The following is a 144,179-nucleotide window of genomic DNA, read 5'->3' on the forward strand; positions in this document are numbered from 1 at the left end:
AATTATTTTTAAATTAGGAGGTAATGAAAGCTTTTGGGAGAGGATTTTTGCTTTCATTTGTTTTTGATTTTTACCTGCAATTGAATGAAATGCTTGTTTTAAATTCCATGTAACCTAATTTCAGCAATTGTTTGGGTGACTTCTCTATTAAGAGTTTAACCACTAATTTGCCTAACTCTAAGTTGTGCAAACTATTCTGCAGAATAGTGAATAGCTCTATTCCCATTTCATACCAAAAAATCAAAGCATGTTCTCTCTTAGCCTCATTCCATTAATACAGTATGAGTGAAACAAACAGCACAAGTATTAAATTTTAACTTGACTGGGCTACTTATTTTATTAGTTTGTTGACTTATTTTCCTGGTTAGAATTAGAGCAGTGAATCTCCAGGAAGTCTGGTGAGATCTCAGCTCCACAACTCTGAAGTGGGCAGAAAGCATTTTACAAGCTGGTGGTGCCAGGCAGCCACTCTGCCGGCTGGGAATGGGGAATCTTGGTGGACTCTACGGAGAATCCCCACATTTCTGAGTTTTAAGCATAGCTAAATCAGGTTGTATTCAAACTCAGAACTTAAAACATCAGTCATGGGGGGAAGAACAATTTCCACTCTTCCATTTCAGGTTGGGTGCATTCACGCGGAGTTCTGAGATGATGAAACTGGTTAAACTGAGAAGCTGTGGCACTGCGTCCGGGAAACCAAGAGTTGATGCCACAATGTTCTGGCTTGGGCAACTTCATGATGGCGGGGCCACAGGACCACCCTGAGGGTTAGAGATCTGAACTTTCTCGCACTCACCCTGCTCCATGCCCACAGCTCACCAGGCTCCTAAGGCAGCTGTGGGATGCCGGACGGGCAGGGCAGCTGAGCGAACAGTAGCGGAGCGCAGGATACACTCCCCACTTGTCCTGAGGACCGAGAGCTTTCTTCCCACCCCCCCGAGTGACTTGGACCGGAGATCCAGGACCTTGCTTCTGAAGAACAGCACCCCTGTCCCCATTGCACCAACTTGGCGGCTTCCAAGCGCCACCAGCATCCTGCTGCGGAAGCCGCCTTGCCCTGCGAAACTTGACTTCCCAGAGGTACACCCGACCTCCCAACGAGCCCAAAGGAAAATGCGAACTCAGGACCCTCAAGCCCCGCCTCAGCCTGCCACCTCCACCCATATCCCCTTATACCCAATCTGCCTTTGTAATGTCAAATGGCAATCTAAGTCATTTGTAGATGGCTTTGTACTTTATTGTACCTCATTTGATCTTTAAAGGGAAGGCCATTGCTCAGTAAGGACCCCTAGCACCACAATAGTCAGGCAGTTCCAGATTCTAAGATTTTTAAGAATCTTCAAAGATCCTGAAAAACTGTGCCCTACTTGAATATAATGGAGTACAGTTAATTATTTAAAACCGGCCCATTATGTGGAGAGGGTTATTTATGGTTTTAAACATTTCAATTTCTCAAAAGCTACCCTGACTAGTGTAGCTCAGTTGGTTGGGCATTGTCCTGCAAAAGGACATGTAGCAGATTCCAATCCTGTTCTTCAGAGAACAGGCCTGGCCTGGCTGTCAGCTGCCAGCATGGAGAGACAACCCATCAATTTCTCTCACACACTGATGCTTGTCTCCTTTTCTTTCTTCCTCCTTTCCCCTCTCTCTAAGACTATATAAATAAAATCTTAAAAAAATAAAGTTCTTAAAAACTTTCATTTGTTGAAATGAAGGGCATATTCTGGAACACTCAAAAGCGGGGACAATTTAGAGGGGGGGTAGTCTAAGGAGAGAAGGAAGCAAGGGTAAAATAACTGAGGAGGCCAGAAGGAAGGGTTCAGCTACCTGGCAGGTATCCTTCAGGGCACACCACCTGTTAGAGGGAATCCAACATCTTAACTTTTCCATTAGGCTTTTTGCTTGGGTGTCTCAAAAACAACACTTTAAACATTAATTTTCAAAGTAAATTGGACAGTTACATGTAATTGTGGAAAAGCCAAGTCAAAATGTATTTTATAGACACACTCATGATAGCTTAAAACGATACTAAACTAAACCAAAAAATAAAAGATTTGAGAAAATACAGGTTCTACTGAAGTGTAGGCTTTGGGGACCTATACACAGTAAGACATTCTTAGGCTCCTTTGGAATATTCAATATTTGATTTAGGTGGCTATACATTAATATTTGGAAGAGAAATTAGAGAAATTTAACAGAAGGCATTGTCATTTTAATGTATTGTGAAAGTAACACAAAATTGCTGTGTTAATTCCAGGTGGAGACTGTCTCAACAATGAGGGACCCTGCTCTATTTACCCATCAACAGCAATGAACTCAATAGCTTCAAAAGACGCATACTTTCCCTTTTAAGATTCAGGTGGGATATTTTCCCCCCACAGGTGTGACTTACTCTAATATTAAAGCAAAAATGTCCTATGTCAGAAGGTCAAAGAGAAATCTTATTTTAACAATCTTAGGCTAGAATCAATGGAAAGAAGGAACAAGGCACAAAGTCTTTATAATGTATCAAATTTGTTGTGGTGATCAAATGAAAACACGGAAGTGCTGTGTATGAATTCCAACCATAAGTTTAAGGAATTATAATGTGCTAAGTAGCAAGGGAAAAAATGAGTACAAATTGGAATCTATTATGAAATAATACACACACACACACACATGCTAAGGAGCACAGACTATTTACCTATGAATTTTACTTTTCAACCTTTCTTAAGTTTTAAAAAGTCCTTAAAACTGGTACAGGAGTCCACATGAAATTTGTAAAATGTAAACAGTTTAGTCTCATAAAGATTTTATAGTTAGCCAAATCAGTAGCTGACAGACACACTAATGTATGGGTTGGTTGTGTGGTCTTGCTGAGCATATCACCTTAACATCTTCTTCACCGATTTCCTTCTGACATCTAAGTGTAGAAATGAAATGTTTCCTGAAAAACTGATTTAAAAAAAATTCCATACTTGGCCAAGATTTTCAAAGTTGAAATACTATAAAAGAATAAGAACACAAGAGACCAAAGTTGTTTTTTTTTTTTTTTACTAAAGTCCAGAAATTTCTGTAAGACAAGTACAAGTAATGAAATGTTTCCAAGGAAATACTGAACAATATATACTCTAATTAGCTGATGGTTTCAGCTCAAGAGTTCATACCTAATTCTTGTACATTAAAAATCAGCATGGATCACAGATGATCTAGAATACACTGTGTTTTTAAATCCACAGCTGGCTTGATTTTTAACCATAATGAAAAACCAGTATTCCTATTCTATCAAAGTGTTTTACAAGCAGTAATAAATTCAGATCCACTGTATTATGCAACACACACCTTTGGAGAGCAACATAAAACAGTGAGATCAGATCAGTAGAAATATACAGTTAAAAGAAATACACAAAGTACTGTAGTTTTCTTAAAAACTACTACTTGAGAAAGAAATCTTTCCACAAATAGCATAAAACTGTAGAATGACAAAAGAATTTGGTAAAGCTTTACAAAAGCCTAATTCCAACTGTATCTTCCTGAGGGTGGCGGCAGAGGGTATTTCCTTCCTTCTCTGGGATATCCCTGAAAATAAGCAAATAAAAGAATTTTATATTCTGATTAATACCACTGTAAAGAAATGCAATTTTTTGTCTCTACTGAAAAATAAACCATAAAGAAGGTAACTATGTCTTAAAGATATAGCTCATGGAAAGTCTCCAAAAATACACAGGTGCTTTTGGTCTGCAGCTTCATTTATACAAAGCTAGTTACAAAGTGGAACATTAGTAATAGCACATATATTATTACTGACAACTAACAGAACAAGCCTTAACAAAAGCAATTTCTGAATTCCTTGAAATCCACATAAATATATAGTTAAATATTTTGTATAAAATCCTTGAAATTCTCAATCTTCCCTACCACCCCTGGCAGGCCATATTGTCCTTACATTTACATATGGAAAGTCAATTTGCTTAACCAAGGCAAAGCTAAATATCTATTAATTTTAGGATTTTTATAGTAGCTATAAATAGTAGAGCATTAAATTAGATTATTATATAACCAATTACTAGTGACATCCATAACATACCCTAGAATGCATGCAAATAACATTTCTGTAGACCCTTCAAAGACATACTGTAGGTTAAGGTCTCGTTTAGTCATATAAACTTCACTAAAAATAAAGTGAAGTCATAATTATATTGTTTTTAACAATGAACTGCTATAATTTCATAGTACTTCAATAATTGTGATTTAATAAAAATCAGTGGAAAAGAGACTGAGAAAAAGAAACATATTTCCAAAAGGTCCTAAAAGAATTATAAATTTACCAAGTGGTTTTGATCTCCTAAGTGATTAAGAATTTTACATCCTGTAACAGTTGAGTGCTCCTTAAAAGGGAAGGTCTTCTCTACAGGAGGCAGGAAAGACAATGACTAGGGTCAGAATTACAGAAGTTCCCAACTTTGCTGGCAAACTGCAAGTGTTTTAGGGTTTCAATTCCTGACTGGGAAAATAAAGTGACTGGACTAACATTCTCCAAGATGTCGTCATTTCAATAATATTCATTATTTAGATTGCCTAGTATCATTAATTCTAGTAGTATAAAGAATCTCAATATACAAGATGATAAAGGTTTCTAAAGTATAATTCTATGAACTGTGTCTACTAAACTAACAAAATTCTCTCCAAAGATAATTAAGATGATTACTCCTTTGTAAAGTGAACAGTGACTTGTACAACTACACTAAAAAAAATATAAAAAAGACTTTTCTTAGATATCAGAAAAAGGGATACAAAGTAAGATCTTGAGTTACAAGATTAATATTGGAAACACTGAAAAAGGCATGTAGGCAACACCAGGTAAGCAATTTAAAACCACTTCACATCACCATAGGTACCAAACTCCACAAACACCATCTACTCTGAATTGCAGCATTCTGATCCTGTTCTCTGGCAAGGATGTGATTCAAGAGCATGTTAATACTGGACAGGGTGTCAAATGGCTGGAAGACAAAGAATGAAGCAAATAGACCTCAGTTTTAAATGTCACTAAAACTACATGCTATGAGAAAAAGAAATGAAGCCTACATCTACTACGGGTACCCAGAAATTATTATACTCATTCAATGTATAGCTGTTTAAATTTGGTAGAAAAATATATGGAAACATTTTTTTTAATGAAGGAGAGATTTCCTTCCATGAGGAGAGGATGTCAGATAAATCAAGACAGAAAACTTCTAAGATAAATAAAGATAACAACTGAAAAGGTAGATTCCTGCATTTCATCTTCTAGTAAATTATCTGTTATAGAGATCTAGTTTGTAGTAAAACAAAAAGCAATATCCTTAAAGAATAAACAATGTGTTTTGGGAACTGACCACATTCGTGTTAAATGTCACTGATTGCAATGATTAGAAAGGCTTTTGGTTTGGAAATTGTTCAGCACCTTCAAGGTATAATGTACTTAATAAGGCAGATATTTACCCAATATGTATTTTTAATGAGTCCCTAGTTCACCTGAGCTACTCTATTAACATCTTATCCAGAAATGTTTTTATGAAAATACTGAGTCCTGAGAGGCATGGCTAAGTAGAAAGTGAGCAGTATGCTTTTTGTTCCACAGCCCACACCATATCACCTGTCTTCCTCCACGATCGTCACGCCTGGGTGGATAGCTGCCAGACCCAGCTAGCATCTGATACTGGTTTGGCTGGAAGGCTGCATTTTGGTTTTGAAGCATCCGGTTCCATGGCAGCAAAGGTTCAGCCCCAATGTTTCTGTGGAAAAGCATTATGTGTGCATCAGAAGTCAAGCATGTTACATAGCCCAAAGCCTACAACTGGAAGGTATCATATCTAAATTTTAGGAAAATCCAATTTTGCTGCATTTGTCATAGGAGATATGTAATATCAAAGTGGCATTTGTAATACCACATAGCCAGTATAGTCTAATGTTTCATGAACTATCAGCATTTATTTAAAAGGGTGTTTAAAACTCAAATAATTCAGAAAGGCCTGACTTTAAAAAATATTTTCTTCATTTTCAATTGTGAAATTTCCTTTTTAGTCATATAAAGATGTGGGCCAAGATCTCCAACTTGGCTATATTTAAGATGTTATCTACAGAGTAAACATGTACAAGACAGGAGAATGAGGCTTTATTTTTCAAAATGTCCAGACTTATTCTTGGAGTCTATTCTTTCTGGTTAATTGCAGGTTGCAAATGAATTCTTACTGCTGAGTATTTTGAATCCAGGGTAGGGAACTTGGCTGTTTTTTCCCATCCATTATTCTACTCAATATGTCAGAAGGTCTGATCAGGAGGAAACCTTTTCAAGTTCTATTGATGCAGCTCTCAATTGACCACGGTGACCTAGCAACATGAGCACTAATTGGTATGGGCTGACTGGCATTTGGTGTACAGTTTACATGGGAACACAGATTCAACAGCTATTATAACACAGTTTGCTGGCCCAGATTACTAGTCAAAAAGAAATGTTTTAATTGCCTTTAAGTGCCTATTTTAACTTTGCAGATACAAAGAAACAGGTATGATGTATGAAATCATAACTTAATTTAAAACTATCACATAAAGAATGTAGCAAAGACAAACTTTCAAAAGGCAAGCACTGTTTAAAATGTAACTTTCTCCTGAGGCCTTTTATTCAACTTTAATTTTATAGAATAGTCACTACAAATAATAAGCAAAAGCAAAATTCTCCAATATATTTTAAAATTTGATACTTTGGGGCCATTAAAGAGGTTAGGAAAAAATACGACAAAAATTTAAATTTGCTAAAGCACTGATGAGCTGGAATTAGTTATAACTGTATCAGCATATGAATTTTACCTCCTGGGTCTTAGGAAAAAAATCCCAAAGATGGGCTCATTGGATAAATGCATTCTTCTCAAAGCTATTCAAGCCTGAAACCATCCTCTCTACCCACCAATCCCCTCCCTTCATTTGGGCTTGCCTTATTTTTTTTTAAACACTAATGATGATTATTTTTGTGTGATAGCTTGAAGAATAGCTCTCTGAAGAACTCTTAAAAGGCCAATGCTATTCTTCCCAGTTAGTAGTGAAACCAAAGCTCTAATAAGTTGCTGTAAGTAAATAAAATAAAAAATAAATCTACATTCCAGAGAAAGAACATGCATATATTCAGGACCTTTATTTATTTGTAGGGTTCATTATGAATACAAATATACTTTAGCAAAAATGCCTCATCTATTTAGTAATAATAGCTCCTTAGGCAGAGACAGGAGTGGTCTCTCATGGTCTCTGTAGGAGTGAGGGGTGAAGATTTGTGCTGTACCAAAGATGCTCATTAAAACTGGGGCATTAATGCAAGAACTGCAACAAAAAATGCAACTCACACATTGTATTAGCTATGATCAATTTTTTTTTCAGTTTTATAATAAAACTCAATTGAGTTACAGGTAAATCTGCTAGTATAAATAATATACATTATAAATGTCATTTTACATAATTTTATGATCCACAGATAGGTTATGAGTAAAGCCATAGTTTAAAAACACAAAGTTCTCCTTTTGTTTAAAATGATTATTGAAACCCTGGCTAGTGTGGCTCAGTGGATTGAATGCTGGCTGGCTTGCAAACTAAAAGACAAGCTTGATTCCTGGTCAGGGTGCATGTCTGGGTTGTGGTCCAGGTTTGCCAGTTGGGGCATGCAAGAGGTAACCAATTGGGGTATTTCTCACATGTTGGTGTTACTCTTTGTCTCTTTCTCCCTCCCTTTCCCTCTCTCTGAAAAGTAAATAAACTCTTAAAAAATAATTATTTAAAATGTTTTTGACAAAGACAATTGTCATAAAGTAATCTAATTAAAATTAAACAGAAAGAACAAAGAGGGACAGGAATTTTTTTGCCCTTTACTAGCATAAAGGTTTTTTATTTTCCACAAGTTTATCCTATTTCTATCCTATTATATTATATTATAATATAATAGGATATTATATCCTATTATATTACCATATTTTTATCCTATTAGATTAATTTGTAAATGTTTACAAACTGGAATTTGCCTTGGAAAATACATTTTAAATATGTGATAGAAATACTGGGGTCAATACATTTAACTTTTAAAAATTATCAGCTACTGATTGAGGCAACTAATTTGAGGCATTTGGCATCATGAATAGCAAGAATATTCTTATGTATCTAAATTACTGCTTTGGAAAGTACCTGGCAATGTGAAGTAATGACTCCAATTTGGACACTTTTATTTTTTTTATAGATATGGCAAATCAGAGTTTTGAAAGATTTTCCATGACTAACTGAGCTACTAAAGACTAAATGGCTACTTTGAATATGGCCAGAAAGAGAAGCTTCTTTACATAAAAAATGGGCCAGAACTCAAGTGATGCCAAATGCTGCATATTAACTCTAGGTTGCCTTTGCATGGAGGGGCAAGGGTTGTGTGTGTGTTCCTGTTGTATTTTTAAGTGAAATGAATATATGAATTATAAATGCTATCTCAAAGAGGAGATAATTTAAAAAACTGTAGTTTAGAAAAAAGGGTACACTAAAATTCTTCTTTTCCATAGGACTCTCAATCAAACATTAAAAATAGTGCAGTGGAAAAGTGCTGAAATAAAGATGAATAATACCTGGTTCTAATAAAAATTCTACTGTTTACTAGTTGTGACATATTAGCAAAATCTGTTTTCTTCTCTATGTTTTATAAGTCTGGAATGATTAACAAGTGCTACCAAAATGAGTGATGTACTGCACTTATTAATAGGCTAATGAAGTTTAGGATGGCTGAATTCATGGTTTACTTCTTAAATGACCATGATTTAAGACATAAGACAGAATTCTATTATGCTCACATTAAACTTTTGTTAAAAGGCATGATTTTAAGTTTACGAATAAAACTAAACCAAAAATGTCTCACAAAATTTGTACCTAATATGCTAGGTTCACAAAGTCAATCAGGATAATACCAAGACTTAACTAGGGCAGGAAAAAAAAAACAAAATATGATGGACATCAGGACATCAGTGATAATCTTAGGAAAACTTTTAATGTGTATAGGAAAGGGAAGCTATTGGGAAAGAAACTGTGCCTTAGAAGTGGAAGTAGATCCTTTACATCCTTTAAGTCCCTGTGTCTTTACTATAATATTATGCTCAAAACAAGTATTCTGATGAGTTTTTGCTCAAGTGAAAAGTTTCTTAGTAAAGAACAGTACAGCCCTGGCTGGTGTAGCTCAGCGGATTGAGCATGGGCCTGCAAACCACACGATCGCGGTTCGATTCCCAGTCAGGGCACATGCCTGGGTTGCAGGCAAGTTCCCAGCAGGGGACTCACGAGAGGCAACCACACACTGATATTTCTCTCCCTTTCTCCTTCCCTTCCCCTCCAAAGATAAATAAAATCTTAAAAAAAAAAAAAGAACAGTACAGAAGGAAGGTGGTAAGTAAACTACTGAACTTCTCTTTGCCTTCATTTCCTCATCTATAAAAATAACATCTTTAAAGGGTTGCTAGGAGGAATAAGTGAAGTCAAATCTTTAAAAGCATATTAGCACAGTACTGACACTTTGAAAGCAGATGATAAATGTTAACTAGGAATTATTAATAATACGGTAAAAAGGAAACAACAGGGTAGGGAAACCAAGTCTTAAAATCAAACCTGACAAAAGCAATTCAGAAAGACTGTTACTTAAAGAGATAAGCTCTTACATGATAATATATAATTTGGAAAAAAATTACTCTTTACTCATTTAATTTCTGTTTGGGAAATGGTGCAACTGAGGATATGAAGTAGTATATTAGTGTGCTCTGAGCAATTATATTGTAAACAAAATGAATACAGACATTTTCAGTTGTCTTAAATTTGAAATGCAATTTGCAATAAATAGTGATACTATTAATAAACAATTGCATACCATGTTTTCTTTTATCCTTTTTAAAGTCTCATATGTTTTGGAGATTCTAAAGAAAAGGTTTTCTTAAAAGGGGTGCTACACTTTTAACCCTGTTCATAACAATTTTAGATGTGAACAGATAAGACTGCTAAAAACGCTAGAGGAAAGGGGGACAAAACAGATTAACACTAGGAAGGCAAAGAAAGCCTTATTATCATGATGGGGCTTAACAATATCATGTTTTAGCACTGAGGTGGCAAAACCAGCATAAAATGATAGATTTTAGAGGTGCCTGTAAAAATTATTCTACAGAGGTTAATGTAATTATTCATAACATGTCTAGCTGTCTTGTCATGTAGAGGCCAACTGACTTAAAAGCATACAACTTATCAATGAAAGAACACATGTCAAACATCCCCTGTTATTAAACCATGTCACATTCACCCTAGTCCATGGTACTTATTAGACTGCAGATCCCATAATCCTCTTCTGAGTCCCTTCTGCGTTTAATTCAGTTCAAGTCTTAAGTACTTAAAGAAACTGTTTTCAGTGGCAACTAATAACTACTGACCTGCAGTGACACTGCCATACAATAGGCTTGTCAGCCTTGAAGAAGTTGTACCAAAGAAGCTGATTAGGACTTCAAGAGGTTTGTAGCAAGAATCAATGGTTGGTCTGTACTAATGCTGTGTTGCCCACACAGAAATGATAAAAGTGGAACACCATTAGTTATGCCTCATTAAGCTGCACAACCCTTCTAAAAAGAAATTTGTTTAGCTACCCAAAAACCTAATACAAATTAAGCTCTCTCTGTTGCATTTTTCAGGGTACCTCAAAAGCTTCAATAAAATAAAGGCCAAGAACCAAGAAAAGTAGGAAAGTATATAAACATGAGCCTTTTACTTCAATGTGTTAACCATCTATTTTCCTAAAAGACAGGCACAAGAGAAACTGTTTAGAGGGAAGAAAGTATATTTCAAATAGAAAGCATAAACCTTAAATGTTGATGTGGAAAAATATTTTAAAGTGCTGTTTGTTTTATTATTACCTGTCGAATCTTTGTTGCTGGAAAAGGGGAGGAGGCCCGCGCCAGGAATCTTGGGGCCTCATATCTGGAAAATAAACAGGGAAGAGTTATCAGGAGTTGTGTTGTGTGTGTGTGTTTAAATAGGTAATCACTATTCAGCTACCCACGTATTTTATAATTACAATCTTGCAAAAAAATTGAGACGATATAAACTAAATAAACAAATATAATTATAGACTGAAAATGGAAAAACATACAAAACTAACAGGATCAGTAAGTTTGTTCATTTTATCACTTTTCCTTTGATAATGAAACAGTTTTAGTAACCTTGGTCATTAAACTCACACATTTCTCTCTCTATGTGTGCATGTGTATATAAAGGTACACATGTATATTTTTACATTTATATTTTAAATGCCATGCTAAAAGAAGGGAATACAATTTTTCTATAAATCAAACTTAACATATAGTAACTTAAATAACAGAAATCCTGAAATGTTCTCTATAAATGTGTTAATTCAAAAGGGACACTGACTTTACCTAGCTACCGTAACATAAAGCAAAGAGCACATAATCTCTCCAAAACAGGCCAGAAGGATGTGTTAATAAAGGGACCACCCACTTTTCTTTTGTTTTCTGATAGTCAAATCTCTTCCCCTAACACAAAGCTGAAATAGCAACATATAGCTATAAGATACAATTCAATGGCTACTGCTCCACTACATAAGCAAGATTAAGGGAACACTCCATAATACTGGTCAAGAGGGGAGGTTTAGTATCTCAGCAGGTTGGTATCAACCAAAAACCATGCTGGTCTCTAGTCTTGCAGTCACCTCAGCCACCCTTCACAGCCAGGTCTGTGTGTGACCTAATTAAAACAGCAGGCTCCAGGAGTTGTCTAATGAGTTCACTGTATGAGGACAGTGACCTCCTCCAGACTCCTGAGACCCAAGGACAACAAGGCTTACCATAATGTATTCAGGCTCACATTTTAATGGAAACACAAACGAGAAACATGATTTTCAAAATTACTTTTTTAAAGGGAAAGAAGAAATGAAAGCTTATCTCTGGTTAGAATGTCCCCCATCAAGAAATGCGACCTAGGTTTACTTAAAACAAAAAGGAAAGAAAGAAAAGTAAAATCGTGTTTTCAAGAGCCCCCACAAGGGAGAATATGGAACAATTAAAGTACCTGGCTGGTCACAATCATTCCAGCATGAGACCCTAGGCTTCTTCCCACCTCAACTCAGCTGACACTGCTAGAATTAAGAAAGTTTCCTAGATGGACAAGCTACCCTTGGAGATGGAGCAGCTGTGATAAATGATACCTATAGCTCCATAGCCTGCTGCTCCTAGGTCAATGGCAGCCAAACTCAAGAGATGTCACACTTGGAAAGGAACAGGGAAGCCTTTACCACCATTATTCCAAGAAGAATCCCATTCTAAATTAAAGGAGAAGTGGCATATCTAGTTGATTTGAATTAAGACACTTTTTAATCTCTTAAAAATCAAACTAGTAGCAGTCAAACTGAGAAACAATGCTGAGGAGGTTGCACAGTGGTCATTACACATTCTAAACCTGAATGGAAACTCAGAAGGCTAATCACCATACAATCCACAGAAAATAGGGCAAGACGGATCACTAGTCTAGGCCCAGAATAACTTCTGAATCATTACTACTATCAGAAAATCGTAATAGGAGGAGATAAAACCAGAAATTCTCAGAAGACAGCCATTATTTCATCTGTGTGGTTTAATTCTATGGAAAAACTTAAGATACACTTACCATAACACATTATATAATTTTCATTGAGAAAGTAATCTATGAAAGTAAAATCAACATTTGGGCTACTTTTTCATTAATTTGTTAAACTTGAAGTCCACTGTTCTATTCAGATTATGTACAAAAATTAGGTTTAGTGAAAAATCAGTTAAAATGTTCCCAGAAGTATTTTATTTTAGTATGTTACATAACTGAAATTAGCTAATGTAACAAAAGTTGAAAGACATAAAGTAAATTTCATTCAGAATCCTGTCTAGTGCTATACTTCACACATCCCATAATCATTGTGGTCAGTCTGAAAAACGTGCCACCTTTTACAATTAAGACTTAATTCCTTGATTTTGGTTCCATAGTGTTGCTTTATATATGGTAGTACCAAAGAATATATACTCTAGCCCTGGCTGGGGTGGCTCAGTGGACTGATCACCGGCCTGAAAAAAAAAAGGGTTGCTAATTCGATTCCCAGACTAGGGCACACACTTGGGTTGTGGGTCAGGCCCCCAGTAGGGGTCGTGTAAGAGGCAACCAAATACTAATGTTTCTCTCCTTCTATTTCTCCCTCCCTTCCCTTCTCTGCAAATAAATAAATAAAATCTTAAAAAAAAAAAAAAACAAAAAAACAAAAAGCATACATACTCTCCATGGTACTTACGGAAACTTCCATACTGGATCACTAATAAATTTAATTAAAAAAGGATACGTCTTCATTAAGAAAAACCCTCAGAGCCCTGGCTGGTGTAGCTCAGTGAATTGAGCACAGGCCTGCGAACCACACGATCACGGTTTGATTCCCAGTCAGGGCACATGCCTGGGTTGCAGGCCAGTTCCTGGTTCCCGGCAGGGGACGCATGAGAGGCAACCATACATTGATATTTCTCTCTCTCCTTCCCTTCCCCTCTAAGATAAATAAATAAAATCTTAAAAAAAAAGAAAGAAAGAAAAACCCTCAGAAATACTCATCTTAATGTTTCATAAAAAATAAATGCAGAAGAAACCTTGTATTATTTTCTCCTAGGAACAGTACAGATGGAATATCATCACCATCAAGAATACATATTCATCAGATTCAAATATGCTAAATGTTACATTTAAGCACACCAATGTTTCTAAGTGGAATTGGAATGTAAGATTCATTAAGTACAAATGGTTTTGGGAGAGGAGGAACCCTTCAAACAGTCTACCTATACACCTACAAGTACACCAGAAATATGGCACAAGTTTCCATTCCGTCACTTCTAATATGCCAGGTACTTCCTACTCTATTGTGCTTTTACTATTTCTCATCTCCAAAATGATTTTTTCCCCACATAAACACACACCACATGCAAAAACTACAGTTCTTTGTTAAAACCTAATCAAGTCTTGCAAGACTTTGAAAACTGTGTCACACGATTATTAAAGTATCTCTTGCTTTCTTCCAAAAGAAGAAAAACAAAATGGATGAAAGGCAAACTTCATACAAATCTCTTCATGTGGCCCTGAGAAATATATATATATACAGCCCTGAAGTATTCATAAAGAAGAAATATTTCCTGGTTGATAAATAATAAAGCAGAAGGTAAAATAAACTTATCACTCATTTACATGGCTCTAACAGAAGATCCATTTCAAAGCCAGAAAACATAATTCTGAGATAGTGAATTACACTTAAGGATGGTACATGTGAGACAGGAAAAATGATAGTTAATTTTTACTCCGGTCATTAAAAAGGTATCCCTTTCCTAGAACTATTAAAGGCCACACAAACCAAGGCTTCACCAATAACTCGAGTGACAGTTTACCTAATCGGTGTGGCAATCACACAAAAAATTTCCATGTTGACTAATCAAAAATCACATTTCAAATGGGGCTCATTAACAAGTTTACTTACTGAAATTAAGAGAAGTGACATATCAGGTTCTCTGGGTTGTAGAAATGAAATGCTTTATTCACACTGAGTACTCAGGCCTGCACTTGACTCCAAGAAGTTAACAGTAACTAGACAATTATTTATCAGCCAAAAAATGACACATCAAAGACAAATCAAAGACCAACGTAAGAAACACCTATAGCAGACACTTGAAACTTGGTAGTTTGACCAAATGGCCCTTATTGAGTGTAATTTTGCACCACATAAAATAGGTGTGAGGACTTCTGCCAAGATGGAGGCATAGGTAGAAACACTGTGCCTTCTCCCACAACCAAGTTTGAATACAACAAAGGTTTAAGTAAACAAAGACGCAGCCAAAGAACAGAAAATTGAACTATATGGAAGTCCAACAACAACGAACCATTCAATCGGAACCGGTAAGAGGGACAGAGCCAGCAGCAGAACAGGGCCGGGCAGGAAAGATCCCCTGACCCCAGGCGCACAGGCAGCCGGGGTAACAGCTCGGACCCAGTGAGGGTGTGGGGCAGGCAAACCGTGGTCACACATTCTCACGCAGGTAAACCAGCAGAGGAGTGAGCAGTGAGATGGACCACACAGGCCCCAGGGGGCAAACCCAGTGAGTGCACAAGGTGGCGGACCACATGGCCCCAGGGGTGGGAGGCAGCAGAGAGGACCCCCACTGCTTTCCTTTGACCCTGCCCCCACATACAGCATCACAACCCAGAGACTGAGTTGCCCCATCCTGGTGAACACCTAGGGCTCCGCTCCTCATATGTAACAGGCATGAACAGTCCAAAATATGGCTCAAGAAGAACTCAAAGCCCCAGAGCCGGTAACTCTAAGCAACAAGGAAATAGCGAACCTCTCAGATGCACAGTTCAAAATACTGGTGATGAGGATGCTCACAGAACTGGTTGATTATAGTCACAAATTAGAGGAACATATGAAGGCTAAACTAATTGAAATGAAGGGAAATGCACAGAAAACCAATAGTGATGGAAAGGAAACTGGGACTCAAATCAATGGAATAGACCAGAAGGAAGAATGAAACATCCAACCAGAAAAGAATGAAGAAATGAGAATTCAAGAAAATGAGGAGAGGCTTAGTTAGGAACCTCCAGAACATCTTTAAACATTCCAACATCCGAATTACAGGGGTACCAGAAGGGGAAGAGGAAGAGCAATAAGTGGAAAACTTATTTGAACAAATAATAAAGGAGAACTTCCCCAGTCTGGCAAAGGAAATAGACTTCCAGGAAATCCAGGAAGCTCAGAGAGTCTCAAAGAAGTTGGACCCAAGAAGGAACACACCAAGGCACATCATCATTACATTAGCCAAGATGAAAATGAAGGAGAGAATCCTAGAAGCAGCAAGAGATAAGGGGACAGTCACCTACAAAGGAGTGCCCATCAGACTGTCAGCGGATTTCTCAAAAGAGGCCTTACAGGCAAGAAGGGGCTGGAAAGAAGTATTCCAAGTCATGAAATCCAAAGACCTACAGCCAAGATTGCTTTATCCATCAAAACTTTCATTTAGAATGGAAGGGCAGATAAAGTGCTTCTCTGATAAGATCAAATTCAAGGAGTTCATCATCACCAAGCCCTTATTATATGAAATGCTAAAGAGACTTATCTAAGAAAAAGAAGATGAAAAATATGAACAGTGAAAGGACAGCAAACTCACAGTTATCAACAACCACACCTAAAACAAAAGCAAACCAAGAGGACAGCTAGATCAGGAGTGGAACCAGAGAAATGAAGAACACATGGAGGGTTAGCAACAGGAGAGTGGGAAGAGGAGAAGGGAGGAGAAGGTACAGAAAATAGCACAGACAGTAGGTAGAAAATAGATAGGGGGTAGGGCAAGAATAGTACGGGAAATATAGAATCTGAAGAACTTGAGACACGTGGTCATAAACTAAAGGAGGGGAATGGTGGGGGAGGGAGGGTGCGGATGTAGGGGAATGAAGGGGGGGAATAGAACAACTGTAATGGTATAATCAATAAAATATACTTAAAAAAATTGTTAACCTATTCAAATCCTTCTTGAACTTTTACGTTTCTGGCTTATATGTAGATAGTTCCCAATTTTCTCTAACTATCTTCTCTCTTGAGCATGTATCGGACCCATATTTACACCTCCTGGTAGATGACTTCAATGTTCTTGACAAAAATAAGATTCATCATATTCTTTGCACATTCCTTTACCCTCCTGAGTTCCCAAATTCTAAAGCCCAGGAGTTCACAGTGCCCAGATGGGCCTTATCTTTAATCTTCTCTCTCCCTTACTTATCACATTCAATTATTCAGCCCTCAGTTCATCCTCTCCCACCCTTTCCATTTTGAATCCACTTTGCCACAAATCACTTCTGACCTTTTTTATCTGTCTCTAACTAGAACAACCACCAAATATTTCTATAACCAACAGTTACAATTCTAAAAAAAAAAAAAATAACCTGTGCACCCTTCTGCTTAAAAAGAGCTCTTAAAAAAAACTCTTACAAATTACTTTGTAAGATTAGTCAGTCAACTCTTTGACATCAGTCTTAACAACATTTTTTGGATATGTCTCCTTCAGCAAGGGAAACAAAAGTAAAAATAAACAAACAGGACACCATTAAAGTAAACAGTTTTTGCACAGCAAAGGACACTAACAACAAAAGAAAAAGAACACCTACTGGCCCTGGCTGGTATGGATGGCTCAGTGGACTGAGTCTCAGCTTGAAAATCAAAAGGTTGCTGGTCCAATTCACCGTTAGGGCACATGCCTGGATTGTGGGCTAGGTCCCCAGCTGGGAGCATGCAAGAGGCAACTGACTAATGTACCTCTCTCACATGATGATTCTCTTCCTCTCTTTCTCCCTCCCTTTCTCTCTCTCTAAAAATAAGTAACATCTAAAAAAGAAAAAGAAAAGAATACCTACTGAATAGAGGAAGATACTTGCCAATGATACCTACAATAAGGGATTAGTATCCAAAACATAGAAGGAACTCACAAAACTTTATACCAAACCCACAAACAATCTGATTAAAAAATGGGAAGAGTACCTTAATAGACATTTCTCCAAAGAGCACATGCAGATGGGCAACAGATATATGGAAAGATACTCAATTATACTAATCATCAATTAGTGATTTAATTTCTCACTAATTTGAGAAATGCAAATTAAAACCACAACGAGGCATCACTTCCTACCTGTCAGAATGACTACCATCAATAAATCAACAAACAAGTGCTGGTGAAGATGTAGAGAAAAGGGAACTCTCATGCATTGTTTGTGGGGTTGCATACTGGTGGAGACACTATGGAAAATAATATGGAGATTCCTCAAAAAATCAAAATACAACAGTGAAGATATGGAAGCAGTCAAACTATCCATTGAAGGACGACTAAATAAAGATGTAGTACCTATATACAATGGCATATTACTTGGCCCATACAAAAGAATGATCATTATAGCATGGATGGAATGAGAAGGTATTATGCTAGAGACAAATACCATATGATTTTATTTATATGTGGACTCTAAAGAAACCGAACAAACACAAAACAGAAATAAACTCACACAAAAAAGAAAACTTATGGTTTGCAAATGAAAGGAGGGAATGGAGATGGGTGAAAAAGGTAAAGGGATTGAGAAGCACAAATTGGCAATCACAAAACAGTTAAGCGGATGCAAAGCATAGCATATGGCATATAGCCAATATCACTGTAACAGCTATGCATAGTGTCAGGTGGGATTACTTTGTAAGGTATATAAATATCTAATCACTATGTTGTAAACTTGAAACTGATGTATGTATGCCAACTCTAACAGAAGATTAAATTTTTGAAAAAATACAAAGTGAAAACAAAAAGCATAAACGAAACGAAGCCACAAAGGAAGAGTATATTGTGAATAACTTCTGGTAATAAATTTGAAATTTTAGAATGGGTACATTCTTACAAAAAAAAGGGAAGGTTACCAAACCAACACAACAACTAACTAAAATTATCAGAGGACAAAAAAATAGAAGAACAAAGGACCTTTACCTACTTAAGAATCTGAATCTACCATTAAAAACTTTTTCATGAAGAAACTGCTAGGCCCAAATGACTTCACCATTGAAGTCTTCTAAAAACTAAGACATCACAACAATCTCACAATAACCCTTACAGAAAACAGAAATGTGGAGAACACTTTTAAACTTGTTTTATGAAGACAAAATGTGTGAAAAAAGAAGTTACAGGCTAATCTTTCTCAAATTATGCAGATGGAAAAGTACCCCACATATACTGATACAAAGAACACAGTGATGTGTAGAAAAGAAAAATATTATACTGTAACATGGTAGGTCAGAGTGTAAGTCCATGGAAAATAGGGGACAGCCCCCCATCCTGCCAAAAAGGCAGGATGGCAGAGAAGGGTACCAATGGAACAGAAAGCACAGGTTTAAGGTACACTGCCAAACCAAGGCAGATAAAACAGCCCGTGCCTTCCTGAAGGAGGAAGCTGCAGAAGAAGGCTGCTGCCCAGGGCAAAATGTAAGCAAACTGTAACGTGACCGTGAGAATGTGAGCAGGCAAAGTTATTTACAACATGGGGGTTGGGGTGTTGGGGGGAAGCTTATACAGTGCCTGTGTGGGCTGCAGGGGCCAAACTGAAGGCGAACAGATATGCATGTATCTGTGCGTGGCCGGGAAAATTTTGCCCTTACTAAAAATGGCAACCAAAAGCATGTCAAAGACAATGGGGAGATGACAAAAATGGCGACACTGGTGCACCATAGGAAAAGCTAGATGCTCCCACTGGCTTCCTGTGCACATGGTATTTCATGAGAGCCGTCTTTTAAAAAGCAATGGGACACAGGCTCTTTCACTTGCACTCTTGGTTTGGATGCGTGGTATGGAGAAGTTACTCTCTTGCTCTGAAACCAGACGCAAGCTCTCCCTCTGAGCTTCTGGCATTTTGGATGTCCTGCACCTCTGTCCCTGCTCCCCACATGAATAGGAGCACTCAGGGAACCAGGAGATGCCAGGTCCACCATAGGCTTAGACCACACAGATGAGAGCCTACTCCTAAAGATAGGGTCCCATGCAGGGATATGTGCCTCCTTGGGCTCCAGCATCTGGGACACCATGACCCATTAAGTGTAGTATGCCACATAGTTTCTGGACCACTACATGGAGACAGAATAGTACGTCCCAGATCATAAAGGAGAGAGCAACTGCAAGAGGATGGTGACTCTGAAACCTACAAATGCACATTCCAGAAAGGGTGGAGATTTGATTGCATGACCAGCTTAAGAACAGATAAGAAAATGGGAAACTTCTGGGCATGGTTTTGGCTTATAGTCTCTTGGGGGGCAAGAGAAGTTCTAGGTCTCATGGGAGAGAAGGACTCAGAGAAGGAGTGCTCTCAGCAACCCCCAAGGTTGAAACCTTGTTAATAAAGACCTGTTTTCTTTAACACAAATTGTTGGATCATGTGGATCAAGGTGCCAAGTGGCTGAGCTCCAGTTTGCACAGTTACAACACTAAATCAGGCTCATCCCAGGAATGCCATAATAGTCAAAAATTAATCCATGTAATTTACTGCATAACAGAAGAAAGGTAAAAAGAAAGAATTACCATCTCAAAAGATGGAGGAAAAGCAGTTGATAAAATTCTCTCAATAGACACTAGAAACAAAAATCCTCAATTTAGTAGATGTTACCTATGAAGAAAAAATATATAAAAAACAATATATTTAATGGTGAAATATTACAGGTTTTTTCCTTAAGACTGAGAATCAAACAAGGATGTTCAATTAAACTAGAGGTCCTAGCCAGTTTAACATAGCAAAAAGACCAAAGATGTTTAAGAACAGAAAATGAGTGTAAAAGATGTCACTGCTTATAGATGACATGATTGCGTAGGCAAAAAAAATATAAAAGAACATACAGGAAAATTTCAGAATAAATGAATTTAGTAAAGTTGTAGACATAAACTCAAAAATTAATTCTAGTTTTACATACAAGCAATTGGATACAGCATTTAAAAGATATTACGAAAACAACAAAACACAGCATAAATTAGGAATTTCTCTTCTCACCCTCAATATTTTTGTGATGATTTCAAGACTACCAGAAAACTACTGTAAAACTACTGTAAAAGATCTACAAAAAATTCCCACATGCCCTTCACACATATTCCCCAAATGTTGGCATAAACTTCTGATCATTATGTGCTACCAAATAAAGTGAAACGTCAAGTCCTCAAGTGGAAAATGGCATTCCCAATTAAAAAATCTAATAACCAGAATACAAAACTACTCCTACAAAGCAAGAAGAAGACTCCCCCCCCAAAAAAAACCTAAGCCCAATAGAAACATGGACAAAAGTCTCAATCAGGTACACCACACACACACACACACACACACACACACACACACACAAATATACAAATGGTCAACAAACGTGAAAAAAAGCTCAACTAAGTAATGAAGAAGATGCTAATGAAAACATCAGTGAGATGCCACTGCCTTCTACTAGAATGGCTGAAAGTAAAAAGACCAACAATACCAAGGGTTGAAGAGAATGTGGAGCAACCAGAATTTTGCTACACTGCAGCAGGAATGTAAATAGGTACAAACGGAATATAATTTCGGAATTGTGCCTGGCATTTTATTCACTAAAGCTGAGCATGCACATAACCCTAACTTTGCAATTCTATTGCTACTTACTTAGCTATCAAAACTGTTTACACATGTGTGCCAAAGACATGAGAATTTCACAGCACCCCAAACTGGGAACCTACCCAAACATTATCCCAACTGGAGTAATACATGGTGATAGAATCATAAGATGGAACACTGCAAACAACGAGAAAGAATGAATCATTACTACAATCAACAACATGGATAAATCTCAGAAACAAAGCTTTGAACAAAAGGGAAAATTTTAACAAGGGTAACAGTACAAGAGTCTGTTACATAAAAGTTAAAAACAAAGCAGACTAATCTAATCTATGGTATTGTAGTAAGGATAATGGTTACTTTAATGGACTGGGGTAGTATTTGGGAGAGATACAACAAGGGCACTTCTTGGGCATTGGTAATTCTGTATTTCTTGTTATCAGAGGTGGCCACTTGAGAATATTCACTTCATAAAAGTTAACCAAACTGTATCCTTATGATCTGGACTTATCTAAGAAAAAGAAGATAAAAAATATGAACAGTGAAAGGACAGCAAACTCACAGTTACTAACAACCACACCTAAAACAAAAGCAAACCAAGAGGACAAGCTAGATCAGGAGTGGAACCATAGAAATGAAGATCACATGGAGGGTTAGCAACAAGGGAGTTAACTTGAAATAGGCTACTATAAACACAGCTAATTACATATAAATTTTATGGTATCCACAAACAATAACCTTTAACAGATATGCTAAAATAGAAAAAGGAACAAAAACCAATCATTACACCAATGTATAAGAGAGCAAGAGAAGGAGCAGAGAACTACAAAACAACCAGAAAACAAAGTAAACACTTACCTGTAATTACATTAAATGTATGTGGACTAAACGCTCCAACCAAAAGGCATAGGGCTGCTGAATGGATTTTTTTTAAGAAGTGCATATATAGTCTATAAGAGACTCACTTCAGATTGAGAGATATATATAGACTGAAAGTGAAGAGATGAAAAAAGACATTTCATGCAAATGAAACAAAAAACTGGGGTAGCAACAATCCTATCAGACAAAATAGCTTTAAAATGAAGACTAACAAGAAACAAAGGACATTGTATAATAATAAAGGGATCAATCCAACAAGAAGATATAACACTTGTATACATCTAGGTACCAAAGTAGGAAAACCTAAACCAGAAAGCAAATATTAGCAGACATGAGGGAGAGATTGGTGGTAATACAATAAAAGCAGACTTTAACACCTCATTTACACCAATGAAAAGATCACCCAGACAGAAAAATCAACACAGAAAAAGTGGCCTTCATATTTCTAGAACATTCTTCCCCAAAACAGCACAATATACATTCAAGTATAATACACGAAGCCTTTTCCAGGATACACATGTCAGGGCATAAAACACATTTCAGTAAATTTAAGAAGTCTGAAATCACATCAACCAGCTCCTCTGATCACAACAGTATGAAACTAGTTATCAATTTTTTTTTAAAAAAGGATAAAAACCCCACATGGCAGTTAAACAAAATGCTACTAAACAATGAATGGATTAATGAAGAAATCAAAGAAAAATTAAAAAATATAGAGACAAACCAAAATAGAAAAATAATCTAAAATCTCTGGACACAATAAAAGTGGTTCTAAGAGGGAAATTCATTGTGAAACAGGCCTACAGCAAGAAACAAGAAAACGCTCAAATAAACCATCGAAACTTACACCTAAACAAACTAGAAAAATAAGACGAAAGCCCAAAATGAGTTGAAGGAAGGAAATAATAAAGGTCACAGAGGAAATAAGTAGAGACTAAAAAACAATACAAAAGACCAATGAAACCAAGGAGGGGTTTTGAAAAGATAAACAACATAGATAAACCTTCAGCCACACTCATCAATGAAAAAAAAAAAGAGGGCCTAAATAAATAAAAAATAAAAAATGAGAGTTGATAAGCAAAACCATAGAAAGGATTACAAAAGAATACTACATGACCAGAAATTAGACAACCTGGAAGGAATGGGTAAATTCCTAGAAACATAATCTCCCAAGACTGAATCAAGAAGAAATAGAAAATCTGAACAGAACAATTACTAGAAAGAAAATTGAATCAATAATCAAAAACTCTCACCAAACTAAAGTCTGGAATCAAATGGCTTCACAGGTAAATTCTACCAAACATTGAAAGAAGGGTAGCCTTCCTTCTCAAGCTACTCAAAAAAATGGAAGAGGAGAGAAAGCTTCCCAATTCATTCTAAAAGATCAGCATTACTGATACAAAACCAGAAGACACTATGAAAAGAGAACATTTGTAGGCCAATATCCTTGGATCAACACTGATTCAAAAATCTTCACAGAATATTAGAAAAGCAAAATCAGCAATACATTAAAAAGATCATACACCACGATGAAGTGAGATTTATTTCAGAAAGATAATTCAGTATCTGCCAATCAATCAACATGATATACCACATAAACAAAAGGATAAAATCATATTATCATCTCAACAGACGCAGAAAGAGCATTTGCTAAAATTTAACATTAATTTATGATAAAAACTCAGCCAAGTGGGTATGAAGGAACATACCTCAACATAATAATAAAGGCCAACTGTAACAAGCTCAACATACTCAATGATAAAAAGGTGGAGGTTTTTTTTTTTCTTTCTATGATCAGTAACAAGACAAAGATGCCTGCTCTCACCACTCTTGGTCAACACAGTATTGGCAGTTCTAGCCATAGCAATCAGATCCACCTTTTCACTATCAAAACTAATAAATGAATTCAGTGAAGTTTCAGGATAGAAAATTATTATTCAGAAATCTGCTGTTTCTATACACCATTAATAAACTATTAGAAAAAGAAATTAAGAAAACAATCTAATTTATAACTGATTGCTGCTATGGCTGAGTGGATTTAGTGCTGGCCTTTGAACCAAAGGATCGTAAGTTTGATTCCCAGTCAGGGCACATGCCTGGGTTCTGGTCCAGTTGGGAGTATGCGAGAGGCAACAAAACAGTGATGTTTCTCTCCTGTCCCCCTTCCCTTCTCTCTAATAATAAATAAATAAATAAATAAAACCTTTTAAAAAATCCCTAGTAATAAATTTAAACATGGATGTAAAAGACCTACATTCTGAAAATTACAAGACACTGATGAAAGAAATAAATATATAAATGGAAGAAAACACTGTACTCATGGATTGGAAAAAGTGATTATTAAAATGTTTGTATACAAGCAAGCAAAATATGACCAATGACACTCAAATACGGAACAGGCTGACAGGGTCCAGGGGGGAGAGGGGAGAGAATCATAGGGGAAAAGGGGATGGACTCACATGAACAAGTATAAAGGACACATGGACAATAACTAAGGGTAGGGGGCGGAAATGGGAGAGAGGCGGGGAGCATGGGGCGGGGGGGGGGCGGGCAGGGTTGGGAATATAAGACAGAAAGCTGTACTTGAACAAGAATTAAATAAAAAAATTATTTAAAAAAATGTTTGTATTATCCAAAGCAATCTGTAGATTCAATAGAATCCTATTAAAATACCAATGACATTTTTCACAGAATAAGAACAAGTAATTCTAAAACTTATATGGAACCACATCAAGAAACAAATAGTCGAAGCAATCTTGAGAAAGAAGAACAAGGTTGGAGGTATCATCCTCCCCAATTTCAAACTATATTATAAAGCTACAGTAATCAAAAACAATGTGGCACTGGCACAAAAGCAGGCACGTAGTTTAATGGAACAGAAGAGCTAAAAATAAACAAATGATTATGTGATCAATTAATCTACAAGAAAAGGGGGGCAAGAATATACAACTGGGGAAAGAGAACCTCTTCAATAAATTGTGTTGAGAAAACTAAACAGATACATATATATATATGCAATGAGACTTCTTTCTTACATCATATAAAAAAATGAACACACAATGGATTTAAGACTTAAATCTAAGACCTAAAACCATAAAACTCCTAGAAGAAAACACAGACAGTAAAATCTGACATCAGTCTTGTAAGGTTTTTTTTTTTTTTTTTTGATATTTGTCCTTAGGCAAAGGCAACAAAAGCAAACATAAACCAATGGGATTACATCAGACTAAAAAGCTTTTGCACAGCAAAGGAAACCATCAAGACAAAAAGGAAAGATCTACTGAATGAGAAGGTATTAGCAAATGACTGATCCTATAAGGGGATCAATATCCACAATATATAAAAAACTCATACAACTCAACATCCAAAACCAAACAATCCAAAGAAGACAAGAAGATGCCTAATAAGCACATTAAAACATGCTGAAATCAAAGATCACCAGGGAAATGAAGATCAAAGTTACACCTAACAGAATGACTACTATCAAAAACTGTAATACTATCACAAACTATTATAAAAAAAATAAGTGGTGATGAAGATGTGGAAAAAGGGAATCATTTGGCACTGTTGTTGGGACTGCAAACTAGAGCAGCCACTATGGAAAACATTATGGTGATTCCTCAAAATACGGAAGATATAGAGCTAATGTACAACCCAGCAATTCCACTTAAATAAATAAAAATAAATAAATCAAATAAATGATCAAATAATCAATAAATACCACTTCTAGGTATTTATTTGATTAAAATGAAAATAATCCAAAAAGATATGTTCAGATATGAACTCCTAAGTTCACTGAAACACTTCAAAGCAACCTAGGTCCATCAATAAATGAATGGATAAAGAGGATGTGACACACACACGAATAATATAATGAATAATACTCAGCCATAAAAAAGAATGAAATCTTGCCATTTCCAACAACATGGATTGGATTTTGAAAGTATTATGTTAAGTGACATAAGACAGATTGAGAATGACAAATACCATATAATTTCACTTATATGTGGGATCTAAAAAAAAAACAAAACAGAAACAAACATAGATATAAAGAACAACCTGATGGTTGCCAGAGAAGAAAGCAGTGGGGAGAAATGGGCAGGAAAGGAAAAGAAATCAAGACGTACAAACTTCCAGTTGTTAATTCACAGTACAACATAAGTAACAGAGCCCCTTTTTTAAATTTAATTTTTATGAGATAGTCCAAAGATTCAGAAAAATACTAAAATATCATACTTAGATTTAACAAATGTTAGCATTTCTTCCCTTACCATGCTGACGGTGTCTGGTTAGGTAGCAACCAGACAACCAGGAATGAAGAAGAAAGGACTTCATGGAAAAAGTGGTTTTGAAAAATAGACTTCCTTGGTAAAGGGACATAGCCATAAAGCTCAAAAATAACATTAAATGGAGTACAATTTAAACTTAATGCAAAGTCTATGAAGCATGAATATTCAACTATTTTGACCCTTTTCCACTGCAATCCAAATGTCATGTAATTATTTTCATGGTTACCATTTCTGAAGTACTTCTGTCCACAAAGCAAGTTACAGGAGGTCAAGAAAAAAAACAAGGTCTCTCAGAAACACAGGGTTAAAGACATAATCCTATCTAAAGCAATGCCTGTCTTCATCTTTGGTGGTTCCAAGATATAGCTGTTCAAGACAGGGATACTGCTGTCTTATAATTAAGTGGTTGTTAATTATGTATGTATTGCATGTGATTTAGTTGGCCCACTACTTGTATTAATGGAATAAACAGCAACACATTCCACATACCTCTATTTGCATATGCTAACTCAAAAGATTTATAAATGAAGATAAATTCCAATTCATATAGTCAATTAACTATATATATACCATAAAAGTATCTGAAGGCTTCATGACATACTCTCTTAGAGTTCTGCTAAATTAATATGTTTTTAAGTCCCCTACTTATGCATGGATACAATAAATCTTTTTAGCATTGAAAATTTGAAACCAACCTTTGGGGTAATATTTAATTTAGCATGTAAAATAACAAATTAGTAAAAACTTACTTGACATAAGTTTTGGAATCTGGGCTTGTCCTCTCAACAGCGGCCTGTATATGTTACCCTGGTAAGTCACGGGTGGTGGCGCAGTATTGCTGTAAACACCAGTTCCTGAGCCTCTCGGCATAACATGGCTGTAAAAGGACCCCACGATCAGGAAACAAACCCACAATTATATCTAGATATATCCATCACATCACAGTTGACACAAGCTAAACAAGTGCTAGTAGCCATCTCTTTACTACTAGATCTGATCAAGATAATGCAAATTTCAAAGATTACTAACAAAGTTCAAAACAGTATGTGATATTAATGGTGACAATAAATGTTCATTTCTCAAACCACAATTCTTAATCATTTAAATATTTACTAAGTACATTAAGTAAAAGGAACTGAGTCTATTTTTCTTTTTTTCCATTGTATTTGGGTTTTGTCCTAAAGGACCCAGGCTACTGCTATCACTATACAGATGTCTCTTGGTATGTAGGGGACTTGATATGGACCCCTTGAAGATACCAAAATCCAAGGAGTCCCTTAAATAAAACGGTGTAATATTTTTTACATAATCTATATTTATATATAAGCTATAGCAGTATATGCATAAAATCACTTCGTCCACATGGATTCAGTGTAGTACTAAGCATATGGCAAATTCAAGTTTTGCTTTTTGGAACTTTTGGGGATTTTCCCTCACAATATATGTATTTTTAAAATTCCCACCCAAGGTTGTGTTTACTGATTTTAGAGAGAGAGGGGAAGGGAGAGAGGAAGAAACACTGATGTGACAGAGAAACATTGATTGGTTGCCTCCCATATGTTCCCCAACCAGGGACTGAATCCACAATATACGTGTTTCCCGACTGGGGATCAAACCCGCAACCCTTTGGTGTACGGGATGAAGGTCCAACCAACTGAGCCAACCTGGCCAGGGCTCCCCACAATATATTTGATCCAGGGTTGGCTGACTCCATGAATGTGAAACCTGTGGATACAAGAGGGCCAACTATATATACACTACTACTCTATACCATGCTATTTTCAACATACTATATCAACAATTTCCTGATCTTTCATAGTGTTCACAATCTGTAATATGTACAACTATACAATACTTTACAATGTTTATGTCTCGTATCTTTCTAAACCATTACTTTCATATAGTACTAGTATTACAGATAGCAATATTTTAGAGATGATTAGGCAGATAACTTGATGCTCCTCTAAAATTATTCTTTCAGGATAAGTTTCAAGAATTAGAAATTTGGATCAAAGTTAAGACTAGCTTCAGAACTCATAACTCCATTTAGAAGTACTTCTTATGTTGTTTTAGCAGACAGTTGAAATAATACAAAAAGATATCTTAAGAATATTTTAAACTTGCATTTCTTTTACTATTAGGAATAACGACTTCCAAAACAACCAACCACCCAAGCTAACATTTCCAGTGTTGAGGAACTATCCTTAGCACTTGACAGATATTAGCTCACTTAATCCTCACTACAAATTCCTGAGTTAGGAATAATAATTATTCTCATTTTACACACAGGAAATGGAGGCATGTACAAAAACGTCAAGTGTTAGAAAAGACATTTAAATACAAACATTTAAGATTCAAACCCCATGCTTTTACCTATTATGCACACTCCCTGTCCCTTACTATTCATTATATAAAGTATATGGCTAATGACCTAATGACTTAATGCCCAAATCCGATTTTGAATCTTAAGGTTTTCCTATGAATTGGAGATATATATTTATGTGTCATCATTAATACATAAACAATAACTCATTAATATTTCCCCCAGTCTGTTCTTTCAATTCCAGCTTTTTACCTGTTATTGTTTCAAAGTCCCCTGTCTACATATAGTTTTTCCTGTAGCTAGGAAAAAGACAATTCAATAGCTAATAACAGCAAAGCATCAAAAATAAATCCAAAATTCCCTGAAGAGGAAATACAAATTACCAGTACACATATTAAGAGACTCAATTTAACTGGCAAGAGAATGAAAATTCAAGCAACAATGAAATATCACTGTTCGAATAGTGGTTACAAAAAAATCTAGAAGATGGGTGGCTTTGTGTACCAATGTATTGGTTAACACTTTTAAGGGATTAATTCAGCTAAAACTTTCTTGAGGATAAGGAAAATGTTTTATTCTCTTGAAATAACTGTCAGAAAAATAGAAAAATTTTAAGAGGAAACAATGGAATTCACAATCAACAAATAAAGTGATATAATAAACCAAAACAGCAGTGAATTTTAAAAACAGAAAAAAAAAACAGGAAAGAATAAAAGTCATTAAAATACCTACAAAAAAAGGTGCATTTAATAGTCTCTTAAGTATCTGTGGTATAAACGCCAATTTAATGTTTTGTGGGTAGTTCAGAAAAAGCAAAATATACAAAGGACAGAAACAAAATATACAAAGGACCACTCACCCCAAAGTCCTGAATGCTGCCTGATCCAGGTGGACAGGTCGCCGGTCCCGATTAAAGCCGAGCTGGGGCTTCCACTGCCGTCCATTGCTGGATTTTTCCCAGTCACTAGGTTTCAGTACAGGTGCTGGTTTTCTGACCATTGGAAATGTGAGAGTTACAGGAAAAATGTTGTTCATAAAAAAAAAAAAACTAGATAGTTTATATTTTATAACTGCATTATTTTTACCTTGCTCCTGGAAGAATTACAGCTTTAAAAATGTAATCCTCAGCAAACTGTGGGTCTTTAAAATTAATACTAGAAAAGAACAATACACAATTTAATAATATTATTTTATCAACCTGACTTAACCATCATATAAACTGAGGTACTTCTCATTTTTAAACAGAATAACTAAAATTCAAAAGTCTTCTCCAAAAATTATTTCAGTCAATAAATATCTTCTTCACCAAATTGCCCCTAATTCCTAAGACACAGCTTTCATGAAACTTCCTATGAAAAAAAGTCACGTTCTAGCTAACTGGGCGATCACAGATATATGATAAACACTGCCTCAATTCTGAAGAAAATATAATATTAGAAACAGGTAGGTAGATATACTTTGCCTTCTTGTACAACCAAAAGAAGGACAACAAACAGAAAAACAGTAATTAATGAGAACGGCCAAAGAATCAAATTGTATGTAAGTCTGACAATGAAGGACTTAAAGAAGAAACATTTATCCGGTAGGAGGGGTGGAGACCTGCCGTCAGGGCAGACAGGACTCACTGCAAGGTGGTGGCTGGATGATCAGGGCTGGCACGGCAGGCAAGGCAGGCAAGACCGGGTGAGGCTGTGGCTGGCTGACCAGGCAGTCCCATGTTTACATGCAGATAAACAACTAGGGAGCGATAAGATCATGCAACCCAGGGTTCTAGCACAGGGAGACAAAGCCTCAAAACCTCTGACTGTAAATATCTATGGGGATTGCGGTGGCAGGGGAAACTCCCAGCCTCACAGGAGTGTTTGTTGGAGAGACCCACAGGGTCCTAAAACATAAACTCATCCACCTGGGAATCAGCACGAGAAGGGCCCAGGTTGCTTGTACGTGTTGGGGGAAGTAACTGAAAGCCACGCAAGGGCAGAGTGAGCGGCACTATTCTCTCTTGGAACCCGCCCCCCCATCACATATAGTGCAACAACACAGTGAGTGGGTTACCAGCCCTGGCAAACACCTAAGGCTCTGTGCCTTACTGCATAACAAGTGTGCGGAGACCCCCCCCCCCAAAAAAGGCCCCAAAGAAAGAACAGAGCCAAGCTACAAAAATAGAACTAAGCCCAAAGAGATAGCCAACCTATCAGATGTAGAGTTCAAAACACTGGTAATCACAGTACTCACAGAAATGGCTAAGCATGGTAAAAAAAATAGAGAAAAAAGTGAAGGCTATAAAAAGTGAAAGAGTGGAAAATGGACAGGGAGCCATCAGTAAAGGGAAGGAAACCAGGACTCAAATCAACCATTTGGAGCAGAAGGAAGAAAGAAACATCCAACCAGAATAGAATGAAAAAATAAGAATTTAAAAAAATGGAGAAAGGCTTAGGAACCTCCAGGACAACTTTAAATGTTCCAACATCCAAACCATAGGGGTGCCAGAAGGAAAAGAGGTAGAGCAACAAACTGAAAATTTATTTGAAAAAATTATGAAGGAGAACTTTCCTAACATGGCAAAGGAAACAAGACTTCCAGGAAGTCCAGGAAGCTCAGAGTCCCAAAGTTGGACCCAAAGCACACACCAAGGCACATCATAATTATACTACCCAAGATTAAAGATAAGGAGAGAATCTTATAAGCAGAGAAAAGGAGACAGTTACCTACAAAGGAGCTCCCATAAGACTATCAGCTGATTTCTGAAAAGAAACCTTGCAGGCAAGAAGGGGCTGGAAAGAAGTATTCAAAGTCATGAAGGGCAAGGACCTACATTCAAGATTGCTCTATCCAGCAAAGCTATCATTTAGAATGGAAAGGCCAATAAAGTGCTACCCAGATATGGTCAAGTTAAAGAATTTCATCATCACCAAGCCCTTAATATATGAAATCTTGAAGGGACTTATCTAAGAAAAAGAAGATCAAGAATAGAAAGAGTAAAATGACAACAAACACAACTATCAACAAGTAAACCTAAAACCAACCAAACAAACAAACAAAAACAAACTAAGCAAACACCTAGAACAAGAAGATAATCACAGAAATGGAGATCACATGGAGGGTTATCAGTGAGGAGGGGGGAGAATGGGGAAAAACTTACAGGGAATAAGATGCATAGATGGTAGGTACAAAATAGACAGGGGGAGGTTACGAATAGTATAAGAAATAGAACTTATATGTACAACCCATGGATATGAATTAAGCAGGGAGGCAGGGAAGGGTGGAGGAGGGGGAATGCAGGGTGGAGGGAATAAAGGGTAGGAAAAAATGGGACAAGTGTAATAGCATAATCAATGATATATATTTAAAAAAACAAAGGAAACAGACTTAAGAGGTTTACAATATCATGAAAACACCTTTCATTTTGTTGAGTCCCTGGCAAAGCCTCTCCCTCTGGCATTCTAAGGAAGATCACCTCTTTGCAATAAGCAAAAGATGAAAACACCAATATAAACAGTTACAAAATCAAAGTTTATACACAAATAATCTGTGGGGGGGGAAACAGTAAAGTTTCCAGTTGAACCCTGTATCTTGCTCTACTATGTTTTTTTTTTTTAAAGACTTTATTTATTTATCTTTAGAGGGGAAAGGAGAGAGGGAGAGAAACATCAATGTATGGTTGCCTTTGGTGTGTCCCCTGCTGGGAGTTGGCCTGCAAGGAACTGGCCTGCAACCCAGGCATGTGCCCTGACTGGGAACCGAACCGCGATCCTCTGGTTCGCAGGCCTGTGCTCAATCCACTGAGCTACACCAGCCAGGGCTCTACTATGTTTTTGAAAGCTTTACAATGACTTATTTTATAAAGATCCACACTCCAACTCTGAGGATAACAAGCTAGGTCCAACTTCCTCTCTGGTTGTATGGCTCTATCCTAACTTTTTGGTAAGTATGCAGTCTTCCTTATGACATAGCAAAGCCTCTCTAGAACTCTGGATGTGGGTCTGATTTATACTTAAGGATGCTGGTAACATCGGTGTTCATCATATGGAAAACGTGTAAATCCTATTTTCATAAATAATGGCAGACTGGTTATAGAAACTATGGTTTTTCCCAAAAACAAAATACTCAGTTGTTAAACATTTTAGTAATAGAATAACATGGGAAAAATATACAAGAGACTAGACATATATTTAGCAAAAGGAGATCAGTAATGTTCTGTGTACAATCAACCATATCCTTTCTTCTTTGTTCTTTTTTTTTTTTACAAAATTCCTTCAATGGTTACAAATTGTTTTTTAAAAGGTTTTAGTGAACTGGTTGACATTTTAGATGGCTAACTTTTATTCTATTCAAATACTGCACTTTAAATTATTATGACCCATCTGTTATAAAGAAATTTTCTTACAGTAGGATTTAACTATATATTTTAAGTACACAAAAATAGCTTCATTTACAATAAAAGTGCTATGAGCTCAAGAACAAATGAGCAACACTTCACTTACTCAATCTGTTCCTCTTACAACTCACTTTTTACTAGTAACAGTCTTTAACTCAAATGTTCTCTACTGGGCCACGTGGCTTAGTCAGGGCAAGTCAAGACAGGGAATGTTAACGTTTTAAGAGGGTGATAGACAAAACAGTAGTTAAGTATCTGGGCTTATTAGGGCTTTGCAAATACAAATTAAAGAGAGAAATTTGGTAATAAAGCAAGACTTGCAACTAAAGTGTATCAAAGCAGTTATCTCTATTTCAGCAGGACTTTTCAGCAGTCTACCAAACTTTTACAGTGCCTGCTGCATGTATGGTCTCATGGTAGGAGTGGAGGTCTACACACATTGATCCTGCCTTCTCTTCTAATAAAGAAAATAGAAAATGTTTAATAAGATTTATAAGGAATAAAGTGGAAAAGGCAACAACACACAAAAAAGATGCTGAGTCAAAGCATGTGTGTGCATACACCTTCCACATGCAAGTCTTTGTGAGTGTGGGCTAAAGGCATGTGTGGAAAGCACTGAGGTAAGGGGATTCTGTTACCTGGGACTAAGGAAAACACCATCATATAAAAGATTATGGTTATAGAATGGCAGAAGAAATAATGGAACAAAGACACAGAAAAGGGTCCCAGGACCAATGAGTTACTCAGTTTTATTGGAGCAGCCTTCTTAATGGGAATTGGGTAAGAATCAAGCCCTCAAAAAATGATTTGAGTGACTATATCCCCTATTTTCCCAAGGAAGATAAGTAACTAGTATCATTCTAGAGGCACTGGACAAAAACTGATTACATATAACAGATGCTTTAACTTCTCAGACTCAACTCTCAGGTAGGACCCCAGTTGTGAAGGGCTAAACTGGAGTGCCAAAATATGTGAACAGTAGTGGGCAATAAGACAGGATGGCTGAACTGGGATACTATTGTGAAGGGCTTATTCTGACCACAACGTAAAGCCACTTCAAGATGTTAGTAAGCGAGTAAAAGCAATCAAAGATGCAATTCAGAAAGAACTACCCAGCAGCAGTGTGTAAGAGAGCAGGGGGAGAGAACCAAAAGGAGCTTCACATGTGCTTGAGGTGGAAATGTTGAGCAAGCAAAAGAAATGGCAGGGCTGGCAATGAAAAGAAGAGCACATTCAGGTCAGGGTTCAAGATGAAGATCTGCATGTCATGCGGAGAATAGAGCTTAAACTAAGAAAATGAGGGAAACAGCCAAAGTAACAAGCTCCCAGGGAGAAGAGATAATCTTGGGGTCACAGGGATAATCTCTTCTGAAGGACAATGTTTGTAACAAGAAATTTAGCAAGATAGCTGAAACTCATGTTTGGGAAAACAAATCCACTTATTTCTCAAACATGTGCGGTTTACTGAACGTCAATTATTCCTCAACAAAACAATTTTAAAAATTCTATAATTCATGCTCATGCTCTGAAGGAGAAATATTTCCAAGCTAACAGGAAAACAATCTCTTTGTCTCTCTTAGATCCCCTCTGAACCATACTCAACAGAATGTTCTACATTATCAACATGGTACAAACCATTAGGAGACAGAAAAGGAATATCTAAAAGTAAGTTTGGATGTCCCTACTAAAAGGACAAGGGACACAATTAATGATCTCAAAGATTAAAGCATTCTTTTCTATTGGATCTTTGAAAACAATTTGAAGACTTACTCTCACTTATTCTCTCCTAAAATGAGCTAAACTTTCACTGGTTAAGAGATTTTTAGTATTTTGATTTGTTCCCAAAAATACATACTTAGAACTACTATTGCTTTTAAAAATAACAAAATAAATATCAAAGGAAGCTAGAGCACAACTCAACTATTTTTTTCCAGTGTGATAATATAAGCCACAACTTAAACAAACCTCCAAAAGTGAGAGAGGTATACTAGGCAGGAACCCATTAAGCAAAAACAGAAGGGTAATTTTCATCTTATCCAAACTTTTGAAGCTCTGTCATTTTTTAGATTTATGTAATTTAAATTTGTATAGGGAAAGGATTAAAAGTAATTAAAGCAATTTTATTTTTAAGTAAGTATAGAAATAAAAATACTGGAAATCATAAAGGGGAAACAATACAGATTACTCACTGACAAATTTCTACCACTAGAAACAAAAGTGATTAAATATGGAGAGTTTATCAGGAGAGGGATAACACTGAGATAAGACAGAAGGGCTCTCAGGGAGAAAATGAGTTAACAGAACAGACTGTGGATTCAACAGGCTGCCCAGCTGAGGTAAGAGAATTGTGTTTTGACTTATATAGTTTCATCTCATTTGGTATACAGGAGAAATATGTTTAACGTTTTCTTCTAGGTGAAATAATGCCGACACACCCAGCATACGGTTCTATCCAGCAGATTAGCTCTGACCCAGGAGCAACATAATGGATCCCTTCCTTGGCAGGTAACTTTCCTATTATTTTAATCATATAACTGTCTTAATAAACACACCAAGGACAAAATAAATATAAATTTAAAATCAAAGCAGGGATGAAAGTAAGGAAACTGAACAGTGCTTTTATTTGTACAACAAGCAGAGCTTTAAAACTGTTTGCAAGAAGAATATACTATAATCTCAATAGAAAAGGATTAGAATGCATACCACCTTTTCCCAATTCAACTCACTTTAAGAATTATCCATAGAAATGCTCTTTTAAGTACAATTATTGTCTGACAGTGTTAGCATACTTCACAAAGAAAGCAGAAAGCTCCAAATATCAAGTTTAATTTTCATTCTACCTTTCCCTGGTACATTCCGTAATTAATGCTAAATCAGCATACCAATGCAAACTGTTTTTCCAGAGAAAGCTTTGATTAATATACTTGACATTTTAAAAACACTTAAAGAGTTTATAGGACTTAAGACATTTTCTCTGACTTTCTAGGAGAAAAAGTTAACCAGTTCAGTGTCCTACGAAGTATTAGATGCAGTCAAAGTTAAACCCTCCCAAAGTTCAACCATTAAGTCTGTTACTAACTCCGCTTCTTTCAGGCTTTGGATTTTGAGTTATCTGTCGGCCAACCACAAGCCTTATAATTAACTACAGTTAATGGTTACATTAAAAAACAGACAAAGAAACAAACAAACCCACCTTCACACACACTTGTGTTTTTAAAAACTCTACTTGAAAAGATGTAACATTCTATACCTCTTTGCCTGATCCATCCAAAGGTGAATACAAAGTTTGAGAAACACTCTTCTGAAGAAATAAGTATGGGCTCCTAGAAGACTTTGGCAAGCACTAATTCCAACACTATGAATAACTGAGCTTTTATTTAAGTTTAGGACTATGCTAAAACCTGCCAATGATACTGATAAAAAGAATAAAGATAATCCATTTATAGCATTCCAAACTATGGTAGGAACGCACAAAGGTCAATGGGATACTAAAGGGATCCCTGTGGGTAAGGAGGTAACCTTGAGGAACTGTGGCATTCAGGCACAGAAGTATAGTTCTGCTAAATTATGACAGCCTTGAAAAAGCAAGAGTGTAATCCTATCAGCACTAGAGAGTAACCAAAGATTTCTAAAGGGTGATAGTCTTTAAGGGGGGGAAAAAAAACCCCAAAACATCCTCAGATCACATACAAATACTTTCAATGGGAAGAAGGGTGGAATCAAAAGAATCAGCTGGGAGATCAGTATAGTAATCCAAAACAGGCTTACTGGGATGCCTGGCTGATGTGGCTCAGTGGATTGAGCATCAGCCTGCAAACAGAAGGGTCACTGGTTCAATTCCCAGTCAGGGCAAATGTATGAGTTGCAGGCCAGGTCCCCAGTTGGGGCATGTGATAGGCAACCAATCCATCTATCTCTTGCATGTTTCTCTCCCTCTTTTTCTCACTCCTTTCCCTTTTCCCTTTCTCTAAAAGTAAAAAAATAAAATCTAAACAGGCAGGGAGTGATATAAAGTGAGAAGCCAAGGCATATAATGAGCTCCTAAATCTGGGCAACTGAGAAAAGACCAGGTCCACGGACCGAAAGGAGAAATGAGCCAGGAGAACTGGCAAGAGGAAAGGAACACTGGGTCTGAGGCAAACAAGGGTGTGTGTGTGGTTGTATGTGTGTAATACTGGACTAGAGGAAGAGAAAACTGAACCAGGAAAATAACTTTTCTGTCATTTAAAATCATATGCAAAATTTACATATTTAAAGTTTACAAAGAATTACCCTAGAAATAAATACGTCTAAGCAAATTGCAATGGTGGAAGAAGATCAGGGTACGTTAAATTAAGGGAGATAGCTCAGTTCTAAATGAAATATAACCAGAGTCATTGAAAATAAGAACAATCTAACAACAGCCAGTTGGAGGGGCGAGGGGACTGAGGGGAGAAGGGTTTCCAGGAACTACTATAAAGGACATGGGAACAAAACCAAGGGGGAGGGAAGCAAGGAAGGGAGATGGGTTTGGAGGGGGTGAGAAAAAAATACAGACAACTGTAACTGAACAACAAAAGGTTAAGCAATAGTAAGTTGAATGATTTATGAAAACGTAATTGGAAAAAAACCTCCTATACCACAGCTAACTATATATTCTTACCAGGTCCTTCTGTGAGTTTTAAGACACTTCAATAATCTCTATAATCAACTTTCTGAACACTATAGATAATACCTAATATGATGGGAAGAACTCACCTAAACTCAACTTGAGGAAACATCTCTTCAAAGAATGCTGGATGCATCAAAAAGAGAATGGAAAATAATGCCAGGAGTCAAAACAGAGAAAAATAACTGACAACTGGCACCAGGGGCTTCATTTTCAGATTGAGGTTTATATTTTTTCTTTGGTTAAAATTTTATTTTAATGATTATGCTATTACAGTTGTCCCAATTTTCCCCCCTTTCTGCCTCTACCAAGCACCCCCAACACCCTCAGGGAAATCCCACTATTGTTCATGTCCATGAGTCATTCATATAAGTTCCTTGGCTACTCCATTTCCTATACTGTCCTTTACATCTCCATGGCTATTCTGTGACAACCTATTTGTACTAATTAATTCCCTCAACTCTTTACCCATTCCCCCATATCCCCCTCCAATCAGCAACCACCAAAACTCTCTCTGTATCCACGATTCTGTCTCTGTTCTTTGCTTAGTCTGTTTTTTAGATTCAATTGTTGACAGATATGCCTTTATTGACATTTTACTGTTCATAGTTTTGATCTTATTCTTAAATAAATCCCTGTAACATTTCATATAACAATGGCTTGGTGACAATGAACGCCTTTAGCTTCTTCTTTTGGGGGAACTCTTTAACTACTACCCCTTTGATTCTAAATGATATTCTTTGCTGGGTAGAGCAATCTTTGCTGTAGGTCCTTGCTTTTCATGACTTTGAATATTTCTTGTCAATCCCTTCTAGTCTGCAAAGTTTACTTTGAGGAATTAACTGACATTCTTATGGGAATTCCCCTGTAGGTAACTATCGTATTTTGACATGTATAACATGCTTCTGTGAATAATGGTTACCCATGTTTTGGCTCAAACTATCAGGAATAAAGAGCTATTGTTTTAATTTTTTAATTCAGTTATTCATTTATTTATATTTAAAAATAAAACCAATGATCATACTCCAGAACATTATTTTGCATATGGATATCATTATTGATTTCTAGAATTACAGTTTTAAAGCATAAGCATAAGTAAAAAAAATATAAATATTATAGAGATACAGAATTAGTACTACCCAATATAATGTGAAGGCTTACTTTTCCCTCGAAAATTTGGGCAAAAAAGGTGTGCATTATACAGGACAAAACATGGTAACTGCTTTTCTCTTGCTGCTTTTAAGATTCTCTCTTTACTTCTGGCCAAGATGGAGGGGTAGGTAGACACACTTTGCCTCCTTGCACAACCAAAAGAAGAAAAACAACAAATTAAAAAAAATAATAATCAGAACTGCCAGGAAATCAAACTGTATGGAAGTCTGACAACCAAGGAATTAAAAGAAACATTCATCTAGCCTGGAAGAAGGGGTGGAGAGGATACCAAGGCAGTGGCTAGAGGAAAGGTCCACCTCACATTTGCAAGCTGATAACTGGCACAATTGGGGAGCAATACAGACCAAATAAGAAGAGTTCCAGCGTAGAAAAATAAAGCCTCAGAACCTCTGACTGAAAAAACCTGAGAGGAGCCCTGGCTGGGGTAGCTCAGTGGATTGAGCACGGGCCTGCGAACCACAGATCGAGGTTCGATTCCCAGTCAGGGCACATGCCTGGGTTGCAGGCCAGTTCCCAGCAGGGGACTCACGAGAGGCAACCACACATTGGTATTTCTCTCCTTCGCTCCTTCCCTTCCCCTCTGAAGATACATAAATAAAGTCTTTGAAAAAAATAAAAATATATATATTAAAAAAACAAAAAAACCCTGAGAGGGCAGTGGGAGAAACTCACAGCCTCAAAGGAGAGGCTGAGGCTGTGAGAGACCTCATATGCCTGTTGGAGAGACCTACAAGGTCCTAGAAGGTACAAAGGGCAAGCCTCCTGGGGATCAGCAATAGAAGGGCCCAATTTGCTTGTGTGAAGTGGAAGAAGTGACTGAAAGCCGGCATAAAGCTAAACAAGCAGCCTTGTTCCCTGTCAGACCCCTCCCTCACATACAGCACCCCAATGCAGTGAGATGGGTTGCTGTACCCTAGTGAATACTTAAGGCTCCACCCCTTACTATATAACAGGTGTGCTGAGAGAAAAATATATGCCCCAAATGAAAGAACAGATCAAACCTCCAGAAAAAATACAACTAAGTGACAAAGAGATAGCCAACCTATCAGATGTAGAGTTCAAAACACTGGTAATCATGATACTCACAGAAATGGCTGATCATGGTCACAAAATAGAGAAAAAAGTGAAGGCTATGAAAAGTGAAATAGAGAAAAATGGACAGGGCACCAGCAGTTAAGGGAAGAAAACCGAGACTCAAATCAACAATTTGGAGCAGAAGGAAGAAAATAAACATCCAACCAGAATAGAATGAAAAAACGAGAATTCAAAAAAAGGGGAAAGAACCTCCAAGACAACTTTAAATGTTCCAACATCCAAACCATGGCGGTGCCAGAAGGAGAAGAGGAAAAGCAACAAATTGAAAACTTATTTGAAAAAATAATGAAGGAGAACTCTCCCAATTTGGTGAAGGAAATAGACTTCCAGGAAGTCCAGAAGCTCAGAGCATCTCAAAGAAGTTGGACCCAAGGAAGCACACACCAAGGCACATCAGAATTACATTACCCAAGATTAAAGATAAGGAAAGAATCTTAAAAGCGGCTAGAGAAAAGGAGACAGTTACCTACAAAGGAATTCCCATAAGACTATCAGCTGATTTCTCAAAAGAAACCTTATAGACAAGAAGAGCCTGGAAAAAAGTATTCAAAGTCGTGAAAGAAGGACCTCCATATAAGATTACTCTATCCAGTAAAGCTATCATTTAGAATGGAAGGGCAGATAAAGTGCTTCCCAAACAAGGTCAAGTTAAAAGAGTTCCCATCACCAAGCCCTTATTATATGAAATGTTATATGAACTTATCTAAGAAAAAGGAGAAGATCAAAAATACAAACAGTAAAATGACAACAAACTCACAACTATCAACAAACAAATCTACAAAAAAAAAATGAACTAAGCAAACAAGTAGAACAGGAACAAATTCACAGATATAGAGATCACATGGAGGGTTATCAGCCGGGAGGGGGGAAATAGGGGAAAAGTTACAGGGAAAAATGGTAGGTACAAAATAGACAGGGGAGGTTAAGAATAGTATGGGAAATGGAGAAGCTAAAGAACTTGTATGTATGACTCACAGACATGAACTAAAGTGGAAGAATGATGGTGGCAGGGGGAGTGCAGGGCAGAGGGGAATAAAGGGTAGGAAAAAATGAGACAACTGTAATAGCATAATCAATAAAATACATTAAATGTAAATAAACAAAATAAAAAAGGATTCTGTATCTTTAACCTCTGGCATTTTAATTATGATGTGTCTTGGAGTGGGCCGCTTTGCATCCACCTTGTTTGCGACTGTGCTTCCAGGACTTGCATCTTGTTTGAGACTGTGCATGTCTATTTCCTTCACCTAGTTCTTTCCATTATTTTTCAAATAGATTTCCAATTTCTTGCTCTTTCTCTTTTTATTCTGGTACCTCAATGATGTGAATATTGGAACACTTGAAGTTGTCCCAGAGGCTGCTTACTGTATACTTATATTTTTGGATTCTTTTTTCTTCATGTTCTGATTGGTTTTTGTTTCCTTATGTTCCAAAGCATTCATTTGATTTTCAGCTCCATCCTCTCATCCACTCCACAGTTGTTTATATGTAAATTGTACTTTATTTCATTTAGTGTATTCTTCATTTCTGAATGGATCTTTTTTTTATGCTGTTGAAATCCTCACTAAGTTCCTTGAGTATCCTTATAACCAGTATTCTGAGCTCTGCATCTGAGAAATTGTTTATTTCAATTTTGTTTAGTTCTTTTTCTGGAGTTTTTATCTGTTCTTTCATTTGAGCCACGTCTCTTCATCTGCTCATTTTGGCAGCTTCCCTGTAATTGTTCTAGAGCTGTTATGACTGTGTCATCCAGTGAGTGCACTGGCTCTGGGGTCTCGGGGGTGGTGCAGGCCAAGGTCAACCCCTCACCTGTATTTTGCCTGAGGCCAACCCTGCCTGAGCTGTAAAGCAATCTGAGATGGCTGTTACTATGCTGGGCCCAGCTGTTAATTTAAGCAGGTTCCTGCTGGTGCTATGCCTGGGGCTACTGAACAATAGGATGGGGATTGAGGACTCCCTGAGGCTGGCAGCTGCTTGTTTTGAGAGGATTTAGGAAGATTTTAAGTAAGAGTCAAGACCAGCCAGTCATATGGAAAAGCAGCTTGGGTGGGCCCTCAAATTTGGTAGGACAGTCTTGAGGCATATCCAGGGTGGGGCAAAGAATGAAAAACATTAGCCAGGTTCATGGAGTCTCAGATATGACTCCAGCCTGCTGGCTCTGTGGTTCTGTTGTGGGAGGGTTCTGAAAAGGGACAATGATTTCTGTCCACCTTTCTGTCTGGGAGAAAGCTGTCCTCCAGCTGTCGCCCTGATGCCAGACACTCCATTTCTCCCTGTATGCCACTGGTGCCTTAACATGCTACCCCAGTGCTGGAGCTCTGATATAGTTAGTCTGAAGAAGTCCCATGTATGGGTTAGGAGGAACTGCTTGGGACTCCAGGATTTTCTTCCACTGATTAATCCACACTGATTTTTTCAGCCAGAAATTACGGGGACTTACCTTCCTAACACTGGAACCCTGGACTGGGAGGCCTGGTGTGGGGCTAGGATTCCTCACTTCCAATATATCCCTCCTTAATTTTTACCCACCACACGTGGATATGGGACTAGCCCATTCTGCTTCTGCACCCCTCCTACCAGTCTGGATGGATGTGGTTTCTTTAATTCTGTAGTTGTCAGATTTCCATTCAACTCAACTTTTGATAGTTCTGAGTAATGGTTTTTCTACATTTTAGTTGTAATTTTGGCATGGTTGTTGAGGAGGGTGAGACGTGTTTACCTATGCTGCCACTCTGAACAGATGTCAGATTTAGGTATATAAAGCAAATACAACAGCAGGATACAAACCCAAAACTGCAGTAAATTGAATCTTGTCCTCAACATTATCCCTCTAAGAAAACACTGAAAATTAACTCATAACGTAAAAGTTAACTTTTGTTTCAGGAATCCCTAAGATATTAACTCAATTAAATCAATTTAGTTTGAAGTTATTTTCAACATATACCTGAATAAGCACCTGGATCCGAGATTTGCTTTACACATTTAATAATCTTGTGAATACAATAGAAAACAAATAATACCAAAGGTCTTTTCAGGATTAAAAAACAACCACCAACAACAGCATATAATAAAAAACTCCAGGATTTGTCAATTTTATAACTTTTCTCTTGGGCAATACTCTCTATTCTTCTAATTAGAAAGTTAAGTAAAATTCATTATTTCTAGAGGGCTGGGGAGGAAGGCCCTAGAAAACACGCACAGAAATTGAGGAATACAAGTAAACATGTGACACTCCAAAGACAGAACTGGTAGGATTAACTGGCCTGAAGCGCTGCAGCAAGCCAGAGACCCCAAGTGTTAATAGAGAATGTCCACACCAGATCTGTGGGAGCCAGATTGTTCCTAATGGGCATGGGAGTATGGCTAACAACTCTAAACTCCACCCTTAACAAGAGAGCCCAAGGACAAAGAGCAAGGACAAATTATGTGTAAAGATAAACAAAAGCAACTAATCTACAAAGATTTTCTAAATTCACAATGGTTTTCTTTAAATACAAGCCTTTCTTGTATGACAGTTGCTCTCTAAATCCATTAAAAGATGGGAACATAAACATGCTTATATTTCACAAAGAGCAATCTAAGTAAAATCAAAAATATTTCCCGAGTGAGAGAAATAATAAGAATGAGTGGGAAAGGAGGATTCATGAATAGCTTTTACAAAAATCCCTGATTTACTAGGATATGTTTGCCTTACTATCCTCTCAAGACTGAAGAAAATAACAAATGCTGTCAACCAGATCAGAAATTTATTCTATTTCATCTTAACCAAAATAAAGTATATGATAGTTTTATTTTTAAATTCTACAGGGCCACAAATATAATTAAAATGATGTTATTTTAAAGTGAAGCTGTATGGGTTTCTGGTATGCAGAGCTCTGTTTACCACCTTATAGGCAAACTCTCCCTAGAAACTCCTACTTTCTATCTCCCACTTTCCTAATCCGGGAAAAATTAGGGGTTGTCAGGGGAAACCAGAAAGCAGAGAAGATCAGTAACCTTAACAATATATGTAATTTAAAGTCAAGAGGCTCTGCTCTGAAGTCTGCAACAGACTAACTTCTCTAATCTCAAAGCACTGGTGGAATAAAAGCTGCCATTTCATTCTGAATCAGAAATCTTCTTAAACTTATTTGCAAGTTCAGAGCTGTGTTCTGAATCCCATGAATTTTGGAAAACTTACCTGACTGCAGTGTTCTGTGTCAGATCCCGTAACATGGGAACAGGAGAACATACTATTCTAAGGAAAAACAAAAGAAGAAGCATCTATTTGTAAAGTAACTTTTTAGATAAGTAGAAGTAAGATGTTGTTATGTTTGTTAGGCTTTAAGAAAATCATTAAAACACACCAACAAAAACTATATCATAATAATTTACATCTTTAAAATAGGACTGTATCTGCCTAGTCTGTAATCTCATTAACATAAAACAATTGTGAGCAAAGGGCTTATCAGAATTTGTAAAGAATACCTATGGTACAAACTGAAAAGGATGTGGAGGAACAGATAAATAAAGAGAAAAATAGGAGAGGTATTTTATAAATTAATAAAGCCAAATATATGGCTTCATTCTCATTAGTAATCAAAGAAATACAACTCTAAGCCACAACAAAATGCCAAACAGCACCCATCAGATTGACAAAAATGAAGTTTGTGATTAATCCCAAGGGTTTTTGCAAGAACAGAAGTAACAAGAGCTCTCACAAACTGCTGCTGAGATTATAAAAATAGTGTAATCACTTTGGAAGACTATCCAATATTATTTAGAAAAAATAAAGAAACACATACTCATGACCAGCAAATTTTATTCCTGGATATACACCTTTGAACAGCAGCTCTCAAGCTCTGACCTCAGTCAGAACCCTTTTAAACTCTTAAAAACTGAGGGCCCCAAAGACTTTTTATTTTGGTTTTAATCTATCAATATTTACCTATCAAAAAATGAAGTGAATTTTAAAATTGCTAATTTAAAGATATCAATAATGCACCTATTGCATGTTAAGTTAAACAACATTTTAAATAAAAAACAACTATTTTACAAAGCAAAGCAAAACAAAAAATGAGAACATCATTGTTTTACATTTTTGAGAATTTCTTTACTATCTTAATAGCTGGATTCTCTTATATGCTTCTGACTCAATTTCTTGAGATTTTCTCTCTTGAGTATGCAGTGTAGTTTTCCAGAGGCTAAATGCAGCATGATAGAGTGACAATGGTAAGCAACACCATAATGTCTTTGTATTATTAAGAAAATAGTTTTGACCTTGTGGCTTTCCTGAAAGGGTTTTTGGGACCCCCTGGGCTCCGTTTACAAAGTGACACAGCTATTAATATCAAAGAGCTGGGCTTTCACATCAAGATTTTTTTTAGTCCAACAGCTTTCCTGTTGTGTTGTTTTCTCACTGTTACTACAAAATAAAGCATTAAAGTGAAAAGGTAAAAACGTCAACTAAATTTAGTCCCAGTTACCCCTATTATACACAAACGAATACTTACTGATCTGGAAGAATGGCTTCTTCATCCAGAGAAAACTTTCCTTGAATCCCATGACATAGTTCAGGTGGTAAATCCACTGGCTGTGAATAAATGCATTTCTGATTTTATACCCCAAAAGAATGGAAAGCAGGGACTCAAACACATACTTGTACACCAAAATCATAGTAGCATTATTCTTAACATCCAAAAGATGGAAACAATTCAAGCTCCTATCAAAAGATGAACGGATAATCACGGTTCGATTCCCAGTCAGGGCACATGCCTGGGTTGCAGGCCAGTTCCCAGCAGGGGACTCACGAAAGGCAACCATACATTGATATTCTCTCCATTTCTCTCCTTCTCTCCTTCCCTTCCTCTCTAAAGATAAATAAATACAATCTTTTAAAAAATGATGAACTGATAAATAAAATGTGGTCTATACTGTACATATAACGAATGTTATTCAGCCACAAAAGGTTAAGTAAAATTCTTGCCTCCTGCTACAACTTGCATTAACCTTGAAAACACACTAAATGAAATGAATCAAACACATAAAAAAACAAATATTGTATAATATGTGAGGTATTACATTTATGTGAGGTATCAAGAACAGGTAAATTCATAGAGACAGAAAGTAAAAGAGAGGTTCAAAGGGTGGGAAGTGAAAAATGGGAAGGTACTGTTTATTAATATTGTTTAGTGGATAGAGTTTCTGATTGGAAAAATGAAAATGTTTTGGAAATGGATACTGGTGATGGTTGCACAATATTGTGTATGGTCTTAATGCCACTAAACTATAAACTTAAAATTGGTTAAAGCAGTGAATTTTTTTATTTCACCAAAATCTTAAAAATGCACTCTTGATTAATTAACTAAATAAATATAGTCTAAAAACACTGCATGACTGAAAAAGAGATTATACCTCTGTGGAGCCTGTCTGGTATAGCTCTACAATGAAGTCATAGAGAGGGTGGTATTTCCCAACAAATAAGACATCACTTCCAAGACTGTTTCTTTTAGCTATGGGGAAAGTAAGAAAAGAATAAAGAACAAACAATTACATCTGCAAGAGTGGTACTTATGAGAATGAAATAAGAATTATCTAAATTTAAAAAATGTAATATAAGTTTACAAAAAATACTTAAAAGCAACAAGACCTATATATGTGGGCTCTATAGAAATAAAATTCTGACCAAGTTTCAAAGATCAATGACTATCAGAAAAATTACCACTAATAAGTATCTGAATATAACATTGCCAAGATAAAAGATGAAGTTTTCATATTTATACAGAACTCAATTTCTTACTCTAAGAAATGAACATTCCCTGAGGAAACACAAGTTGTACTTCCTCAGGGAATCTAATACCACCATCTAACAACAAAAGTTATTCTAAGGATGGTTGCTAGACAAATTATTCCTATAGGTTTATTATACTGGTATTGAATAAATATTCCAGTAGAGCTCAGCTTTGCAGTTTCCCTATACTTTGAACTGTCAGTAGTATGACAAAATACCACTCTTTGTGCATAACATTTCAAAGTTAGCATTCTTGAGGGCAAATGCTTTTGTTTCAACCTAACCTGTCAAGCAACGTTTTTATTATTTAGAGGAAATGATGGGCAAAGGGAGAGGGAGGAAATTAATAATACCTCCCACCTCCCTAACCCACAAAAATCCTTTTGTGAGTGCATGTCATATAAGAATAAAAAAGTTAAAGGATAATCTTGAAGTGGTGCTTCTTATAAATTTAACAAACACTGTAACTTAAAACTTTTTATTTCACTACTATTTAATTTATGAATAAGTTTTAAGAAGCAAAGTTAACTTTTGATACAAAGAGGTAAAATAAATGGTTTATGTCCCATTTGGGAAATTTGACAAATAAAAAAAGAGGGCTGAATTTTACAAGAAAATGTAAAGTCTATATTACACAGACTAACCGATGACCAAGTGGAACTATAATTCTTACTCTCTTCTGAAGTGAGGTCTGGGTATACCTCTTCTAGGGCAGCTCGCAGCCTTCGCTCATCCACAAATGGCAACAGAGCAACACCTGGAGAAACAAATGCACATCACCCACCCCAGCTATTAGGATCACCTAAATTCCAACTAATCATCAGCTTACCAATAAACATTTCTAGTAGAGTATCCCTCCTTACAGCAAAACATTTTGAAACTGACTGTATTCAGACAAAATTAAGGTATAAATATATTCCACATGGTATTAAAAGCAAAGATTCTTTATATTTCCCATGCTTAAAATGGCTCATGTAGAAAATCATGTTTGTTGAATCTTAACTCTGATGATAAAATTTTTGAATTAAATGAACAAGTAGCAACCTGGACATCAGTCTATGTTCTGGCCTTACTTATGAGATTGCTCTTGATCAATTAAGACAGTTAATCCCCCAAGGGCTTGAGGTTATCCTTTCATCTTTCTAGGACCTGGTTTCTTCTTTTGTGAAAACAGATCATACAGTGCCTTGGCTGGGTGGCTCAGTTGGTTGGAGCATTGTCCTGTACACCAAAAGTTTGATTCCCAGTTGGGGAGGATACTGGAGAAACGGATTGATGCCTCTCTCTCTCTCTCCAACCCCCAACCACCACCCTCAAAAAAAAAAAAATCATACAAGTAAAATACACAGAAGGTCTTTTCAACTAGAGTATTTGAAATGTCTCTTCGAGCTCTAAAACTGCACAGTATCCTGTTTACATTTTAAAACCTAATAATTTATATACAAAATATTTTAAGAGACTTGCTTAAATTATTGGGGGGAGCAGGGCACAGTGTAAAACAGATGTTCATTTTCAGGCTGAAAATTGTCCTCTACAGTGTGCTAGAATTAAGGTCATTGTTTTATTTGAACATACATGCATAATTTCCAAAGAGCACACTAGAACAGTACCTATTACTAGAAAAATATGCAAAGTTACTGAAGTTATATATGTTCTGCTATATACACTATAAATGGTATTTTGGCTAAATACAAAATTTAAGATAAATAGTAATGAGAAATGCTAAATAGTCCTAAATAATTTGGAAACCATTGTCACTTAAAACTGCTGTATTTGTTATTATTGCCTTTAAAATGATGATAAATGAAAGATCTCCTAAGTTGTCAGTAATTATTTAGCTACCATATTTTCAAGGTTAGAAAACATGTTCAATTTTACCACCTAGAATATTTTTTGAGTTAAAAAGAAATGTTTTAATGTGAATTCTGAAGGGTCTAAAAAGTGATCTCAAGGATATAAACACCTATCATCTGAGTCAGGCTATTTCAGTTACTGGCAAACACATGGAAAAAAGACCTAGGGAGTTGGTTCAAGTTTTATTTATTCATACACTTAAAAAAACTTGTATCCTGAAAAACTATTACATTATCTATCTTTTGTTTACTACCTATAAGACATAGGATCTAAACAAATTATCAGACTTTCCTACAATATCAACATTAGAAGCTAAGTCCAAACAGTTAAGCAACTTGCAGTGCTAATGACAGCAATAATGTTACCATGTTTCTAAATAAGAAATCAGCCCTACTAGCCAGGATAGGAAGGAATACCTTATACCCAGATGTGAAAATGGTAGTGGCTGAGAGTGCGCTGACAGTAAAAATGACAATAGCAGCCACTTTTTGTCTTAGCAATTATCTTCTGTGTTACATGCATTAGCTCATTAAACCCTCTCAACAACCAATAGGTAGCCCAAGTAAGGTAAACACAGTGGTTAGAGTCTATGGGTTCAGATCTTTGTTCTGCCACTTTTTAACTGGTCAAATTACTTAAATTCTCTGTTCATATATAAAATACCTAGCATTCAAAATATTCTATGCAATAGAATATTCTATGCAACAGACTATGCAATATTCCTCATATACATACTAAGCAAATAGCATGAAAACACATTTTATTACATATAATGTTGCTAAATACACATGTTCAATAAATGCTGAAAAAGTACCCAGATACATTCAATTTACCTTTTTAAGATGTACTCAACTTAGAATTACTTTTAATAAGTTTAAAAGATATATATGGAAAAATAAGTGTATTTCCTAATAGTACTAAATGTTACCTCAAGAAAGATGCATTCTTGCTACAGAGCCAATAATTTCAAATATTTAAATAAGCTATTATATGAAATATAAAAACATTAAAGGTCTGAGTTTAAAACCACCCTAAAATTCATTTGGAATCTCAAGGTAGCCCAAATAGCCAAAACAATCTTGGAAAAGAAAAATAAAGCAGGAGGACTTGCACCTCCTGATTCAAAATTTATTGCTACAGTAATTAACTAGTATTATACTGGCTAATGGACCATTTAAAACAGTATGGTACTGGCATAAAAACAGACATAAAGAGCCCAGAAATAAACCCTCACTATATACAGTCACATGACTTTCAATGAGGGGGCCAAGACCATTCAATGGGGAAAAGGCAATCATTTCAATAAATGGTACTGGGAAATTGGATGCAGAAGAATAAAGTCAAAGCCTTACCTTATACCATATATAAAAATCAATTCAAAATTAATCAAAGACCTAAATGTAAGAACTAGGACTAAAAACTCTTAGAAGGAAACGTAGAGAGGAAGCTTCATGACATTAAATTTAGCAATCATTTCTTGAATATTATACCAAAAGCAGAGGCAACACAAGAGGTCCAATAAAAACTGAACTCCATTAACATTAAATACTTTTATGCATCAAAGAACACTACCAACAGAGTGAAGAGACAACCCACAGAATGTGAGAAAATATTTGCACGTCATGTAAGAGACTAGTGTCCAGAGGCTAGTGTCCAGAATACATAAAGTATCCCTACTATACAATAACAAAAATGCAATTCAAAAAATAGGCAAAGAACTTGAATAAACATTTTTCAAAGAAGATATAGAAATAGATAATGAATACATAAAAAATGCTCACTGTCAATTATCATTAAGAAAATAAATGTCAAAAGCAGTGAGATACCACTTCTTACCCATTAGGATGGTTATTATCAAAAACAAAAAACCAGGAACTAACAAATATTGGCGAGGATGTGAAAAAACTGTAACTACTGTGACTGCCTTACTTTTCCTCCTAAGGATTTAAACTATACTATATTGATATAATCAGCAAACCATCTGCATACTTACATATTTATTTAATAAACCCATGCAAATGCTAATTTAAAACATAAATATATGTATGTGTATTTTTACTTTACCACCTTCCCTTCTCCTATCCTTCCTCTTTCATCACAAAGCACGTTCAAAAACCACCTAACACCCAATCATTTGCATATAACAAAATATGACCATAGAGCACAAAACTTAACCCTATTCAATGGGTTACATTTCCAATTATCATTCCATTAAAAAAATAAAATTTCTGTTACTATACAAACCAAAAGTCAACCCTAAAAATCTCAAAAAATAATGATTTTCAACTATAAATTATTACTTATCAACTATAAATTATTATTTAGCTCCTTTTGTCCCGTAACTCTCTGAGTCATTTTATTAGTCATCTATATCACAGGGAATAATTAAGGAAAAAGAGAAAATATGATTTTACCATATTTTTCTCTTGGGCATTATCCCAGAATTACTTAGGTATTATCTTGCCTAAGTTGAGTATATCCCAGAAAATATGAGGGGGGGATCTAAAAAAAACCTGGAAAGAATAAAAATTTGTGTATTTATTCTCTCATATTTAAACTTCAGTCATCTTCAAAGTACTCTCTCCATTTAATGCAATATACCTATTGAGATGTTTTTTCCACTGTTCAAAACAGTGGACTCATCAACTGTTTTTCCACTGTCCAAAACAGTTTTTGGACTCATCAATTTTGATGCCTTTTTGCTTCTGCTGTTCTTTGTTTCATCTCTTTCACATCAGTAAAATGTTTCTCCTTTGAGGACTTTTTTATGGGAAAAAAAAAGAGTTCCTTGGGGCAAGATCAGGTGAATAGGAAGGGTGGGTGGGGCATGGGATTCCTGCTATTTTTGGTTAAAAACACAACTCTTAGTAAGTTGTGGGCAGGTGAGCTCCTAAATCACCCATCATGAAATGGGCAAACATGCTGAGTCTTGAAAATATTTCACAGAAGCTGAATGAAACCTCTCACAACACCACCAGCTGGTACAATGGTACAGATGGGTTCCTAGAACACTCACTAGTTGAGGAAGCATGTACTAGAAGGGGCATGCCCTCCAGAAGATAATTATGGTTTTCTGGGGGGGGGGGGGTCTTCCCTCATATATGGTAGAAGAAATGTTAAAATGATTTTGCTGAAAGGGGCACTGGTGTGATACAATATTTAGCTTAGTGTGTGAGAGACCCTTTATTGTGATTTACAGTCGGTCATCATCATACATTGTTGAGTGGTAAAATAGCATGTTGAATTTAGTACTAATTTTATACTGTTATTCTTACAAAATCTGTGAACAGAAGGTATGAGAAAATAATAAATTTTAACTAATGATTAATGTTAATTATTTAAACTAAGTTTCTAATATATTTTTCAGAAGTTTTCATGGAGTACAAGTTGATTTTCACAGACATAGTCTCTCAGAAACCTAACAAAGTGTCAATGAGCTGCTAACTGGAATAAGCAAGGCTCAAGCCACACAATTTAATCAAAGGAGACAAAAGATATGATGATTAATCTATTTCAACCCACTTTACTGTTTATCAGAATATTACTAATAAAATTACTATTAATCATCGCTAATCCCAGTTTAAATAAAAATATTAAATTTTAACAAATAATTCTTAAAATATTTATCTTTCATAAAAATTCTTTTATCCCATAAGTCATGATTGCTCAGTTTTACCAACAAGTTAAAATTACTTTACCTAAAAGAAATAATGTCTACATTTTACCTTGCCATGCATATTTCTTCCCATTCAAATCAATAGCAAAATCTTCAGGGTAGAAGTCAATTATACTAGAATCCTATATCAGGGAGAAAAATTTCAAAACAAAAGTTACATGTTCTATTACACAGAATTTGATAAAACTTTAAGTTATCAAGCCTGATGAGACACTGAGGTTTCATTCCTTCTAAAAACTGTTAAGATATCAGGTCATTAACCTCAGATCTAGTAAAACAAAAAACAATTTTATTTTAAATGATGGGGGAAAAGTCATTATCATAGAATTGTAGAGCTGACAACTGTGGACCCACAACAGTGAGCTAGTTTACTGACTAATAATTTCTACTTTCTGGTTTGGTCTCACTCTTTCTAGTTAGCGCACAAAACGAGCTCAGAGTGATTTCACATAGGTCAGTATCTGAAGCTCTTGTCGGCACCACACAGGGCTGGAACAAGTAAAAACAAGCTGAGAACAAAACAACTTGTCATAAGAATTTCTCCAAAACACAAATCAATTTTACTTACAGGGTGGGGTACTGATGTCATGAAATGCAGAGGGAAAAAGTAGTGAAAAATACACGGTAGAACTCAAAAAAACTTTTATTTTGTTTTTCTGCACTGTTTCAACTGAGATGCAAAAGCGACTGCGATTAATGTTAGTAAAATGTATGAAAAAATCCAGTTACCAATACACTCCAAATACTAAGACTCACTGGATCACTCATGAGCTTCCGCCATGATGGAGGTAGAAAGTTACCACTTGCAGCTGGAAAAACTCCCATAAGTTGTTCCAGTGGTTTAAACTTCAAGGAAGAAAAAAATTTAAGATAAGTTTAAGATATGACATACAATTTCTATCTAAGCCAAAATTCTATGAAATTAAATGGCTCTAAATAATCAGGCTTACTGGTTTAGTGCCCTTCTCAAAATCAGAAGACATGTCTGCAATACCTTCAAAATCTGAAGCAAATGGTGCATAATGGAATGGATAATACCACTTCCAGGAAGCACAGCCCTACAATCATTAAAAACAACAACAAAACTCTGTTAATAATAGTCTAAGCATAAAAACAAATAATAGACTATTAACCTACAATATTCCATTGATAAAACACACTTCTACTATATATTCAATATACTAATTTTTTCCCACCGGTACTAAATGGTGTTTTGATTAAATCTGAAGTTTCTACAAAGCATCTTTAATAATCAATCAACACCAAACTTTACATTTACAGACATAATTTGGTTAAGATTTTTATTCTTAAAATGTGTTTTGTGACATTTTTCTACAAATCTATAGCTGCCATTATCAAATATAATGAAAAGCAGCCATTGCAGCTGACACTGAATTTATACAGATTAGTAAGGGGTATCACTAAAACAAGATCGAGAGTAAAATAGCCAAGTTTCATTTTGCAGTTTCCTATTATATTTTCATGGGACAACTTTCTATTTACTGTAAAAATTTTTAGGTAAACCCTTCAAAAAGAAAGCAAAAGCAAGTTATAGTAATAGAAAAGAGGAGTCTGCCTGATATGTGTTTTGATTCTGTGCCTAAGGAATTCAAATCTTAATGGTAGGAATAAAATAGGAAATTAGAATCTTTTACAATCAATACTGTATGTTTGTTTAGTGCATTAAGTGAATTTCTCCTTACCAAGAAACTTCATCTATTCCCAGGTAACACCAAACCTAACTTGGTTTGCTTTACATACCAGGTATCATCTAACAATGTTATATCCTATATATGTTTACCTAATCTCTCACCAATCTGACATCTCAATTATCAAAGGCTTTAAGTCAGAGATTACTCCAGTTAGAATGTACTTCATGTAACACCAATACATTACATGGAGGAAAGGATATCATTCAAATTCCTTTCAAACTGTTCCTAGCATTTTCCAGGTGTTGAATTCCTTTCAAATTGTTACTAACATTTTCCAGATTATTAAAAAAACGCCAATTTTAATCATATTAAAGACAAAGTACACAACCACAGAATTTAATGATGAAATTCTTTAACATAACAAAAATTAGCTTTGTTTATATATTAACACTTAAGGAGCTTTACAAGCAAGTATTATTTAAGGTAATGAACTTCTAAATAAGAAACTTGAGTCTGGCTTTAATTTCAAAACATAGCTCACTAACACACAGCATTACAGAAATCGCTCTCTTCCTAAAATCAGCTGGAGATTTAGAGGAAAATAATTATTTTTATACCTGGTAATAATATCGAAGAACCCAGCAGAGCCCTTCAACATAAGATTGTACAACTTTACGACGAAATTTTTCATCAGCTGCATCAACATCAAATTTGTTCTTGTAGTACCGCTGCTTCCAACCAGCTTCCCATAGCCTAAAAACCAGTCAAAACCAATTCATGCAGAATAAATTTTCAGTAAACTGTCTACCAATTTATCACCCAAATCAACTTATATTTAGCATCCAGGTAAAATGTAAATGAGTTAAAAAGTAATGCCAATACAGTTTCAATTAGTTACTTCCGAAAAGTCCACTTTCACAGGATTTATTATGAACTTAAACATCAAAAACCATAACATGAACCAGTAAGGCCATTATAAAACTACATTTAAAAAAAAAGAATAATCTTTTTTATGCTACTTTACTAACACTTGTTTGCTCAAATTTTCAGTTTTACATGTTTTTTAATTTTTAAAATGTATTTATTTATTTATAGAGAAGGAAAGGGAGAAAGAAAGATAGGGAGAGAAACACCAATGTGTGGTTGGCCCTTTCACGCTCTCTACTAGGGACCTGGCCTGCAACTCAGGCATGTGCCCTAGAGGGGGAATCAAACCATGGACCCTTTGGTTCGAAGGCTGGCATTCTATCCACTGAACCATACCAGCCAGGGCTCTTTTACATGTTTTCGATTGTGGAACAATCCTAAAACCACACTTTAAGATTCAAATACTGAGGATATTTTATATTGGTCACGTTCCTCAGTTTGTTAAAACATATTTAAAATATACCAAAAAAAAGCCAAATTGCTTTTTTAAAAAGTAATTTGCACAATTCACTTTTTAAAAGGTAAAAGATAATTTATAAGAAAATAATCTCAGAACCAAGCAGACATTATATGTGTATCTATTCTACCCTTGGGCCCCCTTATCCCTGTTTGAGATAAGAGTTGCTGTTGGCTTAAGTTATGTATGTATGTTCTGCTAAACTGAGAAGCAAGTCAATCAATTCACTAAATTATCACTAATCACCAAAAATACAATATGAAGAACCCCATTTTCACCTGAAGTATGTTTTTTAAGTACTCATTTCTCATTCTCAAAAACATTTAAACATTTTACTGAAAGAAGAAAAGGAGGCAAAGATCACTTTAAAATAAAAAGACAAACACCAGGACAGATCAAGAACATCAAGATGATTCCCTATTAAAGGGCTATTTTCTACTATGCACCAAGCCTTACAAATTAATGGCAGTCATGTTTCAGAATATGTCATATCAATTTTAATCTCTCTCTCTCACACACACACAGGATTAACAGAACATCAAGTAGGAGAAATATCTACTATCCATAATGTGCATTAGCACTATTGATAATATCAGTAAAATAAATGCTTTAAAAAATCAAATATTTTTTTGATACAACATTTCTACCTTTATTATCTTCAGGAACAGGACTAAACAATAATGTACTAAATAAATCAAGTGAACTATTAAGCTAATATTCACTGATATAATAGCTACACAGTCAAACAAAAAGCACTCTAAGAAGGAAGTCCAGAATTATAAAATCAGAGAACAAAAGATCAGATCAGGTAATTGTTCCATCACAAGACACCACAGAACTCAGAATGTCACATTAAAGAACGTTTAGGAAAATGCAGTACCACACATGACAGTTGAGGTTTCTAATCATAAATACAAACACACCAACCATGACCTATAAAAGCAGCATGAGTTGTGGACCATTATTTGTTTAACTCTGATACCATTTCGCTAAATTCATAATGAGTTACAATTATTGATATTGTTGGTCTTGTATTTGGAACCCAGGCTTCAAACCTAGATTTAATTATACAAGAGGCTGTTATACATACTATTGTTATATAATGACCAAAAACCTTGTGAATAAATTAAATAATCGAAGTTTTCTATTTTAAATATAGAGCTAAAGGAAACTTTTCTCCCTGAAATATAATTCTGCATACTCAAGTTTGTGGTTTTCAAAATATATACATTTATCTCTTAACCAAATGTCTTTCACACTTTCATTTTGAGGAATAACCTTTTCAAATTAGACAATTAAAACAAACTATATTAAGTATCCAAGTGTAACTGAACTTTCTGGGTTAAGCAACCTGAAAATTTAATCTCAAAACTGTAACTTGATCAAAAACACCTCGTGTCTAGCTGATCTAGTGCCTGGTCTCAGAGGAAAAAGTGGTTTTGGAGGATGAAAACCTGCATGCATACTAAGATAGACACTTAAGTTTACCAGCTATAGTTTACACGTGTTGCTGGAATTTACTGACTATTCCAACCATCCACATTAATTAACTACCGGCAAAAAGATCACAGGCAAGCATCTGAAGGCACTACTGCTCTCAGCTAAATAGTATTACTCAGACCGCACCTATTTCAGCAATTTGCTAACAAAATTCTATGAAAAAAATGGCTTCACCTGACATTATCCTCTGGCTCAGGTTCACTGTCACTGTCATCTGCTTTTCGCTTAATTCCTCCTAACGGAGACGGGGAACCATCAGAAGTGAAACTTGTATTAGGAGATACTGAAGGACTCTGCAGATAATTGCAACAACATTACAAAGGAGGGATTTAATTATTCATTTCACATAAGAAGTTACACCAAATTTCTATTACCACCATGTTTCACAATACCACATTTTTAAAAAAAGCTATCAAACAGATATGGTAAATATATTAGAAAGTATAAACACTGACATTGTCCTATTCCACCTCCCCACAAACAAGTAATATAGTACCAAGCTTCTTAGGTTTAGATTAAAAAAAAAAAAAAAAAGGAATGTTTTAAGGATAAAACTGCTTCAAATGAAAAAAAAGAAGAATTTAATTTTACACATTTAAATTTAAGGAATTAAGTATTTTTTCCTTTGGTAGTTCCCTCATGCCACAAATTCATGATCACTTTCTATCATTTACATAACCAAATTATAATTGGAAAAACATATGTGTATATAATAATATATAAATAATACATTAAAAATTCAATATTGGTGAGAACAAAGTTAAATGCTAAGTGTTCAACCTAGTACCACCACTCTGAAAAGCAACTGTTGAGACTCTGCAAGATAACTTAAATTATTTTATACATACTATTTTAAAATTCAATGTACAAATAAAAATCTATTAGTTATCTTAGAAAAATGTGGATTTTATCACTTCAGACTTAGATACCACTTTAAACTATTATTTTAAAGTGAATTATTAGTACTGGTCCTGACTGTGTGGCTCAGTTAACAGTGCCATTCTGATACACCAAGATTGCAGGTTTGATCTCTGGTCAGGGCATATAAAAGCATGAACCAATGAATGCATACATAAGTAGAAAGACAAATCCAGAGCTCTCTTTTTGCCTTCCTCTTCCTCACTCTCTAAAAATAAAAAATAATTTAAAAAACAATGTATTATCAGTATTATCTTCCTTGTGTACCTAACTCAATGAATATAGTAGCACCCTGAAGTATTTTAATATATAATATAAAAAGTATAATCTTCTGAAACCTTAGTTTTATGTTAAATGAACAAAAACACAGGCAGAAAAGATTTTCATGGTACAAGTTCTTTCTGTTATTCGGACTTCCGGCAAGATGGAGGCATAGATGGAAACACTGTACCTTCTCCCACAACCAAGTTTAAAGACAACAAAGTTTTAGTAAACAAAAATGCAGCCAAAACACAGAAAACTGAACTACACAGAAGTCTGACAACAACAAACCATTCAGCTAGACCACTAAGAGGGGCGGAGCCAGCAGCGGAGCTGGGTCAGGCAGGAAAGATCCCCCGACCCAGGCATGCAGGCAGCCGTGGGCAGTTCCCAGGTGTGTGGTAGCACTGGGCTGACTGAGTGAGGGCTCAAGAAGGCAGGGTGACCTCGGTCACACATTCGTGCGCAGATAAACCAGGCGAAGGAGCAAGCAGTGAGACAGACCGCTCAGGCCCCAGTGGCAGTAAGCAGCAGAGGGGACCACATTGTCCCTCTTTGACCCCGCCCCCACATACAGAATCACAACCCAGTGACTGAGTTGCCCTGCCCTGGAGAACACCTAGGGCTCTGCCGCTCATACATAACAGGTGGGAACAGACCAAAACACGGCTCAAGAACTCAAAGCCCCAGAGCTGATAACTCTAAGGAACGAAGAAACAGCCAACCTCTCAGATGCAAAGTTCAAAACACTGGTGATCGGGATGCTCACAAAACTACTTGATTTTAGTCAAAAATTAGAGGAACAAATGAAGGCTAAACTAATTGAAATTAAGGGAAATGCACAGGAAACCAACAGTGATTCAAAGGAAACTGGGATTCAAATCAAGGGAGTGGACCACAAGGAAGAAAAAAAATGACCAAACAGAAAAGAATGAAGAAACAAGAATTCAAAAACATGAGGAGAGGCTTAGGAACCTCCAGGACATCTTTAAACGTTCCAACATCCAAATGATAGGGGTCCAGAAGGGGGAGAGGAACAGCCACGAGTGGAAAACTTATTTGAACAAATAATAAAGGAGAACTTCCCCAGTCTGGCAAAGGAAACAGACTTCCAGGAAATCCAGGAAGCTCAGAGAGTCCCAAAGAAGGTGGACCCAAGAAGGAACACACCAAGGCACATAATCATTACATTAGCCAAGATGAAAATGAAGGAGAGAATCCTAGAAGCAGCAAGAGAGAAGTAGACAGTCACCTACAAAAGGAGTGCCCATCAGACTGTCAGCGGATTTCTCAAAAGAGGCCTTACAGGCAAGAAGGGGCTGGAAAGAAGTATTCCAACTCATGAAATCCAAAGACCTACAACCAAGATTGCTCTATACAGCAAAGTTTTCATTTAGAATGGAAGGACAGATAAAGTGCTTCTCAGATAAGATCAAATTCAAGGAGTTCATCATCACCAAGCCCTTATTATATGAAATGTTAAAGAGACTTATCTAAGAAAAAGAAGATGAAAAATATGAACAGTGAAAGGACAGCAAACTCACAGTTATCAACAACCACACCTAAAACAAAAGCAAACCAAGAGGACAGCTAGTTCAGGAGGGGAACCATAGAAATGAAGATCACATGGAGGGTTAGCAACAGGGGAGTGGGAGGAGGAGAAGGGAGGAGAAGGTACAGAAAATAGCATCAACAGTAGGTAGAAAATAGATAGGGGGGAGGGCAAGAATAGTATGGGAAATATAGAATCTAAAGAACTTGAGACATGTGGTCATAAACTAAAGGGGGGGAATGGTGGGGGAGGGGGTGTGCAGGGTGCAGGGGAATGAAGGGGGGAATAGAACAACTGTAATGGCATAATCAATAAAATACATTAAATTTTTTTTAAAGTTCCTTCTGTTATTCACAGTATATTAGATATTTTGAGCAAATTAAATTATTTTTAAGTTGAAAGCTGAGAAGACTCTTTTAGTACTTTAACTAAAACCTTAGCATAAAGGTAGTTCACACCATAGGCCAAGAAAAGTTACAACAAAGCAAAATTATATTTCATAGAGCTTATGGCATGCTCCTTTTAAAATATGTAATATCAATTTTATCATGATACTATATGGCCAATACTGTCAAAAATTAATAAAAATAAATCCAGGAAGAACTGTTGTACCTGGAAAATGAGATGGGTATTTTTAGACAAACAGATCTGATTTTGAAACAGCAGGTCTAATCTTTACTAACTGTACGGCCCTGCACATTTTATTTAACCTGTGTTAGCCTCTGCTTCAAATAAAGAGAGATGATAATGTTCTATCTCTTTACAGGTTATTGCAAGGACTAAATAAAATAATATGTGTGAAAAATTATTAACATACTGCCTGCCTGGCACAACGTAGTTAACAATTCAGTAAATTATAATCATTTTTTTAAAAAATTGATCTTAGGCTTCCGGCCAAGATGGAGGCGTAGGTATACCCACTATGCCTCTTCACACAACCAAAAGGACAACAATAATTTAAAAATAAAAAACAACCAGAACTGCCAGAAAATCAAACTGTATGGAAGTCCGACAACAAAGGACTTAAAGAAGAAACATTCATCCAGACTCTTGGCAGGGCAGCGGCTGAAGGCCTGGGGTATGCAAGGTGGTGGCTGGCCAGCAAGGGTGCAGCTAGTGGAGACAGTGGTCCCTCATTTGCACACAGATACACTGGGAGGAACTATTGGGAAGCCAGACAGAGCAAGCAACCCAGGGTCCCAGCTCAGAGAAATAAAGCCTCAAACCACTGATTGAAAACACCTGTGTGGGTTGAGCCTGCAGTGAGAGAAACTCCCAGCCTGACAAGAGAGTTCATTGGAGAGACCCACAGGGTCCTAAAATGTACACAAACTCACCCACCAGGAATCAGCACCAGAAGGACCCACTCTGCTTGTGGGTAGCGGGGGAAGTGACTGAAAACCAGCAGAGAGCGGAGAAAGCACCACTGTTCCCTCTCGGACTACCCCCCCTCCATATAGTGTCACAGGCAGTCACCAGGGATACATGCCCTGGTGAACACATAAGGCCCCACCCCTGTGTTTTTTCCAGGGCCACAGGTGTGCCCAGGAAAAAAAAATGGTCCAAATGAAAGAAGAGATTGAAGCTCCAGAAAAAATACAACTAAGCAACAAAGAGATAGCCAACCTATCAAATACACAGTTCAAAACACTGGTTATCAAGATGCGCATAGAATTGGTTGAATTTGGTCGCAAATTAGATGAAAAAATGAAGGATATGCTAAATGAAACAAACAAAAATGTACAAGGGGACTTCTCCCAAGATGGAGGCATAGGTGGAAACACTGTGCCTTCTCCCACAACCAAGTTTGAATACAACAAAGGTTTGGAGAAACAAAGGCACAGCCAAAGGACAGAAAATTGAATTATACGGAAGTCCGACTACATCTAACCATGCAACCGGGACGGTAAGAGGGGCAGAGACAGCAGCGGAGCTGGGTCGGGCAGGACAGGTCTCCCGACCTAGGCGCATAGGCAGCCCGGAACCACTCGGGGTGCGGGGCAGACTGACTGCGGTCGCACATTCACACACAGTGAGACGGACCATGCAGGCCCCAGGGAGCGAGGGCTGACGGCGGTGGCACACTCGCATGCAGTGGGACAAAACGCATTGGCCTGGTGATGGTGGCAGCTGCCGCACCTCTGGGGGCCACGGCAGGAGATGGCAGACGGGACACCATTGCTCCTCTTTGACCCCACCCCTACATACAACGTCACAACCCAGCAACTTAGTTGCCCTGCTCTGGTGAACACCTAGGGCTCCGATCCTGCTACATAACAGGCACGAACAGCCCAAAAGATGGCGCAAGAAGAACTAAAGTCCCAGAGCCGATAACTCTCAGCGACCGAGAGATTGCCAGCCTCTCATAAGCACAATTCAAGACACTGTTTATCAGGATGCTCACAGAACTGGTTGATTATAGTCACAAATTAAAGGAACAAATGAAGGCTAAACTAATTGAAATGAAGGGAGATGTCCAGGAAACCAACAGCGATGGAAAGGAAACTGGGACTCAAATCAATGGAGTGGACCACAAGGAAGACCAAAACATCCAAGCAGAAAGGAATGAAGAAATGAGAATTCAAAAACATGAGGAGAGGCTTAGGAACCTCCAGGACATCTTTAAACGTTCCAACATCCAGATTATAGGGGTACCAGAAGGGGGAAAGAAACAGCCACGAGTGGAAAACTTATTTGAACAAATAATAAAGGAGAACTTCCCCAGTCAGGCAAAGGAAATAGACTTCCAGGAAATTCAGGAAGCTCAGAGAGTCCCAAAGAAGGTGGACCCAAGAAGGAACACACCAAGGCACATCATCATTACATTAGCCAAGATGAAAATGAAGGAGAGAATCCTAGAAGCAGCAAGAGATAAGGGGACAGTCACCTACAAAGGAGTGCCCATCAGACTGTCAGCGGATTTCTCAAAAGAGGCCTTACAGGCAAGAAGGGGCTGGAAAGAAGTATTCCAACTCATGAAATCCAAAGACCTACAACCAAGATTGCTTTATCCAGCAAAGCTTTCATTTACAATGGAAGGACAGATAAAGTGCTTCTCAGATAAGGTCAAGTTCAAGGAGTTCATCATCACCAAGCCCTTATTATATGAAATGCTAAAGAGACTTATCTAAGAAAAAGAAGGTGAAAAATATGAACAGTGAAAGGACAGCAAACTCACAGTTATTAACAACCACACCTAAAACAAAAGCAAACCAAGAGGACAGCTAGTTCAGGAGGGGAACCATAGAAATGAAGAACACATGGAGGGTTAGCAACAGGGGAGTGGGAGGAGGAGAAGGGGGTAGAAGGTACAGAAAATAGCATCAACAGTAGGTAGAAAATAGATATGGGGAGGGCGAGAATAGTGGGGGAAATATAGAATCTAAAGAACTTGAGACAAGTGGTTTTAAACTAAGGGGGGGAGAATGGTGGGGGAGGGTGTGTGCAGGGTGCAGGGGAATGAAGGGGGGGAACAGAACAACTGTAATGGTATAATCAATATAATATATTTTTAAAAAAGATAAAGAAAAATGTACAGGGAACCAATAGCAATTGGAAGGAAACTGGGACTCAAATCAAGGGAGTGGACTAGAAAGAAGAAAGAAACATTTAACCAGAAAAGAATGAAGAAACAAGAATTCAACAAAATGAGGAGAGGCTTAGGAACCGCTAGAACAACTTTCAACATTCTAACATCTGAATCATAGGAGTACCAGAAGGAGAAGAGGAAGGGCAACAAATCAAAAACTTATTTGAAAAAATAATGGAGAACTCTCCCAATTTGGCAAAGGAAATAGACTTCCAGGAAGTCCAAGAAACTCAGAGAATCTCAAAGAAGTTGGACCCAAGGAGGAACACACCACGGCACATCATACTGAGTTCTTAAAAGAGACCTTGCAGGCAAGAAGGGGCTAGAAAGTATTCCAGGTCATAAAAAAAGTAAGGACCGCTAAGATTACTCTACGAAGCAAAGCTATCATTTAGAATGGAAGGGCATGCAGATAAAGTGATTCTGAGATAAGGTCAAGTTAAAGGAGTTCATAACCACCAAGCCCTTATTATGTAAAATGTTAAAAAGATTTATTTAAGAAAAAGGAGATAAAAAATGTGAACAGTAAAATGACAGCAAACTCCCAGTTCTTAACAACCACACCTAAAACAAAAACAAAAGCAAACTAAGCAAACAACTAGAACAGGACCACAGGACTGGAGATCACATGAAAGGTTATCAACAGGGGAGGGGGAAAAGGTATAGAGAATAAGTAGCATAAATGGTAGGTAGAAAATAGACAGGGGGAGGTTAAGAATAGTATAGGAAAAGTAAAAGCCAAAGAACTTATATGTATGACCTATGGACATGAACTAAGGTGGGAGAACGTTGATGGCAGGGGGTATGTAGGGCAGAGGGGAATAAAGGGGGGAAAATGGGACAACTGTAATAGCATAATCAATAAAATGTATTTTAAAAATTGGTTTTAGACAGAGGGGAAGGGTAGGGAGGAAGACAGAGAGAGAAAAAGAGGGGAAAGAAACAGAGAGACACACAGAAACAGGGAGGAAGAGGGAAAGAAACATTGATTTGTTGTTCCACTTATATATTCATGGGCTGATTCTTACATGTGCCCTGGCTGAGGATCAAACCAGAAACCTTAGCATACTGGGATGATGCTCTAACCAACTGAACTACCTGGCCAGGGCTCATCATCATTATTGTTTTTCTTCCACTTTATCCTCCCCCGAGGACATTTTTTTCCATTGCTTTTAGAGAGACAGAAAGGAAGAGAAACACCAATGTGAAAAAGAAGCATAAATTGGTTGCATCCTGCACATGCGTGGACCAGAGGTCACATGTTTCCAGATGGGAACCGAACCTGCAACCTTTTGGTTATGAAATGATGCTCCAACCAACCTGAGCCATACTGACCAGGGCTCATCATCGTTTTTTAAACCCAACAGTAATCCATCTAGATCAAATTATAAGAGTTATGTTTTTATCAACTAAATTCAGAGTATTTTTCTTTTGGGTGGCCTATGAAATGCTGCTTTACATTTATTTTTAATGTTTTAATTATATTTTATTGATTATGCTATTAGTTTTCCTAATTTCTCCTCCTTTATCCCCCTTCCACCCTGCACCCTCCAAACTTCCAGCATTCCCCCCTTAGTTTATATCCATGGGTGGTACAAGTAAGTTCTTTGAGTTCTCTGTTTCCTACACCATTTTTACCCTCTCCCCATCTATTTAATGCCTACCAATTATGCTTCTTCTTCCCTGTACCTTTCTCCCTCTATTCCTCTACTTCTTCCCCCCACTGATAACCCTCCATGTGATCTCCATTTCTCTGGTTCTGTTCCTATTCTAATTGTTTGCTTAGTTTTTGTTTTCGTTGTTCTTCTTTTAGTTTTTTAGGTTCATTTGTTGGTAGCTGTGAGTTTGCTGTCATTGTACTGTTCATAGTTTTGATCTTCCTTTTCTTAGATAAGTCCCTTTAACATTTCACGTAATAATGGCTTGGTGATGACGAACTCCTTTAACTTGACCTTATCTGGGGAGCACTTTATCTGCCCTTCCATTCTAAATGGTAACTTTGCTGGGTAGAGTAATCTTGGATGGAAGTCCTTGCCTTTCATGACTTTGAATACATTTTTTCCAGCCCTGTCTTGCCTGTAAGGTTTCTTTTGAGAAATCAGCTGATAGTTTTATGGGCATTCCTTTGTACATAACTCTCCTTTCCTCTTGCTGCTTTTAAGATTCTCTCTGTCTTTAATCTTGGATACCTTGATGATGATGATGTGCCTTGGTGTGTTCTTTGGGTCTAACTTCTTTGGGACTCTCTGGGCTTCCTGGACTTCCTGGAAGCCTCCTTTCCAGATTGGGGAATGTTTCATTCATTATTTGTTCAAATAAGTTTTCAATTTCTTGCTCTTGTTCTTCTACTTCTGGTACCCCTATAATTTAGATATTGGAATTATATATCTAAATTATAGATCTTTAGTTTCAAGTTGTCCCAGAGGTTCCTAAGCTTCTCTTTATTTTTTGAATTCTTGTTTCTTCATTCTTTTCCAGCTGGATGTTTATTTCTTCCTTTTGTTGTTTTGAGCCCTGGTTTCCTTCCTGTCGCTGTTGATTCCCTGAATATTTTGCTTTATTTCATTGTGAGTATCTTTCATTTTTTGACCAAGCTCAATGGTTCTGTGAGCATTCTGATTACCAGGGCTTTAAATTCTCCATCAGAGAGGTTGGCTATATCCTCCTTGCTCAGCTCTCTTTCTGTGGTTTTGCACTGTTCTTTCATTTTGGCCCTATTTCTTTGCTGGGGCCCCCGTTAAGTTATAAGGGGGAGGAGCCTTTATATTCACTAGCCCAGGTCAATCCTCTTTGCTGTGCTAAGGCATTACCTTGCTGCCTGTGGGGGAGGGGCCAGAGAGAGAACAATGCAGCTTCCGCACTCCTCTCTAGCGCACACTGTTCAGTGAACTCTTGTGTGAGACCAGGAGTTTCTCCCAGCGTAGCAATGGTGGTTATAGTCCACAACCACCTCTGAGTTGCAGTTTCCCCTTCAGTCAGCCCCTCTTGAACAGCTTGCCATGGCTCTGTAGCCAGCCCCACCCCCACAGTCCACTGCCTCACCACAGTGTCTGTCCTTTTGCCGCTTTACAAGTCTGGTTGTTCTCTTTGATTGTTTCTTTAATTCTGTGGTTGTCAGAGATCCATGCAGTTTGATTTTCTGGCACTTCTGGTTGTTTAATGATATTAGATTGGTTGTTTTTCTCCTTTTGGTTGTGTGAAGAAGCAAAGGGTTTCTACCTACGTTTCCATCTTGGCCAGAACTAGTACAGAGTAGTTGTTATAAAAAGCAAACTTTCCCAAATTGACAAACATACAAACTCTATCTTTAGATAATAAAAATAACATACCTTCCAAGAAAAAAAAAGGTATAGTTCTTCAATACTAAATCTACTAGTTCTCCTTTCTGTTCCATCTTTTCCAATAAAAGTATTCTTTCCTGAATATACCAGATTCATGCCACTTCAAATTTCTTTTTTTAAAAAAAGATTTTATTTATTTATTTTTAGAGAGGAAGAAGAGGGGAGAAAAAGGGAGAGAAACACCAATGTGTGGTTGCCTCTCATGCATCCCCTACTGGGGACCTGGCCCATAACCCAGGCATGGGAATTAAACTGATGACCTTCTGGGTCACAGGCTAGTGCTCAATCCACTGAGCTATACCAGTCAGAGCTCAAATTTTATTTGAAAACACTAGTTTTGCAATCAATCTTATTAAACTAAAGCCTAGCCACAGATATAATGAAAGCACACATTTAAAAGCACTTATATAAAATAATTAAATAAAAACATTTATGAGGAAACAAAAGATATGTAATAGAGTAATAACAATACAGATCATCAGTAGACATCTGGAGACTAATATGTCAAACATTTAGAAACAAATAAAACATAACCTTAAAGGCTCCTCTTTAAAGTAACATCACAATTTTAAATGAATTTTATAATTTTACTTCATGATTTTTCTAAATTTGGAACATTCTAGATGAAAATCCCTACACACAAATACTCCAAAATGAATAACTGTGTCAACAGGAATTAAGACATGATCAAATAAGTGACCTAATCATCAATCTCCCCACTCCTATTCCCATGGCAGATAATACTCAATAGTGGATCTAGTCCTGTAAAATCTGAATTGAATATTGGAATCTTTCACAAAGCATCATAGCTGGTGAAGTTTAAACCTTCTTGCCTCCCTGAGATTAAGAGAAAAGTATTCTATTACCAACATGCTGTTTGAGAATATTTGTTACTCTCAGTTCTTTCTACTCTGAGGGGACTGTAGTCACTATCATCTTAGACGATGGACATCAGTTTTCTGTTCTATTTGTGTTTCATTGCAATCCCTTTCACTGACCCTCCACACCCCACTCTACTAATGGTTTAAAGAATAAGACAAAAAAACAAAACAAAAGTCAAACAGAACAAAAACACAACAGAAGCCTAACCTGCTTCTCCCAAGAGATGCAAAATCTCAGTTCTCAAATTCTAAATCTAAGGTCCCTAAAAAAATTCTAGGTATGAATTTATGGCAATACAAATCCAATCAGTCTCCTGATATGGCCAAAATTCTGCATACAGTATTGCCCTATAATAAGGGATTTAGCATCAATACAGTAACTACCGGAATAAAATTTAAACATCCAAACTTATGCCATTTCCTTGGGTATATCATGGCAACGATTGTGTACTATCTTGCCTCCCTCTATAACACATCCTCTCTTACCCATGCCTACTAGCCTGAAATAAGCAGTAACTTTGATTATCTGCTGTCTGTGAATGTCAGTTGATTGTGTATTCCCTCACCCCTGCTGCTGCCCCACTATGTACTATGAGCTCATGGTCTGTTGGCACTATTACAAGAAGCTGAGTTGGAGAGTGAGAGCTTAGGCACTCAAGAGTACCTATATTTGACAAATGAGGAATATTATTCTGCAAAATGACCATCACTGATCCCCGGAAGGAAAAGGAAAATCATATAACCCACCTTCCTATCTTGCCTCAGCTATGAGACATCTGTATGACCATATCATGCTTCTGGCATCATCACCTAGTTCCTTTGATCTGTTTGCATTACAGAATCACTATAGCCACTTAGCCATATGTGTATATATTTACATACATTCTTTTTTCACATCACTTAGATATTTTCATATTGATAAAAATGAATTTAACAAAACTAAAACTATGTCAAGGCAAAAGAAATTGAAAAAAACTGTAAAACAACTCCCAGCTAAGTAACAAAATTCACACATAGCTGCAAGAGGCATCTGATATTCATCACTCTTCAATGCCACACAAAAGTCAGTCACTTACAGAGTTATTCTGCATCCTCATTTCATAGGCTGCTTGTCTCAGATTACTGGCTACTTGCGAAACTGGTGAATTTCTTGGACCCAAGGCATGGGGGGTTAATATTCCACCAGGAGTGAAAGCTGGTTGATCTCTCTAACGAAAAGAGAAATAAATGTAGAAATTAAAATTAAATCACAGCACAGATGACCGGAAGAAAAAAGGCAACAAAATAAGAGTCCCCACTGCAAGCACTTAAGAGATGAAAATGGATTTCCATTAACATCACAGAGTTCTGATACTAATTTGATTGTAATTTACCCAGTAAACAACAGTCTGTAATATTTAATAACTCTGCTCTAAAAAGATATATAAATCACTGTTATGATATATACAGAAAATCATTTCAAATCTCATTAGGCTATTCTAGTATGTTTACTGAAAATTTCAGAACACAATGAAGACATAATTTTAAGCACATAAGTATAGCTATTAAAATAAAAAATGAGTGAAGACTTTGATTTATAGGAATATATATCAAAGAGTTTGATTTTAGGAATATAATTTTTATTTACTCTTTACCTTGCCAGAATTTAACTTCCTATTTATTTAGAGCTATGCTTAAAGTTATAATAGGAAACAGTCATGGCTGGCTAATAAAAGACAGATGTTTTAAAAAGATACTGAATGAAAAAAATAATTTATAGGTAGAAAATAAATATGCCCTTCCCCATCGAAGTGATTTATAACCTAAATGCTAATAAAGAACTCTACTTTTCCCCCTTCTAGGTTCCTGAAATTGGTCATTTTCAATGAAATATAGTAACAAAATGCAGTCCTTAAAATCCCTGAATTAAAAATCTAGTAAGAAAGACCAGAGGACTTCCGCCAAGATGGAGGCATAGGTGGAAACACTGTGCCTTCTCCCACAACCAAGTTTGAATACAACAAAGGTTTGGAGAACAAAGACACAGACAAAAAAAACCAGAAAATTGAATTATACGGAAGTTCGACTACATCTAACCATGCAACCGGGACGGTAAGAGGGGCAGAGCCAGCGGTGGAAGAGGGTTGGGCAGGACCGATCCCCCGACCTAGGCACGCATGTGGCCTGGACTCAGTCAGGGCATGGGGCAGACTGACTGCGGTCGCACATTCACACACAGTGAGACGGACCACGCAGGCCCCAGGGAGCGAGGGCTGACGGCGGTGGCACACTCGCATGCAGTGGGACAAAACGCATTGGCCTGGTGATGGTGGCAGCTGCCGCACCTCTGGGGGCCACGGCAGGAGATGGCAGACGGGACACCATTGCTCCTCTTTGACCCCACCCCTACATACAACGTCACAACCCAGCAACTTAGTTGCCCTGCTCTGGTGAACACCTAGGGCTCCGATCCTGCTACATAACAGGCACGAACAGCCCAAAAGATGGCGCAAGAAGAACTCAAAGTCCCAGAGCCGATAACTCTCAGCGACCGAGAGATTGCCAGCCTCTCATAAGCACAATTCAAGACACTGTTTATCAGGATGCTCACAGAACTGGTTGATTATAGTCACAAATTAAAGGAACAAATGAAGGCTAAACTAATTGAAATGAAGGGAGATGTCCAGGAAACCAACAGCGATGGAAAGGAAACTGGGACTCAAATCAATGGAGTGGACCACAAGGAAGACCAAAACATCCAAGCAGAAAGGAATGAAGAAATGAGAATTCAAAAACATGAGGAGAGGCTTAGGAACCTCCAGGACATCTTTAAACATTCCAACATCCAAATTATAAGGGTACCAGAAGGGGGAAAGAAACAGCCACAAGTGGAAAACTTATTTGAACAAATAATAAAGGAGAACTTCCCCAGTCTGGCAAAGGAAATAGACTTCCAGGAAATCCAGGAAGCTCAGAGAGTCCCAAAGAAGTTGGACCCAAGAAGGAACACACCAAGGCACATCATCATTACATTAGCCAAGATGAAAATGAAGGAGAGAACCCTAGAAGCAGCAAGAGATAAGGGGACAGTCACCTACAAAGGAGTGCCCATCAGACTGTCAGCGGATTTCTCAAAAGAGGCCTTACAGGCAAGAAGGGGCTGGAAAGAAGTATTCCAACTCATGAAATCCAAAGACCTACAGCCAAGATTGCTTTATCCAGCAAAGCTTTCATTTACAATGGAAGGACAGATAAAGTGCTTCTCAGATAAGGTCAAGTTCAAGGAGTTCATCATCACCAAGCCCTTATTATATGAAATGCTAAAGAGACTTATCTAAGAAAAAGAAGGTGAAAAATATGAACAGTGAAAGGACAGCAAACTCACAGTTATTAACAACCACACCTAAAACAAAAGCAAACCAAGAGGACAGCTAGTTCAGGAGGGGAACCATAGAAATGAAGAACACATGGAGGGTTAGCAACAGGGGAGTGGGAGGAGGAGATGGGGGGAGAAGGTACAGAAAATAGCATCAACAGTAGGTAGAAAATAGATAGGGGGGAGGGGGAGAATAGTGGGGGAAATATGGAATCTAAAGAACTTGAGACATGTGGTCATAAACTAAAGGGGGGGGAGAATGGTGGGGGAGGGAGTGTGCAGGTGGATGGGAATGAAGGGGGGCAATAGAACAACTGTAATGGTATAATCAATAAAATATATTAAAAAAAAGAAAGACCAGAAAAACAAGAACTAAAGAAATGAATATAAATCATGGAATTAAGAAAACAAATTATTACAGTAAGAAGCACCAGAGTTAAAAGAAAAAACTCTTAAACCTAGACTATGAGCAGAAGCAACAGGGAGACTTTTTGGAAAAGATATGAGGGAGCGGTGAAGTCAAAAATCCATTTGGAGGTACCAGATGAAAGTAATGCTCTGAGTCTGGAGGGATATGGTATATTTATGCATAAAAGGCAGAGAAAACCTGGGTAGCTGGAATTCAACCAGATCCTTGTGTGCTCTGCATACCATATGAACACAATATTGTATTCTGAGGGGACAAGTGAGTTACTAATGATTTCCACAGAGAAACAACAAAGTTTCGAGTGTCATGTTCTGGGAACACTAACCTAACAAAGATGTAAACAGACTGTAATAACTTTCAAGATGATCCAAAGGGTTAACTATTTTTATTACAAAACTATTACCTATTATAAAAAATTCAAATAACTAAGTGCCATCCACGCCCTCCTGCCCCTCCAGTGTACCCCTTCAGATGCCAAACCAAAATAAAGACTACTTTAAAATCAACACTAGGACTTCCAGTCAAGATGGCAGCAGCATAGGTAAACACAGCTCACCTCCTCCCACAACTACATCAAAATAACAACTAAAGTATAGAACCACCAAAAATCAAGATGAATAGAGGTCCTACAACTACAGCATTAAAGACACCACACCAAGACTGGTAGGAAGAGTGGAGACGCAGAACAGGTCCCACACCCACATATGGCCAACAAAAATCAGAAGGGATATCTCAACAGTGAAGGGTCCCAGCCCCACTCATACCAGGCCCTCCAGCCCAGGGTTCCAATGCCAGGAAGAGAGGTCTCCATAACTTCAGTCTGGAAAAACAAGTGGGGATTAAGGCTGCAGGAGACAGAAACTGGAGTTCCAGGTAGTTCCTCTCAAAGGTCCTGTGCATAGACTTACTTAGCCTCATTCTCTCTGGGCTCCAGCAGAGGGGTAGCAGACTAAAGGCACCAGAGACATATGACGAGGAACTGAACTGTCCAGCACCAGGGCAAGAGCTGGTGGACACAATTTGAGTACCTAACTTAGGTGATAGGGGAGCACGTGCCACTGGACTCTACAGTAAATCTACTATGTAAGGCCACTCTACCAAGCCTGGGAAACATAGCAGCTCCACCTAATACACAGAAACAAACACAGAGAGGTTGCCAAAACGAGGAGATAAAGAAACATGACCCAAATAAAACAGAACTCCAGAAAAACAAACAAACAAACAAACAAACAAACAAAATGGAGACAAGCATTCTAATAGTTGCAGAGTTCCAAACACTGGATATAAGGATGGCTCAATAAACTTCATGAGAACTTCAACAGCATGAAAAAGATCCAGTCAGAAACAAAGGATATATTAACCAAAATACAGACCAATTTACAGGAAATCAATAGTAGAATGGATGGAGCTCAGTATCAAATCAGCATTTGTAATATAAGGAAGCAAAAAAACCCAAACAAAAAACAAATCAAAAGAAAAAAAAACAACCAATAGAACAGGGAGAAGAAAAAATCCCCCCAAATGAAAAGGGTGTAAGGTGCCTCAAAGATAATTTCAAGCACACCAACATTTGCACCACGGGTGCACCAAAAGGAAAAGAAAAAGAACAAGAAATTGGAAACCTATTTGAAAAAATAGTGACAGATAACTTCCTTAACTTTGTGAAGAAAATAGATAAACAGGTCCAGGAAGCACAGAGTGCCACCTGGGCAAAATGAACTCAAAAAGGCCCACACCAAAGTACAACATAATTAAAATGCCAAAGGTTAAAGAGAAAAACAGGATCTTAAAGGCAGCAAGTGACCTATACAAGGGAGCTCCCATAAGACTCTGCTAATTTCTCAAAATAAACTTTTCAGGCTAGAAGGGACTAGCAAGAAATATTCAGAATGATGAAAAGCCAAGGACCCACATCCAAAATTATTCTAACCATTAAAGCTATCAGTTAGAATTCAAGGGCAGGTAAAGAGCTTCTCACACAAAAAAAAGCTAAAGAAGTTCATCACTACTACCCAGTATTATATGAAATGTTAAAGGGTCTTCTTTAAGAAGATTTTAAAAAGTGAACAATAAAATGGCAATAATATATATCTATCAACAACTGAACCTCAAAAGCAAAGTAAACAAACAAGCACAACAGAAACAAAACCATGGATACGGAGGATGTTTTGATGGTTGCCAAACAGGACGGGGTGGGGGATCGGTGAAAAGAAGTAGAAATTGGTAGTTACAGCATAGTCATAGGAATTTAAGTACTGTATATGGAATAGAGGAGGCAAAGAACACAAATGAATGAACCATGACCATGGATAATGGTGTTGGTACTGCCTGAGGGAGTGAGGGGGCCGGGTGGAGGAAGCAAAGGGGGAAATACTGGGACAACTGTAATAGCATGAACAATAAAACGTAATTTTTTAAAAATAAAATAAAATTGGCACTTGCATTCTTTCTGTAGGTAAGAAGGCAACCCAATGAACTCTATGTCCCTAACTGACTCCTACTGGATAAGGGATAAAAAGCTATTGTAATAAACTACTTCGTCCCAAACTGTAAAGTTATGCTACAGCCAATGTTTCAAAATTAATTAAAACTCACCTTCATTCTCTTTCTTTTTTCTTTCTGTCGTCTTCTAAAACTGTCCTAAAAGTATAAAATCCACATATTCTGTCAAATAATTACACAAAAATGTAAGAGTTAAACATTATCAGGAATGACTTAGGAGGCAATTAAAGCTTTAAAGGAAGACCTCAGAAACCTAGGTACATAATTAAACTACATAATGGACTATATGTTTAAAGTGTTGCTTACCAGAACTTTAGATGGTTAGAGAGCATTCTGTATTGAGTTTAGATACAATTTAATTGTTCCTATTTTTTCCCACATGGTTTTTGGTATAATTTCACAAAGTATGAAAGACTCATGACAAAAATCATTGGTTTTACCCTGGAGCAAACAGGCTCCCAATAAGAAGAAGATACAAATAAGTAAGGAAACAAAGAATTCTTAAGTTGTGGCTCAATTCAGTTAATAATCAAGATATCAAATTTAAAGATGTTGACAAGAGAATTTAGTAACAAGCCTGTGTTACCTAAAAAAGGGCTTGACAATTCCTGACTCTGTAACATCTATGGCACAAGTGAGTAAAGAGAGAAGTGGGCTCTATATAAGTACTATTCCCACCACTGGTTCCAAAACGTCAATCTAATGAAAGAAAGAAAATTTCAGATGTTTTGCACTGCTTATTGCGGTCCAATTTAACTCACAGGAAAGGGTCCTGTCTGCACTGGTAAGTTTTCAAAATGCAGCCATGGTTTCAACTGCCTAGAATTGGGATTATCTTGCTCCCCACTACCTGGACCATTCAAAAGCCTCCTTTAACCCAGAAAGCACTCCTCTTATGCCCACGATTCCGTGACTGTCAAGGCACTGAAATGACAGCTAAGATGGCTGTGGCTGCAGCTGCAGCCTCAAACAGGGCCAGCTGGTACTGTACTGTCATTCTGCCAGCTTCATTTCTATCTCTTCCAATCAGTACTGCCAACTGCAATATGTGTTAACAGAATGTTTTTCTGCCAAAAGAGGACCTGAATGTTCAATACACAGTGACTGACTACCTTGAAAACTCCTAAGATATGAAAACCACCAACTTATTTAATCAAGCTTTTACCCCCCTCTTTAATTAAACTTCTCTTACCTACGTCACCAATGACTTACAGACTGCAAAATCCATTACTCCGTTCTCAGTCCTTATCTGACAATGACTCCTTCTGGAATCATGCTCTTCATTTGTCTTCTAGGACACCACTTTCACCTGGTTCTCCTCTTTCACTCTTGCTGCCTGCCCTTACTCCTCAACTCCCCAACCTCTTAATGTTGGGTATTCATCTGAGACCAATACTTGGACCTTGCTCCTTCCATACTCTCATGGGAGTAAACCATCTAGTCTCATGGCTTTAAACATCATCTATATGCTTATGACTGTCAAACCAGGATCTCTCCCCAATTAGAATCTCTAAAATGGAATTCCCGCCCCCAGATTTGCACTTCCCAGGCTTCCTCATCACAGTTGCTCAGACCATTTCTCAACTGCTCAAAATGCCTTGTAATCATTCTTTATCGCTTTCTTTCTCTCACCTAGCATTTAACTCATTAACCAATCTCATTGGTTCTACCTTCAAAACACAAAATCCACATATTTCCTGTCATAACTGTTATGACTACACTAGCTCCCTTGGACTTGGTTTACTGCTTCTTTCTTTGCCTCCATACTACACGGGTTTACTTCTCATAAATGGGATCACTGCCTCTATCTTTGCCTCCACAGTGAGCCTCAATATAAGAGCTAGTGACCCTTTTATGATTGATATGTGCCAGTTCTTGTCACTTTCATACTCAAAACCCTCTAGAATGAAAGCTAAAGTCCTCAAAATGACCTGAAGGGTCCTACCAGATCTAGCCCTCCATCATCTTTCTAACTTCTTCTATCACCTTCCCTTTGCTTCCTCTGCTCCTACCACACCGGCTCCTTGCTGTTCTGTGAACATCTGGGTATGCTCCTGCCCCAGAGGCTTTCCAGTGGCTACTCCCTCTATCTGAAATGCTTTTCCTATATACATCTCACATCCTTCAGGTCTTCATACAAAGTCATCTGCTAGTGTGGTCCTCTCTAGTCACCTTTTCTAGAACTGCAAACTACCTATCACCACCTTCCCAGATATTTCCTCACATGCTTTAATTTTCTTCCAGGCACTTACCACTAACACATTACTCAATTTGCTTAAGTTTTTATACTTATCATCCATCTCCCCCAGAAAAACAACAGCTCTGTAAGGTTAGACATTTTTGTGTTCTTCTGTTTTGATTTGGTTTTCTGTTGTATCAGTAACACTCAGAAAACTATCTGGCACATGGTAACAATAAATATTTGTTGAATAAATAAACAATATTTGCAAGACAAAAGTCAAACCTCAAAGCTCAAAAAATAAAAAGCATCACATTTTTTACCTAATTCCTTATTTAGTAAAAAAATATTGAATGCATTCCTCTTCTATTTTGCTGGTCATTATTTCTAAGGGTGGTGGTAACACATAAGCAGAACAGTCCATCTGGGTGCTATCAACTCCTCTAGAAATCTGTCAAAAGTGGACACACTTTCCAGGAAAACATATACCACCATATACTTTTATGTTGAATTTCTGAGGTTTCATGAAAACCCCCACCCATGCCCAACCACACTGATGGACGTCATATGATGTCAAGGACACCAAAAAGATCCACAGTATTAAAATGCTATTTTTGCCAGGCCATCTGAAAACCATTATTATTATCTAAATCTGAAGCACTCTGGAATCTATCAAATCCCATACAACCTGCTCTAATGCCAAAAATAACCAATATTTAATAGTATATACTCTGCCAAAGCCACATAAAAGGACTATTCTAACAAGATGCTTTTACACGAAGTAGTACACAATAAATATATTTTTTTCTTAAGTATAAATGGTAGCAGGTCAAGTGAAGCCACCATAATTGTTGAAGACTTAGTTAAAAACGGCCATTTTGGTCTGGGTGGGGGGGTGGGGAAAAATTTTTTTTAAAAGGCCATTCTGGTAGACACTTGATATTCCAGACAAAATTAGTTCTGTTATTTGAATTTTACATGTGAAAAATTCTTTCCATCAAAGAAGATTACCAAATACCAAAGACTTTGGAAAGAATGCTAAACAGTCTCCTTACTCTTACTTAAAATGTTACCCAAAGTTCTAAAACAACAAACTTGAAGAAAATATGAAATCTTATCGGATACAATGACATGTTTGAATCTGTTAGATCATGAAGCAATATAACAATATTATGTTGCTATTTGCTCAAAATAGCCATATTACCTTTTATAAAATCAGTTTCCAAAAGGATTTCCTTTACTTCTAAGAAGTTACTACTATCTGTTCATTTTACCCACTGCTTACCTCCCTTCCCACTCCCCCACAATCATGCTCTGACACATTCAGCCTCCAGGCTGCTGCCCCCACTAACTCCCCAGGGCCTCTGAACCCCTGGCTGAAGACTAGGGGTCTGTCCATACAGCTCTGACGCCTCAAGCAGTATTAATGGCTTCCCCTCTCTTCAGATATTCCCTCCCATCTCTCTAGAACTGGCTCCTCATTCTCCTTAAATGCCCACGCTTTTCCTTGAGGTTTCCTTTGGAGGGAATTTCACTACACACAAGCTCCCAGAGATTTCAAGTTCAGACTCATCACTTGAAGTACCTTCCAGCTGCTAATGGTTCTCATACCTCCTTTTAAAAAACTACTGCTCTGAGCTTTTCACACATCTACCACATTGTTTCCCAGACTTTTCCCCTTTCAAGTATTCTGAGTGTTTGAGGTATCCCTAAAACCCAGTTATCTCTAAAATGAAACTCAATTTCTACCTTGTAACCACCCTAACCTGTTTACCTCAGTACTTGCTATCTCAGGGAATGGCATCAGCAAACTCCCAACTGCCAAGTCAAAAACTTGGACTTCTCACCTAAGCCCTCACCTTATCAGATATAATCACTTTCTGAGAGCTTGGTTATTTTATTTTCTTCTTATATGTTTAAATTTCTTACTGAAAGCTACAACCATCTGCCATGACTGATGCAATCCAACCCAGATATTGTACATTCTATTACCAGAGTAGAGTTCCTAGCTCTTAACCTGTCTTGCAGAGAATAAATATTTCCTGTAAACCTGGCAGGTACTAGCTCAATCCCAGCATTCTTGTAGCGCTGGAACCCTCATTTTATGTTATATCTTAATTAAGATCATGAAGAGAAAAAAGTTACAATGCAATTCACAGTGTGCAACATAGTTCCATACAGCAAGCATCACAACCTTTATAAAATAATTAAAGCACTAACCACTAATGATTACACTGATGTTTGTTACACTGTAATGATATAACACACTGAAAGAGGTTAAAATTACAATCACAGGATTATCATACCCTATTAGAGACAGGAGCAATTTAGCTACTGCAATAGAAACACTTTACCTCATCATCCTTTCTCTTTTTAAAAATGCTATCCTCAACTTCACCAACTGCTAACATGATCATCTGTACTCTTTGCAGATTGACATAACCACTTTCTGTAAGGTAACCCTGTAAGTGATAAAATACATAGAAAATGACCTTCTTATAAAAGCAAATACTTCTGTTTTGAAATTATTCAAGAATGCACTTACCCCAGTTTTGTGTACCACATTTTTGTATATGTTAACTAAACGGTCAATTGCACCTTCCCTGCAACCAGGAAACAAACAGGCATTAGGGCCAATATGCAGTGTAAAGGCGAGGAGGCTAGAGCAGTAGTCTGAAAACTCACAGAAACACACATACCTAATCTCCAATGATGGTAGATGAGGAAGAAAGTCATTTCCTACAAAGAAGCACATGAAGACCCAGTCATCAATGCTCCGTTCAACATCAAATGTGAATGGTAGGCTGGCCATGGTGAGTTCTCTTTCCAAATACTACAACCAAACAGAACACTGTCATTAAAGCTATTAAGAGGCACCTTGTTTTAGAGTGTAGATTCCAATGATTATGACTACGTACCTCACGAAGAACATTAAGACGAAGGAAGATAAACTCTCCCTCTGTGCAGGGAAGACTATCTGCAAGTTCATCATGCTACACAAGAAAGGGAGTAAAGGTTAAATAAATCTACTCTAAACCCTGTAAGTTTCTTAACCAAATAAATGTGCCTTTTCCTAAAGCAAGATCGATTTTAATACTGTAATTTTTAAATAAAAAAACTCATGAAACCCATTTTTTGTTTTTAAAAATAAAAATTAACCACAATCCCAGTCACAGAAGAGGGAAAAGCAAACGTTTTGTTTTATGTTTTTTTAAAGGGAAACAGTAAATATTTTAGCTTATGGGGGTTACATTATGGTCTCTGTTGCATATTATTTTTATGCTTTATTTGTTTTGACAATTTATTAAATAGGTAAAAATCATTCTTAGATCTGGAGAGCTGTAGTTTGCCAACCCCTATAAATTCCTTTGATCTTCCTTTGTGAACATATATTTGTTCCCTGCTTTATTTTTACTCAGCATGTTTTTAAAAATATATTTTATTGATTATGCCATTACAGTTGTCCCATTCCCCTCCTTCACTCCCCTCCATCCTGCACACCCCTCCTGCCCACCATTAGTTCATGTCCATGTGTCATATGTTCTTTAGCTTCTACATTTTCTATATTACTCTTGCCCTCTCCCTGTCTATTTTTTCCCCATCATGTATGCTACTTATTCTCTGTACCTTCTCCCCCATTCTCCTCCTCCCACTCCTCTGTTGCTAACCATCCATGTGATCTTCATTTCTGCGGCTCCGCTTCTGATCTAGCTGTCCTTAGTTTTTGTTTTAGGTGTGGTTGTTAGTAACTGTGAGTTTGCTGTCCTTTCACTGTTCATATTTTTCATCTTCTTCTTCTTAGATAAGTCCCTTTAACATTTCATACAGTAAGTGCTTGGTGATGATGAACTCCTTGAATTTGACCTTATCTGAGAAGCACTTTATCTGTCCTTCCATTGTAAATGAAAGCTTTGCTGGATAAAGCAATCTTGGCTGTAGGTCTTTGGATTTCATGAGTTGGAATACTTCTTTCCAGCCCCTTCTTGCCTGTAAGGCCTCTTTTGAGAAATCCGCTGACAGTCTGATGGGCACTCCTTTGTAGGTGACTGTCCCCTTATCTCTTGCTGCTTCTAGAATTCTGTCCTCCATTTTCATCTTGACTAATGTAATGATGATGTGCCTTGGTGTGTTCCTTCTTGGGTCCAACTTCTTTGGGAATCTCTGAGCTTCCTGAATTTCCTGGAAGTCTATTTCCTTTGCCAGACTGGGGAAGTTCTCCTTTATTATTTGTTCAAGTAAGTTTTCCACTTACTGCTCTTCCTCTTCCCCTTCTGGTACCCCTATAATTCAGATGTTGGAGCATGTAAAGATGTCCTGGAGGTTCCTAAGCCTCTCCTCATGTTTTTGAATTCTTGTTTCTTCATTCTTTTTTGTTCCGTTATTTTTTTCTTCCTTCTGGTCCACTCCCTTGATTTGAGTCCCAGTTTCCTTCCCATCACTATTGGTTCCCTGTGCATTTCCCTTCATTTCACTTACTTTAGCCTTCATTTGTACCTCTATTTTGTGACTGAAATCAACCAGTTCTGTGAGCATCCTGATTGCCAGTATTTTGAACAGTGCATCTAATAGGTTAGCTATATCTTGGTCACTTAGAAGTATTGGCTCTGGGGCTGTCAGCTGTTCTTCTTGAGCCATAATGTTTTGGTCTGTTCCCACCTGTTACATATGAGGGACGGAGTCTTAGGTGTTCACCAGGACAGGGCAACCCAGGTTGCTGGGTTGTGATGCTGTATGTGGGGATGGGGTCAGAGAGGGGCAATGGCGCTTATTCCACACTCTCTCTTGGATTTCAGTCCCCTCTGCTGCTTTCTGCAAGCAAATTGGCCCCTTCTAGTGCTGGTTCCCAGATGCATGGGCTTGTGCACCCTCCAGGACCCTGTGCGTCTCTCCAACAAACTTTCCGTGAGCCTGGGAGCCTCTCCCGGCACCTCAACCCCCACAGTCTTTCCAATTGGCACTTTCAGGCTCTAATTCCTGTCACTGGGGCCCTAGCCTCAGTCATCTGTCTCACTGTTCACTCCTTAGCTTGTTTTATCTGTGCACGAATATGTGACTGTAGTCAGCCAGCCACCCTGCACCCTCACTGGGCCCACCCGTTGCCACCCCACACCTGGGATCTGCCAACCACCGCTGCTTACGCTCCTGGGTCAGTCTGACCTAACAATCTTTCCTGCCCGACCGGCTCTGCCGCTGACTCCACCCCTCTTACCAGTCTGGCTGAATGGTTTGTTGTTGTCCATACAGTTCAATTTTCTGTCTGTTTTGGTTGCGTTTTTGTTACTAAAACTTTGTTGTCTTTAAACTTAGTTGTGCGAGGAGGCACAGTGTTTCCACCTACGCCTCCATCTTAGCATGTTGTTTTTTTTAAATATATAATCTTTATTATATTTTTTCCATTATCATATAGTCAGTGCCCTTATACTGGCCTCTGCATCCCCACCCCAGCAATCTCAGCATGTCTTTTTAAAAGGTCCCATAATCGTGAGACACATACAACCCCCTTGAAAGGGGACTGGATATAATCAAGGAACCCAAAATATGTAGAAAGTGAGCATGTTCGATATTAACTTAAATATTTAAAACAAAAAGTATAATATATTTTATTCATAGTTCCTTTTTTAATTAAAATATTTTATTTATTTATGTTTTTAGAGAAAGGAGAAGGGAAGGAGAAAGAGTGGGAGAGAAACATCAATGTGGGAGAGAAACATCAGAAACACCAGCCAGAGCTCATAGTTCCTTTTAAGAATAATCATTGAAACAAATAACTCCTACAAATAAATCATATGAAATAGTCATTATTATCTATAAGATCTAAGGCTCAAGATATGTTAGAAAAGGTGGCAATAAAGTGTGTGCATGCTTTAAAACGTTTGTTTACTTAGAAACTTTAAAATCAGCCTTGGCTGTGTGGCTCAGTAGTTGAGCACTAGCCTGAGAATCAGAGGGTCGCAGGTTCTATTCCCAGTCAGGGCACATGCCTGGGTTGTGGGCCAGGTCCCCAGTCCCCAGTCCCCAGTAGGGGGTGCATGACTGGCAGCCATGCATTGATGTTTTTCTCCCTCTCTTTCTCCCTCCCTTCCCCCCTTTCTAAATTAAGTAAATAAAATATTTTTTAAAAAACTTTAAAATCATCCTGGCTGGCATGGATCAGTGGATTGAATGCTGGCCTGTGAACCAAAGGGTCGCCGGTTCAATTCCCAGTCAGGGTACATGCTTGGGTTGCAGGCCAGGTCCCCAGCAGGGGGCTCATGAGAGGCAACCACACATTGATATTTCCCTCTTTCTCCTTCCCTTTCTCTCTCTCTAAAAGGTAATAAATAAATCTTTTTAAAAAACTTTAAAATCATATGATCATATAAATAGATACAGAAAAAGCATTTGACAAAATTCAGCATCCATTTATTACAAAAATTCTCAGCAAAGTAAGAATCACTAGTGGGAACATACCTCAACATAATAAAGACCACATACAACAAACTCTAACATCACACTCAAGAGGAAAAAACTAAAACCATTCTCCATAAGATTATGTTGTCCACTTTTACAACTTACATTCAACATAGATATTAAAGGTCATAGCCACAGCAATTAAACAAGGGGAAAAAGCATTCAAATTGGAAAGAAGTAAAATTCTCATTATCTGCAAATGACACAATACTATATATAGAGAATCCAAAAGAATCCACCAAAAAATTACTAGAATGGATGAATTCAGTTCTAGAAGACTACAAAATTAATATTCAGAAATCTATTGCATTTTTATACAATGAACTACCACAAACAGAAATTAAGAAAACAATCCCATCTACAATTGTATCAAAAAATTAAATACCTAAGAATAAGTTTGATTAGAAAGGTAAAAGACCTGTACTTGGAAAATTCTAAGATAATGAAGAGAGACTGAAGATACAAATAAATGGAACATTTACCGTGCTCATGAAGAAGAAGAGTTAACATCATTAAAATGTTCATACTACCCAAAGCACTCTATAGATTGTAATCAGTATCAAAATACCAATGGCATTTTTCACAGAGCTAGAACAAATAATCCTAAAATCTATATGTAATCACAAAGACCACAAATAGCCACAGCAATATTGAGAAAGAAAAATAAAGTTGGAGGGGTATCATGCTATCTGATAGCAAACTATACTACAAAGCTATAGTAATTGAAACAACATTGTACTGGCATAAAAAGATACATAGAGCAACAGAACAGAATAGAGAGCCCAGAAATAAACCCAGGCCTATACTGTCGATTAATACATGACAATTGAGGTAAGAACATACAATAGGGTAAAGACCGTCTATTCAGTAAAGAGTCTTGTAAAAAATTGGACAGATACATGCAAAAAACATGAAACCAGACTACCTTCTTACACTATATAAAAATCAACTCTGGTAAAAAGATTGGATTAAAGACTTAAATGTGACTTGAAACCATAAAAATCCTTAAAGAAAATGTAGGCAGTAAACTCTGACATTGCTGTAAGTAATATTTTTTTCTGACAGATTTCCTTGGGAAAGGGAAACAAAAGGAACAAGAAATAAATGAGACTATACCAAACTAAAAAGTTTTTGTACAGCAAAGGAAACCATCAACAAAACAAAAAGGCAACCTACTGTATGGAGAGGATATCTGCCAATGATATTGATACATCTCATAAGGGATTAATATCTAAAATTTATAAAGTACTTGGACAACTCAACACCAAAAACAATTCAATAATGGGCAGAGGACCTGAATAGACACTTCTCCAAAGAAGGCATACAGATGGCCAGTAGACATATGAAAAGATGCTCAATATCACTAATTGCCAGAGAAATGCAAATTAAATCCACAATGACATATCACCTCCCATCTGTCAGAATGGTTGTCATCAGTAAATCCACAAAAGTGTTGATGAGGATGTGAAGAAAAAGGAACCCTCACGCACTTTGTGAAATTGAAAATTGGTGCAGCCACTATGAAAAGCAATATGGAGGTTCCTCAAAAAAATTAAAAATAGAACTACTGTATGACCTACCATTTCACTTCTGGGTATTTATCTAAACAAATCCAAATCACTCATTTGAAAGAATATATGCACCCCTGTGTTCACTGCAAGATTATTTACAATAGCTAAGATTTGGAAGCAACGTAAGTGCTCATCAACAGACAACTGCATAAAGAAAAAGTGCTACATATATATTATACAATACTCAGCCATTAAAAAAAAAAAGAATGAAATCTTATGATTTGCAACAACATGGATGGATCTAGAGGGTATTATGCTCGGTGAAATAAGTCAGAAAAAAACAAATACTATATGAATTCCCTTACATGTGGAATCTAAGGAACAAAATAAACAAACAAAACAGAAAGAGCCCTGGTTGGTGTGGCTCAGTGGACTGAGTCTGGTCTACGATTCAAAACGTTGCTAGTTCCATTCCCAGTCAGGGACACATTCTTGGGTTGTGGGCCAGGTCCCCAGTTGGGGGTGTGCAAGAGGCAACTGAGCTATGTATCTCTCCCGCATCGATGTTTCTCCCCTTCTTTCTTCCTCCCTTCCCCTCTCTCTAAAAATAAACAAAACCTTAAAAAATTTAATTAATTAAAAAACAAACAGACTCTGATACAGAGAACAAACAGGAAGCAGGGACTGGAGGTCTGGGTGAAAAAGGTAAGAAATTACGAAGTACAAATTGATAGTTACAGAACAGTCAGGGGGATGGTGAATGTAGCATAGGGAATAGTCAATACTATTACAATAACTAGGTACGGTGCCCAGTGGGTACTAGCATTATCTGGGGGATCAGTTCGTAAATTGTACAACCGCCTAACTACTATGCTGTACATCTGAAACTAATATAAACTATTGACTGTGAACTGTAATTGAAAAAAAACCTGGCTGGTGTAGCTCAGTGGACTGAACACGGGCCTGTGAAGCAGAGGATCACGGTTCGGTTCCCAGTCAGGGCACATGCCTGGGTTGCAGGCCAGTTCCCAACAGGGGCCAATTCCCAGCAGGGGACGCCTGAGAAGCAACCACACATTGATATTTCTCTCCCTTTCTCCTTCCCTTCCCTTCTAAAGATAGATAAATAAAATCTTTAAAAAAAATGAGAGACAGAGAGACTTCAAAGATCATTGTCTAAAAAAAAAAGAACATGGGAGAAAAACTTAAAAAAAAAAAGGGATTTAAAAGATACAACTCTGTGAAGAGAAACAGAGCAGAGGTAAAAATCTAATTAACCATAGTCTTTTCTATCCATTTTGAAAACAAAGAACCTAAATATACTTATTTAAATTGTACACTTAAAATGGTTAATATTGTATTTTTTAATAATAAAAATATACAGGAGTGGGCAAAAGTGGGTTTACAGTTGTGTGTATGCGGAAGTTTATTCTTATATTATTATAATCTTAATCACAGAGTCCTTTTCCATATGAACTATAAACCTATTTTTTGCCAATTCCTGCAGAATGCATTTTATCATGATAACAGAAGTAGAATTTTAAAAAATAAAAAATTATGAATGAGGCAACTACCACCTCAAACTCTTACCTTTCCCATCTTTTCTCTTGGCAAACCTTCACAGTCCTTGACCTCATGTCCAAACTGATTACAAAGACCACATGGTTTGGGTTTGTTTGGTTTGAATTCTTCTCTAATAATGGTAAAGTTGGGTTCATGTGTAGCAAGGCCGAGCATGATGAGATCAGCTATCAACAACAAAATACAGAACAGTGAGTATTTTGAGAAGTTCCTTACCATAATGAAAGGTACAGGACAATACAAAAAAAAGAAACAAACAAACCAAAAAAACCCAAGACACTAGCACAAAGGAAAGTCCAAAGGAGCACACAAACAGATGGCAAAGCCAAAAAGCCAAACAATTCCTTGCAGTTCTCAGCAACAAGATGTCCTCCAGATACTTAGTCCTAGGAGTTAAGACTACCCATTCAGGAGTCAACACTTAGGAAATTTTCATTTTAAAGATATGTGCAGAAATATTAAGGTTTTAATGTAAAAAATTATTAAACACAGGTAAATTAATCACAAGTTAAACAACTCAAAACTAGGCCCAATCAGAGATAAAATAGGCAAGGCATTTTAGAATTTCCAGGCTACCATGAGTAACCCATTACTATCCACCAAGCCACTGAGTTGCTATGGTGTAAGCAAAGACAATCAAATCCCCAAAAAGAAACTTACCATCTGCTCCACATAAGCAATGATGTGTGTTTGGGTCATGGTTAGGCTGGGCTAAAGAGGGGAAAGCACGTATTTATAAATGTTTTACACCATGGTAATACCATATTTTACTCAACATTTTATACATAATGGTTTATCTTTCTTTCTAATAGAATATATAATCAAATATTTATAAGTGAGCTTTACCTCTTTGTCTTCTAATGTAATCCATGATTTTATGTTCTCCTTCACCAGGAGCACTAGCATCAGATAAAATAACCTATAAAAAACCAGTTGTAACACTTTTAGCTCATTTTCAATTTTATGGCACAAACATCAACAGAACTATCTTAAAAATAAATTGAAATAACAATATTATATTAAAATAGTCCTATTAACTGGAAATCTTCCTTAATAAGATGTGTGTGTATGTGTGACTAAACACCCAAACTATTTCATTGAATAATTTACTACCTGAAATAGGAAAATTGTAACCTTTGGGTCAATTCTTAGCCTTTAGAATATCTGATAAGTTCACAGGTTTCTACTATTCTCACTACTTTCCAAAAATGTAGCACTGAACCATGTAAGACCAAGGAGTAATCAATAAAAGATATCCATTAAATATAATTTGCCATATCTAATTAGTACAGAAAAAAGCTTGTAAATCTAAAATCACATAAAAGTTCGTTTACATTTACTTAATACTTGGGAGAACACAGCCATTCTTTAAAAGCAGACCCACAAATTTAATCCTCCTGTAATTTGATTCTAATAAATTTTCATTTAAAAATTGTTTTCAGGACTTTTGGCCAAGATGGAGGCATATGTAGATACACTTTGCTTCCTTGCACAACCAGAAGAAGGACAATAGCCAATTTAAAAACAAAAGCATCCAAAACTGCCAGAAAATCGAACTGTATGGAATTCCAACAACCAAGGAGTTAAAGAAGAAACATTCACCCAGACTGGTAGGAGGTGTGGAGACAGGCAACTTAGGAAGAAAGGATGAACAGCTGCTATTGGATCAGGCAGTTCCACATTTGCCTGTGGATAAACTGGGAAAAACAAATGGAAAGCAAGACAGACTGTGCAACCCAGGGATCCAGCACAGGGAAATAAAGTCTCAAATCCCTGGTTGTAAAAACTTGTGGGGGTATCGGGTACCGGAGAAACTCCCAGTATCACAGCAGAGTCCCTTGGAGAAACCAATAGGGTCCTAAAATGTACAAAGACCCACCCAGGAATCAGCACCAGAAGGGCCCAATGCACTTGTAGGTAGCAGGGGAAGTGACTGAAAGCCAGCTGAGAGTAAGAACCATTGTTCCCTCTCTGATCCCTCCCCCACAGAGAGCACCACAACACAGTAAAGTGGGTTTACCTGCCATAGTGAATACCTAAAGCTCCACCTCTTCCAAGGTAATAGCTGTGCCCAAAGAAATATGGCCCACACGAAACAGTACATCAAAGCTCCAAAAATAGAACTAAGTGATGGAGAGATAGCCAACCTATCAGATGCAGAGTTCAAAACACTGGTAATCAGGATGCTCACAGAAATGACTCAGTACACATGCAAAATAAAGAAGTGAAGGCTATACAAAGTGAAATAAAGAAAAATACACAGGGAATCAACAGTGAAAGGAAGAAAACCGGGACTCAAATCAAAGATTTGGAACAGAAGGAAGAAATAAACATTCAACCAGAAGGAAGAAACAGGAATTCAAAAAGAAGGGGGGAGGCTTAGGAACCTCTGGGACAACTTTAAATGTTTCAACATCCGAATCATGGGGGTGCCAGAAGAAGAGCAACAGCAAGAAATCGAAAACTTATCTGAAAAAATAATGAAGGTCTGAGAACTCTCCCAATCTGGCAAAGAGAATAAACATGCCAATTCCAGGAAGCTCAGAGAGTCCAAAAAGTTGTATCCAAGGAAGAACACACCAAGACATATCATAATTACCCAGGATTAAAGATAAGTAAAGAATCTTAAAAGCAGCAAGAGAAAAGGAAACAGTTAACCTACAAAGGAGTTCCCATAAAACTATCAGCTGATTTCTCAAAGAAACCTTGCAGGCAAGACAGGGCTGGAAAGAAGTATTCCAAGTCATGAAAGGCAAGGACCTCCATCCACGATTACTTTATCCAGTAAAGCCATCATTTAGAATGGAAGGGCAGGTACATAAAGTGCTTCCCAAATAAGGTCAAGTTAAAGTTTATCATTACCAGGCCCTTATTGTATGAAATGTTAAAGGGACTTATCTAAGGAAAAGAAGATCAAACCTGTGAACAGTAAAATGGCGACAAACTCAAAACTATCAACAACTGAACAAAAAAAAAAAAAAAAAAAAAAAAAACCCCAACAAAAAACAAAAGCAAACTAAGCAAACAACTAGAGCCAGAACAGAATCACAGAAATGGAGATCACATGGAGGGTTATCAGCAGGGAGCGGGAGAGGGGAGACTGGGGGTAAAGGTGCAGGGAACAAGAAGCACAAATGGTAGGTATAAAATAGATGGGGGTGGGGTAAAAATAGTATAGAGAATGAAGAAGCTGAAGAACTTATATGTACAACCCATGGACACGAGGGAATTCTGGAGGGAAGGGGATACAGGGTGGGTAAAGTAGGGAAAAAAGTGGAACAACTATAATAGCATAATAAATAAAATATACTAAAATATTACTTTCATGTACACACACACATATATTTTTAAAATTTAAGTTGCACCCTAGCTGGTGTGGCTCAGTGGGTTGAGTGCCACGCTATGAAGCAAAGGGTTACTGGTTCTATTCCCAGTCAGGGCAAATGCCTGAATTGTGGGCTAGGTCCCGTTCCCAGTAAGGGGCGCATGAGAAGCAACCACACATTAACATTTCTCTCCCTTTCTCCCTCCTTCCCCTTCAAAAACAAATAAATAAAATCTTTAAAAAAATAAAATTTTAAGTCCAATTTTATGGCTTCATAGTGATAATAAAAGGACAATCTTGACATTGAGAGAAAATTCTGCTGTCTATAAAACTGGACCATGTAAGGCATACCATTTCGAATAACTCTTGATACTTTTCTTCCTCTATCAGTCAACTAGCATTTTATGGGGGGAATAAAGTACAAATAGTATCGATCATACCAAAGTATAAGCTCAAATAATCACCCTAATCTTTCTGAAGTACCAAAATGTGAAACTTACTGTCAAATTTTTCCACCCAGGGTCATTATTTAAACGATTAGCTATGTAATAGCGAAGACATTTAGCAAGATTATCCATGAACTCAGTTCCCTAAAATGAAACAAAGAAATAAATTAACCTATGACTTAAGAGTTAGCAAGAGTTGGAAAAGTATGAGACTACTTACTGGTGTAATACAGTTGCTATCAAATCTTTCTTTTATCTCTTCTGGAGGAAGAACACCACCTAAAGAAAAAGAGGCAATGTTTTCTTCTCCCCATAAAAAAGTGAATTACTCAATATTAAGCCAGAACAACAACAAAAAGTTAGAGAAGTATTCTCACCTGAGGAAAAATGTTCTCCCGTTTGGGACGAAATAAGATTCCTCCCCTCAAATTTAATTTAAGCTTTAACATGACAGCAAAACAATATACAGCACACAAAAGATGCTTACATTGTTACATAAAAATATTTAATGCTAATGTTCTTCAATGCCCTCTGCAGCAAAACACACACACAAACATGGGATTAGGGGTTTTAATTCTGGCAAGTTCTTAGGATAAAGGTGCGCTAATAAAACAAAATTAAAATGCTGAGTTTAATCACAGCTTTATATAAGAAACAAAACTGCCAACTAAATGGCAATGAAAATCCTTTAAAATTGTACTTTTCCTCTGTATCACTGATTAGATTCTCAAGACAGAGAATATATTTCATATTCTCATATATTTCATATATTCAGAGAATATATTTCATAGATTTCATATATTTCATGAAATCTATGAAATATATTTCATAACATTTTCAAGACAGAAGACATCTTTAAAATCAAAGACAACCTGTTATAAATACAAGCAGGTTTTAGAGTATTAAGTACAAGCTGCAGCTAAATGACGATATACTTGCATACTTCCAGCAAATTAAAATAACATAAAAATGTATTATAATTGCAGGCCTGAGCTATGGTATCTTTCTTTTCAACTGCCAAGTGCAATACCTCTATCCAATAAATTATGGCTTTCCTTGCCTTATATAATAAAATACCAAACAAATCACCCTATGACAACCATGCCCCGTTTCATACACAGGTGTCTTGGGAGAGAACCAGTCCCAGTGGGTATCAGGACCTCGACCTTCCCCTTTGCTGACAGTCTATTCCTACATATAAACCCATCGGAAATGTCAAGGCTTTAGGGAACTACAAAGATGACTACACTCCATTCTACATCCCCTCCATGGGAAAATCCTAGGTACCTCATTGCCTCAGCACTCACTAGTATCAACCTATATTGAAAGTGAAAGCCTGTAAATATGGATCACGTCATCCCAGGCCTCCTCATAGAGAGCCGAGTTCTTAGGGGAAGCAATAAACAAGCCACCAAGCCATCTGTGAAAAATATTTTCGGAAATGCAGCTTTCCCACAACCCCATAGAAATAAGAAGCACTCTCGATGTATTTGTTTTATAGATGCACAAAAGTTAGCTTAAGAGCTGACCTGAGAGGCACTGACAATGTGCTCTTCCTATCAGAATTCCCTCCTTTTATTTCCAAGTTTCCCTTTCACTATAGAGTGTGTAAACGAACAAGCTTATTAATTGGAGTGAAGGGTTCAATGAACTACTTTTCAACAGTAAACATAAAATTTCCTTGGATATTCTGGAAACCTAATTAAATTCAAACTTTGCCTATTCATAAGAAAACGCTACCACCTTATTCCCTTCTCCATTTATCTTGTAAAAAGTCCAACTTCAAGAAGCATATTCTTTACCTTTTGCCAGTATTTCTTCTCTGACTCGCTGCTTCTCTACTGCTGCTTCCATTCCTTCTTTTGATGCTCTGAACCTCCTAGATCGCTGTTGATTCATTTTAGCACGTGGTGCCTAAAAACATGTATTTCATACTCAAATAATACTATTAAAAATATTTACAGTTAAACCTATACATTTTTAATCAGTTGTTCTTATAAAAATAGTACACTAAGATGGAAAAGGTTAAGTAATATCTCTAACAATCTTTTCATAATAGACAATAGGCCCTGAGAACTTAAATTTGGACCAAATAACTAAAAGCTGAGCTCAGTCAGATGGACAAATATCCTGTGAAGCCATAGCACTTAACACTGTAGGGCCCACAACCTAACATCAGTTCCACTGGGCTATGGTTTCCCAGCAAGGAAAGCTCATTTTACTAAAAGACCCAGCCAGCAGGGTCTTTTCTGATTAGTTTCTACAGAACCAGAATCAGACAGATGTCCAGGCCTAAAAAGAAGGATGGTCTCCAGTGAAATTCACAATGCCCCATAAAAGCAACAGAAAAAAAAAAAAAAGAAAACTACTTCTTGATCTGTAAGACCCCATGGCATTTCTACTTTGTATATCCCAGAGTGAGGTTCATAATTACTACTGTCACCACAGTAAGGTACAGCAGTTAAAATGGGAGCAGGGTTTTAACTAAAAGTACTTTTAAATCACTCTGACCAAATGTAATTCAAATCACCAAATAAGCCTCACTGTCGTGAACTGGACTATAAGGTTTTGACATTTCTGAAATGAGTTCTGGGGTTGGAAGGGACTCTGAAGTATCCTGTCCATACCTGTAAGTTATTTTATCTTCTCTTTAGATAGTTCCCATTCCTGTTAAATGAGATCACCTAATCTCCTTCAAGTACCAAGTTCTACAATCTACATTTCTATCTTAATAAAAAATGTCTTACAACATATACATATACATACACATAAAAATAGGCACGTTTTATACTCAACCTAGCACACTAAAGTTAAAGACTTTCTACAAGAAATTTAGCTAAATGTGAATTGAAATATGCTCCAAATAAAACACATTCTTGTTCCCTTTATTCTTTATTCCACTTAAACTACAACTTAACAAGTTATCAAGTAGCCAAGATTTTTCACTGAGTAAATAGAACCTCACAGAAAAAAATCTTCTTGGATCCAAAGCTTTCTGAATTTACGAAATCATTCTATTATCCACTAGGATTACTAAATATAGAAAATATTTGGTAAATATTTTCTATATTACCCACTATTTTCTATTACCCACTAAAGAAAGAAAATCTATTTGTGTATGGCTAAATAAATTCAGGGTGATGATTTACTTTAATTATCCTTGAACCCTGATAATGTAGTTTGCTGGTTATTTAAAACCTAAGTAACTTGGTATTGTTATCATAGGTCAGTAAGTTATTCCTCTCTTAAGTCATTTTGATGACTATCCACTGCCTATAGGATAAAATCAAAACTCTTGAGTGTGGCAGGCAAGGTGTTCTCAAGCCATTGTTCTGCTTCCCATTCTAATCTAAAACACCTGTAGTCATCAAAATGTGTCAGTGTGGTCAAAGGAATGGCACATCTGAGTAATCTGGAAGGTCCTTCTTCCCCATGTCTGTCCCAACTATTCCCCTCCACTGCCCACAAACCTCCAATTATTTTTTATCATTTGAGAAATGGGACAGAAGTCACCTCCTCTCTATCTCCTAAGTTCCTGAGTAACACTAACCCTCTTCCCTCTACACCACAGGTGGCAAACACAAGGCCAGTAGGCTGAATCCGGCCCTCCACCTTGTTTTATCCAGCCCGGTACTATGTTTCTACCCCATGGCAGTGCCGAGCTCCTTGCCCCTAGGTTAATGATTAGTTATAATCCTAAAATTACATTCCTTCAAAGGAAGACAACTGTGAGGCTGACGTGCCCCCGGTGAAATGACTGACACCTCTGCTCCACACCCTGCTTGTGTTACTTAGTGCTCACGAAGCCCATTAATTGGTAACTAACTGCACTCATTGACTTATGATTCTGTCCCTTTAGTGGTAAGCCCTTAAAAAACAAAGACAGTCATCAATATCTCCAGCATCTCACAGTACCTGGTACAAAAGAGGCACACAAAAAATGTCTGAAGTACTGAAGGATGAGGCTTTTCTCAAACTGACCAGAATCAATATTTTTCATTATTTAGCCAACTTGCACTATAAACACTAGAAACATAGCAAAAACAAAAAACAAAGGATTCTAAGTTAATTATTTTATTACTTACCACTCCATCTATTGCCATGTAGAGAAGTCGTCTTGGTCTTACAATATTGAAAAGTCTGTCAATGTACTCAAAAATTGCAACCATCATTTCATCTTCATTTTTTGGTGCTGGTCTATGGTAACAAACAAACAATGTAACATAGTACTACTCCTCTGTAACTTGTGATACTGGTGACAAAAATGGGTTACGTACTTGTCTTCAGGATGAGTACAGGGATGGATGATTCCATTCATATCCAAATACAGATTATCAAACTCCACATCATTTGGATTAGGTTTACTGGCATCAACAGGAATCTTTACACCATTGCATTCTTTTGGCTGAGGAAGAGATAATTAACAGTAGTTTGATTGTTCAAGTCTAAAGTAACACATCCCAGGCTCAGTATGAAACTGTTTCATTTCTGAATTGGATCATAAGATAGAAAGTTATTTTACTCCTTAGAGCAAACTGAAACAGATATTTCATCTATAGAAAGCAATAACTTCCAATGCGACAAATTAACCCTAATTACATGGGAGATATTTATCAAACTCTCAACTCATTCAGATGTCCAGGTGAAAAAACAGGAGAATCATCATCTTAGAACTCTTTTCCCACCCTGGCTGGTGTAGCTCAGTGGATTGAGCACGGGCCTGCGAACCACACAGTCGCGGTTCAATTCCCAGTCAGGGCACATGCCTGAGTTGCAGGCCAGTTCCCAGCAGGGGACTCAGAGAGGCAACCATACATTGATATTTCTCTCCTTCCCCTCCCCTCTAAAGATAAATAAATAAAATCTTTAAAAAAAAAGAACTCTTTTCCCTCGCCATCCATTATCAATAAATCCTGTCAATTTAATCTAAAAAGTACATCTCCACTTCCCCTTATTCCCACTCCCATTACCAACATCAGAGTATCACCTCTTACCCGAAAGATCGAACAATCTTTTATGGACTGCCTCACCTCTAGACTTTCCTATCTCCAGTCTACCATCTGTGCTGTCAGTTTTCTTTCTAAAATACAACTGTGGCTGTGTCTTAATCTTGCCTAACTTTTCCAATGATTCCTGCAGCAGGTGCACAACAATGAGCCTGGACCCTTACTAGTCTGTCCTGCCACAACATTGATCAGGCCCACCTTATCTCTTCTCAGTTCCTGGAAAATGCTCTATCATCTCTCAGTGCCTCTGCACACTGTTTCTCCTTTTCCTTCCCTGCCAACCTCCATTTCCTAAAATCCTATTTATTTTCCAGGGTCTAGATTGAAGTCAAATGTCACTTTATGATACTTTGTACACATCATCTCAAAAACTAACTCTTTCTTCTGCATTTCCTCAGAATTGTTTATTCACTTATAACTCTTCCATGGTTTTATAATTAACTTGTCATTCTAATCCAACCACACTGAGTTCTTCAAAAGGTTAAGGCCTGTGTCTTACTCCTAGAGGCACTTACATTTTTGTAATGAACATTACCTTTGTCTTTTTCTTCCAGAGCTTCAGCAAATGATAAGAATATAAGATCACACTTTTACTGTTATAAACAGTATTAGTCATTAAAAAAATTACCAGTTCCCCCATATATATAAAGCATTATTTACAACAGCCAAAAAAAAAAAGTAAGTGAACAGTTTAAAAACTTATCACGGCCCTGGCCAGGTGACTCAGCTGGTGGGAGCACCTTCCCACAGACCAGAGGTTGTGGGTTTGATTTCCAGTCAGGGCACATACCTATGGTGCTGGTTCAATCCCCGGTCAGGGCACATAAAGGAAACAACCAATCAATTTTCCTCTCTCACATCAATGTTTCTCACCCTACCCCTGTCCCTTCTCGTCTCTAAAAAAAAATCAACACACATATCTGAAGGTGAAGATAAATAAATAAATAAATAAATACCCATTATGCACATACCACATCATGCACGAATGGACCTCAAAAACACCAGCCAAGTGAAAGTCACAAAAGACCATAAAAGATACCATTTATACAATCCAGAAGACAAATCTAGAAACAGAAATAGATTGGCTTCAATCTGAAGGTGGGCAAAGGGTGAGGGAGACAGGAAGTGACTGCAGATGGGCACAAAATTTCTTTTGGGAGTGCTAAAAATGTTCTAAAATTGAATAATGGTAAATGTTATACAACTCTGTATATATACTAAAAACGACTGAATTTTATACTTTAAATGTGTGAACTCTATCATATATATCTCAATAAAGCTGTTAAAAAATAAAAAATAAGGCACTGGCTGGTGTGGCTCAGTGGATTGAGTGCCAGCCTATGAACCAAATGGTCACTGGTTCAATTCCCAGTCTAGGGCCCATGCCTGGGTTGCAGACCAGGTCCCCAGTAGGGGGTGCACAAGAGGTAACCACACATTGATGTTTCCCTGTCTTTCTTGCTTCCCTTCTCTAAAAGTAAATAAATAAAATCTTTTAAAAAATAAAATAAAAATAAGAAGTCAACTTAATTAGCAAAAAAGAGCCCACTGAATATATTAATAAGCTCTGGTATGTTCATATAGTGGAATGCCAGATACTAGTGAGATTCAAAGATATAGAGCAGGATAATCACAAATATATTGCTGAGCCAAAAAAGCAAGTTACAGGAAAAAAATATATATACAGGATACCACACACAGACAAAACAGTATTAGGTAGTCTTCAGCGATGAATACACATGCAATGAAAGCATAGAGAAAAGCAAGGGATAAACACCAATGTCAAGACAGTGGCTATCTTTGAGAGGGATAGTGATGAAATTGGGCTTCAATTTTTATTTATAATTGGTAGTAAAGGTATCAAAAGGGATTTAAAGTAGAACAGGAAAGAAGCTACCAATATTCTACACAAACATGCTGTGAATCAGGAAAAAGGGGCTTTATCAGAAGCATGAATAGAAGTATATATACTGTCTAACCACTATCCTGTATACCTGAAATTAATACAAAATAACACCGGATGTTAAGTGTAATTGAAAAATAAAATTTAAAGTAAAAAAACCACAGTGAATGGAATAAGTGGTAAAGAAAGCAGGAGGTCAAGTTTGAGGGAGACTACAGAAGATAACCTGATGACCCCCAAAAACAAACTATGAAGGCAAGAGGCTAACTCTCCATCTAACCTCTACACTCCAAACTCCACATTTTCCTTTCTCCTACACCAAGCAGACACTATACTCAAGAGCGCTGAGACCTATTTTCTTTATGCTCCCCAGCAAGCAATGCTTATCTGCCTTTGTAAAGTGCAAGCAGTCATAATATGAACATGAATGGATATGGCCCTATTCCAAGAGAACTTTATTTATAAAAACAAGAGGTCACTGGCTTGCTAATCTCCACCCTAGTGCCTAATGCAGCACTAGGCATATTATAGATCTTCAAAGAATGTTGCATATAAGTTGCATCAGAACTACTATTACAGAGAAAGCAGAGTATGGAGAAGAGGGCATGATGGGCACTAATTACAAAAATAAAAAAGCTCCAACCACCCCCAATATGAAAACTAAACATATTTCCTTCAGGAGTACTATAGATATATTCAACACATTAATTATGTAAATCCAGAAATTCTTTACTTAGGAGAAAATTTCGATGCTGAACAAAGGAACTCACTCAAAAACCCTGCCAAAAACAATGCTAGTAAGCCTGGGTTAAGGAGAGATCTTTAGTCAATCAAAGGGCAGTAAAAAGAAAATCTGCTCTGAAACCTAAAACCAATTCATTTCAAGTCACTTTTTCATTATCTTTTGGTTTTTCCAGATGATAAAGTGACCAGCCTTCCCTTTCTACCCCAAGACTACAAGAGTAAAAATAAACATGCCCACAACTGCTCAGCATGCTAGAAAACCAGAACCCTGTGACTTGAAATGTGCAAAACCAGTAGATCTGACAAGATGGAGTACAAGCTAAAACATACAGAGAGGAGCTCTGCTGCCAAGAAGTGGGAGGCCCAGAGAGGGGGCTCAAGAGACAGTCTTTGGATAATTTGCAGCAGCAGCAGGAACAGCCAGATGAGTCACCCCTGCACTATTCCCTCTCCTTTCACCCTCTGGGGCTCCACGTGGACAAGGCAACTTGGGATAGGTGTTCCCAGAGAACACGGGTACTGAGTATGAAGGGCAGTGAAGTCCTTTGGCTGGCTGACTCGCAGTTCCCCAGAGGAACAGGGAGCACAGCTACCCAGAAGGCTGGTGGTCAAGGTAGTTCTGCCAGTGAGGAAGTCCACTCCTCCATTTCACGGGAAATGAGAGGATGTATGTATCCCAAATAGGCAGTGGGAAATATCCTATTTATCGGGGGGAAAAGCCAAGGGATCAAGATAAAGAAGGTACTTAAAAAAGTAAAGATGGTACAAATATACAAATAGTCTGTATTAAAAAAAAAAAACACTCCACAGGTTTTGAAGTAAACCCCCAAAATGAAATTTCACATCTACCTACTGTTCCGTCAACATTATAAGGCTTTCTGGCTCCTCAAATATGAGGCAGAAACCTCATATTTGCTGTTTGCTAATAGCTGAGTAAATGTATTTTTGTTTAATAACATTAGAAAAAGGTTTCACTGGAATGAGAATTTCCACTGTTGTTAAAGTCAGATTCCAAACCATAGAACTTGTTTTTAGATTTCCCTTAAATCTAACCTTCCACCTTAAGACACTAGAAAAATAAGAGCAAACTAAACCCAAAGCAATCAGAAGGAAGGAATCAATAAACATTAGAATTAATAAAACAGATAACAACAAAAAAGTAATAAAGACAAGACTTTATGAAACCAAAAGCTGGTTCTTTGAAAAGACTGACAAACATTTGGTCAGTATAACCAAGAAAAAGAGAAGATTCAAATTACTAGAATCAGACAAAAAGAGAGAAAATTACTGCCAATCTTAGAGGAAAAAAAGGATTGTAACGAAACATTATAATAATATGCCAACAAATAAATGACGTATTTATTTGATGAAATGGACAAATTACTAATGAGACACATACCACAGAATCAAGAGAAAACTTGAATAAAAGTATAAAAAGTGAAATGACTGAATCAGTAAACAAAAAGCTACCCACAAAAAAAGCCTAGGTCTAGATGGTTTCACCACTAAATGGTACTAAACATTTAAGAAGAATACCAATTCTTCACAAATCTTCAAAACAAAACACACTTTCTAACACATATGAGGCTAGTATTACCCTGATACCAAAACCAGACAAAGATCTAATAAGGAAACAAATTTAGAGATTAACATTTCTGTAGAACATGGATGTAAAAATCCTCAAAAAATACTAGCAAACTGAATTCAGCAATATATGAAAAAAATTATATATCATGACTAAGTGGGATTTATATTAGGGATGCAAAGTTGATTTAACATCCAAAAATTAATTAACATATCAGATGAACAGAATGAAAAGCAAAAACTGCATGCCCATCTCAATGGATGTACAAAAAGCATTTGACAAAAATCCAACATCCTTTCATGATTTAAGAAAAGAAAACACACCCATAAACTAGGAATAAAAGAGAAGTTCCTCACTATAAAGGGTACCTACAAAACAAAAAAATCCAGTTCACATCATACTTAATGATGACATAGTAGAAGGTTTCCCTCTAAGATCAGGTGTAAGACAAGGATGTCCACTGCTGCTATTTCTATTCTAATCTGTAGTGAAAGTTCTAATCAGGACAATTAGGCAAAAAAAGAAGAAAAGAAAGAAGGAAGGAACGAATGAAGGAAAGAAAGGCATGTGTATTAGAACAAGGAAATAAAGCTACCCCTGTTTTGCATGACATCATCTTTATGTAAGAATCCTACAGAATCCACTAAAAGAAATTAGTTTTTTAAGGTTGCAGGATTCAAGATGAATATACAAAACCAATTTAATTTCTTGCAATGAGCAATCCAAAAAATAAAATTAAGAAACTCTCATTCACAACAGTATCCAAAATAGTAATAAATTCACTATTAAAATAATTAACAAAAAAATGAAAAACCATTCTGGCCAATGTGGCTTAGTTGGATGGGGTGTTGTCCTGTAACCAAAGGGTTGCAGGTTTGATTCCTAGCCAGGTCACATACCTAAGTTGTGGATTAAGTCTTTGGTCTGGGCATGTACAATCCCAGGTCCAGGCGCTTATAGGAGGCAACCAATCGGCGCTTCTCTCTTGCACTGATGATTCTCTCTACCCCTTCCCTCTCTTCCTTCACCTCTCTCCAGAAGCAATAAAAAATGTTCTCAGGTGAGCATTAAAAAACAAACAAACCCCAAAACATCTAACTTGGAAGCTCATTCTAAAATTCATAAAGTCCAGCACTCATTTATGATAACTCTCAACAAAGTGGAAATACAGGGAAACCTCAATGCAATAACAGCCATATATGACAAACCTGCAGCCAACCTCATACTCAATGGACAAAAACCACAAGAATTTCCCTTAAGGTCAGAACAAGACAGGGATATCTGCTTTCCCCATTCTTATTCAACAGAGTACTGGAAGTCCTAGTCATAGCAATCAGACAAGAAGAAGAAATAAAAGGCATCCAAACTGAAAAGAAGTGAAACAGTCATTATTTGCAGATGACATATTATATAGAGAGAGTTCTATAAAGATTCCACCAAGAAACTACTAGAACTGATTAATGAATTCAGTAAAGAAGCAGGATACAAAATAAACATCCATAAATCAGTTGGAATTTTAACACCAATAATGAACAATCAAAAAGGGAAATCAACAAAATAATCCCATTCACAATTTCGTCAAAAAAATAAAATACCTAGGAATAAATTTAAACAAAGATGCAAAAACCTGTACTTGGAAAATTATGAGGCACTGAAGAAAATGAAGATACAAATTAGTGGAAGCATATACTATGTTCATGGACAGAAATAATTAACATCGTTAAAATGACCATTCTACCCAAAGCAAGCTATAGACTCAATGCAACTCCCACCAAGATACCAATGGCATATTTCACACATCTAGAACAAATATTCTAAAAAGACCCTGAAGAGCCAAGCAATCTCGAGAAAGAATAAAGTTGGAGGAATCACACTACCTGATATCAAACTATACTACAAGGCCATAAGTAATCAAAACAACATTGTACTGGTATAAAAACAGATGTATAGATAAATGGAACAGAACGGAGTGCCCAGAAATATACCTACTCCTTTAAAGTCAACTAATATTTGACAAAGGAGGCACAAACAAAAAGTAGGGTCAAGACAGTGTAGTCAATAAATGGTGTTGGGAAAATTGGAGATACATGCAAAAAAATGGAACTAGACCACCTTCTTATATAACATATAAGAATAAAATCTATAGGAGGTGGAAGGAAAATAATGGGGAAAAGAAGGAAAAGGGTCAGCAAAGAACATGTATAAAGGACCCATGGACAAAGCCAAAGGGAGGTAGAATTGAGGGTGGGAGGTGGGGGTGGGTGCAGTAGGGGAAAGTGGTGGTGGGAAAATGGAGACAACTATATTCAAATATTAATTAAAAATGCTAAAAATAAATAAGAATCATTAAAAAACAATAAAACTCAAAATAAATTAAACACTTCAGTGTAAGACTCAACACCATAAAAACTGTAGAAGAAAACACAGGCAGTAAAATCTCAGACATTTTTTGTAACATTATTTTTTCTGGTATATCTCCTCAGGCAGGGGAAACAAAAGAAAAAAATAAACCAATGGGACTACATCAAACTAAAAAGGGTTGGCACAGCAAAGGAAACCATCAACAAAATGAAAAGATAACCAACCCACTGAATGGAAAAACATACTTGTCCATACATTTGATAACGGGTTAATACATTCAATTTATAAGAAAGTAATAAAACTCAACACCAAAAAACCAAACAACCCAATTAAAAAATGGGCAAAGGACCTGAATAGCTACTTCTCCATAAAGGATATACAGATGGCCACTACACATATGAAAAGATGCCCAACATCACTAATTATTAGAGTAACACAAATTAAAACTGTAATGAGATATCACTATGCACCTGTCAGAATGGCTATCATCAATAAATCAGCAACTTTTGGTGAGGATATGGAAAAAAGGGAACCTTCGTGCACTGCTGATGAGAATGCAGAGTGGTGCAGCCACTGTGGAAAGCAGTATGGAGATATCTCAAAAAATTAAAAATGAAACTGCTCAATAACTGAGCAATTCCACTTCTAGGTGTGGGGGCAACTTTGCCAGCAAGTCCCCCCATCCACCACAGATGAAAGTAACACTTACCAAGACATGATCTGCTTGGTGAGGAGAGGTAGCCAATCTCTCAGAGGAGAAAGGCCAAAAGCCCCTTCCTCAACGGCTTTTTTTAAAAAAATTATTTAATTATTTTCAAGTACAGTTTTCTGTCTATTACTCCCATCCCATCCTACCCCCCATGCTCAATGGCTTTTACTGGGTTGTAATACACAGGAATACAGGCGGCAAGGATCAAACAGTAGATAACATTTCAAAGAAATCTGAGGGCTTAATCTGAGTCAGTGTCTGTCAGATAAGGAGGTTGCAGAAACTTTGGGAGACATACTCATTCCTGCTCAGATTCTTATCATATGAATGAAAGCACTCTTAGCAAAGCAGGCTTCACAGGACTTTTTGGAACTCTTTCTTATGCCCTATCGCTCAGGATCCCGCTCTAGCAGGCAAGGGGCTGCACCGCTTCCCCTGGCATAGGTTTTAAGGCTTAACTGAATTAGAGCCATGAAGCACTTCTCCCAGAGGACACGGGGACTCAGGCTATGTCAAATAGTTGGGGGGCAAGGGTCCATCACTCCCTCTTTGTTGCAGCCCCCGAAGTCCTTCCATGATGGCCTCCCAAGTGATCGTGTCCGGCTTAAGTTGCCCGCCTCTGAGGAGTGGTACCCATCTTTGACTAACCGACCAAGCTTTGGGGTCAGGGGATGAAGCAGAAGCAGCATTTGCTACCAGAGACAAGCTTTGTCTCCTTAGTGGCTCCCATTCCAGAGGTCACTCACTCAGCCTTAGCCATGGGGGGCAGTTACAACTCCTGAAACCAGAGCGGTTCCCAACATCTAGGTATGCATCCAAAGAAACCCAAACACTAGTTCAAAAGAACATATGCACCCCTATGTTTACTGCAGCATTATTTACAACAGCCAATACTTGGAAGCAGTACAACTGTCCACCAGTAGATGAGTGGATAAAAAACTTATGGTATATTTACGTAATGGAATATTACTCAGTCGAGAAAGAGAAACAGAGAGATCAATCTTACCCTTTGTGTCAGCATGGATTGACTTAAAGAACATTACGCTAAGTGAAATAAATCAGTCAGAGAAAGACAAGTACCAGATAATTTCACTCTAAGTGGAATCTAACAAACAAAATTAACTATCCAGCAAAATAGAGACAGACTCAGAAAGAGCAGGCTGACAACTGTCAATTGAGGAGTATGGGATCAGGGTATAGGAGAATGGAGGTACTAACCAAAAAGAGAAAAATGAGAAAACTCATGGACACAGACAACAGTGTGTTGATCAGTGAGAAAAGGTGGGGTAATAGGAGGCAAAAGAAGGTAGGGGGGGATAAATGGTGATGGAAGGAGACTTTGGGTGGTGGATACATAATGCAGTGTATAAATGATGTGTTGTTGTAGAGTTGTACACCTAAAACCAGTATGATTTTGTTGACTAGTATCACCCCAATAAATTCAATAAAAATGAAGGAAGGAAGGAAGGAAGGAAGGAAGGAAGGAAGGAAGGAACGAACTGTGAGGGGAGCAGAATCATCAAAATAATCCTGAAAGTGACAACTAAATAGGAAGACTTATTCTTCCCAATTTCAAAACATACTACATTTGGACTTTCAGTCAAAATGGCAGCATAGGCAGACATGACTTGCCTCTTTGCACAACCATATCAAAATTACAACTACAATACGAAACAATCATCACTCAGGAACATCAGAAATCAAGTTGAAGGGAAGTCTGAAAACTATAAAATTAAAGAAACCACATCCATCCAGACTGGTAGAAGGGGCATAGACATGGAACAGGATGGTCGCAAACCCATGTGGATAAAAACTCAGGAGGGCTATCTTGGGAACGAGGAGTCCCAACCCCACGCCAAGCCCCCCAGCCCAGAGTTCCAGTGCCAGGAAGATAGTCCCCACAACTTCTGGCTGCAAAGACCAGTGGAGATTGAGTTGGTGGAAGAAACTTCTGGGACACCAAGCAGTACCTCCAGACTCAGACTCCACCTACTCAGACTCACTCTCCCTTTGAGCTCCAGCGCCCGGGCAGCAGCTTCAGAGGCACCAGTGGCATACAGGGAGAAAATGAAGTGTCTAGCATCAAGGCAAATAGAGACCATAATCCCTTTTCTAAACCCTCTACCCACAGAGTCAGCAAGCTGGTGCCATATCTAAGACTCCATCAACTTGGCTAACACTATGTGAACCCACCTTGGATATCCCCAGAGATAATGTTCTCCCCAACTTATGGACCCACCCAAGCTGCTTTTCCATTATGAATGACTGCTCTTGGCTCACACTTCACAACTCCCTAAATCCTCTCAAACAAGCAATAGCTGGCCTCAGTGAGTCCCAGACCTAGCACTAGCAGCAGCCAGCCTAGATTCACAGCTTGGCTTTGCTTGGACATCTCTAAGCCCAGCACAAGCAGCAGCCATCTCAGATTGCTCTACAGCTCAGTGAGGGTGGCCTCGAGCTAACACAGGTGGGGGCTGAACTTGGCCTGCATCACCCAGAAAATCCCAGGGCCAGCTCACCCACTGGACAGCTACACACCACAATCAGAGCACCATTACCCTGCCCCTGCACAGCTGCTCCTACACAGAGGTTGGTGGTAACTGGTCACAGCCAATCCTTGCAGCTGACAGTCCTAGGCAAATCCCTACCATTGATCTGCTAACAGCAACCAAGACTCAGCTATAAAGACAGGGGTGTGCTAAGACCACACAAAGTGCACACCTTGAGTACCCAGTTTGGGTGACAGGGGAGGCTATGCCACTGGATCCTACAGGACACCTACTACATTAGGCCACACTACAAAGACATGGAGTCAAAGCAGTTCTACCTAATACATAGAAACAAACACGGGGCGGGGGGGGGGGGGGCTACCAAAATGAGGAGACAAAGAAACATGACCCAAATGAAAGAAAAAATCAAAACTCCAGAAAAAAGAAATAAGTGAAATGGAGATAAGCAATCTGTCAGTTGCAGAGCTCAAAACACAGTTTATAAGGATGCTCAAGGAGCTTAGTGAGGACCTCAATAGCATAAAAAAGATCCAAGGAGAAACAAAGGATTCACTCATTGAAATAAGAACAATTTACAGGGATATAACAGTAGAATGCATGAAGATGAGAATCAAATCAATGATTTGGAATATAAGAAAGCAAAATACAACCAATTAGAACAACAACTGTAAAAAAGAATCCAAAAAAATGAGGATAGTATAAGCAGCCTCTGAGACAACTTCAAGTGTTCCAACATTCCTATCATAGGGGTACCAGAAAGAGAAGAGAAAAAGCAAGAAATTGAAAATTTGGAAAAATAATGAAAGAAAACTTCCCTAATTTGGTGAAGGAAATAGACATGCAAGTCCAGGAAGCACAGAGTCCCAAACAAGATGGATGCAAAGAGGCCCACTCCAAAACACATCATAATTAAAATGCCAAAGGTTAAAGAGAGTATCAAAAACAGCAAGAAAGCCCTGGCTGGTGTAGCTCAGTGGATTGAGCGCGGGCCTGCGACTCAGACGATCGCGGTTTGATTCTCAGTCAGGGCACATGCCTGGGTTGCAGGCCAGTTCCCTGCAGGCCAACTCCCAGCAGGGGACGCAGGAAAGGCAACCATACATTGATGTTTCTCTCCCTCTCTCCTTCCCTTCCCCTCTAAAGATAAATAAATAAAATCTTTAAATAAAAAAAAAAAAGCAGCAAGAGAAAAGCAATTGGTTACCTACAGGGGAAATGCCACAGGATTGTGAGCTGACTTCTCTAAAGGAACCTTTCAGGCTAGAAGGGATTGGCAAGAAATATTCAGTCATGAAAAGCAGGGATCTACAGCCAAGATTCCTCTACACAGCAAAGCTATCATTTAGAATTGAAGGGCAGATAAAGAGCTTCCCAGACAAGAAAAAGCTAAAGGAGTTCATCATCACCAAACCATTATTATATGAAATGTTAAAGGAGCTTATTTAAAAAAGAAGACCAAAGCTATGAACAATAAAATGGCAAAAATTACAAATCTATCAACAATTAAATTTAAAGAAACAAAGTAAGCAAACAAGAAGAGACAGAATCATGGATACTGAGAGTGTTTTGATGATTGCCAGATGGGAGGGAGGTGTGGGTGAATGGGTAAAGAGGTGAGGGTATTAAGAAGTACAAATAGGTAGTTACGGAATAGCCATGGGACTGCAAAATACAGTATAGGAAATGGAGTAGACAAAGAACTTATACACATGACCTGTGGACATGAACAGTGGTGGGGCTATTTTCTGAGCATGTGGGGGTTTAGGGTGGAAGGAGGCAAAGGGGGAAAAATCAGTACAACTGTTATTGCAAAATCAATAAAATATAATTATAAAAATAAAAAATAAAAACAAAATAAAACAAAACTACAAAGCAACAGTACTCAAAACAGTGTGGTACTGGTACAAAGATAACATATAAATTAAAGGAAAAGAACTAAAAAAAACTAGAAATAAACCCATACATCTACAATCATCTGACTTTTGACAAGGAAGTCAAGACCTTTTAATGAGGAAAGAAGTTTTCAACAAATGGTACCGTGACAACTGGAGAGGCACATGCAAAAAATAAAAATAAAAAATAAAGTTGGCCCCTAACCTTATACCATGTATAAAAGTTTATTTATAAGGGATCATATGCCTAAATTTAAGAGCTTAAAGTATAAAACTCTGACAAAAACACAGGCATTAACTTAGCAATATATTCTTATTTATGACACCCAAAGCACAAGCAACAATAACAATAGACTTCATCACTAAAATTAAGAACTTTTATGCATCAAAATGTAACAGAGTGTCAGACCAAACTGCTGCAAAAGGCAGGAGGCAGGGAGAAAACCCCTAGGCAGAATTTATAATTAAAAATGGCTTGCCCTCCCAGTGAAGGGAGATTGCCAGAGGCAGCTGGGCAGCTTGTGACTCTGTAGAAGGAAGCCTTATACAGAGCATGGTGGTTCAAGACTTTGCCCCCTATGCAACATGGCAGCTGAAAGAAGGGCAATGGTAAACATGGCTGACAGCAGCTCTTACTGGATAAAAAAATGGGCACTCACACTGGCTTCCAGAGCATATGGGGTTCTGGGAGAGGACTTTTAAACAGAAGGTGGGAAGACGCTCACTCTTGGTCTCTTGGGACACTTGGCAACTCGACCTTTTGGCTTCTTGGGTTCTTGCTTTTGCACCGCATGGACGGGAGCAGCAGACTCTGGGACCACTAGGGGGTTAGGCCTGGAAGGGTTGGAAGCCAGCTCCTGGAAGCAGGGTTCCACGCTTGGATGTGTTCTGCCCTGAGCACCAGCCTTTGTGACCCAATGCAGCACAGCACATGAGTCCTGGACTGCTTTCACTCTCTCACCCTGACAGCAGCACACAGAGGCGTTAGCTGAGAAGTTCCCGGCGGGAGCTTCCCCTGCACAACTGTCTGGGGTGGTCTGTCAGCCCACCCCAGAACCTGAGAGGGGAAGACAGAGAGAGAGAGCTGCTGGGAGGTGATAGCAACTCTGGCACCAGAGGGAGAGAGCATGGAACTGTAGAGACAAAGAACAGTCAAGCAGCAACCTTGGGCTACAGACACACAATAAAGGGAAACTTCTGGACATGGATTTGGACTTTAATCTTCGTGGGGGTGGCTAGTTTTCAGTGTTTGGTGGGAGAGGTTGGCTCAGAGCAGGAATGCTCCCAGCCCCTTCAAATTGTAACCCTGCTTATAAAAACCTATTTCCTTCCCTACCAATCTTCATGTATGCATATTCAGGGTGACAACTGGCTGGACCCCAGACTGCCAGTTACAAAAGGACACTGTGAAGAAAGTGGAAAGCCAACTCAGAATGAAAAAAGCAAACTTGAAAATCATGTATCTAACAAAGAACTTGTATTCATAACATAGGTTTTTAAAAACTCTCACAGTTCAATAATAAAAAGACATGTCCTGGCCAGATGGCTCAGTTGGTTGCAGCATTTTCCTGAACACCAAAAGGTTGCAGGAATGGATCCCCCATCAAGGCACATACTGGGTCATGGGATATATCTGTTTCTTTCTCTTTCCCTCTCACCCCGCCTCTAACCCCCATCCTCTCTCTCTAAAATCAGTAAAACATATCCTCAGGTGAGGACTCATAAATAATAATAAGATAACCCAATTTAAAAATCGGCAAACTCTCTGAAAAGACTATTCTCCAAATACACAAATGAACAATACGCACATGAAAAGATGCTCAGTATCACTAGCCACAAGAGAAATGTAAATGAAAACCACCATGAACTACCACTTCACACCCACCAAAATGGCTTACAAAAAGGATGCAGATGTCAAGTGTCAGCAATTAACTTGGAGAAACTGGATCCCTCAAATATAGCTGGTGGGAATGTAAAGTGTTACAGCCACTTTGGAAAATAGTCTGGCAATTCCTTAAATAATTAAACACAGAGTTACCATGATCCAGAAATTTCACTCCTAGGTATATACCCAATAAAATGAAAGCATGTCCACACAAACTTGTACATAGATGTAGCAGCACTATTCATAATAATCTAAAGGTGAAAACAACCCAAATGTCTCTGGGCACACAAATGGATAAACTAAATGTGGTACACACATACAATGAAAAATTATTTAGTCATTTAAAAAAATGAAGCCTGTACTGATACAGGCTCAACATAAATATAACCTTGAAAACCTAATGTTTTCAAATGAAAGAAGTCAGCTTCCCCAACCATATACTATACGATTCCATTCATATGAAAGTCAGAGAGAGAAAAGTAGATTAGTGGTTTCTTAGGGGCAGAGAAAGTAAGAGCAGGGAATAAAAGAATGGTAGTTAAAGGGTACAAGTTTCTTTCTGAGGTGATGAAAATGCTCATAAATTGACTATGGTGATGGTTGCGAACATCTGTGAATATGTGAAAAAAAAAAAAAGAATTATAGACTTTAAACAGGTGAACTGTATGGTATTTAAACCATGTCTAAATATACAATAGCCAGCTCCAAATGCAGATTCAGAGACCAGTCCCCACCCCACCCCTAATTCATTATTATCCCCTCTTCTCTTAGAGCAGTGCCTATCATTTAAAAAGTATTCAGTGAAACAGAAGGAGGAGAGGAAAAAAAAGAAGCAGGTCAGGAAATCAGGATTTCACTACATGAAAACAGTGCACAATTCTATACTACATAATGTTACCTAGTGTTATATACAAAAATATCTTCACTTTCACCAGGACATATAAACTACTGAAAACTAACCCACCAAATAAAATTCTGAAATATCAAATATTTCTGTGCAAGGTACTGTTGTAAGCACTTAAATTGTATTAATTGATTTAATCCATACAACCACCCTATGTAGTATTCAATATACATATAGCTTATCTTCATTTTTCACAAATTCTGATTCTGTAAATTCACCTACTCACTAAATTATTTGTAACCCCCAAATCCATATTTGTAGCTCTCTTAATGTCATTTGCAAACATGAGCAGAACTATAAAAAATCTACACCCACACTCCCAGCTGAGGTCAAACAAAGTGACACTGCCTTATTTCATCTTTCGTAAGAAATGACCAAAACGTAGAGACAATAGGGAGCAGTGTAGCATAATGCAGAAGTTCCAGTTCTTTCGAGTTGAGGAGAGCTTAAGTCATTTCCCTAAGAACAGAAAACTAATGAATGAGTCAAGGACACAAAGTGAAGAAACTGATAGTTGAATGAGTACTTTTCTTTAGAGTGCTTAAAAAGCTAAGAGACACAGAGATGAGGGGGAAGGAGTGGGAAGGGAGAGGGAGAGAAAGAGAGATAACATTGGGTTATTTAAAAAACAATACAAAAGAAGCAGAATTGGAAAAGGGAAACAAAAAGATACCAAATAGTAAGACGACAGATTTCAATCTAACCACAATGCTCCAGTTACAAGGCAGAGACTGGGAAAAGTTTGGCAGTTCCTCAAAAAAGTAAACACAGATTTATCATATGATCCAGCAATTCCACTCATAAGCATACATCCAAAAGAAATGAAAGAAAGGCACTCAGTTGTCAGTATATACCCAAAGCACTAATCTGTTGTTCATAGCGGCATTATTCGCAATAGATAAAAGGTAAAAATAACTGTGTCCAAACAAAATGTGATATATACAATGAGAAATTATTTAGCCTTAAAAGAGAATGAAATGCTGAAATATGCTAAGCATGGATGAATCTTGAAAACGTGCTAAGTGAATTAGGCCACACCAAAATGACAATTATACAATCCCACTTATATTAGGTACTTAGAATAAGAAAATTCATAGAGGAAGAAAGTAGGGGGAACAGGGAATTATTGCTTAATGGATAGAGTTTATATTTGGGATGAATGGAAAAGTTACAGAAATGAATGACATTTGCATATACTGTGTATGTACTCAATGCCACTCAATTTTACATTTAGAAGTGGTTAAAATTATGATTTTTATATTATGTATACTTTGCCACAATGAAAAAATGGCAGAGATCATCAAACTGAACACCTGAAACACAACTATTAGGTTGCCTATAGAAAAAACGAACAAAACACTCATTTTAGCCCTTGCTGGGTGGCTTATTTCGTTGGAGCATCATCCCAGACACAAAAAGGTTGAGGGTTTGATCCCTGATCAGGTCACATACTTAAGCTGCAGGTTTGACCCCTGGTTGGGGCACTTATAAGGAGGCAATTGACTGATGTTTTCCTCCTTCTCTATCTCCCTTCCTCCCTTTCTGAAATCAGTAAAAAAACATAACCTCAGGTGAGTATTTTTTTAAAAACCCACGTGTTAAGACTTACACAAGCTAAAAAAAAAAAGGGACTAAACCAGACCATGCTAACACTAGTCAAAAGACCTGACTATAGTAGTATTGGATAAAGTAAATCTCAGAGCAAAGATTACCAGGGATAAAGTCATTTTATAATGGCAAAGGGGTTTATTCGTCAAGAAAACACTAAGCTTTCATGCACCTAATGGAAGAGCTTCAAAATGCAAGGAGCAAAAACCAACAGAACTGAAAGGAGAAATAGACAAATCCAAAAAATTATGGTATACTTTCACACTCTTATCAATGACAGAACAAGACAGAAAATCAGTTAAGTGTTGTTCATGCTTTCCATATCCCATCAACCAGTATAATGACACTTATACAACACTCCATCCAACAACAGCTGAACTTGTATGTTTTTCAAGTAAAAATGAGACATTTACCAAGACCATATTCTGGACCATAAAACAAATCAGATAAGGTTTAAAAAGATTCATATTATGGAAAGTATGAATTTTTCAGTTCCTCTGACAAAGGAACTGAATTAGATATCAGTCACAGAAAAAATGTCTGGAAAATCTCCCAAATATTTGAAAATTAATACTCTCAAATAACCAATCTAGCAAAGAAGTCAAAGGGGATATTAGAATGTATTTGTTACTGAATGAAAATGAAAACACAGTATGTCAATATTTCTGGCATGTAGCTACTGCAACAGTACCTAGAAAGCAGGTTATGGCAGTCCACACCTGTATCGGAGAAGCAATGTACCAAAGCACTAACTTCTACTTTCAGCTTAAGAAACACAACCTAAACTCAAAGTCTGCATAAGAAATAAGTAATAAAAATAACAGCAGAAATCATGAACTAGAAAACAGAAAAATAGAGAAAAATCTGAAACCAAAAGCCAGTGTTTTCAGGTCAGTCTAGCAAGACTGATAGAGGAAAATAATATACAGAATACAAGAGAAAAGACAAAATTACTATCAGGAATGAGACAAGTGACATCACTACATGTTCCATCACTATTAAAAGGATATGAAATACTATGAACTATTTTATGCCAACAAATTTGACTACTTAGGTGAAACTGACATACCATAATTCTGCCATGTATAATGGGCACCCACATTTTTGGCCCAAACTTTCAGGAAAAAAGTCTTTCACTTTACTTTTTAACCCAATTATTTCTTTATTTATATTTAGAAATAAAACTGATTATTATAATCCAGGGTATTATTTTGCATACAGCTATTATTATTACTTTCTAGAGTTATACTTTTAATGCATAAGCATAAACAAAAGAATTCAAAACATTTATATAGATATAGAATTAGTACTACCCATAATGTGTACCCTCATTTTTCCCTTAAAAAATTGGACAAAAAAGTGTGTATCACACGTGGCAAAATACAATAATCTGTGGAAGACATAAACTACAAAACCTCACTGGAAAACATATACTCTGAATAGCTCTATGTCTCCTAAAAAAACTGAACTGTAGCCCTGGCTGGTATAGCTCAGTGGATTGAGTGCAGGCCTGCGAACTAAGGGATCACAGTTTGATTCCCAGTCAGGGCACATGCCTGGGTTGCGGGCCAGTTCCCAGCAGGGGACAGATGAGAGGCAACCATACATTGATATTTTTCTCCCTCTCTCCTTCCCTTCCCCTCTAAAAGATAAATGAATAAAATCTTAAAAAAAAAAAAACTGAACTGTAGCTAAAAACCTTCCCCCAAAACTTCAAGTCCAGATAGCTTCACTAGTGAATTCTATCAACATTTAAGGAAGAAGTAATATCAATTTTATACAAGCTTTCAAAATTCGTTAAGAGGGATACATCACAAAACTCACTCTGAGGCCAACATCACTCTAATACCAAAATTAGACAAAGACATTACAAGAATACTATAAATAAATATACTTTTTGAACACAAGTGTAAAAACTCTCAAGAAAAATATCAAATTGAATCCAATAGCATACACCAAGTGGGATTTACCCAAGGAATGCAACATGAGTTTAACATTTTAAAATACCTGAAAGGTAAATAAGCACCTAAAAAAATGCTCAACATCATTTGTCACTAGAGAAATGCTATTTAAAACCATAACATCTCTACGTTGGAATGGCTAAAACTAAAAAGACTACATGTGCAAAGGGCTGACAAGCAATTGGAACAGCTAGAACTCTCATCCACTATTGCTGGGAATGTAAAATGGCACAACCACTTTGGAAAACAGTCTGGCAAGTTTTTCTTTTTAAATAATCATACACTACCATACAATTTAAACATTTAACTCCTAGGTACTTTCTCTACAGAAATGAAAGAATAGCCCTAGTTGATGTGGCTCAACTGGCTAGAGCATCAACCTGTAAAGCTAAAGGTCTTGGATTCAATTCTCAGTCAGGACACATTCCTAGGTTGCAGGTTCAGCCCCCACTAGGGTCATGTGCAAGAGGCAACCAACTGATGTTTCTCTCTCATATGGATGTTTCTCTCTCCCTCTCTTTCCCTTAGCCCTCTCTAAAAAGTTAATAAGCATGTCCGCAATGAAGGAAAAAATACTAAAAGAAATTAATTGAAAGCGTATGTATACACCAAGACTGGTACACCAGCCTTCATAGACTTTTTTAATAACCAAAAATGGGGAAACAATTCAAACTGTTAGGTAACAGAAAGTGGGGTCCTGATGCCTGCTGTGACCCACTAGGCAAAATTCCAGAGGCAAAGGTTTAGTGATAAAGGAAAAGAGTCATTATTCAAAAGCTTCACAGGTTTGAAATAACAGCTTTCCACGTGTTAGTCACTTAAGCCTATCAATTAAAGCTAAAATCTTTTAACAACTGAGTTCTCCTATCATCCCTCTATTACAGGGGTGTCAAACTCATTTTCACTGGGGGCCACATCAGCCTCTGGGGTTGCCTTCAAGGGCTGAATGTAATTTCAACTCCTTAACAGTTAAGGAGTAGTTACATTTATACAGTCCTGAAATTATTTTTGCCCTTTGCAGGCAACTGAGAGGCTGATGCACTGACCTGCCCCCTGGTGAAAATGAGTTTGACACCCCTGCTCTATTAGTTTCAATTATCTTATTTCTGTGGGGTTAGTTAACATATAACAGCATAAGGTGCAAAAGTTACACAATTTTGGAAGAATGGCAGGCCTCAGAGCTGGTGCCCTCTAGAACACCTAAAGAAGAACAACTCCTGCCACTCTCTGCCAGGTCAACCTGATCCTAGGCAGCCCCAGGGAGTTCACATCCAAAACACTGTCTATTGGAAAACACAGGATGCTGTAGCACAATCCTCCAGCATCCCAGAAGAGCTACCCAGAGCCTTTATTTCAAATCTTGCAGCACATAATTTTTATTTCAAATCTTGTAGCCTATAATTTCATGCACTCTGGAGACATCCAGCCTCACAGCCAATTCCGTCCTAGAGGGTTTACCATTGCCTTGGGCAACCTACTCGTACAACTCCTCCCTGATCCCCTCTAGTGATCTGATCAGATCTCTCTCAAAATGTTCACCAATCTGGTGAATGAATAAAAATGTGATATATGAGCCCTGGCTGGGGTAGCTCAGTGGATTGAGCTCGAGCCTGAGAACCACACGATCGAGGTTCGATTCCCAGTCAGGGCACATGCCTGGGTTGCAGGCCAGTTCCCAGCAGGGGAATCACAAGAGGCAACCATACATTGATGTTTCTCTCCTTCTCTCCTTCCCTTCCCCTTTAAAGATAAATAAATAAAATCTTTTAAAAAAACTGGAAAAAATTTTTTAAAAATGTGATATATATACAACACTGATTATTACTCAAAAATTGAAAGAAATAAACTATTGATACATTTAACAACATGGGTGAATTTCAACATAAATATTCTGAATGGAAGTGAGTTGGGTTAAAAAGTAGATACTGTATAACTCCATTTATATAAAATTACAAAATGAAAATTTATTCAGAGTCAGAAATAAATCAGTAGTTGACTAAAGATAGGCAGTAGAGAGGGGTGGTAGGAATAACAGAGAGGCAGGGGAATGTTTTAGAGTTGATGTTCCTTATCTTGATCGTGGCAGTGACAGTTTCATGAACACATGTAAAATGTATTAAATTGTATACATGTGCAAAAGGGGAAGAGGAGGAGTTGAGAGAAGAGAACAGAGAGAGAAAATAAAAATCATTCCCCAGGACTAGTATCCAGAGTTCAGAGACGGCAAAGAAAAAGAAAGTAAAAAATACATATGTAATAAAGAATGTTCCCTAGAATTGAAGAATACAAGTCTCCAAACTCAGAGTCAGCCAAGTACTAATCAAAAATATATTTTAACTTCAAAAAATCTATACTTAAGTACAAAATCATGAAGACTCACACTATCAAGGATAAAGATCTTGTAACATTTCAGAAAGAAAAACAAATCAACTACAAAAGAATGAAACCAGAACATAGAAATTAAAAGCATGTTCTTGGCTCTAACATGTATTAGACAAGAGAGCTTGAGTATATTAACTAACTCCTCTGTGTTTCAGTTTTCTCATTAATAATAATAATAATAGTAATAAGCACATAGTAGCAGTCATGTTGTTACAGGAATTAGTAAATTAATTTGTAAAATGCCTAGAACAGTGCCTGGTAAGTGGTGAACATACAAAAGTGTTGGTTAAATGAATATATCACATTAACATTCAACTTCTCAATACTGGATGACAATAGTCAAAAGAAAAAAAGGTTTCAAAGTTTTGTGGAAAACTAATTTCCAAACTCAAACTCTATGACTAGCTAATGATCGTGTGTGTATAAGGGTAGAATGGACCCAGAAAACTCACATCCCACAAGCCATTTCTTGAAAACTGAACTGAGAATAAAAACCAAGGAAGAATTTAAGCCCAGAAAGATGATCAGAAAACAGTACCTCCAACTGCAGAATTTTTTTAAAAATATTAAGCAGCAGCTTTCCAACATGTCTAAACAACCAGATGTGACAGCAACAGAAATAAAGACCTCAAGACTAAGTCTCTAAGAAAGAGGATTTGAGAGAATACCTGAATAAATATAGTTTGGAGGGGTATCTGTGTAAAAAAGGAAAAGAGAAAGGCAAAACAAAGAAAAGGACAAGAGTGGCACAAGAGAAACAATCACAGTACATAACCTTAATTTGCACAATGACAATAATGCGCAACACTATTTTGTTTCTCAACTATTAAGATAAATTTGTATAGCCAAAGCCCTGAAAATTTAATATTGGATGCCAACAGGGCAAAAGTACAACTGACAAGCTTTGCATGAAGAGTTAAGGATGGCAGGGCTAGAAAAAGTAATACTTAACTTCAAAAAGTAAAAATCAAGAGATAATTTACCTAGGAGATGTAATGAAAAACAAAAGCACGTTAAGTTTACCAACAGAAAAAATAAAGATGTGATTTACTATTGTTAGGAGGTTTGGAGGTGAGGCTTGGGGGGGGGGGTGCTGCATCAGTGACCAAAACCTCTTCTTTTATAGCTCGAATTCAACAATTCAAAATGAGTGAATCAGGTATAAGCATGATATTTAGAGATAGAACAGTTAAAAGTGGTTATCACTGTAGAGTAAAAATGCGATGAGATTCAAATAAAGTAAATTAAGTTTGAAGTTTCTAAAACAAAAGAAATAGGCATTGCTCTTTGAGAAAAACTCAAAGAATACTTGAGAGCTAGAGTATTCCATCAAAACTAGAGTTTTGGATCTTTGTTGGACAGAAGCTAACCCAAAACTCAAGATTTCACCAACCTATGCAAAAGAAATCAGTTCGCAGTGACAGACAGGCATTTCTTCCAAAACGAAGGGGTGGGAAGCATGATACGCCCCTGATCCTTCCCATTCCAGAAATGCTAATAAGTACAATACGAAATCATGGAAATGACAAAAACAAAACACAAGACTAGCCAAATCTACATACACATTAGCAATCTAAAAACAGAAGTGTAACGTTCAAATGCTCCCGGGAATTCTGAAAATTTCAACGACGTTGTCCAGCAGTTGGGGTACCTAGAAGAGGCATTTCTTTCTTGCCCCCTAGACGTTCTTAGGTGCTGCTTTCACGGTAGGCTCTACCAGCATCAAAAGGTTTACCATACTAAAATAAAAACTTTTCAGGCTTTCCAGTACACAACAAAAAGCTCGTAGCGGGGGTTTACTTTACAAGGTCGTTAAAGGCTGGGATCAGCATCCATGTATCACTATCAAAATCGACGGATCAAGCCCGTTGTGGCCCCAAGGCCTCGGAGTCACTTCAGAAACCGGAAGTGCCCTGTGCAGGGAGGAAACAAAGCCCTGGTTGGGGCCTTCCGGTCCAGGGGAAACCAGAGGGGAAGGAGCCGGCGAGTTTGGCCCAGCTCGCCCCTCGCTCCGCCCAGGCCGCCAACCGCGAAACAAGTAAATGAATGACCGCGCTCCACCGCGTATCTGGCCCTAGCCTCCCGAGGGGCCGACGTGGCGGAGCAGACCCCGGCAGGACGACTCAGGGATAGGCGGCTGGTCCGAGGGCCGCGGCCTTGGCGCGCTAGGTAGGGATCACAGTTTTAGCGCGGCGTCACCAGACTCCCCCTCACCTTCTCTTCCACGCAGTTAACAATGATAGACGGGTACTTGCGGCTGAGCCAGCGAAAGAATGCCGGGACTCCCATAACGGCGACCCAGCTAAGAAGCAACGGCTCGGCTACCAAACTAACGTAACCGAGAAACACGCAGGAGCTGCAGCCGCGGACACTTCCTTCCACGAGTGCGCCTGCGACAGGAAGTGGCGCGCCGGGGTCAGGAAGTGACATCACGAGGGCGACAACGAGGAAGCCGTGAAGGAGGCTCTAGTTAGCTGAGGCTGCTACCAGGTGGGGCGGTGTTGGGTGCCGTCCTGTTGGTTATCGGAGGTGAGGTTAGCGGCGGAGCGGGTCTCGACTTCTACGGCCAGCCTCGTTTGGCGCGCGCTGGCTCTTGGTGCCATTCCCGGAGCCCCAGGTGTAGCGCGCCTTCGCCGTGGCTCACTTCGGATCTCGGTTCCCCAGGCCTGGGGTTCCCCCGGGGTGGGGATCTCTGCGCTCTGAAAACCACTGGGGAACTCCTCCTTGCGGATTTGATCACGTCTTTTTCACCCAACTCAGTTCAGAGTAGAATCAAAGCATCTAAAGTGACTCGTTATTTATACTTCCTCGCTTTACCCGGTCTTGTACGTACCTGGGCTTCCAAAAGGACTATTTTTTTTTTTAAAGTATTTTGCACTACTGATACATGGCTTACAGAAGTAATTCACTTTAGGTGTTAGATGGAACCTGTGGGCATTTAGTATCTAATTTAGCCTTCCACCTACATTTATGACTTTAAAATTTGCTGATAATGTTCAGCATTTATTTGAGTGCTTAAAATGTGCTAAAGCATTGGCAAAGGCCGAGATCCCCAAACCTTGGGCTGCGGACCAATATTGGTCCGTGGCCTGTTAGGAACTGCTGGGATGAAAGCCCCTCACAGAGCTTCGCCTCCTGTCCCTGCTTGCCCCCGAAAAACCTGTTCCTGTTGCCAAAAAGGTTGGGGACCGCTGGAATAAGTGATTACTGCCTTTCATCCTAACTTGAGCGCTCTGAGGTGGCTATTTTCAGTAATGTGACAAAGCCAAATTGTAGGGGGGGGGGGCGGTTAAGTCACTTGCTTATACACACAGCTCATACTTCAGTCCAAGTAAAGATTATTTAATCTTGGAGTTGCACAGTGTACTTTTATCCTTTGTTTTCTCATTTCAAATACGTTTTTTCAGCACATAAAAAGAGGTCTGGAAAAGGAGGTATTTACCGTATTTTGCAGTGTATAATGCACTCTCATGTATAATACACACCCACGTTTTTGGCCCAAACTGTCAGGAAAAAAATCTTTAATTTTAATGTTTTTCTTCAGTTATTTATTTATATTTAGATACTTGGTTTTTGTATTAAGAAGGAATTTTAGTATTTATTTTTGAAAATACTGTACAAGAAATTTTATGTAACAATTTCAAAATATAAAAACATACAAGATACTTCAGGTAATACCCATGTATAATGCACATCCTTATTTTTCCCCTCAAAACTTAGGGCAAAAAAGTGCACATTATCCATAGCAAAATATGGTATATTTGTTTGCTCAAACCTATAAGTTTGTCTCCATGGAATGCCCTCTTAGTTTGACAAATCACGCTCAACCCTAAAGGCTCACCTCAGGAAGCCTCTATGAAAGTATTTCTCCATGCTACCTGGCATGCAGTATTCATTCCCCCCTCCTCCTCTGTGGTGTGATGCTACTTTGTTTAGATTGCTGGTGTGGAAATTAGTTAAATGGTTAGCCCATATTTTACTTAAGGACACCAAAAACTGTTCCAAAGTAGTAGGTCTTTGGTGAACTCCCTCATTTCTCGTAGAAACAGCCATTCCTTATCAAGTATTTGGTCCCCCTTCGAAGTACTGTGTTTTTATAGGAGCACACACACCATAGACAGTTGGCACAGGGATGGGCAGCTGAGCAAATTGGGCTATGACAGCCCTTGCCCAACTTTTTGAACTTCAAACTGTAAGGAAGGTAATGGAACCCCTCCCAGGTGGTTGAAAGCTGGAACCTAAGAATAGACTTGTCGCCAGTTTACAATGAGAAAAGCAGATTTAAGTCTGTAGTTTTGTAACAGGGTGCAGCCCTCCATGCTGGACCCCCCTTTTTAGGGCACCCCTGACCCAAGAGTAGGTAGGACAACATTCATGTCCAGCTGGAAGTAGTTACAAGATGGGACCTTCATCCGCTGTCCTCTATATGATTATAAAAGGGTTGTTTATCTGAGAGGAGAGATTGTAACAGGTGCGGCCAAGAGGGGAGCCCCGTATAGGGATTTGGAATGGGGTCCAGAATTCAAGGTGTCCAGGAAATATTAGAAAGATATATAGGATGTCCTCCCTTGCTACAGGTTTGAGTTGGAAGGGACACGTGGAACAGGGCCATTGAAAGCTGTTTTGCATAGCATCAGGTTTGCAGCTAACCTTTGTCATGGTCATTTAACATATCTATAACCTTTAACTGGTTTCATAGATATGTTAAATGGCCATGGCCATATTTTGAGCCAGGGGGATGGAAGTGACTTCCACCCAAGATGTAACTGGAAAGCAGCTCCCTCTGGTTATGGAGCTTGTATGAGAGCTTGGAGATGATTGGCTCCATGCCATGGGGCCACGCCTGCCCAGATTCCCTATGGCAGCCCAGTAAAGCTGGAAGGATAAGGGAATGCTGGCAGGTGTAACCGATTGTAGGAGGAGTTGGAGATGAGGCTGCAGAGAAAGATTGGCTTGGGGATTTAAACCCAGACTCGGCAGCCATGTGAAGAGAGAACCACGCAACTTTGGCAAGAGAGAACCATGTGGCTTTGGGGTGCTCCCTTTTGCCACATGCCTTAGGAAGCAGGAGAGACTGCCTGGAAGAAAAGAGGTGAGAGGACTGTTGCTGGTGGGCCATGAGAAGGTGCCATATGGCTTTGGATTAACTGGAGATCCTGGTGGCGACACAGGTGACGGTGCCGGGAGCCTGAATCACAGACTTCTACTTTTCCTGAGATATGGTACCCCAGATTAGGGCAGAGAGAGAAGGGAGGACTGTGTGTCTATGGGTGTCCTAAAGGACTTTAATATTTCAATGAAGACATTGGGTCACTACTCTAAGTGACTGTATAGCTTTAAATAAATATTTCCTTTTCTTTTCACAAATCTCTGGCATTTCCTCTGGCAGCAGGTGTATTGGACCTAGTGGGGGACCCTTTCGGTAATAGTATATTGTACACCCCCCACCCTTGGCTCTGTTCTGTAACAGTTCAATGGTTTTGAGTATACCCAAATCCCTCTTCCTACAGTTTGGTTGATAAACCTGTCCTTTAATTGCATGAGCCAATAACTTCTTTTGCCCTTAGCTAATTTGAGCTAAATTGCTATCCCTTACAAAGTAAAGAATAAAAAAAAAAACAGTTGACAAAATCTGTGGAGTACATGGCTAATTGACCTGGGTGCTGAGATTGCTTTGCATAAAAGAAGTACAAAATTGGAATTTTGAGCACTCAGGAAAGGGACAGGTGAAGGGGAACCTGAGAAGTGGCAGGAGGATATGGGCTAAGTAGTGTGTTGTAACACCTTCCCCAGGTCAGTCTTGCCAGTAAAATCTGTTAGACTTGGCTTGGTGTGGGTCTTTTGTTGTTGTTCTAGAAATCAAAACAGAGGGTAAATCTCATGTTTGGGTCACTATGGTCTAAAATCACAGGGCTGGGTTACATAGCAGAGCTCAAGAAGCAGGAGAGGCCAGGAAAGTCTGTAAGCATGGAAGAAATTAGCAGGAATATTTAACCAGGCTTTCTACTTGGGCAGGCTGGGGACCAGGATGTTTTGAAACATTTCTGCCTATACCTCAAGGGGGCAGAGTAAGGCCCCCAGCTGATATCTGGTTTTTATTAATCTGAAGAATAATATTAAATATATAGAATATAGAAACTAGAATGTTTCTAAACATTCAAAAGTTCATTTTAAAGCCCCATTCTAAGTAATAGTAAGCTTTAAAATTCTTCTTAAATGTTAGCCATTAAATGGTTATCTGTTGGGTTTCACACTGTTCAACTTGAAGAAACCCCGCAATCTTAGTAGCATGTTCCACTTACACGGTTTTGGACAATTTAATAATCTAGCAAAGTCTCATTTTTCCAGGACCCATCTAGTGTTAACTTTTTAACATCAGGGGTGTCTTCACTATTTTTGTTTCCTGCTCATTCCTACCTTACCGGTTTATACTGCCAATTCTAATTCTACTCATTCTCTTTTTTTAAAAATATATTTTATTGATTATGCCATTACATTTGTCCCATTCCCCCCTCCTTCACTCCCCTCCACCCTGCACACCCCTCCCCCACCCCTCGCCCCTTTCGCTCATGTCCATGTGTCACAAGTTCTTCAGAATCAATATTTCCCATACTATTCTTGCCCTCCCCCTGTCTATTTTCAACCTACTGTCTATGCTACTTATTCTCTGTACCTTCTCCCCCATTCTCCTCCTCCCACTCCCCTGTTGCTAACCCTCCATGTGATCTCCATTTCTATGTTTCCACTTCCCATCTAGCTGTCCTCTTAGTTTTTGTTTTTGTTTTTGTTTTAGGTGTGGTTGTTAGTAACTGTGAGTTTGCTGTCCTTTCACTGTTCATATTTTTCATCTTCTTTTTCTTAGATAAGTCCCTTGAACATTTCATATAATAAGGGCTTGGTGATGATGAACTTGAATTTGACCTTATTTGAGAAGCACTTTATCTGCCCTTCCATTCTAAATGAAAGCTTTGCTGGATAGAGCAATCTTGGCTGTAGGTCTCTGGATTTCATGACTTGGAATACTTCTTTCCAGCCCCTTACCTGTAAGGTCTCTTTTGAGAAATCCACTGACAGTCTGCTGGGCACTCCTTTGTAGGTGACTGTCCCCTTATCTCTCACTGCTTCTCAAATTCTCTCCTTCATTTTAATCTTGGCTAATGCAATGATGGAGTGCCTTGGTGTGTTCCTTCTTGGGTCCAACTTCTTTGGGACTCTCTGAGCTTCCTAGATTTTCTGGAAATCTATTTCCTTTGCCAGACTGGGGAAGTTCTCCTTTATTATTTGTTCAAATAAGTTTTCCACTCATGGCTGTTCCCCTTCCCCTTCAGGTACCCCTATAATTCGGATGTTGGAACGATTAAAGATGTCCTGGAGGTTCCTAAGCCTCTCCTCATTTGTTTGAATTCTTGTTTCTTCATTCTTTTCTGTTTGGTTGTTTCTTTGTTCCTTCTGGTCCACTCCCTTGATTTGAGTCCCAGTTTCCTTTCCATCACTATTGGTTTCCTGTGCATTTCCCTTCATTTCAATCAGTTTAGCCTTCATATGTTCCTCTAATTTGTGGCTAAAATCAACCAATTCTGTGAGCATCCTGATCACCAGTATTTTGAACTGTGCATCTAAAAGGCTGGCTATTTCTTGGTCACTTAGAATTATAGGCTTTGGGGCTTTGAGTTGTTCTGAAGTCATAATGTTTGGTCTGTTCGCACCTGTTATGTTTGAGGGGCAGAGCCTTTGGTGTTCACCAGGGCCAGGCAACCCAGTCACTGGGTTGTGATGTGGTCTGGCTGAGTGGTTTGTTGTTGTCGGACTTCTGTACAGTTCAGTTTTCACTGTTTTGGCTGCGTTTTTGTTTCTAAAGCTTCTCTGTCTTTAAATTTAGTTGTGGGAGGGGGCACAGTGTTTCCACCTACGCCTCCATCTTGGCCGGAAGTCTACTCATTCTCTTTTCTCCTCCAAAAAAATCTCTCCAAACACGTAAGCCCAAACTTGGTTCCAGCCCACCCTCATTTTCCATAGTACTTCCTCACTTCTAATATATAGTACAGTCATCCCTTGTTATATTGCAGTTCACTTATTACAGATTCACTGTATTGTGGGGTTTTTTTAATGTATATATATCTAATTCTGTATCACAAAGTTTTCACTATATTGTGGGATTTTGCAGTATACTGTACCCATATAGAATTTTATATGTTGTTAAAATTACATAGGTTTAAGAGTGTAGAAAGTGTTTAAGAGCATATAAAGTGCCTTTATAAGAGTGTGGGAAAGGTTAATAAGACAGTGGAAAAGGTTTATAGGAGTCTGGGAAGGGTTTATAAAGCCTTAAAAATATATATAAGTAATAAAATAAATATAACACTGCTACTTCGCAGATTTTCATCTATTGCAGGGGTCTCTGGAACATAACTCCCACAATAGGTGAGGGATCACTGTATTACATCTTACATATTTCCCTATTTCATTTGTGAACATTCTTTCCTTTCATATACAGGCATGCCTTGTTTATTGCTTTTCACTTTATTGCGCTTCACAGATTTTGGGGGGGGGGGTTGTTTTTTTCAGATTGAGGGCAAAATCCTCCACCAGCATAAATATTATGACTTGTTTTATTGTGATGGTGTGCAACAAAACTTGCAATATCAGCAAGGTTTGTCTATATCAGCATAAACTAGGCCTTGCTACGATAACGAATAATGCCTGAAATCTCATTAGCTTACCATATATGGGGTGGGGCAACTCCTCAGTGCTCTCCTCCATGTGGCGATTGAGGGATTCCACTGCTTTCATCTTGTGGTCCCCCAGCTCAGCACCTTATCACCTTTGTCACTATTGGAAAGGAAGTTAGGACAGGACTGTCCTTAAGCGCTAGGCTTGGTGGTGGCTTACATTAATTCTCTTCATACCCTATTTGACCAAATCCCAGTCACATGATCCCAAACCACCCTCAAAGGAAATTAGGAGATCTGATCTTTAATTATTTCTGAGATTAGGTACTTAGTCCTGAGTACCCAAGAATAAGAAAAGGAAACAGGATTGGTGAACACGTAGTATTAACTCTGCTACACTCTTTTTCTCTTTAAAAACAAGCAGACATTTATTTTCTCACAGTTCTGGAGGCTGGAAGTACAAGATCAAGATAGATGCTGGTATGGCTCACATCTGGTGAAGACTCTGGCTTACAGATGACTGTAAGCCACAGTTCTACAGGCAGTCATATATAGAACTGTGTCCTTACATGGTGGAGAGAGACCTCAGCTCTGGGTGTCTGTCTCTTCCTCTTATTAGTATAAGGACACTTCTGTGTGGATCAGGGCTTTACCCTTATGACTTTATTTAACCTCAGTATCCTCCTTACAGGCCCTATCTCCAACACAGTCACATGAGGGGGTAGGGGCTTCAACATATGAATTTTGGTGTAACGTAATTCAGTCCACAGCAGTGAGTCAAACAGCTTATAGCTACTTTATTTTTAGTATTTGATTGCAAATCTGATCTAAACATTCAAGAAAGGGTGTAGTTCTTTGAGCATTCTTTTTTCCCCATATTTTATTATTGTGCTATTATACTTATCCCATTTTTTCCTGCCTTTTATTCCCCTCCACCGTGCATGACTCCTCTCAGCAGCGTCCCCTGCCTGTTGCCTTAGCTCATGTCCATGGGTTATACATACAAGTTCTTTGGCTTCTACATTTCCTCCTATACTATTCTTAACATCCCCCTGTCTACTCTGTAGCTACCATTTATGCTACTTATTCCCTGTACCTTTTCCCCCATTTTCCACCAGCCCCTCCCCATTGATATTGCTCCATATCATCTTCATTTCTATGATTCTGTTCCTGTCCTAGTTGTTTGCTTAGCTCATTTTGGTTTTTTTAGTTTCTATTGTCAATAGTTGTGAGATTGTTGTCATTTTACTGTTCATAGTTTTGATCTTCTTGTTCTTAGATAAGTCCCTTTAACATTTAATATAATAAGGGCTTGGTGATGATGCACTCCTTTAACTTGCCCTTATCTGGGAAGCACTTTATCTGCCCTTCCATTCTAAATGAAAGCTGGATAGAATAGTCTTGGATGGAAGTCCTTGCCTTTCATGACTTGGAATACTTCTTTCTAGCCTCTTCTTGCCTGTAAGTTTTCTTTGGAGAAATCAGCTGATAGATAGTCTTATGGGAATTCCTTCATAGGTAACTGTCTCTTTTTCTCCGGCTGCTTATAAGATTCTTTCCTTATCTTTAATCTTGAGTAATGTAATTATAATGTATCTTGGTATGTGCTTCCTGGGTTCCAATTTCTTTGGGACTCTGTGGGCTTCCTAGACTTCATGGAAGTCATTAGGGAAGTTTTCCTTTATTATTTTCTCAAAAAAGTTTTCAATTTCTTGTTCTTGTTTTTCTCCTTCTGGCACCCCTATCATTTGGATGTTGGAACGTTTAAGGTTGTCTTGGAAGTTTCTAAGCCTCTCCTCATTTTTCTGGATTCTTGTGTCTTCATTCTGATCTGGTTGAATGTATATTTCTTCCTTCTGCTCCAAATGGTTGATTTGAGTCCCCATTTCCTTCCCTTCCCTCTTGGTTCCCTGTACATTTTCTTTTATTTCACTTTTTATAGCTTTCCCTTTTTCCTTCATTTTGTGACCATACTCAACCATTTCTGTGAGCCTCCTGATTACCATTGTTTTGATTCTTCATTTGATAGGTTGGCTATCTTGTCATCACTTAGTTGTATTTTTTCTGGAGCTTTGATCTGTTCTTTCATTTCAGCCATTTTTGTCTCAGTGCACTTATTATATAGTAAGGGGCGGAGGCTTAGGTATTTGCTGGGGTGGGGCAACCCTCACAACTGTGTTTTGGCACTGTATGTTAGATTAGTCAGAGAGGGGACAGTGCAGCTTGTTCAGCTCTCAGTCAGCTTTCAGTCACTTCTGGTGCTACACACAAGCAAATTGAGCCCCTCTGGCACTGATCGCAGGTGGGTGGGTTTGTGTATGTTCTAGGACTTTGTGGGTCTCTCCAACAAACTCCTGTGAGGCTGTGAGTTTTACGGCTTACAGGTACTTTATTTTTACTATTTGATTGCAAATCTGATCTAAACAACAACCAATCTGCCACTCTACCCCCACAGTTTTTTTCAGATAGAGTTTTTGAGGCTTTATTTCCTTTCACTGGAACCCTGGGTTGTGTGGTCTGTCTCACTCCCTAGTTGTTCCTCCCAGTTTATCCACACACAGATATGAGACTGACTGGTCCTCCAGCCATCTCCTTACCAAGTGTCCTGTCTGCCTGGCTGCCTGTCCCCACCCCTCCTACCGGTCTGAAAGAGTGTTTCTTCACTCCTTGGTTGTCAGACTTCCTATAGTGTGATTTTCTGTCAGCTCTGGCGGTTTTTGTTTTTACAATTTGTTGCCCTTTTTTTTGGTTGTGTGAGGAGACATAGTATATCTACCTAAGCCTCCATCTTGGCCAGAAGTCTTAGATGAGGGTCTTGGTTTTGTGATTAAAATTATGGCATGTCATTTAAAGTAGAAGTGGAGATGAATTGCCAAGGTATTCACAAAGCTCAGTATCTCCCTACTTAGTCTCTTAGTATAATCACAATAGAATTGTAGATGTTTCTTCCTTACCCCAGATTGTTAACACAGTCCAGTTTTAGGAACTGAAAATCAGAATAAATCAGGAATATCTACAAAAACTGCACGGTGACTGTGGTTAGTAATTGGGAGATCAGGGTACAGTTCTCTCTTAAGAAGCTCGTATAGATGATGTAAAGCATAACCATGTTTAAAATAGAGATAAGCAATTTGAATAACAGTTCAAAAAAAACTATGCTGATTTCCAAACATATTGAACAGAACTTAACACTAAAAAATTAGAGGAGAGAAAGAAGGAAAGGTTGCTGTGGGTAGGGAGTCAAGCAAGAATTTAAGGAGGAAGTGAGATTAGAAACAGTTCTTGATGAAAGAGTGACATAATATCTTCACCCAAGTGATGTGTCATTAACTACAGACCATAGTGAATCACCCTGCCCATGCACATATGTGCACATGTGCACAAAGTCTCCTACTTCATGTCCATGTGCTTCTTTGGTCACTTAATTCACACTGCCATCCATTGTTCTTCAGTGCAAGGTTGTTATACCACAGTGCTACCCCTCATCTTCGTACTAAATTGCAGGCACTTTAAGAAGGTCTCTCCTGTTTACTCTTTGCATTGTGGTCAAACTAGTTTTTATTATTTTACAAGTCAACTACTGAAGTATAATTGGCATACATTAAATGCATCTATTTTAGGTATACAGTTCAATTAATTTTGACAGATGTATACATTTCATTGACCATCATTAAACCAAGATATAGAACAATTAGAAGTTTATATCCTTAGGTAACCACCAAAGATATAGAACAAGTTCCCCTGCCCCTCAAAGTTTCCTGTCCTCCTGTGAGGTAGCAACTCCTTTCTTAACCCTGGCCAGAGGCAACCATTGAACTGTTTTATGTCCCTATGTTATATTAGTTTTTGTAAAGTTTTCTATAAATAAAATACTATTTATAGTCTCTTGTCCCTCTTTACTAAATGTAATGTTTTTGAAATTCATCCATGTTGTGTGAATCAGACATTTTTTATCACTGGTATCACTGTAGATACACCACAGTATGTTTACATATTCACCTGTTGATACATATTTGGGTTGTTTTCAGTTTTTTAGACTAAAGCTCCTATGAACAGTCCTGTACTTTTTTGTGTGTAAAATACTTCCTTTGGAGCCAATACTAATAATAAAGTTTGCATAATAGGTGTGTTTAACTTGTAAAACAACTACCAAGCTTGTTTTCAAAGTATATGTATCATTCTAAGTATATACTTAATGATACAGGAATGGCTTCCATGAGCAGTTGTCATTATCAAAAACCTCAGAAGGAGGACTTCTGGCCAAGATGGAGGCATATGTGGAAACACTGTACCTCCTTGCACAACCAAGTTTATGAACAACAAATATTTAAAAACCAGAACGCAACCAAAACAGATAATTAAACTGTACCGAAGTCTGACAACAACGAACCATTCATCCAGACTGGTAAGAGGGGCGGAGTCACTGGCTGGCAGAGAGGGATCCTACAGGAGAAAGCGGCCAGACTGACCCAGGTGCGCAGGCGGCATTTGGCAGATCCCAGGTGTGGGGTGGCAACGGGCAGACCCAGTGAGGGCACAAGGCAGCTGGCTGACCATGGTCACACAGTCGTGACCAGGCAAAGGAGCAAGCAGGGAAATAGACTGCGCAACCCAGGGCCCCAGTGCCAGGAAATAAAGCCTAAAAGCACCAATTGGAAAAATATTCAGGGGTTAAGTTGCTGGGAGAGGCTTCCAGGCTCACAGAGAGTTCGTTGGAGAGACCCACAGGGTTCTGGAGGGTGCACAAGCCCACACATCTAGGAACTAGTCCTAGAAAGGACCAATTTGCTTGTGAGAAGTAGCAGAGGGGACCGAAATTCCAGAGAGAATAGAAAAGTACACCATTGCCTCTCTCTGACCCCACCCCCACATACAGCATCACAACCCAGTGACCTGGGTTGCCCGACCCTGGTAAACACCTAAGGCTCCGCACCTCGTGTGTAACGGGTGCGAACAGACCAAAATATTATGGCTCAAAAAGAAGAACAGCTCAAGACCCCAGAGCCAATACTTCTAAGCGACCAAGAGATAGCCAACCTATCAGATGCATAGTTCAAAACACTGGTGATCAGGATGCTCACACAACTGGTTGATTTTAGTCACAAATTAGATGAAAGAATGAAGGCTTCACTAAGTGATTAAAATGAAGGAGAGAATCCTAGAAGCAGCAAGAGATAAGGGGATAGTCACCTACAAAGAAGTTCCCATCAGACTGTCAGCTGGTTTCTCAAATAGTCCAAAAGTGTGTAAATGAGTGAAGTGAAGATAGTCTGAAAAATGAAGTAAGGACGAATGGTAGAGGGCCAAAGATGTCAGACTCAGAAGAGTGAATTCCATTTCATAGAAATCAGAGAACCTTCTGAGGTGTTTTTTTTGTTTTGATTTGATGTTTTATTGATTATGCCATTACAGTTGTCCCATTTTCACCCCTTCATTCCCCTCCACCATGCATATCCCCTCCCACCCACCTCCCCCACCTTTAGGTAAAAACCTAATTTATATAACAATGTAAGTACACTAGCTTTCTTTTGATACTTGCCAGATACTTACTCGTCCTTTTTTCTTTCACTCATTTTGTATTCTGATGTTTTTTCTGTATTCCTTTTGAATTAGAAATAGCCTTTTTTTTCTAGTTTTTTTTTTTTTTTTAAATTCAGCCCTTCTCAGCTATCCCAGTCCAGGTACCAGCCAGGAGAGTTAGGAAGCCATCTTAAACATCCAGCCCAGTAAAGTATACAAGTGTCTCTAACTTCAGCATTGGGATTATCACATGCAAGACCCAAAACAAGCACTACCAAACTAAGTACAGTGAACCCACCTGATTTCTTACAGGTAAGAAGGGGCTGGAAAGAAGTATTCCAAGTCACAAAATCTAAAGACCTACATCCAAGATTACTCTATCCAGCAAAGCATTCATTTAGAATGGAAGGGCAGATAAAGTGCTTCTCAGATAAGGTCAAGTTCAAGGAGTTCATCATCACCAAGCCCTTATTATATGAAATGTTAAAGGGACTTATCTAAGAAAAAGAAGATAAAAAGTATGAACAGTGAAAGGACAGCAAATTCAGTTATTAACAACCACGCCTAAAACAAAAGCGAACTAAGCAGTCAGCTAGATCAGGAGCAGAACCATAGAAATGAAGATCACACAGAGGGTTAGCAACAGGGGAGTAGGGTGGGGGAGAAGGTACAGAGACTAAGTAGCATAGATGGTAGAGAGAAAATAGATGGGGGGAGGGCAAGAATAGTATGGAAATATAGAATCCAAAGAACTTGTGACACATGGACATGAACGGAAGGTGGGTGGGAGGGGATATGCATGGTGGAGGGGAATGAAGGGGTGGAAATGGGACAACTGTAATGGCATAATCAATAAAACATCAAATCAAAACAAAAAAAAAACGTCAGAAGGTTCTCTGATTTCTATGAAATGGAATTCACACTTCTGAGTCTGACATCTTTGGCCCTCTACCATTGGTCCTTCATTTTTCAGACTATCTTCACTTCACTCATTTACACACTTTTGGACTATTTGTTTGTCTACAATTTAGCCACACAGTGATGGTGGTGGTTGTTGTTGGTGATGGTGCTTCCAGGACTGGAAATGCATATATACTAGTCCAGCTCTTTTTGCCTCATTCATGTGATCAGTGCCACACGCTTGCCAGCCAAATGTTCAGAGATTGGCACTAACTTAGATTTGTGATCACCACATTCTTTACACAAACTTCAATACATTATTAATCCTGAAATTTTATTTTCTTTAAATATACCAAACAAGACACCAATAGGAAGAAGGGCGATGATACAGACATAGGCAGAAATGCTTGGCTTACTTCCACAACCAAAAGGAGGATAACAACTAATTTAAAAGCAAAGAACACACTTCCAGCTATGGTGGAGGTGTAGGTAGATACACTTTGCTTCCTCACACAACCAAAAGAAGTACAACAAATTTAAAACCAAAAAATAACCAGAACTGCCAGAAAATTGAATGTATGGAAGTCTTACATCCAAGGAGTTAAAGAAGAAACATTCATCCAAACCAATAGAAGGGATGGAAATGGACAACCAGAATGGAGAGAACTTGCAGCAAGGCTGAAGCTGGAGGACCAGGGTGGGCAAGGTGGCAGCTGGTGGAGTGCATGGTCCCACATTTGCATCGGGATAAACCAGGAGGAAGATCTGGGGAGCAAGACAGACTGTGCAACCTAGGGATGCACAGGGAAGATAAAGTCTCAAAACCTCTGCCTGAAAAAACCTGTGGGGGTTGAGGCAGCAAGAGAAATTCCCAGCGTCACAGGAGAATTCACTGGAGAGACTCATGGGGTCCTACAGCATACACAAAACCACCATCATGGGGATTGATACCAGAAGGGCCAGATTTGCTTTTGGGTAGTGGAGAAAGTTACTGAAAGCCAGCTATAAGCTGAGCGAGCAGCCTTGTTTGCTCTCTGACTCCTCCCCCACATACAGTGCCACAACAGAGTGGTGTGGGTTGCCCTGCCCTGGTGAATACCTAAAGTTCCACCCCTCACTATGTAACAGGTGCCCCGAGACAAAATATATTTATATATATATAATATATGTATATAGCCTGAATAGAAGAATAGGTCAAAGCTCCAGAAAAAATACAACTAAGTGATGAAGAGATAGCCAACCTATCAGATGCACAGTTCAAAACACTGGTAATCAGGATGCTCACAGATGACTGAGTTTGGTCACAAAATGAAGGGAGAAATGAAGGCTATACAAAGTGAAATAAAGGAAAATATACAGGGAACCAAGAGTGAAGGGAAGGAAACTGGGACTCAACAATTTGGAACCAAAGGGAAATGTAAGCGCCAAACTGGAACAGAATAAAGAAACAAGAATGTGAAAAAATTAGAAGAGGCTTAGGAACTTCTGGGAAAACTTTAAACATTCCAATATCTAAATCATGGGAGTGCTGGAAGGAGAAAAGGAAGAGCAACAAATGGAAAACTTGTTTGAACAAATAATGGAGAACTTCCCCAGTCTGGTGAAGGAAATAGACTTTCAGGAAGCCCAGAGAGTCCCAAAGAAATTAAACCCAGGAGGAACTCACCAAGGTACATTATAATTTAATTACCCAAGATTAATGATGAGAAAATCTTAAAAGCAGCAAGAGAAATGGAGAGAGGTAACTACAAAGGAGTTCTCATAAGACTGTCAGCTGATTTCTTAAAAGAGACCTTACAGGCAAGAAGGGCTGAAATGAAGTATCCCAAGTCATGAAAGGCAAGGACTTCCATCCAAGACTATTCTATCCAGCTATCATTTAGAATGGAAGGGCAGATAAAGTGCTTCCCAGATAAGGGCAAGTTAAAGGAGTGCATCATCACCAAGCCCTTATTATATTAAATGTTAAAGGGACTTATCTAAGAACAAGAAGATCAAAACTATGAACAGTAAAATGACAACAATCTCACAACTATCAACAATGGAAACTAAAAAAACCAAAATGAGCTAAGCAAACAACTAGAACAGGAACAGAATCATAGAAATGAAGATGATATGGAGGGATATCAATGGGGAGGGGCTGGTGGAGAATGGGGGAAAAGGTACAGGGAATAAGTAGCATAAATGGTAGCTACAGAGTAGACAGGGGGATGTTAAGAATAGTATAGGAAATGTAGAAGCCAAAGAACTTGTATGTATAACCCATGGACATGAACTAAAGTGGGGGACAATGGTGGGAGGAAAAAATGGGACAACTCTAATAACATCATCACTAGAATATATTTAAACAACTGAACCTTAAAAAGTACAAAAAGCAAGCTAAGCAAACAAATAGAATAGTAACAGAATTGCAGAAATGGAGATCACATGGAGGGTTATCAGCGCAGAAAATTGGGGAAAAGGTACAGGGAATAAGAAGCATAAATAGTCAGTACAAACTAGACAAGAGGAAGTTAAGAATAATATATGAAATGGAGAAACCCGAGAACTTACATGTACGACCCATGAACATGAACTAAGGGGGGACAAATTTATATTTCTTATCATGAATTATAATATCACAACATAAGATAACCAGTTCTTAAATATTCAGTTGACTTTTGACAATTGTGTGAACCTATAGTAGTTTTAAGACATGTTTCAAATTTTATGGCACTCCTATCATTCCCTTCTTTGAATCATGACTGGCCTTTGAGACTTGAATCCTATGTGTAGAGTATGACAGAGGGACATGACTTGACTCCTGAGGCTAACTTAGAAAATGCAATACAGTTTCCATCTCTCTCTCTCTCTCTCTCTCTTTCCACAATGGTGTGATGAAGCCCAGGACACAGAGGCCATGTGTAGCTCTTCTGACCTACAGCCCCAGGTTATGTCCCAGTCACATCAACATGGACCACTATAGGTAAATGAGCCTATGGGTAATTTCAGCCTCTAGCCTTCTTAGGCTGAAGTTTCTAGCTTTGGTCTTAAACTTATCAGAGAAAATATTGTTCTCATTGTGCCTTATCCAAGTGTCTGTTCCACATTAACTGAGAGATAATAATTTTGGTCAATGGAGTTAGGGAGCAATTTTTTAGGCTGCAATAGATAACACAGAAAATATCCATATAATCACACTCTATAATAAAAGAGTGTTTTTTTTTTCACCACAGAAAGTTCCCTTTTTCTCCTTCCAGTTAATTCTTTTGTGTACCCAGAGGCACCTTTTTTAACTTTTAGCGTCATAGGTTGGTTTTCTGTATTCTATATAGGGAAGGACCTTAAGATGAAATGAGTTTTTTGTTGTTGCTGTTTTTGTTTGCTTTTTATATTTTACTGACTATGCTATTAGAGTTGTCCAAATTTTCCCCGCTTTGTCTCTCCATTTAGCACCCCCTAGTCCCTCAGGTAATCCCCACACCATTGTTTATGTCCATGAGTCATGTGGAGGTTCTTTGATACTCAATTTTCTATACAGTATTTCACATCCCCATGGCTATTCTGTAACTATCTACTTGTATTTATTATTCCTCTCACCTCTTCACCTATTCCCCCATATCCCCTTGCATCTGGCAAACATCAAAATGCTCTTAGTATTCGTGGTTCTGTGTTGGTTCTTGTTTGCTTAGTTTGTTTTTTAGATTCCATTGTTGATAGATGTATATTTATTGCCATTTTATCATTCATAGTTTTAATCTTTTTCTTAAATAAGTCCCTTTAGAATTTCATATAATAGTGGTTTGGTAATGATGAACTCCTTTATTTGTTTTGCTTTTTTTATAAGTTTTTTTAATACTTTATTTATTTATCTTTAGAGGGGAAAGGAAGGAGAGAGGAAGGAAACATCAATGTATGGTTGCTTCTCGTGTGTTTTGCTTTTTTTTTTTAATCTAGGAAGCTCTTTATCTGCCTTTTGATTCTAAATGACATCTTTGATACATAGAGCATTATTGTCTATAGATCCCTGCTTTTCCTGACTTTGTATATATCTTGCCAATCCCTTTTAGCCTACAAAGAGTCCATTGTTTCTTTTCTGAGCCCTACCCCCACAGAGCCACATAGCTGACAGACAGGTGCCATGTCTGAGACTCCATCAATCTGGCCAGCACTGTTTGCCCTGCCCTGGAGATTCCCAGAGACTTGTCCCGCCCAACTTATGGGCCCACCCAGGATGCTTATCTATATGAATGGCTGGTCTTGGCCTCCTACTTCACAACTTCCTGAACTCTCAAACAAGCAACAGCCAACCTCACTGAGCCCCCTGCTCCTGTACCTCTCTTGTAGTAGCTGCAGGCTTGTCAACAGCAGCAACCACAGTATATTGACAGCTTGGCTTTGCCTGAGAAACTCCAAGTGTAGCACAAGTAGCAGTCAATCTCAGATTGCTTTGTAGCTCAGGCAGGGTGGTCCCAGGCAGAACAAAGTTGTGGGCTGACTTTGGCCTGTACCACCCAGGAAACCCCAGAACCTGCACACACAGTGTGGACAGCTACAGACCACGTCGAACCACCCAGTCCTTGAAGCTAACAGACCTGGGTAAATTCTTCCCATTGACCTGCCAACAGCAACCAAGGCTCAACTACAAGAGAAGGGTATAATCAGCCCACATGAAGGGCACACCTTGAGTACCCAGCTTCAGTAATAGGGAAAGCTATGCTACTGGACCCTACAGGACACCTACTACATTAGGCCATGGTAACAAGACAAGGAGTCATAGCAGCTCTACCTAATACATAGAAACAAATACAGGGGCGCTACCAAAATGAGGAGACAAAGAAACATGACCCAAATGAAAGAACAAATCAAAACTCCAGAAAAAGGAAGTAAGTGAAATGGAGATAAGTAATCTATCAGATGCAGAGTTCAAAAAGATAGCAATAAGGATGCTAAAGGAGCTTAGTGGGGGACTTAACAGCATAAAAAAGATCCAGACAGAAATGAAGATATACTAATTAAAATAAATAACAATTTATAAAGAAACAACAATACAGTGGATGAAGCCAAGAATTAAATCAATGATTTGGAACACAAGGAAGCTAAAAAACAACCAATCACAACAAGAAGAAAAAGGAATACAAAAAAAACAAAAACAAACAAAGATAGTTTAAACACCCACTGGGACAATTTCAAATGGTCCAACATTTTCATCATAGGGATGCCAGAAGGAGGGGAGAAAGAGCAAGAAATTGGAAATCTATTTGAAAAACAAAGAAAACTCCCCAAATTTAGTAAAGGAAATAGACATGCAAGTCCAGGAAGCAGAGAGAGACCCAAACAAGGTGGATGCAAAGAGAACCCCACCAAGACACACCATAATTAAAATGCCAAAGGTGAAACATGAAGACAGAATCATCAAATCAGCAAGAGTAAAGTAGTTAGTTATCTACAGGAAAGTTCCCATTAGACTGCCAGCTGATTTTTCAAAAGAAATAGGTTTTGACTAGAAACCTGGAAGAAGTAAGGGAGTGAATGATCAATCCTGAGATCCACAGGATCTAGGCAGAGGGAACAGCAAATGCAAAGGCCTCCAAACAGGAATGTGACTGGTGAGTTTGAAAAATATCAAAGACACTAATGTGGGCTCTATGGAGTGAATAGAAGAGAAGAACTGGGAGATGGAGCAGGATCAGACTACGTACAGTCTTGATGACCATGGGTGATGACCATTGGATGAAAGGAAAAGTTATGGAGCATTTTTAACCCAGACTGACATGTTCTGACTTACAGTTTAAAAGGAAGTCTGGAAGGTATATAGAGAATTTTGGGATGGCAAAGGTAGAAGAAGAGATAACTGAGTGGTGGGATAAAATTACCACAAATTCTTTTTCACTCATCCTATGGAATGGGGTTTATTTCTCATGACTTGAATATGGGCAGGTCCTGTCACTGTTTTCACTAAAATAATGCACAGAAGTAATTCACTATAACTTCAAGGCTGTAATTGAAGAAATCTGCAGCTTCTCTTTCAGTGCAGCTCCCACTTGGAAGCATGCTGTGAGGAAGCTAATTAGTTATTTGGTGTGGTAAGACCCATGTGAAAGGAAAACACTGTGCCAAAGCCTTGGTTCCAGCTGAGCTCCCAACCAGGTAGTCATAACCAGCTGCTAGCCATGAGAAGTAGGTTGTGTTAGTCCTCCTAGCCATCCTAGCACCCCAGCTGGCATCACCTAAAGCTATGGAACCACGTGGTCAAGCCTCAGGATTTTGAGAAATAATAAAAGAACTGTTATTGCTTTAGGCTACTAATTTTAGGATTGTTCATTATATGGCAATAAATAACTGAAACAACCTGTTAGGAGATTCTTAGTCTCCTAGAGGCATGTGTTGGTGGCTTGGCTTAGGGTAGTAGGAGTGGAGGCAATAAGAAGAAAATTGACAAGTTTTTGTATTTTGGAGTAAGAGAGGAAAAGACAGAATGACACCAAGGATTTATGCTTTAACACTTAGAAGAATGAAGTTGTCATTTACTGAGATGGGAAGAATGACAGAGGAGCAAGTTTGGGGGAGATATCAAGAATTCAGATCTGGGGGGGAGGAGGGAAGATGGCGGCAGAGAAGGACAAAGGATTTCACTTCCCTCCAAGCGTCGGAGAAAGACCAGGCTGATCTGCGGAGGAGCGCAGCAGATGCCCAATAGGGACCCAGCATACAAGAAGGCAGGACTCCAGAGAGTGTAGTGGACACTGAATGACCAGATGTTGAGGAGAAGAGATGACTGCAGATCAAAAAGGTACGAGGGAGCAGCGTAGAGGTGGCGGCAGGCCCTCTGCCAGGATGCGCTAGGGCCCTGGACAGGCCACCTTGGTCTCTGAGAGTCGAGGGTGGGCAACAAAAACCCTGGGAGAGAACTAGTCACTGGCACCCCGCCCCCATCTGGCAGGGCACAGATTGGAAAACACCAGGACAGATCGGTTTGCCAGTAGTGGCAGAGAGAGGAATGGGCATTGGGAAGCAAACCAAAGAGCTCTGATAACTCATGGAGTCAGGCTGTGATTGCTGGCCTGGGAAAACTGAGAGTTGCGCATGCATTCATTGTATCCCGGGGCCTGTGCCAAACAGTCTCAGGGAGTCTCGGTGCTGGCAGGACCTCTGGAAGTGAGCCAGTCGCCAGCTCCATCCCTACTCAGCCCACGCAGACTGGGAAGCACCGGGAGTAAGGCTGTGGCTGTCGGCTTGGGAGAATTGAGTTGCTCTGTGTGTTCAGCCACAGCACAGGGAAAGGTGTGCGCCCAAGCCTGTGAGACCAGGAAAGTGTGGCTGGGAGCACGCGCCCTCACACCAGAAAAGGGCTGGAAAGCCTGGGGAAAAATCTGTCCTCAGTGGGGCACTGGAGAGCAGCACCAGTCTGGATCTTGGGAGGGCACTGGTGAGAACAGTTGAGCGCACCAAGGCATGAGAAAGGCCACACTAACAGCCCCTGAGGCTGCTGCAGCTAGTGAGGCCAGAAGAAAAGGTTTGACCAGCTGGAAACCAACCAGAGGAGTAGGTGGAAGCAGAGAACACCAAAATACCTACAGGAGAATGCACCACTGAATTTCACAGGTATCCTACCACAGAAGTCAACACCATAAACCCAGGGAACCAGAACAGATCAATTTAAGAAGCTGAGGACAACAAGAAGAGTATGGCAAACAATGGGAAGACAAAGAAACAATCCCCAAATGAAAGAAAAGGAGGAAGTCTCAGAAAGAATGTTAGACAAAATAGAGGCAAGTCAACTATCAGATATTGAATTCAAAGCACTGGTTATCAGGAAATTCAAGGAGCGTACAACGAGCTACGAGAAACTACAGGGGAGCTACAATGAACTCTCTGCAAACTATACCAAGATGAAAAAGGAAATAGAAACCATCGGCAAAGGCCAAGAGGAAATGAAGAATACAATTTCTGAACTGAAGAACACAGTAGAAGGTACGAAGAGCAGGATTGATGAGGTGGAAGACCACATAAGCAAGCTCAAAGACAGGGTAGAAAGAATCTCCCAGGCAGACCAAGTAAAGGAAAAGAGAATAAGAAAAAATGAGGAGAGTTTAAGAGAAATGCAAGACAATATGAAATGTAATAATATCTGAATAATAGAAATACCAGAAGGAGAAGAAGAAGAACAAGGGATAGAAAACCTACTTGAAAGAGTAATAATGGAAAATTTTCCTAAGTTGAGGAGAGATAAAGACACACAAATCCAGGAATCTCAGAGAGTCCCAAGCAGGTGGAACCCAAAGAGGCCTTCTGCAAGACACATCATGATTAAAATGGCAAAACTCGAAGACAAAGACAGAATTCTAAAGGCAGCAAGGGGGGAAAAGGAAGTAACATGCAAGGGGGTCCCAATAAGGTTGGCTACTGACTTGTCAATGGAAACATTCCAGGCAAGAAAAGAATGGCAGGAAATATTCCAAGTAATGAGAAACAGAGGCCTACAACCAAGGCTGCTTTACCCAGCAAGGCTCTCAATCAAGATAGAAGGCCAAATAAAGAGCTCCCAAGACAAAAGAAGTCTAAATACGCCTCCATCAAACCAGCTCTACAAGAATTACTAAAAGGGCTGCTTTAAGGAAAGGAAGGAAAAGAGAGAGACGGAGAGGAACACAGGTACAAAATGGCAATGAATAAGTTCCTTTCAATAATGACCTTAAACATAAATGGATTAAATGCACCAATTAAAAGACAAGCTGAATAGAATAGCTGCATGGGTAAGAAAGCATGACCCACACATATGCTGCCTACAAGAGACCCACCTCAGGTCAAAAGACCATCACAGACTAAAAGTGAAAGGATGGAAACAAATGTTCCAAGAATATGGACAAGAAAAAAAAGCTGGGGTAGCAATTCTCATATCAGACAAAAAAGACTTCAAAAAAAGGGCCATAAAGAGAGATGTAGAAGGTCAGTTATAATACTCAAGGGAAGAATCCACCAAGAATACATTAACATCATAAATTTATACGCACCCAACATAGGAGCGCCCAAATATATAAAGAACATCCTAGAGGACCTCAAGAAAGATATTGACAGCAACACAATTATACTAGGGAATTTTAACACCCCACTGTCAAAAATGGACAAATCTTCCAAACAAAATATCAACAAAGATATTGCAGCATTAAAAGACACTCTAGATGAAATGGACCTAATTGATATATATAGAGCCCTCCATCCCAAAGAAGCTAAATACACATTCTTTTCAAATGCACATGGAATATTTTCAAAGATAGACCATATGATAGGACACAAAATGAGTCTCAACAACTTCAGGAAAATAGAAATCATACCAAGCATTTTCTCTGATCACAAGAGACTGAAATTTGAAACCAACCCCACAGGAAAAAAACCCCAAACACCCAAAAGCATGGAGACTGAATGGTATGCTATTAAACAACAAATGGGTCAAGATTGAAATTAGGGAAGAAATCAAAAAGCTTCTGGAAACTAATGAAAATGAACTCACAACAACCAAAAACTTATGGGACACAGTGAAGGCAGTCCTGAGAGGGAAGTTCATAGCAATACAGGCTTACCTAAAGAAGATAGAAACATTCCAAACAAACAACCTAACCCGACACCCCCAAGAACTTGAGGAACAAGAACAAAGACAGCCCAGAGCAAGTAGAAGGAAGGAAATAACCAAGATCAGAGCAGAATTAAATGACACAGAGACTAAAAGCACAATTCTAATGATCAATGAATCTAGGAGTTGGTTTTTTGAAAAGATAAACAAAATAGACTTTAAGTAGGCTCATCAAGAAAAGAAGAGAGAGGACCCACATAAACACAATCAGAAATGAAAGAGGAGGGATTACAACTGATACCACAGAAATAGAAGGGATTGTAAGAAATTACTATGAAGAACTGTATGCCAAGAATTTGAAAACCTAGGTGAAATAAACAAATTTCTAGAAAAATATAATCTTCCAAAACTCAATGAAAAAGAAGCAGAAAACCCAAACAGACCAATAACAGCAGATGAAATGAAGAAGTAATAAAAAAAAAACTCCCATCACACAAAAGCCCCGGATCAGATGGTTTCACAAGAGAATTCTACAAAGCATTTAAGGAAGAGCTAACCCCCATTCTTCACAGACTATTCCAAGAAATCCAAAAGGAAGGAAAACTCCCCAACTCTTTTTATGAAGCCAGCATCACCCTAATCCCAAAGCCAGATAGAGACACAACAAAGAAAGAAAATTACAGACCAATATCACTGATGAACATAGATGCTAAAATCCTCAACAAAATATTGGCAAATCGCATCCAACAATATATCAAAAAGATCATACACCACGACCAAGTGGGATTCATCCCAGGGATGCAAGGATGGATCAGTATTCACAAATCAATAACTGTAATACATCACATAAACAAAAGCAAAGGCAAAATCCACATGATCATATCAATAGATGTGAAAAAAAGCTTTTGATAAGGTACAACATCCATTTATGATAAAGGTACTCAGAAAAAGAGGAATAGAGGGAACATTCCTCAATATAATAAAGGCCATATATGAAAGACTTACAGCCAACATCATACTCAGTGGGCAAAAATTAAAATCTTTTCCACTAAGATCAGGAACAAGACAAGGTTGTCCACTTTCACCACTTCTATTCAATGTAGTATTAGAAGTTCTAGCCACAGCGATCAGACAAGAAAAGGAAATAAAAGGCATCCAAATTGGAAAGGAGGAAACAAAGCTGGCATTGTATGCAGATGACATGATAGTGTACATGGAAAAGCCTATAGACTCTAGCAAAAAACTGCTCGAACTAATAAATGAATTTGGCAAAACAGTGGGATACAAAGTCAATATCCAGAAATCAAAGGCATTTTTGTAAACCAACAATGAAACAGTAGAAGCAAAAATCAGGGAAAAAATCCCATTCAATATAGCAAAAACAAAAATAAAATATCTGGGAAATAAAATACCTGGATCTAACCAAGGAGGTAAAAGACCTGTACACAGAAATCTATACAACACTGAAGAAAGAAATCAAGGAAGACACAAACAAATGGAAATATATACCATGCTCATGGATTGGAAGAATTAACATCATCAAAATGTCCATACTACCCAAAGCAATTCACAGATTCAATGCAATACCTATTAAAGTACCAATGGCATATCTCACAGACATAGAACAAACACTTGAAAAATTTATATGGAACCATAAAAGACCCCGAATGGCAGCTCCAGTTTTGAGAAAGAAGAACAAAGTAGGAGAGATCACAATACCTGATATCAAGCTGTATTACAAGGCCACTGTAATAAAAACAGCCTAGTACTGGCATAAAAACAGGCACATAGACCAATGGAATAGAACAGAGAGCTCAGAAATCACCCCAACTCTCTACAGTCGATTAATATTCAACAAAGAGGGCAATAACATAAAATGGAGTAAAGATATCCTCTTCAACAAATGGTGTTGGGAGAACTGGACAGCTACATGAAAAACAATGAAACTCCACCACCAACTTACACCATACACCAAAATTAATTCAAGGTGGATAAAAGACTTAAATATAAGCGGTGACACCATTAAAGTCCTAGAGGACAGCATTGGCAGGAAAATCTCAGATATTCCATGCAGCAATATTTTTACTGATAAGTCCCCTAGAGCAAGGGACATAAAGGAAAGAATAAACAAATGGGATCTCATCAAAATTAAAAGCTTCTGCATGGTTAAGGAAAACACTATAAAGATAAAAAGAGAAGCAACAGCTTGGGAAAACATATTTGCCAATGATACCTCAGACAAAGGTTTAATCTCCAAAATATATGAAGAACTCACTCGACTCCACACAAAGAAGACAAGCAACCCAAATAAAAAATGGGCAAAGGACTTGAACAGACAGTTCTCCAAGGAGGACATACAGAGGATCCAGAGACACATAAAAAGATGCTCAATATTTCTAGCTATCAGAGAGATGCAAATTAAAACCACAATGAGATACCACTTTACACCAGTCAGAATGGCTATCATAAATAAAGAAACAAACAACAAGTGCTGGAGAGGTTGTGGGGAAAAGGGGACCCTACTTCACTGTTGGTGGGATTGCAGACTGGTACAACCACTATGGAAAACAGTATGGAATTTTCTAAGAAAACTAGACATGAAGGTGACTTTTGACCCAGCAATTCCACTATTTGGAGTATATCCTAAGAACCCTGAAACACCAATCCAAAAGAACCTGTGCACCCTGATATTCATAGCAGCACAATTTACGATAGCCAGGAGTTGGAAGCAACCTAGATGCCCATCGGTAAATGACTGGATCAAAAAACTATGGTCCATTTTCATAATGGAATTCTATACTGCAGAAAGGAAGAAGGATCTCCTACCTTTTGCAACATCATGGATGGACCTGGAGAGTATTATGTTGAGCGAAATAAGCCAGGCAGTGAAAGACAAATACCATATGATCTCACCTTTAACAGGCATCTAAACAACAAAACAAACAAGCAAGCAAAATATGACCAATGACACTCAAATATGGAGCAGGCTGACAGGGTCCAGAGAGGAGAGGGGAGAGAATCATAGGGGAAAAGGGGAGGGACTCACATGAATAAGTATAAAGGACACATGGACAATAATTAAGGTGGGTGGTGGAAATGGGAGGCAGGTGGGGATCACAGAGAGGGGCAGGGCAGGGAATATAAAACAGAAAACTGTACTTGAATAAGAATTAAATAAAAATTTAAAAAAAGAATTCAGATCTGGACATGTTTAGTGTGATATACTCATTAGACTTTAAGTAGGCAGGTGTATCTGTGAGTCTGAAATCCAGCAGAAGGATTGGCTGGAGACTTATATTTGGAAGTTAACAGTAATATAAGTGGTATTTAAAGTCATGAACATGAATACAATTACTTGGGGCTAGTATTAATATAAGAAGAGATGTGTACCACAATATTTAGAGGTCAAAAAGATGAGGAGAAATCTCAAAAGAGACTTAAAAGTAGTTGCCAGTGAGATGGGAGGGAAATCAAGAGAATGTGTTCTGGAGGGCAAGAGAAAAATATCTTTCAAAATAGAATGAACAGCTGTATTCAATGCAGCTGATACACTCCTTGAAGCCAGCTATGAAGCCTGCTAATAATAGTTATCATTTGGTATTTGTCGAAACTTGCTCTTTGCCTGAATATCTAATTCATGTTCACTACTGTCATCTGCAGCAAAGGAGTGCAGTATTCTCTTTATATCTTTTTTTTTTTGGTTGTTGTTTGTTTGATCTATTCATTACTGAAAAGGGCATGTTAAAGTTACCCACTAATGGGTGATTTTATGTATTTTTCTTTCTAGTNGTTATCATTTGGTATTTGTCGAAACTTGCTCTTTGCCTGAATATCTAATTCATGTTCACTACTGTCATCTGCAGCAAAGGAGTGCAGTATTCTCTTTATATCTTTTTTTTTTTTGGTTGTTGTTTGTTTGATCTATTCATTACTGAAAAGGGCATGTTAAAGTTACCCACTAATGGGTGATTTTATGTATTTTTCTTTCTAGTTTTGTCAATATTTATTCCTTTATATGTTTTCAGGCTACATTGTTAGAGGCAGTCAGATTTAGAATTCTTATGGTACTACATCTTTATTGAAGTGACTCTACTTTGAAAAGTGATTTTGGTCGTAAAAACCTAATTTATATAACAATGTAAGTACACTAGCTTTCTTTTGATACTTGCCAGATACTTACTCATCCTTTTTTCTTTCACTCATTTTGTATTCTGATGTTTTTCTGTGTTCCTTTTGCATTAGAAATAGCCTTTTTTTCTAGTTTTTTAAAAAAATTATTCAACCCTTCTCAGCTATCCCAGTCCAGGTACCAGCCAGGAGAGTTAGGAAACCATCTTAAACATCCAGCCCAGTAAAGTATACAGGTGTCTCCAACTTCAGCATTGGGATTATCACATACAAGACCCAAAACAAGCACTACCAAGCTAAGTACAGTGAACCCACAGAATTATGAAAAATAATAATAAATTGTTTTTCAAGCCATTAAATAATAAAGTTGCTTTTCAACAAATAGCAAGGAGAGAAAATTCTTTAGTATTGGAACAAATAGAAGAATAGAAATGACAAAAATAAGAAAAGCTAATTATTTGACTATATATATATATATAGTATTAAATTTTTTTCTGTTAAACTAAAAAAATATATAGGAAGATAGAGGCAGATACTGCTTCCAGTATGGAAGACCCCAAAGGCTCCAGAGCTCTTCTAGCCTCACAAAAAATGGCATTACACACTCTGAGGCATTGCCACGGTCTCTGGTGGGCTTCCCTTCTTCCTTATCTTCCAAACAAACTACAAATCGGAGTTAAGCCTGGTGGATCTGGGAGCCAGGTATTGGGCAGCCAATAGCCAGAGAAGGAATTCCCAGGCCAGAAGAAGGGTTGGAAGCAGTAGAAAGTGGTAAGTCATGTTGTGGCCTGTGATGGAGTGTAGGAGCTATAGACCA

At 38.0% G+C, this 144,179-nt stretch overlaps 1 protein-coding gene across 4 annotated transcripts; it reads right to left on the reverse strand.

Moving 5' to 3' along the window:
- Window positions 1-3,016: 3,016 nt before the first annotated feature.
- On the reverse strand, window positions 3,017-116,994 carry XRN2 (5'-3' exoribonuclease 2). Of its 4 annotated transcripts, XM_037057010.1 has the most exons (32): window positions 116,810-116,994; window positions 94,687-94,707; window positions 93,423-93,550; window positions 93,231-93,342; window positions 90,948-91,059; window positions 89,366-89,424; window positions 89,200-89,289; window positions 86,221-86,293; window positions 86,035-86,085; window positions 85,384-85,541; window positions 78,751-78,825; window positions 78,532-78,665; window positions 78,378-78,435; window positions 78,187-78,294; window positions 73,747-73,791; window positions 68,446-68,577; window positions 57,900-57,953; window positions 57,002-57,120; window positions 54,561-54,696; window positions 53,242-53,349; window positions 53,048-53,137; window positions 52,341-52,413; window positions 47,435-47,518; window positions 46,386-46,483; window positions 45,485-45,564; window positions 44,173-44,229; window positions 29,784-29,852; window positions 29,558-29,689; window positions 27,125-27,252; window positions 10,920-10,983; window positions 5,618-5,756; window positions 3,017-3,558 (listed from the first exon to the last, which is right to left on the reverse strand). In XM_037057010.1, the coding sequence occupies exons 1-32, from the start codon at window positions 116,882-116,884 to the stop codon at window positions 3,493-3,495; spliced, it is 2,928 nt and encodes a 975-aa protein (XP_036912905.1). In that variant the 5' UTR covers window positions 116,885-116,994; the 3' UTR covers window positions 3,017-3,492. The 4 variants fall into 4 exon arrangements, with proteins under 4 accessions (XP_036912905.1, XP_036912906.1, XP_036912907.1 ...); XM_037057011.1 differs by lacking the exon at window positions 94,687-94,707; XM_037057012.1 differs by lacking the exon at window positions 57,900-57,953.
- Window positions 116,995-144,179: the final 27,185 nt, after the last annotated feature.

The sequence above is a fragment of the Sturnira hondurensis genome, unplaced genomic scaffold (assembly GCF_014824575.4).
Source record: "Sturnira hondurensis isolate 20B ecotype Veracruz unplaced genomic scaffold, ASM1482457v3 Scaffold0009244, whole genome shotgun sequence".
In the NCBI taxonomy this organism is placed as follows: domain Eukaryota; kingdom Metazoa; phylum Chordata; class Mammalia; order Chiroptera; family Phyllostomidae; genus Sturnira; species Sturnira hondurensis.

Coding starts and splice junctions, on each gene's coding strand:
- XRN2 (XM_037057010.1), bottom strand. CDS start 116,884: ATGGGAGTCCCGGCATTCTTTCGCTGGCTCAGCCGCAAGTACCCGTCT. Junction 44,230..45,484: donor GAAGCCATTCTTCCAGATCA/GTAAGTATTCGT, acceptor GTTTTTCCTTAG/AATAGTATGTTCTCCTGTTC. Junction 29,690..29,783: donor GTAATTCTTCCAGGAGCAAG/GTAAAAATAATG, acceptor TCCAATGGTCAG/AAAACCAGCACCTGTACTGA.